The following is a 126,121-nucleotide window of genomic DNA, read 5'->3' on the forward strand; positions in this document are numbered from 1 at the left end:
GGCTCACCTTTATCCACATTTATTAACTCCTTCAAAAAAATGAAGATTTGTGAAGCAAGATTTGCCTTGGGTAAATCCATGCTGTGTTCCATTAAACAATGTCTTTCTATATAATCTGTGATTTTGATCTTTAAAATAGTTTCCACTATTTTTCCTGGCTCTGAGGTCAGGCTCATTGCTCTATAGTTTCCTGAATCTCCCCTGGAGCCCTTTTTAAATATTGGGGCTACATTGACCACCCTCCAGTCTTTAAGGTACAATGGATGATTTTAATGATATTATTCATATGACTTCATATGGGACATATGTTCATTCACACACATAAGTTGACAGTAGCACAGAGCTAGTTTCACAAAATTAACAGACATAACTCACTTCAGTAGTGACACATACACATACAGTTGCAGCCATATTCAAATGTTTCTGCCTTCCTTTCACACACACAAATTCAGTTGCTCTTACTTCTTTCTACTGTTAACAAGTAAAAAGTCATTAGAGACGTAACATTTCAAGCATTACTTTGGCCAAATGTAAATAAAACACAAACTGAACACAAAACACCTTAAACGTATTAATCATTATCTTAACTATATAAAACTATTAAAATTCTTACTTACCTTAAATTCACAGAAACTATTAAACTGTATTCACACATTACTCAGTAACACACATTACCCAGAGATAATCATTATACATTTGCACTAGCAAGTACTGCAGTTTTTCATACCCTTGCATATAACACATACTAACAAGTACCTCATTTTTTTTATTCACACCTATGTAAGTCCCATTATAATTTATCTTAAAATTTAGCACTGTACCTTTAAAGTGTTAAACCGTAGTTCTGTGATTTTCTTATAACTTAAAATCTAAATAAAATTTAGATTAACTAATTTAGCTAATTATCACAGAATAACCTTCCTATATACCCCAGTAAACTGTATATGCCCTAGTCTGATTGACCCAAGCAAACTATGTGTCCTTGTCTGATATTAACATTCCTAGCTAAACTCTATGTCTATCTTAAACTATAAATCTTAAATCTTATCCTAATAAAAAGTTTTCTCCAGCTGTGGTTCTGTAAAACAAAAACTCAAATCAATGGGTTTCCTTTCTGGAGTAGAGGATGGAGTCAGCTGGCAGTGGAGAGAGAATGAAGGTAAGGAAAAGCCATCATGCCTGTCTTCCTTAAACAGAGCAGCCAAGCAGGTAATCCCACCTACCATCTCTTGCAGGTCTTGATGAGTCACCAATTTTTGTGGTTCTTTGAAAATAAAAATGCTTATTTATTTATTTTTAACTTTTATATACCGAAGTTCCTGTATGGGATACAGATCACCCCAGTTTACAAGAAACTACAACTTCGCTCAAAGGCAGTACATGAAACTAGCTGTAATGCTACTAGCTGTAGAGAAAACAGTTTTATTAACTGCTATAATATATATCTTAGACATTAAATAAGGTACCTTATGGAGAGGAAGAGTGCCAGGCAAGACACTAGCATAAACTTCCTCTCAAATGATATTACTGATAATAAAGTATTATATAGAATTTCAATTGTATATTCCCAACTCCTAAACTAGGTTATATAATTGTCAAGATTTCTATGATTGGCTATTATAAACAAATAATCTGAATGGCTGTATGGTAATTTGCTTTCAGTCTCCAAGTTAATTGTCTCATTTGTATATTTTCTTGGAATTTGCCAGCATTAGCAACCTTCTGCTTGTTCTAAGAATATTTTCTGTAATCTTAGATGAAATGTCAATTGGCCTTGTCCTTGTTCTAGATATGTTTCTATAATCTTAGACATCTTTTATCTATTTTATGGAAGCCTTTGTCTAGGAAAAAAGTGCAAGGCTGAAACTATGTTGCTAGTAATTACAAAACTGCTTATGATCAAAAATAAAAAACCTATGAGCACCCACATCAGCTCTGACTTGGTGCACTTTTGCAGGATGTGACAGCGTAAGAAATTTTGACACCTAATGTTGAATGTAGATTTTATCCAATTTGAGTGTTCTTTTTGCAACTAGCATTCCCAATCTGGGTCATATGACAGTTGAGAGGTCTGACTGCATGTTTGCTGTTTATAATAAGCTAAGTTCCTCTTGCATTCAGCAAGTGTAACTCATGTTTATGTGGTTTTAGAAAAAGTGTGGAAAGCATAATGGACTGATTTATGTGAAAAGCAGAGACCACCTTTGGCAAGAACTTTGGATGGGCTGATAAGACTACTTTGCCATGGAAGAACTACGGGTAAGGTGGGAAGTGCACTAGGGCCTGCACTTTGCTTACTCTTCTTGCCTGATGTGATTACCAGTAAAAAAAAATTTCCATTTTAGGAATTTTAGTGCTGCTTTCTCCAAGGGTTCGAAGGGTGATTCCGTCAATCTTGTAGTATTATGTTAATATCCCATGGCACAGGAGGCTTTTGTAAAGACGGCCATAAGTGCAGAAGTTCTTTCATGATTGTGAGATAATATGGTGCAATATGGCACTTCCTTCCTCCGAGACGTGATAAGTGGAATTAAATGGAAGAAGCTGTGAGACCTCTGCTGGATAGATTCAGGAGGTAATCTAGCAGTGGTCAAGGTTCATGGAACATTTTTCACACCATTTCGTGTATCAGTTCCATTTGAAGGAATAGTTATATCACATGGATGGTTTCCTTGCTGAGACTATAACATCTTTAACCTCTGATAGGTAGAAGTGTGCTAGGGTTGAACATTCAATTTCCATGTCGTGAGATTGAGAAGGTTGCAAGGGATGGAGATGTAACACCCTCCCCCCCCCCCCCTCTTTTTCCATCTTTAATGCATGGAATACAGCTGGATTGAGCTTCTAAGATGGTTTAAAAGACCATGTCCATGCTTATTTTACACTCAACCTTTGTAGCTGCACCTTTCAGTTTTTCTATTCTCATTTTATCACTTTCCCTTTTGAAAGTTTGTCTCCCTTCGAGTCATTAATTCAAATCTGATCTTATTATTGTCAAGTGGCTCCACCACAGATACCTCTCACCAAATCCTGCATTTCACTAAGAATTTGATCTAAAATAAGCTCTCTCTCATTGGTTCCTGAACCAATTGTTCCATGAAGAATTCATTTACTTCAGCCAGGAACTGTCTCTCTAGCCTGTCCTGATATTACATTTACCTAGTCAATATTGGGTAATTGAAATCACCAGTTACTGGACTGCTAAAATTTGTTAGCATCACTAATTTGTTTTAGCATTTCATCATCCATTCTATCCTTTTGGGCAGGTAGACACTAATATACACCTATTGTTATACTCTTCCGACACTCACAGGATTTCTACTAATAAAGATTCTGTGGTGCATGTAGTCTTAATCTTGTTGGACTCTATGCCATCCTGGATATAAAGCCCCCCCCCCCATTGTGATATACATTTGTACCCTGGTATTACATGGTCCTTACACCAGGTCTCAGTTCCAATTATGTGTGTCTCAGTCACTGCTATACACTCACTCTCCCATCAGCATACTACAAACAAAACACTCACTCTGAAATGTCTGCAACAGTCTGCTTTTCAGTCGACAAGATAAAATATTCCAAATTATCTCCGGTGATCCTTCACTTATAGGCACATGGACTGCATTTGCTTTTATTGGAATCTCTGTTGGGCTGCCCTAACTCTGTTTCATTAGTATCCTTTGAAGATACCACCCTCCAAATGCACTGTTCAGAGACTGTCTACTTTCCCCCTTGTTCCAGTTTAAAAGCTGCTCCTTCTCCCCCCCCCCCCCCTCCCTCTTTTAGCACCAGCAGCCTAATTCTACCCTGATTAAGATAAGAGGCCATCCTTTTGGAAGACCTCCCCCCCTTCCCCAAAAGGTTGCCTTCTTCCATGCACCATTGTCTCATCCATGTATTGAGATTCCGGAGCTCTGCCTGCACACGGAATAGGGAGCATTTCAGAGAATGCTACCCCTGGAGGTTCTGGATTTCAACTTTCTACACGAAAGCTGAGATTTGGCATCCAGAACCTCCTTACCACATTTTCCTGTCAGTGGCCACATGCATCACAGCCAGCTCCTCCCCAGCACCATCTTAAAATCCGATCTAGGCAACACCAGGCAGGCAAGTTATCAGGTGATCCTCACATCCACCAACCACTCAGGTATCCACATTCCAATTAATTGAATCACCAATTATGACAGCTGACCTAACCCTTCCCTCCTGGGCAGAAGCCCTGAGACAAAGAGAGACTACCTCTGTGCAAGACAACAATGTATCACCTGCAAAACAGGTCCTTGCTACAGGACCATTTCCTGCTACACCAGGGTGATGCTCTTGGACCAGGAGGCCTTCCTCCTCCAAGGCAGCATTAGGGCTGCCAGACTGGAGTTGGGACTTTGCAACTATGTCCCTGAAGGTCTCCTCTATATGTATTTATTTATTTATTTATATATCGTTATTTGGAACATCAGAATAACGCCATCATAACTGTTTACAAAATAAGGTTACAGGGATAAAGGGTTAAAACAAGGGTTGCAAAGTACAACCGTTATTAAACATGAGAGATAACATGAGTAATGATTAGGATCAGTTTATGTATTATTTCTTATATATACCTGTCTGCCTCAGCTCCTCCATGTTGGCCATTCTAGCCACAAGAAATCAGACTCATTCTCGGAGCCAGCTTTTTGCACCAGGTCTACATATTCAACCTCTCACCAACAGATAAAAAAAATCATTCATGTGACACTTTGAGAAACTGGAAGGCCCCTCTTGCTGTTAGATTGCTGCATACATCTTAATTTTGTAGTTCTTAAGTTTAGGTTGCTAAGGGAGTAGAAATGCATAGTTTAGAGTCCTTTGAATGTATGTGTGTATTCACAATCCGGTAGGGACCTGCGAAGGGATAATTAAACTCTTGATAAGGGCTGGTCAATTCTTAGATAAAAGCCTATTTAGTGTGAAAGTGTCTCTTGCCTATAAATCAAAGGATGAACTAGGGATAGGTGGGAGTGGGGTCGAAGGCAGACACTAGGATTAACTACTTTGGTTTGCTTTTCACATTAGAAACACACACTAAAGAAAACATCCCACTATTTCCTTTCCTGCAATTTTCTTGTCCTAAAATTTCCCAAAGCAATACTTACTGATCCTCTTCAGCCACCAGCAAATGATCTCCTCCTCAATACTCCCACTAAAGTCAGCATCATTTTCTCTTGCTTCCTGATGCCAATTCCCCACTCCAAACCACTCGTTATCAAAGCTACTGCACATCCCCCCTATCTACTTTTCCAACACCATATTTATCGTTTTACCTTACTCGCTGCTCTTGAGCTTCAATGGTTTCATCATCTTATCCAGCTATCACCACTCAAATACCTTATGCTTTGGAACTTATTGCTCTGCTTCACTTTTCTATACCCTTCTCCTCCCCCATCCAGTTTAATTATCCAACATTGCTTCCTGGATGATACAGCTCTAAACCTACATGTCCAAGACAAACCTTATCTATGAAAACACATTCTGCGTCCCCTGAGCCTACTTTAGGGTTATGAAACTCTGCTCCTCTTCCATACACATCCAAAACATTCTATTTCTTTCTCCATAAAAACACCAACATTCATACCTTTCCTGAACACACTACTAAAGCACTTATTTGCTCTCACCCCCTTCTGTTTGGACTACTACAGCCTGCTCCTTACATTTTACAATGAACCATCTATCATTAGAATCTATTCAAAATTATCTTCATCATTACAAATATGTAATGCTTTTTCTTGCCACTTCATTGGCTCACCAGCTTCTTCTGTGCAATTTAAACTTCTGTAAATGCCTTGACTTTATATTTTCTCATTCTCTTTCCTCAGACCACTTTTTATTGGACAAGTTGCTCTTAACTTGTTTCCATCACCAACTGTTTTCCCAAACTTGCTGTGCCTTAAATAGCTTTTGAGTTAATACATCAAGCTCCTTCTCTGCTCAGGTTCAAGCTCCACCTTAAATCCTACCTTTGGAGGTTTCACCCCCTGTTCAGAGCCTTTAAGAATGTTTATTTTAATAAGCTTCCAAAAGCCTCTTTCCTTATGCTTTGACTAGAATGTAAGCTCTATGGAAAAGGACTTGTGTTTCTGTATGTCTCTAGTAGCACCCTAAAATTAAGTGCCTACCAATGAAACTTGCAATAGATACAGCTATTGAGACTGGAATTTGCATGTGATGTAAAAGTATTATTTCTACTTCCACCTCAGCAGAAACCTGAAAGCCAACTGACAAGTATACGCATTTGAACGGGAAGGTGTGTTTTAATAATTTATTCTTTTCATGTGGTGCAAAACAAATATTGCAGACTGAAAAAAGTCAAAAGCTCAACAAGTTAACCTATTACAGTAGAAAAACTGACGTTTTCAGATATACATATTTACAGTTATATACAAAGCCCTACAATTTTGTGGGATATTTAGAAACATCTCTGGCATAGAAGAGTCAGCAGTGTTCCTGTAGACAGGCAGCTCAGTTTAAGCACAGCCGCCTCAAAAACCTGCGACTCCAAGCATCCATGCTGCTTTATCTTTATTGCCATAGCAGTTTCCATTCCTGTGTTGGCATAGGGCTGGGGGTGTCCAAGACCATAAACAAGTCTAGTTTTCAGGATATCCTGGGTGAATATGCACAGCATATTTGCTTACAATAGAGGCAAGGCATGCAATTCTCATGCATATTAGCTGCAGATCTGCATAAAACCAGGCTCACTTGAGGCCCTTCAGAAATGGAGTTGGTCAAGTCTGGTATAGGGCTTAGTCATAAACCAGACTTTAAAAAAGCCCAGATTCTGTCAGCTTGTTAAAAAGTGTACTTTCTGAAAAGATTTCTAGAATATTCACTTGTTTAAAAAAAAAAAAATTACACTCCTAAAATTTTTTTTTAATCCAATTGCAAACACCTTCTTTTAAATAATTCAAGCATTTTTCTTGTAGCTGACCCACCGAAAAAAAAAAAACCAGTTTTAAAAGTGGCATGTAGATCAATTCTCCACACCACTTTTGGATTTCTATAAAATTGGTAAAACTCCTGCTAACTTCTTTACCCCAAGTCAGAATTGATCTAAAGGCACATTCAGGACATTTTAATTTTTAAAATGGCTATTACTAGGTATTTAAAAAAAGAAAAAGTAGACTTAAGAAAACCAGCGTTGTCCTGTAGTGTACTGGCCACAGTTCTTTTCTAATTAGTCACAGTCTCCTCAAATTCTGTTTGCTTTTCCTGCTTCCAGGAAGCGGCCCTAGCTTTGTGGCCGGTTTGGAGAACTTGGCACTTGTGCATTCTCTGGAGAAGTGATAGTCACACAGGCATTTAGTGCAAAAATCAAAACCGCAGCCCTCCCGTTTACACGTTGCTCTCTGGAGGTAGGAGTCAAATTTTGCAGGTGAGCCGCAGTGACTGCAGACTTTGAGGCTCTCATCATTTTTCAATGTTTTGGCAGCCTGTTAGGCAAATAAAAAAATATATTTGTTAAAATGAGGTCTGAAAATCTCTGTATTGTTCTTCACTTTCATACCAAACACCAATCTCCATATGCATGAATATGGACTTTGAAATGATTTTCCAGGGTTTCAGTTATTGATATGGAGTATAATTTAAGATCCCCCAAAAAAGTCCAAGGAACAAATATGGTATATATCTTGCAGAAGTTATAAATTGACTCTTATACCAGAAGTAAAAGATTCGTACTCTGACATATGAAACTTTCAATTCTCTTTAACCTATTTACCTTAGGCATCAATAGACATTAAGTATTAGTTCTGTGGGAGAACAATACCACGAGAATATTTAAAGGTAAAGCAAGGAGGCCCACAGTATGTGATGGACTTTGCGTGAACTTCCAACAGTGGTGTCCAATTCTGGTCCTCAAAGGTCATATGCATGCAATATCTTTCCAATGACTACTATATTGATACACTGAAACTTTATCTAGTCTCCCCTTTTTCAATTCCCCCCCTCGCATAATTTGAAACTGATATATGCCTCGTTATATTGCAGATATTGTTTTGGACTAAGTTGCTGTTCGGAACCAGTTTCTGCTATTGTTAAAATGCTTTAAATGTAACAGGTTGTTGTAAATGTAAACCGGAGTGAAGGCAATTTCTGCTGTACCTCGGTATATAAAAAACTGCTAAATAAAAATAAATAAAAAATATGCTAGTCTGGTTTTCAGAGTATCCCTCATGAATATGAAAGATCTGCATAAAACTGGGCAATATGCATGGTAATTTTACTACTTACCTGATAATTTCCTTTCCTCAAATGCAATCAAGACCAGTCCATACGCATGGGTTAAGCACACCAACCAGCAGATGGAGACAGATCAACAAGCTCACTGATGTCACTCCATATATACCTCTGCTAATACCAGCCTGCCAATATTTCTGCATCAAAGCTAACTGTGGACAACTTAAATATCAACAGTTTAGGACAGTTTTTTCTTTTGATAGGACTTCCAGCAGAAGGAGGACGTGAAAGACAAATATACATAGACACCACAGTGCTAAGGGTCATGTGCAGATAAGTTGTTCTACTGTTACAGTTCTAAGCAAAATGTTGTGGTGTGGGTAAAGAATGCTCTAAGAACGTAAGGTCCTTCGATATACATCTTGTCAAAGTAAATAAACGCACTGTTGGAAATTTTTCAACGAAAAGAGTTTATGAGCTCCCCAGTTTTGGGTTAAACTAGTCACAAAATAAAAAAAAAGTTTTTTCTAAAAAAATAACATGAGTAAATATGAAATAAAATTAGACTTATGACAGGATGAAGATAGTACATTCTGAAGACTCGAAGGTCCTACAAAAGAATTAATGAAAATAAAAAGAAAAAGCCAAGAAATACCAAAAATATTTTGAGGTATTGTTAATGAATTAATTCTGCTACTGGGGCTTTTTTTGGGGGTATATTGATAATTGGATAACCCCCAGAATACATTGTGAACTTGGGCTGTTATTGTTTTAAAGCTGTCATAGGAGGCATCCTGATCTCTAGAGCAGCGGTAGTAAACAAAACTGCGAGCGGAAAAGGAACGGCTGAGTGAGTCTATTAGCAAGCTTGCCCGGAGTCACAAGACAGGTGGGAGGGCGAAAACCCTAAGAGCGCTAGATAAGTTACGGGCTAAACTGCAGGGTATTAAAGATGGAGAGCTGCAGCATAAACTGGATAGAGCATGACCTGAAGACTGGAGGATAGGAAATGTAACCCCAATATTTAAAAAGTGCTCCAGGGGCGATCTGGGAAACTACAGACCGGTTAGCCTGACTTCAGTGCCAGGAAAAATAGTGGAAAGTGTTCTAAACATCAAAATCACAGAACATATAGAAAGACATGGTTTAAGGGAACAAAGTCAGCATGGCTTTACCCAGGGCAAGTCTTGCCTCACAAATCTGCTTCACTTTTTTGAAGGAGTTAATAAACATGTGGATAAAGGTGAACCGGTAGATGTAGTATACTTGGATTTTCAGAAGGCGTTTGACAAAGTTCCTCATGAGAGGCTTCTAGGAAAAGTAAAAAGTCATGGGATAGGTGGCAATGTCCTTTCGTGGATTGCAAACTGGCTAAAAGACAGGAACCAGAGTAGGATCAAATGGACAATTTTCTCAGTGGAAGGGAGTGGAGAGTGGAGTGCCTCAGGGATCTGTATTGGGACCCTTACTTTTCAATATATTTATAAATGATCTGGAAAGAAATACGACGAGTGAGAATCAAATTTGCAGATGACACAAAATTGTTCAGAGTAGTTAAATCACAAGCAAATTGTGATAAATTGCAGGAAGACCTTGTGAGACTAGAAAATTGGGCATCCAAATGGCAGATGAAATTTAATGTGGATAAGTGCAAGGTGATGCATATAGGGAAAAATAACCCATGCTATAATTACACAATGTTGGGTTCCATATTAGGTGCTACAAACCAAGAAAGATCTAGGTGTCATAGTGGATAACACATTGAAATAGTCTGTTCAGTGTGCTGCGGCAGTCAAAAAAGCAAACAGAACGTTGGGAATTATTAGAAAGGGAATGGTGAATAAAACGGAAAATGTCATAATGCCTCTGTATCGCTCCATGGTGAGACCGCACCTTGAATACTGTGTACAATTCTGGTCGCCGCATCTCAAAAAAGATATAATTGCGATGGAGAAGGTACAGAGAAGGGCTACCAAAATGAGGGGAATGGAACAGCTCCCCTATGAGGAAAGACTAAAGAGGTTAGGACTTTTCAGCTTGGAGAAGAGACGGGTGAGGGGGGATAGGATAGAGGTGTTTAAAATCATGAGAGGTCTAGAACGGGTAGATGTGAATCGGTTATTTACTCTTTCGGATAGTAGAAAGACTAGGGGGTAACTCCATGAAGTTAGCATGTGGCACATTTAAAACTAATCGGAGAAAGTTCTTTACTCAATGCACAATTAAACTCTGGAATTTGTTGCCAGAGGATGTGGTTAGTGCAGTTAATATAGCTGTGTTTAAAAAAGGATTGGATAACTTCTTGGAGAAGTCCATTACCTGCTATTAAGTTCACTTAGAGAATAGCCACTGCCATTAGCAATGACAACATGGAATAGACTTAGTTTTTGGGTACTTGCCAGGTTCTTATGGCCTGGAAACAGGATGCTGGGCTTGATGGACCCTTGGTCTGACCCAGTATGGCATTTTCTTATGTTCTTATGACTGGTACACTTTGAGCAAGGGAACAAACCTACTAAGCTGTTGGCATGGCAGCTGAAGAGGCAGATGTCCCAGGGTCAGATTTTGAAAATCAAGTCCAACAAGGGAGAGCTAATTTATGATACTGGAGGTATACGGGATCATTTTGTGCAGTTCTATAGGGACGTGTACAAGGCAGAGGGAGGAGTAGATCCAGGAGCCATTGATAAATACCTAGCAGGGGTTAATCTTTCTAGCCTCAATATTGAACAAGCTCAACTACTGGACCGGGAGACCTCACAAAGGGGAAATCTACTCAGCTATCTCTTCTCTAAAGCTGAATAAGGATCCCGGACTCAATGGATACTCTGGCTTATTTTATAAAAAGAATTTTGGGACTTTAAGTCAGTATTATACAGTCTCTGTAAATGAGATGTTAAATGACTCAAGTATCCAGAGCTCGATGGAAATGGCAGGAATTATGGTTCTCCCCAAGCCTGGAAAGATAGCTCAGTATGTGGTTTAGCAAAAATTCTTGCAGGGAGGCTTAATAGTATGTTACCCAGCCTAATCCATACAGATCAATGTGGCTTTATTCTGGGCAGGCAAGCGGCAGACATTAGGAAAATAGTTAAATTTAACCAGGGTAGCTAAGGCTGGTAACATTCCCGCAGTCGTATTAGCCATAGATGCCGAAAAGGCATTCAATCGGGTTCATTGGCCTTTTATGTTTAAAGTCCTCGAATAGGTGGGGTTGGGATGTAATTTTGTTTTAGCTTGGATCAGAGCCATGTATTCCACCCCAAAGGCCTGTATAAAAACCAATGGCCATTATTCTACATCCTTCGCCCTGGGGGAGGGGAACCCCTAGCAGAGGCTATCCAACAGAATGTAAACATCAAAGGGCTAGCCTCAGGCCACCGTAATCACATTGTCTGAAAGAACCCCGACTGATTTCCCCTTGATAAGTGGGAGAAAGGCCTGCAAAGCCAGGTTAACTGCTCTGGTTTCCAGGCGGTTGATGGACCATCAGGACTCTTCCTGGGACCACTGCCCCTGCACGGACAAACCGCTCCCCACCCAGAGAGACTGGTATCTGCAGTCACGACTGTCCATTCCGGAACCCCACGGCTCAGGTTGTCCGCAAGGAGCCATCAGTCCAAACTGGCTTGTGCTGTGTCCGGTAAAGGCAACCGCAGATGAAATTGTTCGGAAACCGGATTCCAATGAGAAAGCAAGGCTGATTGCAAGGGCCGCATGTGGGCAAAGGCCCAAGGGACAAGCTCCAGGGTCGAGGCCTTAGACCCCAGAACCTGCAAGTAATCCCTGACAGTCGGCGGATGTTTGGACAAAAATGCTCTCACCTGTCCTTGCAATTTGGCAATGCAGTCCGCCGTGAGAAAAACTCTGCCTAGCTGAGTGTCGAACAAAGCTTCCAAAAACTCCAGGGACTGGGAGGGAATCAGATGACTTGGACAGGTTGACCACCGATCCGAGGGCACGCAGCAGCTGAAATATCCTGTTTATCGCCTTCTGGCAAAGGATGTCTGACTTCGCCCAAATCAGCCAATCGTCCAAATATGGACGCACCAAATATCCTTCCCTGAGCAGTTGCGTTGCTACCACTACCATGATCTTGGTAAATGTTCTGGGAGTGGTGGCCAGACAAAGGCAGAGCCTGAAAATGGTAATGTTGCCCCAGAATGGAGAACTGCGGGAACTTCTGGTGATCGGTCCTGATACGCCTGTCAGATCCAGGTATGCTAGAAATTCCCCCTGCCGCACGGGAGCATTCACAGACTGTAATGTCTCCATGAGGAAACGGGGAATCTGGAGACATATGGTGAGCTTCTTTAAATTGAGAATGGGCTGGAAGGTTCCCTCCTTTTTCGGAACCACGAAGTAAATGGAGTAGCGACCTTGCCGAAGTTCCTCCGGGACGGGAGTAATCGTGCCGAGATCTAGAAGATGCTGAAGAGTCTCCCTGACTGCACGGCTCTTGGTGGCGGACCTGCATGGAGAGACGAGAAACCGATGGTGGGGCCGCCATGCAAAATCTAAAGCATAACCGTGTCTTATCACTGATAGGACCCATTGGTCCGACGTGAGCTTGGCCCACTCCTTGTACAACAGAGTCTTCCCCTCGACCATCTGTAGCGAGGAGCAGGCCAGCCACCCATCATTGCAAATGCTTTCCACCCAGAGCGGACTGGGTGTTACCGGGTCTACCAAACTTCCGTCCCCGAAAGGGCAGAGACCAAGACTGTTGTCTGTTGGAATTTTAGCGAAAGGAGGAAGCAGGTGGTCGGGATGTCCGAGGCTTTTGGCCCCCACGAAACAGAGATCTGGATCCAAATGATTCTCTAGTCTTCGGCCTGTCCTCAGGCAAGCTGTGTACTTTATTCTCACCGAGAGACTATATCAGGTCCTCCAGCTCCTTGCCAAAGAGCAGTTTGCCCTTAAAAGGGCAGAGTTCCCAGCTGGGACTTGGAAGAAACGTCTGCCACCCAGTTTCATAACCATAGCAGTCGGCGAGCTGATATAGCAGAAACCATGGACCTGGCTGAAGTGCGGAGCAAGTCATGAAAAGCATCGGCACTATAGGCAAACACTGCCTCCAGACGCCCCGCCTGGAGGGTTTCATCCTCCGACAATACCTTGTTGGCTAGCAAGTGCTGGAATCAGCGAAGGCCCGCACGCAAGGCAAAATTTCTACACATAGCCATGCAGACCCCAAGTGCTGAGACTTTGAAAATTTTCTTGAGCTGAATTTCCAGCTTTCGATCCTGCAAGTCCTTAAGGGCCGTTGCACCGGTAACCGGAATGGTGGTCTTTTTTGTGACAGCCAAAACTGCCGAATCCACTTTGGGAAGTCTGAGAAGCTCTAATGCCTCCTCCGGCAGAGGATACAGCTTATCCATAGCTTTGGCTTCAGCCCTAAATCCGGGGTATCCCACTCCCAAAAGAGTGGGTCCGAGGCTGAAAAAATGAAAGGGAAAGGCGGCCCCGCAAGCCCAACACAACTGGGTCCGTAGCCCCCAGCAGAGACTCTTCCTAGGGGTCTCAATACCCAGTTCTCGTAATATGACAGGGATGAGAGGGCCTAACTCATCTTGACAAAACGCCTGACTACTTTAGGATCATCGCCATCCATCCCATGAGCCCCGCGCAGACCCCCCCCTGCATGGGGTCCGTCTCCCCTTTAACCCCCCCCTTTGAAGCTGGGAAGGTAAATACGGATCCTCAGATTCCGAAGTAGTCGAGACCTCCTGAGGTGCCTCGAACCTCAGGGGGTCTCTGCACTTGTGGGCGTCCCGTCCCCTCCACATGCTTTGCCTTCTTCTGTGGCCTGGCATCTCTTCCCCTCTTTTTGCCTGTCCTTCTGGCCTTGAAGGCTTTGTGCATCAGAAGCACAAAGTCAGTTAAATGAAGAATCTGAGGAAGTACCCTCAGCATCTCCTGCCAGGACTTCCCCTACACCATATGGGCCAGGTCCTCTGGAATCGTCCTCTCAGGGGCTATCTTTTGAGGGGATAATCTCGGCGGGAGATTCCCTTTCCCCACCGCTGCTGTTGCAAGCAAATCCAAGATGGTGCCCATTCCAGTGCTCAGCGGGAACGGGTCGAAATTCGGGGCCGGTAGGGTCCCGAATGCTCCGGAGACAGAATGGACCCACATGACAACCCTCTGTAGGGTCGCGGAGGCTCCCCCTCCTCCCGAGAGGCAAGAGGCATAAAGGCTTCTGTGGAAAGTCGGGCGTGCGCGGCGCAGCAAGCCTTACACACAGCCCTCCTCGGCATGGCTGAAAACTCCAACCCTCAAATTTTCCGTCAGCACCACCCGACAATGGCGCGGCGAAAACAGAGCAAGGAAAGCCCAAAGAGAACAGAGGAAAGGGAGAGCCCACAAACAATTTTTTTTTTTTTTTTTTTTTTTTTTTTTACACTTGCCGCAGAGCCTCTGGGTCCCGATTCTACTGGGGGGAAGTAAGCCGGGCTCCCCGGTATCACCCCCAGTACAGTGAGTGGTTGGAAATAGGGTTCTCAATCTTGTACATCAGCGGCCTCAAAAACCAGATGGGATGGTCCCCTCAGGACCTAGCAACCCTCTGGGAGGTGGAAAACTGTTTCCTGATTTTGACTTTTTTTTTTTAAACATTGAAAAATAAACACTGCAGACGTCTAAGCTAGCACTAATTCACTTCAGACTAGGTTTTGCATCCACATCTGCTGGAGACAGAGTAATACTGACTGACTGTAGGTGGCATCCTGGTATTTATGGTAGAGTCCATCAAAATTTCTGTCTCCATCTGCTGGAAGGGAGGCAAAACCAGGAGTCTGGACTGATCCAGGTATGTACAGGGAATGTGCATCGTCGGCTGACATCATCCAAGACAACATGGCTAATGCAGCCTGCTTATCGACAAAAAAAAAAAACAAACGAAAACCTTACCTGAAAATGCAGAAGAACCTATCTAGGATTCTAACAGGACAACTGTGGGAAACCCACATCAACCACATGAGGAACACAAACACTTAAAGCACTGGGGAAAAAAAAAAGTTCAAGAAGTTGAGGTTCACCCAACCATGAGACATGAGGTGCCACAGAAGGACCCCACATGGACACATGTATGAGCATGCTCAATAAGGCTCAGAGTTCTAGAAACTTGTGAGTTTTCCATTCCAGGCTCTTTCCGATGATATCCACGTCTAAGAACTACTATCCCGCTTGTCCTTGGAGAAATGAGGATTCACTCATTCAATTACTGATCATGAGCTGCAGTAAGCTGGAATCCAGTACTGCACGACTGGCAGCCTAAGTGATCAGGTACAGCTACTTCATGAACGGATGTGCAAGTCAGTATTTCCAGGTTTGGAAGCCCTAAGAGCACTGATTATACATAATCGATTAGGTTGGAAGAGATTTATTAAGTTCAGTCTCTTCCTGATTGTTCAACTAATCTTTACATGTTAGAAAGCCATAAAAATTGCTGAATTCTGAACAGCAATAATGGATAACAAGATAGGAGTTGTGTTCTCTATCAAACCTTGCAAGTTTCAAGGGACTTGTGATTCGTTTACATTAAAGCCAACCAGCTGTGCTATTTGCCTTTTTAAAAGAAAAGGCAAAAAGCATCTCCACTGTGTAGGATTTAAGTATCAGCTATAAAATTGAATAAGGTGGCTTGTAAAATGAGCAACTATCTTTAGTTGCAAGAGGTGGCATTAAATACCAAATGCCATCTTTAGATTACCAAAACATAAGCAGCAAGTGTTTAATTCTTCTGGCAAACTCAGTCCAACAATAGTGCCGATGTAACACAGGCAGTTAAGAATCTGTGACCATCAGGTTGAAAAAAAGAAAAGAAAAATCCTCCTTACCAGCCATCTCCCTCACCATTGTTAACATGGCAGCACCTCAGGTGTCAAATCATTAAATAGGCAAAATAAAGGGGTTTTTACCTCTGTAAATTCTGCATAGCGACTGAGCTGGTTGGATGCTTTGGATCTAGTTGCTTTTTTGGATGAGCCTGAAGCAGAAGTGGCTGCTTTCTGAATGGAAGCCAAAGCTGTTCGGCAGAGTACATATTCCCTCCTAGCAATATGGGACGATAGTCTTGCCTCCAGGTCCTTTGACACGGTGTTAAGAGGTAGGAGGAGGATGAAGGAAAAAAGGGAATAAATATGACATTAGCTAATATCTGGAATCCACTCGTAAATCACACAAACAAGTTAAACATATGCAGATGTACCGCCACTAATAAATTGCATTAATGTCAGTCTGAACCTTGCCTTTCAAAGAGATACAAGATACAATCATCAAATCATTAAGCAATCCTAAACGCTGCCTCTATTTTGGGCATTTGCTGGTGGGGCAAGGTTTATTCAATCATGGAACTACAACCCTATGTCACAGTGAGGAAGCAAGATGCACAAAGAGGGCTCATTTTTATCTCCATTTCCATAGTTCTTATTCTAGAAATCCTGATTCAATGAACCCTGCTAAATATCAGGAATAGAAATGGCACATAGTCAAGCCTAGTGACTGCAGTTCTATTGGCCCATGAAATACTTTTTTTTTTAATTGCATGATTATCTTGAATTATTTTACTTCCTGTATTACATAATAGATAAAGAGGGTCTATTCTGTAGAACAGAACAGTGACAAGTCTCTGCAAATAAGGCTGAACTTACAGAATTTACCGCAGTGCTGTACATTTGGAAAGCCCAATGATCGGTTTCTATGATCTTCTTCCATGTTTTGCTCACTCTTGCAACACTGTTTTAAAGAGAAGCCAAAACCATTAGTGCCTGCTTCTGCCATCCATGACCCAAACCAGACTTCAGCTCAGAATGAAGTCACTGCTCCATTTTCTAGCACAATCTGTTGTCTAGATGCAAAGCCAAACTGATCTTTTCAAAATATGTTCAATGACTACCCATAACAAATGGCCACTGCAAAAGTTAAATATTTTGATTTGCTGAAAAACTAAACCCATTTGAAATCTTTGAAGACAGAGTTGTGACCCCTGAAATGCACTGTATTTCAGATTACTTTAAAATCTATACAGAACTGTTACCCACTCTGTGCTTATAAACTCCCAAGGATCTATCCTAATCTTTCCCCACCCCCAAGATATGACGTACAAATGTTTGACACAGAAAACCTTCAGCTGTCTGTAGTCTCTTAACATGCATTGGATATACCATTTTGGTTTCCATTCAGAGGTGGTTTGTAACAATTTAAAACCCAATAACCTGTACATTAAAAAAAATTAATCAGATAAGATACTCTTGGAGAGGAGAGTACAGCACCAAGAAAGTCAGAGTTAATCTATATAACAAGTACAACCACTGAAGCACAGGACTAACATTTACACTCACTTGATCAAGTCTCTCTCACTGAGATGTCTTAAAATCTTTGCCAAGAGATGTCTGATTGACCTTTGGAAAAGTTCACCCAGAATATCCAGTCTGTCCAGACCCATTCCTCTGCCGATCAGATTCTGAAGCCCAAAGTTTCTTTGTGAAATCACTCTATCTACGAAATCCCAATCCATTTTTTGATTTCTCTTAGCATTCTTTTTCAAAGTTGAGCAAACAACTTCCTCAAAAGAAAGCGCAGGTAGCAAGTTCTTGTTCACATTTTGCAATGGCGTTTGGCTTTCTAAAGGGAAATGCGTTGGTGTGTTACAGAGTATTGTATCACTCTGTTGTTCAGTTACAAAAATGGATTGGTTGTGTAGCAGGGAGGAATACCCACTGTCTTCCTGGAGTTCACTGCATTCCAAGTCCTGCACCTCATGGTCAATAAGTCTTGAAGAAACATTTTCATTTTCCTTGTTATGGGAGGGTCCTTCTTCAGCTGTACAATATACATTTTCTAGGTTTGTAATTTGAAGATCACCGTGTGGAGACGGTGTCTGCTGTTCTTTCAGGCAACCTCCACACCACTCATCCTCATACTTTGGGGTACAGGCGTCTTTAAGTTGTGTTTTTGCTGGCTCATACTTTGAATGTGATAAACTGGAGTTTGCCCGTTTGCAATCAAAATGAGACTTCATTTTGTTGGTACTATGCAATCCTGCTTTCCTGTATAAGTGACCTGAATAGAAAGAAGCACAGATATATTAAACTCGGCACAGATCAGCCTAGAGATAAAGAGGTCAATATTCAAAAGAAACCATCTAAGTTAGCAGGATAAGACTTAGCCATCTTACATGGGATATTCAGCAGCATAGCTATGGAGCTGAATATTCTTGTGTTTGGTGTTACTTAGCCGAATAAATTCTACCTGGATAAGTTAAACCTGCTCTATGGCAAGTATAATTTATCCGATTAACTTAACTAGATAAATCTGAATATTGGCATTTATCCAGCTAAGTAGCACCCACCGAATATAACCAGATATTAGAGGCTGCCACTTAACAGGATAAATAGTTACTGATCCAGCTAAGTTGCACTGAACATTGGCCTTAGATAAGCAGATAAATATAAATAGCTACAGACAAGAAAAGAAATGATGCATTTCAAAGATGTTTTTCACCTAATGAAACTTTCAATAAATACTTAAATATTGATCAATTATTTATATACAGGTATGCTACAAGTTCAGAGAGCTACTAAGAAAATAGCATTTTAAAATCAGAATATAGCTTCAGTGGCTATAGCAAGACCTGAGAATGTTTTATTCTTGTTCCTTTGGGCTTCAAGGTCAATCTGAACCAGCTTTAAAATTGAGCAATAGCACTATGAGCCTTCTTTTGCAGCAATGATCCTTGCTGGAGTGTAACAGACCAAGATTCCCTCTGCAAAGTGAAGTCTATAAGTTAGTCCAAAAAACACATATTACCTTGTGTGTGTTTTTATTTAACCGTTATTTCCGTATAGTCAACTGGATTAATACTGCATATCACACATTACTTGCAAGCTGATATGCATTCTAATTCCAGCCAGTAGTTGTCACCATTGAGCAATGACCGGGATTCCCTCTTCACTCAGGGAGCCTGAACATGGACTCAGCTGCATCTCATAGCCCCAGGGAGAATAGCCAGGTCCAGAAATCAAACCCAAGTCTTCTGCAAGGTAGTGCCAGTGTTGCCAATGGAAAAATTACTTACCTGATAATTTTGTTTTCCTTAGTATAGACAGATGGACTCAGCCAATGTGTATAATGTGCTCCTGATAGCATTTGGAAACTGAGTCAGATTTCAATCTGACGTCAGCACCAGTACATATACCCGTGCAGGAAGCTCTGCTCTTCAGTATTCTCCTCAAAAAGCAGTTGTGGATATATGTGTGTCTGGATAATTTGGTTAACTTTGTTGAACTTTAACAACTTGATCTAGTTGACTTGGACTATAGCTGGAGACTGCCAGTGCCCTCACACGAGAAAAACACAGACACCTGGTTACTATGGGTGTCTTAGCTGAAGGGAAGCGTGGCTTACCCGTAGTTGTCTTGTTCTCGGGGGATGTCACCCAAGGTTTCCATATTATGAGGCAGCTGTGGGCGTGTAGCAGATGGACTCAGAACCAATAGGATGTACAAAAGCTACTCCTGAACTGGGTGGGAAGTTCCATGGACAACTTAGTACTGCCTTTGCGAATACTGTGTCCTCCTGGGCCTGAACATCCAGGCGGTAGAACCTGGAGAAGGTGTGAATAGAGAACCATGTCGCTGCCCGACAGATCTCGGTGGGTGACATCATCTTGGTTTCCGCTCAGGACACTGCCTGGGCTCTAGTGGAATGGGCCTTGACTTGTAGCAGTGGAGGCTTGCCTGCCTCTATGTAGGCCGCCTTGATTACTTCTTTGATCCAGCTGGCTACGGTTGCCCGTGAGGCCGCTTCCCCTTGTTTCTTCCCGCTGTGAAGGACAAATAGGTGGTCCATCTTTCGTATGGATGCCGACTTTTCCAGGTAGCGGACTAGGAGTCTACCGACATTAAGATGCCGAAGACAGCGAGGATCTTCGAGTCCTTATACTCGTCTGGAGATGGCAGCGAGATGGTTTGGTTTAGATGGAAGTGAGAAACCACTTTTGGGAGGAAGGAGGGGACAGTATATAGCTGTATGGATCCTGGTGTGAACCTGAGAAACTGTTCTTGGCAGGATAGTGCTTGAAGTTCGGAGATGCGACGGGCTGAATATATTGCCACTAGGAATGCAGTCTTCAAGGTTAGAAGTCGTAGGTACAGACCATGGAGAGGTCTGAATGAGGTTCCCACTAGGAAGTCTAATACTAGATTGAGGTTCCATAGGGGTACCGGCCACTTTAGAGGTGGTCGGATCTGCTTGACCCCTCTCAGGAAGCGGGAGACATCCGGATGAGATGCTAGGCTAATACCTTCCACTTTGGTTCCGAAGCAGGCCAACACGGCCATCTGAACCTTGATGGAGTTGAGGGACAACCCCTTCTATAAGCCATCCTGCAGGAATTCCAAGATCATGGGAATTTTGGCTGTCTGTGGAAGGACGTCGTGGTCTTCGCACCAGGCTTCAAATATTCTCCATATTCGTATGTAGGTTAGCAATGTAGAGAACTTGCGTGCTCGGAGCAAGGTGTCAATCACCGCCCTCGATCTTCTGCTCTTCTTCAGGCGTGTCCTCTCAATGGCCAGACCATAAGAGAGAATAGAGTTGGGTCTTCATGGAGAATCGGGCCTTGCTGGAGCAGGTTCTTCGCATGTCTGCATACCACGGCCTTCTTGGCCAGTCCGGGGCCACTAGAAGCACTAGTCCTCTGTAGTGTTCTATCTTGCTGATAATTGCACCCAATAGTGGCCACGGAGGGGGGGGGGGGGGGGGGGGGGAGTGAAGGCATATAGCAGGTCTGCCTGTGGCCAGGTCTGGAAGAGGGCATCGATCCCTTGGGGTTGTGGTTCTCGTCTGTGACTGAAGAAGTTGGGAACTCTGGCATTGGACCGGGTTGCCAGGAGATCCATGGCTGGGGTTCCCCAGCGGTTTACTATCAACTGGAAGGCTATGGGAGACAGCATCCATTCCCCTGGGTCTCTGCTGAGGTAGTCTGCAGTGACATTGTCTTTTCCTGTGATGTGGGTGGCTGAGGTCCCTTTTAGATTTGCTTCCACCCAACACCCATTAGGGGATCTATTTCCAGGGACACCTGTTGGCTTCTGGTTTCTCCCTGGCGGTTGATGTAGGCAACTGTTGTGGTGTTGTCCGACATGACTGACAGATTTGTCCTGGAGTATGACTGAACCATAGGCAGGCTAGTCTGACCACCAGGGCTTCCAGTCGGTTGATGTTCCACCCCAACTCTTCCTTGTCCCATTACCCCTGGGCCGTCAATTCCTGGTAGTGGGCTCCCCATCCTCGTAGGCTTGCATCCGTGGTGAGCAATATCCAGGTCGGTGGGGATGGTCTTACTCCCTTGCTTAGATGGTCTTCTCGAAGCCACCATTGGAGCTGGATCCGCACTTCCTCCGGGAGCTGTAGGCGAATGGAGTAGTCCTGGGACATCGTGTTCCATCATGATAGTAGGGAGCGCTGTAGCAGTCGCATGTGAGCTCTTGCCCATTGGACCACTTCCAGGGTTGATGTCATGAGGCAGAGGACTTGGAGGTAGTCCCATACTTTGGGACGGGGATTTCCTAGCAGATTTCGCAATTGGTTGTTTTCTCCTCCTTGTAGGAGGAAGGACGACCTTGTCTTGTTTGGTGTCGAACCGGACTCCCAGGTATTTGAGATTGGGAGGGCTGCAGACAGCTCTTGTTTCTGTTGACGACCCACCCGAGGTTCTCCAGTAGGGTCTTGACTCTGCTGGTCGCCTGATGTCTGTCTTTCTTCTGGAGATTTTGCCCTGATCAGCCAATCGTCCAGATATGGATGTACGAGGATTCCCTCTTTCCTCAGTGTTGCCACCACTACAACCATGATTTTGGTGAACATCCAGGGAGGGAGGGGGGGGGGGGGGCTGTGGCTAGCCCAAAGGGTAGCACACGGAACTGGTAGTGGTGGTCCAGGATCACGAAGTGTAGGAAGCACTAATGCTCCTGTTGGACCAGGATGTGCAGATAGGCTTCTGACAGGTCCAGGGATGTAAGGAATTCTCCCAACTGTATCACCCTTATGACCGAGCGCAGGATTTCCATGCGGAGGTGTGGTACCCTCAGGTAGCGGTTGACCGACTTGAGGTCCAGTATGGACCAGAACGTTCCCTCTTTCTTGGGAACGATAAAATAGATGGAATAGTGCCCAGTATTATTTTGTTGCGTGGGCACCAGCATTATGGCGTTTAGGGCGAGCAATTTGGTCAGTGTGGTTTCCACTGCCGTCCTCTTGGAGGGAGTGTGGCAAGGAGATTTCATGAACATTGCCATGCTGGGTCAGACCAAGGGTCCATCAAGCCCAGCATCCTGTTTCCAACAGAGGTCAAACCAGGCCTCAAGATCCTGGCAGATCCCATGCTACTGATGCAATTAATAGCAGTGGCTATTCCCTAAGTAAACTTGATTAATAGCAGTTAATGGACTTCTCCAAGAAATTATCCAAAACTTTTTTGAACCCAGCTACACTAACTGCACTAACCACATCCTCTGGCAACAAATTCCAGAGCTTTATTTTGCGTTGAGTGAAATAATTTTCTACAATTAGTCTTAAATGTGCTACTTGCTAACTTCATGGAATGCCCCCTAGTCCTTCTATTATTCGAAAGTTTAAATGACCGATTCACATTTACTCGTTCAAGACCTCTCATTATCTTAAAGACCTCAATCATATCCCCCCTCAGCCATCTCTTCTCCAAGCTAAACAGCCCTAACCTCTTCAGCCTTTCTTCATAGGAGAGCTGTTCCATCCCCTTTATCATTTTGGTTGCCCTTCTCTGTACCTTCTCCATTGCTACTATATCTTTTTTGAGATGCGGCGACCAGAATTGTACACAGTATTAAAGGTGCGGTCTCACTATGGAGAGATAGAGGCATGACATTTTCTGTTTTATTAAACATTCCCTTAATTCCTATCATTGTTTGCTTTGACTGCTGCAGCACACTGAGCTGACAATTTTATCCACTATGATGCCTAGATCTTTTTCCTGGGTGGTAGCTCCTAATATGGAACCTAACATTGTGTAACTACAGCAAGGGTTATTTTTCTCTATATGCAACACCTTGCACTTGTCCACATTAAATTTCATCTGCCATTTGGATGACTAATCTTCCAGTCTTGCAAGGTCCTCCTGTAATGTATCACAATCCGCTTGTGATTTAATTACTCTGAATAATTGTGTATCATCCGCAAATTTGATAACCTCACTCGTCGTATTCCTTTCCAGATCATTTATATATATATTGAAAAGCACCGGACCAAGTACAGATCCCTGAGGCACTCCACTGTTTACCCTTTTCCACTGAGAAAATTGACCATTTAATCCTACTCCGTTTCCTGTCTTTTAACCAGTTTGTAATCCATGACAGGACATCGCCTCCTATCCCATGACTTTTTAGTTCTCTTAGAATCCTCTCATGAGTGACTTTATGAAACACCTTCTGAAAATCCAAATACTTGTCTGGAGGGATGCTGTGGACATCCAGATAGTATCCCTCTCGAATGATGGAAAGGACCCACTTGTCAGATGTTATCTCGACCCTTCTTTGGTAGAATAGGGCAAGCCTGCCCCCTATGGCTTCTTCCTGTGGATGGGTCGGCTGATTGTCATTGTGGGGTGCGGCTGGGGGCTGGGCCAGAGCCGGCTCCCCTCTTGTCGTGTTTGTGCCGAAAGGACTGGCCCCTGCCTGCGGTGCTTGATATGCACTCTTGTAGGGTCTAAACACTGTGATCCTCTGCCCTTAGGTAAACGGGGAGAGGGGCGTTGGCTTTTGTTCTTGTTCTCTGGTAGCCGAGGTACTGGAGATTTGCCCCATTTGTCTGCTAATTTCTCCAGCTCGCTTCCGAACAGGAGGGGTCCTTTAAAGGGCATTCTCGTGAGTTTCGTCTTGGAAGCTGCGTCGGCTGACCAGCTTTGGAGCCAGAGTTGCCTTCTGGCTGCCACTATGGATGAGATGCCCCTGGCTGAGGTGCACACCAGGTTGGATGTCGCGTCTGTGAGGAAGGATATTGTTGGTTCTAGTGCTTCGACGGGCATGGTAGCATTCGTGGTCACTGATAAGCAGGTGCGTGTCACCACGGCACAGCAGGCCGCAGTCTGCAGAGACATGGCTGATACATCAAATGACTGTTTAAAGATGGCTTCCAGACATCTGTCCTGGACATCCTTGAGTGCTGCCGCTCCCTAAACTGGAATGGTAGTGCAGTGCGCTTTGTGACGGCTCAGACCATGGTGTCCACTTTGGGGAAAACCAGATTTTTGGCTGAAGGATCCAGTGGATACAGGGCTTCCAGGACCCCCCCTTTGAAACTGGCCTCCGGAGCATCCCATTCCAAGTCGATCAGCTGTTGTATGGCTTGTAGCAAAGGGAAATGGCGGGAGGCCTGACTGAGCCCTTCTTGTGCCTGGGATGGCGAGCTCCTTCAAGCTGAGAGACACGAGATCTGGTAGCTCGTCTTTTGAGAAGAAGCGCCTCAGTAAGGTTCCGTTCCTGGAGGGATTTCCCCTTCCTCCAGGGAGTCTTGATCCTCATCAGAGGTGTCCGTGTCCCCTATGGTGAGGCTTTTGGCCGGGAGGAGCACGTCACTGGAAGGCCCTGGGAGGCATGGGTCCTCTGGTGGTGGATGTGTCTGTGCCATTAGTGGCGGTTGCATGTGGACAAAGGTGTACACAGGAGAAGGATCCTGGGCCGTGCTGGGGATAGAAAGGTCGAGGGTACTATCGATGGATCCGGACTCCTGTCCTGGCTGGTGGTGCCATGGTTTTGTGCGTGTAGGTTGTTGAAACCTCGTCTGTGTGTTTAATGTGCGCGCCGGGAGGCTTAGTTTTGCGCTTCGGGTGCGCCAAAGATGTGTGTGTAGGCCGGGATGTGTGCTCACTGAGATGCACACACCGCTGTGCGCACAGCCTTAACTTGTGCACGTAGCTGTGCGTACAACACTTATGTGCGTGCCGCTGGGCGCATAAGTGATTTGTGCGCCCGGCTCGTCTGTGCGCACAGTTCAGTTAGGTGGACAGAGCGGCGACCAAGGGGAAATGGCGTCGGCGACCACCCTGGAGGGTCTCCACGTGGGAAGGCCCTCGTATCCAACCGGGGTCTACCCGGACTGGGCGGATCAACCAGATGGTACAGACACCGGCTGGCGATCTGTGCAGCTATCTGAGCCTCGGAGACCGGAGACTTAGAAAACATTTTCTACCTTAACGTGTCTCTGCGTTTCCTGGTCTCATTCCAGTATCTGGCTGCGGGGGGAGAGGGAAAAGTACCTTTACCGCCACGCTCTGTATTGCACCCGCTGCCTCTCAGCCGCTCCTGTTGCCAGGGGCTAAGTCCACGCCAGGAACTGGCTACTGGACTGAGGCCTACCTCTGAGGGATCTCAGAAATCACCTCAGGAATTCTCAACTGGGGGAGTGACCCTTAGGTATCACCACAGGAGGGCGGGGCTCATCTGGAGAGGTAAGCTTTCTTCGTTTTTTAAATTTTCTCTCTTCTTTGGTTTGAATACTTTAACGCTGTGCTGAGTCCCGAACTGCTATGGAGATGGAAAATACTGAAGAGCAGAGCTTCCTGCACGGGTATATGTACTGGTGCTCATGTCAGATTGAAATCTGACTGTCTCAAACTGCTATCAGGAGCACACAAAACCTATTGGTCCTGAGTCCATCTGCTACACACTAGGAAATTTAGAGATTTTGTACCTACATTAGCAATTTTTTTTAACCAAATGGAGATTTTAGAACTGTGAATGTAGTTTAGCTACAAATCTAGCAACTTTTTCTTAGTTCTAAAATTATCCGGCTTCTTACTGATAGGACATATCTAGAAGCAGAAAAGTGCAAGAATGAGACCTCCTGACTAGAGCATCCCAGGAATGTGTAAGAGCTGAGGCTTCCTTTCCTAGTGTACTATTGCTGGCTGGTTCTGCTCTCTCTCCCCTTTGCTTCTCAGAATAGGCTCTGCTGGTTAAGTCTCTCCTCTATCCCCTCACCCATCCCCAAACTGCAGGAGATGTCACCCACATGCGAGGACTAACATCCTGCTTTCCTGTGATAACACCTGTTACAGGTAAGCAACTCTGCTTTCTCAAAGGACAAGCAGGATGATAGTCCTCACAGTTGGGTGAACAACAAGCTGAGGATGCCCGTGCATGAACCGAAAACACCCAAAGACGTGCAACAGGCACAACAGGGGTGAGACTGTAGTATACAGGCAGCCTAAATATCCCAGTGGGTGTAGATGGAAGTTGGATATTACACTGAGAATAGATTGTGTAGAACAGACTGGCCAAAGATGGAATTCTGTGAACCAGCCTTGTCTATGCAATAGTGTGCTGACGAGAACTCCAGTTTGCAGCTATCAATGATAGGTACTGAGCAAAGGTGTGCAACCAACGTTGCCATAGCCCTAATGGAGTGCTCCTTAACTCTGTCCTGAAGCGGAAGGCCTGCTTGATGATAGCAGAAGGAAATGCAGTCCGCCAACCAGGAGGACAGGGTCTCCTTTCCAACCGGTGTTCCCAGCTTAAGCTTATCAAAGGAAACAAAGAGCTGGGTGGATTTCCTATGGCTTGCAGTGCGTTCTAAATAAGAGGCAAGCGCACGTTTACAGTCCAAGGAATGCAGAGCCTGCTCAGCAGAAAGTGAATGGGGCTTTGGAAAGAACGTAGGTAGGACTATGGATTGATTTAAAATGAAGTTCAGATACCACTTTCGGTAGAAATTTAGGATGAGTGCAAAGGACCACCCGATCATGAAGAAACTTTGTGTAAGGAGGGTAGGTAACCAGCACTTGCAGCTCACTGATCCTGCGAGCAGACAATGCCAGAAGGAAAAGGACCTTCCAAGTGATATACCGCAACTCGCAGGAATGCAGCAGCTCAAACTGAGGTTTCATGAGCTGCACTAAAACCACATTAAGGTCCCAAGACGGGGCCGGTGGACGGCGAGGCGGCTTCAGGTGACGCAATCCCTTCATAAAACGCACCACCAGGGGCTGTGTTGAGATAGAGACATCCCCTGTACCCTTATGGAAGGCGGCTACCACACTGACATGCACTCTGATAGAGGAGGTTTGTAACCCAGACTCAGATGACAGAGGTAGTCTAAAAACTGATTCGTGGGGCAGGTGAAAGGGTCTAACACCTTTGAAGTGCACCACAATGAGAATAGTTTCCATTTTGAATGATAAGACTTTCTCGTGGAAGGCTTTCGTGAAGCTACAAGGACCTGAGATACAGATTCCGAAAGATTGAGAGGCTTAAGGATCAACCTTTCAACATCCAAGCTGAGGGTTGGGGTGGCGCAATTGGCCATTCCTCTGAAATATCAGGGACGGGTCTGAGCCTAGCGGAATCTGTGGACACAGTGAGAGATCTCGAAGGATTGGAAACCAAGCCTGACGTGGCCAGTAGGGGGCGATGAGAATCATTAGACCCCTGTCCATGCGTAGCTTCATGAAAGTCTTGCTGATGAGAGGAAGTGGTGGGTAGGCATAAAGGAGACCTTCCCTCCAGGACAGGGTGAACGCGTCCCGAGTTGGAATGCTGTGACTGCGATGAAAAGAGAGCAGAAGTTGTCCACCTTGCGATTCTGCAGAGACGCGAATAGGTTGATGGTTGGACGCCCCCACTTTCGGAATAAACTGTCCACAACTACAGGGCTGAGGGACCACTCATGGGGCTGGAATTCGCGACTGAGATTGTCCACTAAAACATTGTCCACACCCGCCAGGTAGGGTGCTCTGGGATAGAGCAAAAGCTCAAATTTGTGCTGCTTCCTGACAAAGATGGTAGGATCCAGTTCCTCCTTGTTTGTTGATGTATCACATCGCTACCTGGTTGTCCGTCTGGATCAGGATTGTTTTGCTGGACAAACAGTCCAGAAAGGCAGAGAGAGCATATCAGATTGCTCGGAGCTCCAGAAAGTTTATCTGATGTTGGGACTCCTCCGCTGACCAGGTTCCCTGAGTCTGCAGGTTGTTGACATGTGCTCCCAACCTAGGTTGGAAGCATCAGTTGTCAAAATTATTTGAGGTTCTGGAGCTTGAAAGGGCAGACCTTGAAGTAGATGAGACTCCAGGATCTACCATGCTAGTGAGAGATGAAGTTGCCGGGTAATGTGGAAATGTTGGACATTGGATGATGTGCCTGTGACCACTGGGACTTTAATGTCCATTGAGTTACTCGCATGACGAGGCAAGCCATTGGAGTTACATGGACCAAGGATGCCACATGCCCTAGTAAGACTAGTAGACGAGCCATCATGATTTGACGAGATCGTATGTCCTGTGCCAACGACGCCAGCGTGTGAGCTTGGTCCCTGGGAAGAAAAGCTCTTGCTTGGACAGTGTCAAGATCCGCTCCAATAAAGGAGAGGAACTGAAACTGAGCCAGGTGAGATTTCTGATAATTGATCAGAAATCCCAATGAGAGTAGTAGTTACATTGTAAGTTGGAGGGAGTGGAGAACTTCTTCAGATGACTGAGCTCTCAGTAACCAGTCGTCTAGGTAAGGATAGACATCGCTCCTCCCCCGAAGAAAGTGGGATGGGTGTCGATGGAATCATCGGTAACTGTGATTTTCTCGGTGCACCTGGCAGGGCATCAATGAGCATATCCAGGAGAGGCAGCAGCACCGGAGGCTTCGGTGTCTGTTCCGGCAAAGGCACCGGTGCTGGTGTCTGTGGTCGTGGAAAGCTTTGGATCGCCTGGACCACAGCCTCTTGCACCATCCGGTGCAATTCCTCTCTGAGCGCTGGGGTGGTGAGCCCCAGGTCCGGAGTGGGAGGCACTATGGGCAGTACTGGAGGTTCCATTGATCCCGGTGGAGTCTCAGTAGCCCCTTCCACTGAAGGCGCAGGACGCCTCCGTTTATCTGGCTTCGAGGGCACTGGACGCTCCACGGCTCGGATCCTTTTCATCGGCAGTTCCGTCGATGGCTCCACTGACGCAGTGGAAGCGGAAGGCACCTGCCTCCGATGTTTATGTCAGTGCTTCTCTCGACGGTCCACTTTCCCCGATTCCTTCATCGATGAAGTAGACCTGAGGACTGGGACAGCAATCAGGTGTCTTCAGCCTCAGAGCGACGTTGATGCTTCAGCGAGGATAGAGTCGATAGTACCTGCGGAGACTGGTGATGGAATAAAAGTGCCATCTTTTCCAACCGTGCCTTACAGCCCTTCAGGGTCATTTGGGCACAATCGGTACACGTCTCCACGCCGTGCAACGGTCCAAGGCATAAAACAGACTAAATGAGGGTCAGGGCACAGACGAAAACCCGTCGCTATCATGGCCGTCAAAACATTTAGGCCGGCCGCGGTCGGCGCCGACAAGGCCTACAGAGGTCCCCGCTGGGAACCGACCGAAAAATGGTGGTAAACTTACTGCACGACCCGGTATTCGATGGCGAAGAAGGGAGACCCCTAAGGGGTATAAACTTTTGCAAGTTTGAAAGTTAATTTCCTGAGGAAATATTTCCAGTCAGGAACTGTGAAGAGCTCCAAAAATCCACATGGCTAGTAGCTGAGTGGAAAAAAAACTGAAGGGAGACCCCTGCTGGATGCAGGGTTATTGTCATGCTGGGCATGCCCAGAAGGTGCCAGTCAAAGTTCTAGAAATTGACAAAAGTATTCCGTGATTGGCTCCATCAGATGATGTCACCCACATGTGAGGACTACCATCCTGCTTGTCCTGTGAGAAAAAGTAGGAGCTGTAGCAATATCACCTTATGACAGACTGGCAGCAGCAGAAGAAAAGACAAGGAGAGGATAGTAGGAAGGGGCCATTCACTGCCATGCTAGTAAGGCCTTTGTGTGAGCTGGCTGGGCTAATCTCAGAGAAGGGCAGTGCAGCAGGTACCCTGAAGAGGGAGGAAGAGGTGAAAAGGTGGCTGCTGCAGGCTGGGTAAGGGCTGGCAGCACGTGCAGAACTTTACATGCTGCTGTAGTGCCCTTGGTTAGTCAACCAGAAAAGGGGATATACTCTGAGCACATGAACAGTAGTAGAAGCATGTGTGTGTACATCAGAGTACCTAAGAAACAAATCTTTGTGTCACAGAGAATGCTAACGTGTGTAAATCAGTTTCTGAGGCAAGAACATGTGTAAGTGCAATCTATCCCTCTTACCCCACCTATCAGGCCGATACAGTAAAGTTTGCGGGAGAGCGCGTGCACAGGCCACTCTCCTGTGCGCGCAATTCACTAACACAAGATATTTAAGTAGGGCCCGTGGTAGAAAGAGGCGCTAGGGACACCAGCGCGTCCCTAGCGCCTCTTTTTTGACAGGAGTGGCGGCTGTCAGCGAGTTTGACAGCTGACGCCGATTCTCAAACCCGCTGACAGCCATGGGTTCGGAAACCGGACGCCGGCAAAATTGAACGTCCGGTTTTCAACCCGCAAGCCGATTTTAATTTTTTTTTTTTTTTAATTATTTTTAACTTTTGGGACCTCCGACTTAATATCACCATGATATTAAGTCAGAGGGTGCACAGAAAAGCAGTTTTTTACTGCACTTTCCCGGCGCCGGCAGAAATTAATGCCAGCCTTTAGGCAGGCGTTAATTTCTGAAAGTAAAATGTGCGGCTTAGCTGCACATTTTACTTAGTGAATTGCGCTTGAATAACTAATAGGGCCATCAACATGCATTTGCATGGTACCATCAACTCTATCCTCGCTGAAGCATCAACGTCGCTCTGAGGCTGAAGACACCTGATCGCTGTCCCAGTCCTCAGGTCTACTTCATCAATAGCCAATGGCGCTATTAGTTTCAGGGGGGGGGGGGGGGGGGGGAGGGGGTTTGGGACGCGTGTTTTTTACCCCTTACTGAATAAGAGGGTAAAGCTAGCACGTAGAAAACGCGCGGCCAAACGTGGGATAACGCCGGAGCGCACTATACTGTATCGGCCTGAAAGTTAGGCTCGACAGCTATGCTGGTGCCACTGAACATGGTTTTAGCTACTTTTTACCCAATCTGGGAGACACATTATGATGGCTCTAGTGACTTTCTTCACACAGGAGTTGGCAACACTGGGCAGTTTACAGCATTTACTATCCCTGAGCCACCAGGAAGGTACAACCTGATAAGCATAAGTTGAAATACTTTCCTTGTCTTAGTGTATAATAAACTAATAAATTTAGTGCTGGAAACTGGATTACAAAAGCATTGGGGTAGGCACCCCATAAGCATGTGGTGTGAACACTAACATTATATAAAGTAAATATTAGGGCAATTTAGTCAGTAACCAATAGACGAATATAGCACTGAAAGATGGCCTGCAAGGAAGCAATAAAGACTGGATATTTGCTTCCTCCCAATGATTAGTCTACCTTTAAGGTGCATACTGAAATAAAGAATTATTTGAACTCGAAGTATGCTTATTCACATATGGGTGAGCCTACAGAATATACATACTGCAATACAGGCTACTACTTCCCTATTATCATACTATACTGTGGCATCAAACAAGGTGTAACGTTATTAGATAAATCTGATGTATAACAATATCCATATATGATTTGTTGTCCATCCCATGTCCGTTTCGTTCAATCTACAAATCTAGGTAAGACAACTTTAACCCCCAGAAACGCTGCTTCATTAAACGATGCCCACCTCCTGTGACCCGCCCTCAGCCAACACAGTTCACTAAAAATATGTACATCATAAAATGTAATCTTTATTTTGTCGCCATCTTTCATGGTTATAGGAACTGTTTATATGGGCCTTGATCAGATTGCAACCCCCCCCATCGCCTAAGCGAGGAGAAAATAAGGCGCTCTGAAAGCTCCCGCCAAGCAGGGAAAGAGCGCCACGCTCACCTTATACCGCGCTGGGGCCCCAAAAGATACCCCCCCCCCCTACCCCGTTTAAGGGGCGCCCTCCTTTCTCTTTCCTGGGAGGAGGAGGAGGTAGGACAGCGGCTCACCAGAGCGCCATTTTCCTGCCGCCAAACCGGCAGCAGCATTAACTCTCTCTTATTTCGTTAAGAAGCGCGAGGCTCGCGGCAGTTACTAGAACTTTTTTTGGGGGGAGGGGGTGTTGGACAGGTAGGAAGCGAAGGTGGCGGGGAGGGATTCGTCTCCCCTCTCCACCTTGCCAAAGCACATCTTAGCCACTTTAGGCGCGTCCCGAGCTAGGAGGGGGGTGGGGGGGGTGGGGGGGTATATTCGGCGGATCGTCCTACAGCCAGATTAATCCTCGGATGGAAAAGGGGGACGCCCGCAGCCTCCCGCCTCGTTTCTCGGGCAAGCATTTCTCGGACACTTTGCTGCAAGTAAACGGCAGCTTCCTCTAGCCAGCAATACCGGGGAACTTTTATCTCCTCCTAAAAGGTACATACTGTAAAACCCGATCTCAGAAGATCCAATCCCACTATACGAATGGCCCTCTTGCAGGATAACAGTATTCACTTACTGTCTTTGAGCGCCAACGCGGATAAAATCCTCTTCTTCGGTCTTCTGGGTCTTTACTTGTCCGATTAAAACTTTTACTCTTTTTTGTCACGAAACATTTTATTCCTCTTCAAACCCTTCCCCTCATTAAAACCAATCCTTCCTCCGCGCTCCCTTCTCCAGCCCGGCAACCATTACTCTAGAATGAAACCCACTGCCCTCCCCGGCATTACTCAATTTTACAGATCTGAATCAAGCAAAGGGCGCCAGCTGAGTGCTTTTAAAACACTTTGAATTTCGTGTCCAAAACCCCTTCAGCCAATCAGAGGTCGGCAGTCCATGTGAAGTCACTAACAGGAAGAAGGCGGAACGGCGCCGACCAATTAGATGGCCGGCAAGTTACAGCCCACGGCCGTCATCGCCCCTGACGAGCCAAGTGCGGGAGCAGGAAGGAGGGCCATGGGGCGCTTGGTCTGTGTAAGGTACAGCACATGCGGCGCCGGCTGAGCAGGCAGGACCAGTTTGCGCCAGTTAACATCCAACTGGACTACTTTTCTTTTCCGTTGTGCGGAAAAACACATTTTGGGTGCATGTTGTTAGGTGGATTTGGGCGTGGGCGAGCAGTGCTCGCTGTTGCTGGCGCCTTTTTTTTTTTTTTTTTTTTACCTCGAGCTCAATCAGCCGTCGCAGAGCGATGACACATCGGCGGCAGAAAATGAGAGGTGACAGGAAAAGCAGGGCCCACGGCGGAGGCGACTGCTGCTGCTGCTGCTGTAGAATAGGGAAGGAAGAGGGAGATAGAGCTGGCCCGAGGGAAAGCTCTGGCGGTATAGCTCTAGGGTGCAGCGCTCGGCTTTTGATTACATAGAACTTTTCTGCTTCCATCCCTGCGCGTGCTGAATTTTCTCCTCCTCTGGGCCCTGAACCTGAATGCGCTCATCTCTCCCCCCCCCCCCCCCCTTTTTTTTTTTACCTTGCTGAAGGCCCGTAGGCTAGCTGCGGCCTGGGAAGGGGAACGAAAGGTAAGAAATGCGGTTAAGGGACGAAGCCTGTTTTTGGGCCTGAGGATGAATTTCTTGGGGGGGAAGGTTGAAAGAAAGCGCAGCTCTGGAGGATGATATGGGGGGGGGGGGAGCAAGGTTGAAGGGGAAGATATGGCTGCAGTGTCAAGGATAGAATGAAGAAAGAAGTAAGGGGGAGGCGGGTGGAGAGAGTAACAAAGGAGAGTTGGAGTGGTGCGCAAATGGAGGGTAGGAGAGCATAAAGGGAGAAATACCATCTAGCTTTTTGCAGTGCTGCTGCTGCCTGCCCCCCCCCCCCCCCCCCCTTTAGGGTCGGTCCCGAACATATTAACTAAAACCCACCACCCTCCTGCAGTCTATATATTTTTTAAACGAACATGCCCCTCTACCCCACAACACCGGAATACTAGACAGTGGAAGAGAGGCGAGGTAGGAGAGATGGGATACATTCAGCTATCTGCAAGATTTTAATGATGTACAAACAAAACATTTTCCTTTTGGGGGGAGGCAGTAAAACTAAGGCTCACAAAAGGAAACTAGGGAGGATGGCTCACAACCAGGCTCAGACAATATTGCTTTAGGCCGGGAGAGGGTGGTGAATGCCTGGCATGCCCTTAAGGAGGAGATAGTGAAGAAAACAGTCAAAGACTGTAAAGGGGCATGGGATAAACACTGTGGCTCCCTAAAGGCTAGAGCAGAGCTTTACAAACTTTTCATGTTGGTGACACACTTTTTAGACAAACAATTTCGTGACACAGTAATTCAGTCTACTAGAAAACGAGGGGTTAAATGTCAAACGAATGAAATGTATTTTGACAATTTATGTATGTTTCCTTAAATATATACATAATAAAATGTTTCACAACCTATCATGTGAAAACCTTTCATTTATATTAAATATATAATATTCCAAGATTAATGTTATTGTTAATTTATGAGTAACAATAATAAAAAAAATTTTGTTATTTAATTTACCTCTTTAATGAGATATGAGCTTGATGGGATGAACACAGCTTTTGAATATTTGGTGTTAATAAAAAAGTCCAAAGGGTCTTCTGTGTAATTTTAAAAGTCACAAATTTTAATTAATGGTTTTTTATCTGAAAAATTTGAGTTTAGTAGAGGAACACGACAAGGATGCCCTTTATCACCATTATTATTTATATTGTCACTAGAGCCATTAGCTATTAGATTACGTCAATTGGAAATGTTTAAAGGTATAAATATAGGAAATAAAACTTTAAAATTGAGCATGCTTGCAGATGATATACTATTTATAGGAAATCCAGAATATAGTATATCTTTAATTATAAAAAATCTTTGGATCATTTTCAGGTTTTAAAATTAATTACAAAAAATCTCAAGCTTTTCCTATAAACCCTTTATTGAAAGATAATTGGAATACAGTATTCCCATTTAAATGGGCAAGTGAAACATTAAAGTATTTGGGGATTCAATTAACATTCTTAAAAAAAAAAATTTAAATTTAGTTATGGGAATAGATAAAATAGAAAAATTAAATGGAGAAATCTTCCTTTATCACTAATGGGTCGTTGTGCATTAATTAAAATTACCCAAATTATTGTATATCATACAAATGTTGCCCATATGGATAAAACATTTTAAGATTGCAATCAATAATTAATAAATTTATTTGGAATGGTAAAAGAGCAAGATTAAATTATATTTTATTATTTGAGAAAGAAAAAGGTGGTTTGAATATTCCTGACTGGCGTATTTATAATGTTTCTTCATTTCTGAGATATATTCAAGAATGGATTTCCTTAGGAGATCAATAGGATCCTGAAAGTTTATTGAATATTAGTTTCTATCCATATAATCCAATAAATTATTTCCATATGCCTATAGGATTTACTAATAAAATTAAAATGGCTTTTTGGCATATAGCTTTTAGAAAAGCTTGGTGGTGGTGGAGAAAATTTTATAAAAAGGATCTTTGTGTTTCTCCATTTTTGATGTTTTTAAATAATCCAGAATTACCATTAAATAAAAACTTATTAATTTATCAATATTGGAAAAAGAGGCTTATATAGTATAGGACAATTTTTTTAATGTCACCAAAAAAGTTTTATTTTCTTTTCAAGAAATTCAAAATAATTGGTTTATACCAAAAAAATTTCTTTGCGTATTTGTATATAATACTATTGTTTGAGTAAAGGTAAAACTAAATATTGAAAATATTTTCTATAGATGAAATATTTTTTGATATTACACCAAATTTCAAAATGGGTTATTACTTTAAAACAAGATTCTCATTTAAATAAATTAGCAAATTTATGGGGAAGGGATTTAGGAATATTATTAACTGAAAATGAAATTATAGCATTTTCTTTAATTTATAAGTATTTAATGATAGCTAATTTAAGAGAAATTCAATTTAAAATTATACATAGTTATATTTCTAGAACAGGTTATTATGAGATTGTGGAATAATAATTTGTTTAAAATGTAAAATACAAAATGGTACTTTGTCATGTTTACAGAAGGTCAAATTAAAAATATTTGAGTAAAGTACAATTTTTTTTAGAAAAAATGTTAAATACCAATATTGAATGGTCAGGTAAATTGTATTTACACTTATGTGAACACATGAATGATGTCCAATGGAGAAATTTTTTTTATGTTTATCACTTTTTTATTGGCTAAAAAAATATATGTTGTCTTGGAAAGAAGAAGTACCATTATATGAAATATGGATAAAATTATTACACCATACTGCATTATATGAAATTCAAAGAAGAAAAGATATTAAATCCTCATCAAAAAATAACTTAAATATTTCCAATTATGGAAAAGTTTTACTATGTATTACTTAAATATATTTAAAGGAAAATGTTTATAATAATTAATATATTGTTTAGAATAGAAAAATATTGATGTTATTTAGAACCAATTCTTTATTATAAATATAAGGAAAATTATTTAAGGAAAGTGGTTGGGAGGATTTAGTAATAAAGGGGGGAAATAGTTGGGTGGAATTAGTAATAAAAGGGGAATAATAGTTGGGAGAATTAATAATTGAGAGAATTACAAATTATATTTTAATTATAAATGTTTAAAGTTGTTAGTTTAATTGAATTTATATTTAATTTGTATATTATGAAAATTTCAATAAAATTAATTAAAAAAAAAAGCTGGCCAGTTTCACACTATACAGTTGATAGCCATATAGAATTAGGTGAATGAGGCTATGAGAGTGAAGTCTGGAATTTATAGGAAGGGACAGTGTGCAATAAATCCTGCACCTCCAGTTCTGTAACTGTGCATCCACTGAAATGCCCCCAAACAATGGAGCTTGGATGTTTCCCTTACAGCTCATCATACTAAAAGATATTTTCAAATTCTGGTGTCACCTCACAGTAACAGCAGCACAAACACCTTCCACTGCCAGGCACATTATGAACTAACACAAAACCCTGCAAAAAAGACACTCAATCTATACTGAAATCCTATTGTAACATAACAGTAATAACACCAAGGTCTCAAACAACAATAACCCTACCTGTGAAAAAGCAAGAGTAAATATTACACTGGGTCCTAGAATACCAATACACCACCTACTGAGGAAACAAAACAAACCAGATTGCTATAGATCCCTGTGCTAGCAGAATCTCTCATGATCACACACACGGGTACATTTTAAAAGACAGCGCACGCCAATACTTTTGTTCGTGCATCAGGCGCAAACAAAAGTACGCTGGATTTTATAAAATCCGGGGTTGGCGTGCGCAAGGGGTGCACATTTGTGCAACTTGCACGCACTGCGCGCTGCCCATTCCCCCCCACCTTTATCCAAAAAGTTACTTACGTGCGCCGGCACCGCAGGCCCCGACACAGGCCGCTGTGTCAGGGCACTCTGCCACGCCCCCGGACGGCCCACATGCCCCCTGAACACACCCCTGATCCCACACCATGCCCCCTGGCCACACCCCTGACCACCCCTTTTTGCAAGCCCCGGGGCTTGCGCGCGCGCCGCCAAGCCTATGCAAAATAGGCTCAGCACGCGCAGGGGGGGTTTTAAAAGGGTTACGTGCATACCTTATGGGGTAGATTTTAAAAAATAGCGCGATCGTGTACTTTTGTTGGCGCACCAGGCGCAAACAAAAGTACGCTGGATTTTATAATATATGCACGTAGCCTATAAAATCCAGGATCGGCGCACGCAAGGCTGCCGATTTTGGGCAGCCTGCGTGTGCCGAGCCGCGCAGCCTGCCTCTGTTCCCTCAGAGGCCGCTCCGAAATCGGAGCGGCCTCGGAGGGAACTTTCTTTCGCCCTCACCTTCCCCTACCTACCCCCCCCCCCCACCTTAATCCATGGATTTACGCCTGCCAGAGGCAGACACAAATCCGTACGCGCCAGCGGGCTGCTGGCGCGCCAAGACCCGACCCGGGGGCTGTTCTGAAGGGCGCGGTCACGCCCCCGGGCCCGACGCATCACGCCCCTGCAACGCCACATCATTTGGCGACACGTCCCCTTAAAAAAAACCCCGGGACTTACGTGCGTCCCAGGGCTCTGCGAGCGCCGGCGCGCGAGGGCCCTGCTCGCGTAAATCTGGCCGGATTTACGCGAGCAGAGCATTTAAAATCCGCCCGTATGTGCGTAACCCTTTTAAAATCCAGCCCACAGAGCAGAAACAGACCCTCACCAAATACAGAATACAAAATAAAGGAGCACAAATTAGACAAAAACTGATATGGAAACCCCAAGAAGCCAGACTCTGTGTATTAACAATGGAAAAACAGAACCACCATTCCTCATAAAACAAAATCAAGAAACATAAAGCATCAGTTATAATAGTAAAACCATACTAATAAAAGAATATTTTAAAACTACTGATAAATAGAATTTCTATTAATTAAAATCATATACATTTTTTACAATTTCCAAACACCAATAAAATATTTTAAAACAGCACATATAGCAAATAACACCCAATAATTAAAACTACTAAGGATTTTAAAAAGCCTCTGCTGTCCATATGTGGGAGCTCTTGCTTGCCAGTCACCCTGATATTGTCAAGGATTAGGAGATTATCCTCTCTCTCACACATACATGTCCATACACTATCACATACATACACATTCATGCTCTTATACCCACCATAACCTCTCACTCTCACAGACACTGACACACTCTCATACACACTGACACACTCTCATACACACTCATGCTCTCACTCTGGCTCCCTCACATACACAGAAACACAGACAAGTTCCCAATCACTCTCACACAAACACACACCCAGGCAAGCTCCCAATCATTCTCACACACTGAAACTGATCCCCCAGGCAGGCTCCCATTCATTTTCACACCACTTCCTCACTATCCCCCCGGCATGCACACATTCATTCTCACACACACAGACCCCCAGGCAGGCACCAATTCATTCTCACACATACACAGGCAGGCACCTATTCTCACACATACAAACCCCAGGAAGACACCCATTCATTCTCATACACAGACACACCCTTAGGCAGGCACCCATTCATACACATGCACACACAAGGCAGACCCTCTCTTTCTTTTGCCAGCAACCTCGGAACCTCACTCATTCCTCTGCTGTCACTGCTGCCGCATGGCTATTGGGGAGGCGTTGATTGCTGCTACTGGCACTGAAGCCCATTCTGCTGCCTCCTCTGTGCAGGCCCCGTGGGTTTCCACTTCCTCCATGTTGATTTATTTATTTAGAGCTTTTCTATACCGGCATTCATGATACAATCATATGCCGGTTTACAGGTAACAGGGGGTGCAATAACCATGAACATTTAACAAATGGAAAAGAACAAAAAAGTTACAATAAAACAGGGTTGCTACAACTGGGGGAGGAAGAAGACAAAAGCAAGAGTAACTTTACAGATGAATCCAGCTTCCCGCCCTTGGCTGCCAAATTGTGCTTTGGTCCTCCTGCGTGGCTACGTGGTCCAAGGGCTACTGCTAAGTGTTAATACATTATTTGTCTGAGCGCAGTGTTTCCTGTTGACAGTACTGGAATGGTTATCTGGTGTTAATCAAGTTGTGTTAGTTTGTCTTCAGTTGGCTTTTGCAGAAAAAACTGGCGGGGTATGTCACTGCAGGGGTATATATACTGTAATGTCAGCTTTGTTCCATCTCCATCTGCTGGTGGAGATGCATAACCCACTTGTTCTGGATTCTTTTGTCTATCCTAAAGAGAGAGAAATTCAGGTAAGTAGTTATTTCTCAGTCTGCAGATACAGCCCAGTCCATAAGCTAAGCATGTCAAGCTGCACAGTCTGAATTTTCAAAAAGGCTCATCGCCCAGTAAAAATTTAGCTACTGTAACAGTAAATGTGTGTGTTATATGGCTTGAGGATAACTGCCGGAGCAGCAGTTGCTACCAAGAGAAACATGAGGTAACCTGCAGAGTATGGTAGATAGTAATGAGAATCTTGCTGGGCAGACTGGCTGCGGTTTGAAAAATGTTCTTGGCAAAGTTATCTAGATGGTTGTGGTACTTTCCAGGAAGAAAGTGTGTGAATATATATATATATATTTTTTTTATAGCAGCTTCAGTGACTGTGGACTGGTGAGGCAGCTGGACGACGCCAACGCCTGATGATTGTTGGACTCAGAATTTGAGGTCTAACTTTCTAGCAGATGGAGTGGCTGAAATGGGAGTTTCCCACATTCTCAGTTGTAGAGTAGTGAGAATATTGTGAACTGCACTTGGACTGACAAAATTTGTGTAAATTGGTTCTAATGGGAATGAAAACCCCACTGCAGGAATAGTCCGAAGGAAGGCATGTAGAACCACATATTGCTGCCACTATATGACTGAGAGCAACCATTAGGTCTCTGGCTGGCTGGTAACATCTGTGTGCCACACGTTTTATTCTAGGGATCTGATTGTGTACAATCTCTTGAAAGGTACCTTCTCTCTTGGAGAGGAGTTGATCCAGCTTCCACTGAATATTATTTTCTGAAAGGGAATTAGAGACGATTTCTCACAATTCACTAGAAATCAAGATTGAAGAAGTTGTATTGATGTTTTCAGGGAGGTTAACATGCCTTCCTGGGGATTCACTGGCACAAGCCAGCCATCCTGATATGGGAAGGTTCCAAGGCCTTGTCATCAGAGGTGCATTGCTACTACTGTTAGGCATTTGGTTAATACCCTCACTACTACTGCCAGGCCAAAGGGGATCATTCTGTACTGCGGGTGAGAAGAGTCCATGATGACGCACAGGTAATGCCAGTGGGTGGAATGGATGGGAATAAGCTCAAGCATCCTTCAGATCAACATATCCACTCTCCTTTTTGATTGAGGGCAAAGAATTGTGCAGAATGTTCATTTTGAATTTCTCCTGGAATATATGCTTATTCAAGCATCTTAAATCTAGGATAGGTCTCAACCTCCCCAATTTTTTGGGGATAAGGAAGCAACAGCAGTAGAAGCCCTGGCGATGTTGTGGAGCAGGTTCTAGTGTCTATTGTTTGAGGAATGACTCCACTTCCAGGAAGAGATGCATCCAGTGAGACATCTGAATTGAAGGCTGAGCAATGAGGCAGCAGTAGAAGCCACGAGAAATGCAGGATCCAGACTTCACACTCTTGAGAACCTTGCGCTCCCTTGGTGATCTTGACTCAATCCTCTAAGAAGTGCTGGATCCTCTCCCCTACTGTGATCAAAAACTTGGTCCAGGCTTGGAGTGGATTTGCTAAACCAGTATAAAAACAGACAATTTGTCATACTGAAATCAGACCAAACGATCCATCAAGCCCAATATCCTATTTGTAATTGTGGTTAAGCCAGGTCAAAAGTACCTGGCAGGATCCCAAAAGGTTGACAGACACCAATGATAAGCAATGGATTTGCTCAAGTCCATATTAATAATGGCCTTTCCCTTCCAAGAAACTGTGAAAACTTTAACCCCAGCTAAACTAACAGCTTTTACCACATCCTAAGAATATAAGAATATGCCATACTGGCTCAGACCAAGGGTCCATCAAGCCCAGCATCCTGTTTCCAACCGTGACCAATCTAGGCTATAAGAACTGGCAAGTACCCAAAAACTAAGTCTATTCTGTGCTACTGCTGCTAGTAAAAGCAGTGGCTATTTTCTTTTTCTTTTTAAAATTTATTAAGTTTTACATTAATACACAAATAAATCATTGTGATTGAAAAAGTGGTTACATAGTATTCCCTCAAGCAAATATACACTCAAAGTAATATAACAATAACCATCAATAATAATTAAGCAATTTGGGGGAGTAATGGTACCCTATAGAGCGCATATCAAAGTAACAAGAAAAAAGAAATATTAAGGGGGCCAATTCCCCACCGGTTCATTACCACTTAGAATCCACTGCTACTGACTATGTCGCAGATAACTGATGAGAATCTATAAAAAAAACGAAGTTGTGAGGGTTCAAAAAAGATATATACGGAGTCCTTGTACTTGACTACTGTTTTCTGCGGGTTTTCAGGAAAGCACCTTCAGACAGCTCTATGATCTAAAAGGCAAATTTATTGATAGCAATACAAAGACAATATAGACAATTTAGAAAGAGGAACAAGGAAAGAGGAAGTCGTTGTTTCTCTGGAGACGCAGGTCAGTGGCAACTGGGCATCAGGCTTGCTTCTCAGCTCTGAACTGCTCGGGTTGAGACTTTTAAACTTTTTTCATTGTCCAATAGAAATACATTGATGCACATCCTGGGTGTATTAATTTCTTCTAATATCCAATTATGAACGTAGCTTTATTGTCCAATCAGGCACCGTCTCTGGGGTGTTGCCTTCTTCCGGCAATGAGCTTTGCCAAAGCACATGGTGGTGAAATATGTTGCCAGCAGAATCAGGAAATACACATTCAGGCTTAAGGCCTATATACACTACGCATTTGCAGGGGTAACTAAGCAGAAACTTAGAACAAATAGCCATCACTTCTTCCTTCATTTGCAGAAATTTTTTCCTCCTTTCCTGAGTTGACCTCGTGATATCAGGAAAAAGCCAAACCTTTTGGCCAAAGAATTCTATGGATCTATTTCGAAAGAATAACTAATATATTGTTCTTCTCAGACAGGAATGCAAAAGATACAAATAAGGTCCCCCTAATCTTGAACCATGTCCTCATGTGAGAGTTCCAATATATCAGTAATATTCAATGAAGCCTGCTGCTGCTGCGCTTGATTTTGCTGTTCATCTCCCTTTGATGGCATATAATATACCTTTGTAATTAATGGAGCAGCCTCTAGGGGAACTTTCAATATCACATTTAAATATTTTTTAAACAATTCTAACAGCGTTATATGAGAAATCACAGGAAAATTTAAGACTTTAATATTTGTACTCCTAATAGTGTTCTCCATATTTTCTATTTTTTTTTATCAATCACAGTCCCTCTTTGTATTGAATGGTGTTGGAAACTTTCCAATTTTTTTTCTCTTCAATATCTTGAATTTTTTGTTCTTGCTGCTCAGCTCTCCTTTCATTTTCAATACTGCGTTTGTGAGTCCACACACATCTTAGACAAATTAATAACAGCATTCTCAACGGCGGCTAAAGCTTCCCATATAGAATCCATCGTTACCACTTCAGGCCTTACTAGGAAGGAGGTTAAGTGTCGAGACTCACCAACCCTAGCGGCTCCAATAACAGTCTCTCTTCCTTCAAACAGCGTCGGGCCGGGCAGCAACGTCCCCAGCAATGTTCCCTCCGGGTCTCTCTCTTCCTGGGCACAAGGCCCCGCGAGGTTCCCCTGCGATGTTGCCTGCATCATCTCGCGGCTCTCCGAACGCTGTGGTGGGAAGGGAGTCTCAGGTGCACCGGGACTTAACGAGATTTCATCGGCCTGGGACCTGGGCGTGCGCTTTGCGTCCCTGTCCACCGTGGCCTGCCATCCCGTCTCTCTCGGTTGGGGTGTCGAGGTGAAGAAGGCTTGTATTGTAGCCTGAGTTGAATCTCCTGTGCCAGGAGTCACAATGCTTTCGCGGAGCCGTGCTTTCTGCTTAGTATGGGGCATTTTAAGGCAGATTTTTCAGGCAAAAACTCTTTTAAGAGGAAAAAGGTTTGGAGCTGCCTTCCCGTACCTCTCAAGCAGCCGCCGCAGCAGTGGCTATTTTCTAAGTCAACTTGATTAATAGCAGGCAATAGATTTCTCAAAGAACTTAACCAAACCTTTTTTAAACCCAGCTACATTAACTGCACTAACCACATCCCCTGGCAACAAATTCCAGAGTTTAATTGTGCTTTGAGTGAAAAAGAACTTTATCCAACTAGTTTTAAATGTGCTACATGCTAACTTTATGGAGTGCCCCCTAGTCCTATTACCAGAAAGAGTAAATAACCGATTCACATTAACCTGTTCTAGCCCTCTCATGATTTTAAAGACCTCTATTATATCCCCCCCGCAGCAGTCTTCTCCAAACTGAACAGTCCTAACCTCTTTAGTATTTCCTCATAGGGAAGCTGTTCCATCCCATTTTATCATTTTGGTCACCCTTCTCTGTACCTTCTCCATCACCACTATATCTTATTTGAGATGCAGCAACCAGAATTATACACAGTATTCAAGGTCCACTCTCATCATGGAGCGATAGAGGCATTATGGCAATTTCTGTTTTATTCACCATTCCCTTTCTAATAATTCCTAACATTGCTTTTTTTTGAATGGGCAGGACACTGAAAAGACTTTCAATGTATGACGTCTAGATCTCTTTCCTGGGTGGTAGCTTCGAATATGGAAGCTAACATCCTGTAACACGAGCATGGGTTATTTTTCCGTATATGCATCACGTTGCACTTATCCACATTAAATTTCATTGGCCATTTGGTTGCGCAATTTTCTCATCTCGCAAGGTCCTGCAATTTCACAATCCACTTGTGATTTAACTACTCTGAATAATTTTGTATTATCTGCAAACTTGATTACCTCACTTGTCATATTCCTTTCCAGATCATTTATAAATATATTGAAAATCGCCAGTCCCAGTACTGATCCTGAGGCACTCCACTGCCCACCCCCTCCACTGAGAAATTTGTCCATTTAATCTTACTCTGTTTTGTCTTTTAACCAGTTTGTAATCCACAAAAGGATATCACCACCTGTCCCCTGACTCTTTACTTTTCCTAGAAACCTCATGAGGACTTTTTGTCAAATGCCTTCTGAAAATCCAAATACACTACGTCCTCAAAAAGGAGATAGAGCAGCTTTTAAACTAGAACAAGGGGGAAAGCCGACAGTCACTCAGCAGTGCATCCTTGAAGGATACTAATGAAACAGGAAAGTTAGGGCATCCCAACAGAGGTTCCAATAAAAGCAAACATAGTCCTTGTGCCTATATGTAAAAAATCACTGACGCTAACGATTTCGAATTATCCCTAACAAGTGAAAAGCAGGTTGTGAATACAAATAAAAAACACACTTTGAAATGTTTATATGCCAATGCCAGAAGTCTAAGAAGTAAGATGGGAGAGTTAGAGTGTATAGCAGCAAATGATGAAATTGACAAAATTGGCATCACAGAAACTTGGTGGAAGAAGGATAACCAATGGGACAGTGCTATATCAGGGTACAAATGATATTGTAATGATAGGGAGGATCAACTTGGTGGGGGTTGTGGCACTATGTCCAGGAGGGTAAAGACCATACAAGAGACTAAATGCTCAGTAGAATATGGGTAGAAATCCCATGTGTGTTGGGTAAGAGTATAGTGATAGGAGTATACTACCATCCACCTGGACAAAATTGTCAGACAGATGATGAAATGCTAAGAGAAATCAGGGAAGAAAACCAATTTGGCAGTGCAATAATGGGAGATTTCAATTACCCACATAAACATAGTGCAAGAACAAAGATACAGTTCCATCCAAACTTCACAATTATTTTTATTGTAAGTTCAGGTATTTATAGTTCATTTAAGTAAGGCAACTCCAATCAAGTGAACATGAAGAATATTTATAAAGTCCCCCGACGCGGTCCGCGTTTCGGGTGAGCTGCATCAGGAGGGACCACAGCGAAATTTTTAGTCTTTAGAGTTGACATCAGGAGCTCCTGAAATTTTTAGTCTTTAGAGTTGACATCAGGAGCTCCTGAAATTTTTAGTCTTTAGAGTTGACATCAGGCGCTCCTGATGTCAACTCTAAAGACTAAAAATTTCGCTGTGGTCCCTCCTGATGCAGCTCACCCGAAACGCGGACCGCGTCGGGGGACTTTATAAATATTCATGTTCACTTGATTGGAGTTGCCTTACTTAAATGAACTATAAATACCTGAACTTACAATAAAAATAATTGTGAAGTTTGGATGGAACTGTATCTTTGTTCTTGCACTATGTTTATGTGAGTGCTTGCTTATGTGCAAGGTCGCTTCTGCTGATTTCTGGAGATTTCAATTACCCCAATATTGACTGGGTAAATGTAACATCAGAACTGGCTAGACAAGTTCCTGGATATAATAAATGACTCCATCAAGCAATTGGTTCAGGAACCAACAAGAGGGAGCTATTTTAGATTTAATTCTTAGTGGAACGCAGGATTTGGTGAGAGGTAACGGTGCTGGGGCCACTTGGCAATGATCAAATTTAAACTAATAACTGGAAGGAGGACAATAAATACATATGCAGCTCTAACACTAAACTTTCAAAAGGGAAACTTTGATAACATTTATTTATTTTTATTTATAACTTTTATATACCGGCATTCAAATGAATATCACATCGGTTCACATACAACTGGGGAGCAAAAAACTAGAAGGGTGAAAAGGAAGGATAAAGTTACAATTAACAGGGAATCGTAAGGAACGGGGTGAGAGAGAGGAACGGTCAGGAGACCAAGTGAGCGTAATAGCAAGGAAGGAGACAGCAAAAATAAACAACTTTGTTAAGATAGCAACTATATAACATATATTTACATAACTGTATGACAGTTAATAAGCACTAGTTAATGCAGCTGATTGTAATTACAATGAAAAATAGTTGAGGTTTACCATAGTTGGCTATAGGGAAGTTTGGTAGCAATAGGGTTACATTGTTAGAGTTATGATACCGGGGGTGAGGACAGCGACGAGGTTGGGATTAAGTGAATACTTGTTTGAACAACCAAGTTTTAACTTTTTTTTTTTTTTTTTTTTTTAAAGTGTTTGTACAGTGCTCCAAGCGTAGGTCTGGAGGCATCGAGTTCCATAATGTAGGACCTGCGATGGAGAGAGCACGTTCTCGGATGGATGTGAGCTAGGTGGATTTGTATGAGGGGGTAGTTAGAGTCCCCAGGTAGGCAGATCTAGTAGGTCTGTTGGGGATATGAAACTGGAGAGAGTCATTAAGCCAGTGGATCTCATTATTGTGTAGGGTTTTGTGGATAATGGTTAGGCTTTTATGAAGGATTCTAGCTGGGATAGAAGCCAGTGGAGGTCTCTAAGGATAGGAGTGATGTGGTCTGATCTGCAGGAGTTGGTAAGAATTCTAGCTGCTGTATTTTGCAGCATTTGCAGTGGTTTGGTGGTGGACGCAGGTAATCCTAGAAGTAGGGTATTGCAGTAGTCTATTTTTGAAAATAGTGTAGATTGGAAGACAGTTTGGAAATAGTTATGGTGTAAAAGGGGTCTTAATTTCTTCAGTATGTGTAATTTATAAAAGCAGTCCTTTGTAACGTTGGCTATGTGTTTTTGGAGATACCAAAAAACACTTTCCCTAACATACAAAAATATTCAACGAGGAGATCAGATTCTTAAATCAAAGGAGTATATATATTTAAATGGAGAAGGCATATCATACCAACAGGCTCTACATGCTGCAATATTTTCTGCAACTACCTTATGCCTGAATATTGATTTAATCATAGTTTATGCCTCCTTCCCACCTTTTAGAGTTTTGCATTTAGTGATAACAGTGAAAAATCAATGAATTGTTCATAAAAAGACACTTACCGTAGAAATCCGTGATAAGCACTCCAATATCTCAGTAGTCTCACCACTTGTGCATGTTCCGGGGTTTACGCACTTGGCCGGGCCCCTATGAAAGTTTGCCCGGTGCACGTAGGCCTTTTAAAATCCGCCTCTCAATTGCTGTCTCATGGGTCTTTTTGTGCATCCCACATATACCAAGTTGCAAGGGCTTATTAAAACATATACCACCCAGGAGGTCTGATATTGTATATCAATTTGGAATCCCGTACACGGGGCTATCCACTGATCACAAACAATAATGCTAGTACAATGGGAACAATTTCCAGACGGTGAATGTCCCTTAATCAAGGGATCAACACTATCATTAAACAATGATGCCTTGGTGACATTTTCCTTGATATTTCTACTCTGTGAAAAAGAAAAGCACAGAGCCTCTTTGAAAATGTCAGGAACTCAAGCACAGCATAGCAAGTGAAAGCCTTGCCAGCTCAAATCAGACACAAGGAAGGCAGAGTTGAACTCAAGTGTGTCTTGCAGCAATATAGCCAAGCTACAGGAAGAGTCCATTCTGCATTTTTTTTTTGTTTCAATTGAAATTTTACTCATTTGACTGTTGGAAGTAAGCCAGCCTTCTAGGCTTGCGCATCTCAAAAAATAGAGGTCACTCATCAAGCCACTTCAGTGGTGAGCCACACTCCAATATTATTTTCCGAGATCAGAATATAAAACTTAAGCCTGTCTTTTATAAAGAATTCTGTGATATAAATGAGCCACTGTTTAATCCTTTGTTACAGCATCTCATTAAAAAACAAACAAACCCCTCCCAACTAAATCTTGCTTTAAGAGTATCCAGCAACTCATGTGGATAAAATTTGTATAGCTATGAATGCATCCCTCCTTGCTAGTTAGCAGTTTTTCAGTGAAAGGGGAAGAATATCCCATTTCCTTGCCCCTCATCATTGCTGTCATATACTGTAACTAGCAGGATTTTAATAAACAAAAATCTCTTTTTATATTACAACCAGAAAGCTGATGCCCAAGACTAGGCAGAATGTCATTGCTAGTCCATGATTTTGATGGGGTTTTGTTTTTTTTTTCCCAGTTCTCTCTGTTTTTCTAGTTTAAATACAATATTGCAAGGAGCATTTTGTATAGTCACTTACATTTAGAGTGGTACATTCAACTTGAGAATTTTTAAGCTGTACAATCAAATGGGCACTATATGAAAGTTATAAAGCTAGGACAAATCTGGTTATCTGTTCTGGGGACTCTTCATTACAGCATTTATTTATATTAAAAGTTTGTATGCTTCACTCTACAAACAGTATTGATCGAGGCAAAGAATCACAAGTTTAGCTTTATAGTGGGAAAGAATGCAGGGATCTCCAAGCCCAGAGGTAGACTACTTTCTCCTAAATTTTTAGGAAAGTAGATATGAGAAGCCACTGCTGCACTCTATGCCCAGAGCAGGTCGTGATTTATCAATGAGACTATTGCTTTTATAAAAATGTTCCTTAGCTTACACAAAACATGGCACGGCAACCTACAAATTCCCAGCATGCATTTAAACCATGCATTTGGAATGGTCTAAAATACAGCTACAGATTCCAATTAGTTCGAAATACAGCAGTTCTCCTGCATTTGAATCTGCATCTCTGTTCGCATTTCTTCAGCCCTGCTATAAAATTCAAGATACTCTCACTGATCTTCAAAGTCTACAAATGGTCTAGATCCTCAGGACCTTCATGCCAATTTGATCCCTTATTGCCCCTCCAACAAACACCCTTCCCCAAGAGGTATGCAATGTGACTCCCCCCCCCCCCCCCAATGAGTATTTAGAAACTTATAAAAAGGCAATAAATATCCTGTTCTGGTTCACCTGTGTAAAACTCAATCCCTACGGCGTTAAGGGCTATAATGGACAACCTAGCCTTTAGGAGGTTAAAGGCGTAGTGTGCTTCTGCATTTAAAGCCTGCTAATAATGGATGGCTTTAATTTTAGGATTTCTAGGCCCTTTTATGATTTACCTGAGGAGGGTGGGGGAGATAGCCAATTTTTTTTTTTTTGATTTGTGGATTATCTGGAAACAGTAATGGTGACTGAATGCAGCTAGTTATGAATGAACTTTGTTATAGAAGGATGTTTCTGTAGCCTATGCTCATTTTACTTTATATTTTTTCAATTGTAAAATATACTGTTATATAAGAACATAAGATATGTTCATATTATTCCATGAGTTCATATGTAAACCAATGTGATATGCCATATCAAATGTCTGTATATAAAAATGAATAAATAAAATAAATAATGTCATACTGGGTTAGACCAAGGGTCCATCAGGCCCAGTATCCTGTATCCAACAGTAGTCTATCCAAGTCACAAGTACCCAAACATTAAATGAATAAGATCCCAAGATCCTAATCCTTCTTGATTAATAGCAATTTGTGGGTTAGGTTCTCCCACCTTAGATCTTTGAGAAGCAGGATAAAAAAAAAAAAAAAAAAATATGAGCACAGTTACGGAAGCATTATAATCTAATTGTGTGTAATGGATGCTTATTGTCTCACAGTTTCAATCTGTTTTATTATGTTACCCATACATCCTTTTATATCTTTTAAAGTTTCTGGTACTACCTTTTACATGTGCTACAGAACAAAAATTAAAAAAAAATGTGAACAAATAAAAATGATGTGCAGATTGTATTAGTCCAATTTAATCCTGACCTATCATGATTGAAATTCAATTGTTTGGCTCAGTCAGTCAGCATCACATCTTTTAAGATGTGCACTTGTATGGACAACAGGGTGGCTTACTTTCTACTGTAAACAGTTACAAAATAGGAAGTTTATAAAAAGGTGAAAAATAAAAAAAGTTGCTTGCCTTGGTGAAGCTGGGTCACAGAAATGACATCATACCTCTTCCAGCACGACTCCCCTGTAGAAAAGGTTTGGTGATCTTCCATGCTAGAGTGGTCAAATGAACTTACTAGCTGAACCATAGTGTCACCACCATAAATTTCCCTTTGGTGTAAACAGGAGTGCCAGTAATGGCATAAAATAAGATGTCCACAGTCATGTTAAAAGAAGTCCAGGCAAGAATATTAGATCAACCACATGGGGGTGATTTACATTGTTCTGATACAGGTATATTGAAATTAGTCTGTTGTGTTAATCTCTAATAACTGACAATACCACATTGTTCAGCTGAAATTTTCATTTGTATTTTCATGGCTGATGTTTCAGGTTATTTTCCTGGACCTGCTAGTTTTAAAATTTCTATATTTTTCTTATAACAAAATGTGAATTCTTCTGAAAGGATTTGACATACAGTAATCATTCCAAAATTACAACAGTCTTCCTTTTGTTTGCTAGTGTCTTAGAAGGAAAGTCTTGTTCACAATCCCCCTTTAACTTTGTGCTCCAGACTCCAGTGAAATCTCAGCACTGATTAGTGCTTCATCCAGTGCAAGCATAACAATTACTTGCAGACAACAAACTGTAGCACTGATCAAATCTTTGAAAATTCCAATAGCAACAGCATGAAATGAGTATCTGTTAAGAAGAATCCTCCAGATTAAAAAAAAATATAAATATTTTAATAGACAGACATTCATTAAGAGCATCTGGTTTTAAAGAGTTCTTCCACATTTGAAAAAGCGCAATAAAGTCAGTATTGAATGTGTACATTTTTAAATCCTGCAAATCTTAGCAAAAAAATAAGCAGATGCTTACAATTCTGGTGTTTTGTTTTTTTTGGATAGATTTTAAGCATTGCAGCAAGCTTTGCTGAATACCAAAAAAGAAGAGATGAGAATCAATTTGCGTTTTCTGAAAGAGCTTCTATTAAAGAATCATGGGCTGCAGACTCTTTTAGCCACTGTATCATGTCATCTAGAAGTTCATTCCCAAACATGAACTGGTCAATGTCATGTAGGGACATGCTGATTCTGTGATCGGTGATCCGGTCTTGGGGAAAGTTGTACGTCCTGATCTTCTCCGATCTTCCTTTGCTTCCAATCTATCAAACACACAACAAAATTGGTTATTTACAACACTCAACACTTAAAAGCTTGCAAAATACAAGAGGTATCCTTGAATTGTGATCACAACTGCAGCTGTCCCTCCACTCCACTATATACTACCACTTGCATCTCTCAGATGATCAGAACACTGGTAGACGTGCTCTGATCACTGCTGTCCATTCTAGAGATGGCAGCAAGGTTGCATCTGCCACTTGATCAGTGTCCCTATGGTAGCCCTACCCCTAGACCCACATATTTCCTGTTTGGAAAGGACAAAATGCAAACTTTGGTATGGTTTTTCTGTATGATACTGGTAGGGACCCCAGGTTTCCTGGGATTCTGTGAGAACCACCACAAAATCAGGCTTTTGCTGTGGAATCGGTAGATCCCCACAGAATTGCTGCAGGAGACTGAAGAAAGAGAATGTAGTGGTGGCTGGCTAGTGACACATTTTTCAACTCTTTCCTCCTCCCAGGTGTCCTAAAAGGCAGGAGTAAGAGGTAGCAGCATTTCTGACTTCATTGCCCTCCTCTGTCATCGGGGCCAGACGTGTTTTGTACAGTTCAAAGTGGTAGTCTGGCTCCAGGCAGGAGAGGATGACGACCTGGCACAAGATGCTGCCACTTACCTCCTCTTGCTGGTCCAATCAGCACAGGAAGGGTAGAGCTGCTGCTGAGGATTGGCTGGGGGATAGATGTAAGTGAGAGAGAAGGGCAAAGGATATGAGTGTGAAACATGAGTGATGTATGTATGGTGGCACTTGGGAGAGATGGCATCTAGGATGGGAAGAGGAAGGTAGAGCAAAAGAATGGGATGGAGGAGAGATCATCCAAGATCCCAGAACCACTCTACCCCCCTTCTCCTTGTCCCACAGAGTCAATCTTCCCTCCCATCTGCTCACCCTATCTCCAATCCTCCCTTCTCATCTACAATTCTCTCTCCTCCTCCACATCAATACCAGAGATCTCCAACCCATAAACTCAAAAGCACAAAATTATACAGACATAAAAAGCAAGACTGGAAAACTACTTTAATATCATACAAAAGTTTTAATTATTTAAAATGCAAAATGATTCAAATTTAAGCAAATGTGACACAATTGCTATAGAATTTCAGATACTTTGCCATAGAATTTTCTAGTTCTTGCCAAACAAACTCTACACTTAGGCTAGGACAAGAAATTGGGGGCATGGATATTTTTCTATTACATGGTGTATTCCTGCTTGCTTTGTGTACCTTTGACCTGCTTAGGAGAGTCCATTTCATTTAAGGCTTTCTGAACATGAGGGCCCTTCCCTTTAAGCAAGCCACTTAATTCCTCCCACCCTTTGGTCAAAATGAAATTTTATGTTCTTTGGGGCAGTGGTTCTCAACCTTTTTTTGGCCGGGACACACCTGACAGATGGTTCTCACATGCGTGATCCACTGAACATGTGACCATCACGGGGCTAAATGGAAACATGCACTCTGCATCCACAGGAATCCCCTCAACCCCCAGCAATTTATTTATTTTTTTTTATTTATTTTTAATTTTTATATACCGGAATTCCTGTATGCAATACAAATCAATCCGGTTTACAATTAAAAAAAAGGTTGCCCTGGTCTGGGAGGTTAGACCGGGGTTTTTTACATAGAACATTGAACAATTTTACATAGAACATTGAACAATAACAATCAACCAATGAACATTTTTTTTACAAGGAACAATGAAAGTATCAATAATAAACAAATAATAAATAACCTTGTTCGTGATTTGAATAGTATGTGTGTGTTCCCCATTTTTTACAATGGACTTTAGTAGCGTATATCGACTGCAGTAAATGGTTATATAATATGTCCTCTGTTAAATGACTGTTAAATAGGCATTGCGAATAAGCAAGTACGTGTAAGAAATTAAGTGTCAAGCTATTCGTGACACCCTACAATGGTTGGATCTGAAATTCAGGAGGAGGTGCTTAGTTATACTCTGTGAATTGGAATGCTTGCCTGAAGAGCCAGGTTTTTAACCTTTTTTTGAATTCTGGTAGATTGGGTTCGAGTCGTAGGTCTGGTGGGAGCGCATTCCATTGGTGTGGTCCTGCCGTGGAGAGTGCTCTTTTTCTTAGTGTTGATTTGGCAGGAGCTGCGACTAATGTGCCTTTGTAGGCGCTTCTGATGGGTCTGGTAGATAAGTGTGGCTGGAGTTGAATTTGTAGAGATATAGGTGCGGCGTTATGGATTGCTTTGTGAATGATGGTTAAGGTTTTATATAGGATTCTCTGTTTGATGGGTAGCCAATGGAGGTTGCTCAAGATGGGGGTAATATGGTCTCTTCTATTAGTGTTAGTTAGGATTCTGGCTGCGGCATTTTGTACCATCTGTAGGGGTTTGATGCTGTTAGAGGGGAGGCCAAGTAAGATTGAGTTGCAGTAATCAAGTTTCGAAAAAATAATGGATTGAAGAACGAGGCGAAAGTCATTGAAGTGAAGGAGTGGCTTTAGTTTCTTTAGGACCTGTAATTTAAAGAAGCAATCCCTGGTGGTTGTGTTAATGAATTTTTTTAGGTTAAGTTGGTTGTCAAGCCATGCTCCTAGATTCCTGACGTCTGCAGAGAGCTCCATGTTTTGTGCTAAGCTGTGTGTGTGGGTGTTCGGTTTGTGAGAAATCAGTAGCAACTCTGTTTTGCTGGAGTTTAGAATAAGGTTCATGCTGGAGAGTAGATGTTTAATTGGTTGAAGACAATTCTCCCAGTAGGCGAAGGTTTTTTGAATAGATTCTGTGATGGGGATGAGGATCTGGATGTCATCTGCATAGAGGTAATGAGTAAGCTTGAGTTGTGATAGGAGATGGCAGAGGGGGAGGAGGTAAATGTTGAACAGGGTGGGAGAGAGGGATGAACCTTGTGGTACACCTTGGTCTGATAGGATGGGGTCAGATTCCTTGTTGTTAATTCTGACCTTGTAAAACCTGTTTGATAGGAATGATTTGAACCAACTGAGAGCTGTGCCTTTGATTCCTATGTTTGATAATTGTTCTAGTAGTTGTGAGTGATTTACCGTGTCGAACGCTGAAGATAGGTCTAACAGGACCAGTAAGAAAGACTGTTTTTTCTCCAGGTTCAAAAGTAAATTATCAGTGAGAGAAAGCAAAAGAGACTCTGTGCTTAGTGACTTACGAAAACCATATTGTGCAGGGGAAAGAATGTTGTGCTCCTCAAGATATTCGGAAAGTTGTTTATTTACGGCTTTTTCCATCAGTTTGGAGATCAGGGGCAGGTTTGCAATGGGTCTGAAGTTGGCTGGGTCCGTGGGTGATGCAGTCGGTTTTTTCAGTAGGGGTTTGAGGATTGCGAGTTTTAGTTGATTAGGAACTGTGCCCATGGCTAGAGAGGTATTGATGATTTCAGCAATAGGTTTTGCGACGGTGCTAGGGATGGCGGTGAGCAGATTAGTAGGGAGTGGGTCCGAGGGATGTGCAGATGGTTTAATTTTTTTAAGTAAATTTTCAATCTCCATGGCTGATGTGGGCTCGAATGACTCTAGTCTATAATTCAGTGTGGGTAGGTATGTGCTATGAGGTGTTGGAAGAGTTTGATGAGTTGTAAGGGAGCTAGTAAGGTTTGAGATTTTTGTCTTGAAGTAAGTGGCTAATTCGTTGGCTTTGCTGAGCGCTAGTTGGTCTGGAATGGAAGGTGGCGTTGGTTTGGTGAGAGATGAAACGTAAGAGAATAAAGCTTTAGAGTCGAAGATGAAGTTATGAATTCTTTTTGCATAGAAGTCCTTTTTTGTTTTGTGTATGGCGTTTCTGTAGGTGTTGAGGGTGGCTTTGTAGTCCAGTCTGGATGTGGGTGAAGGGTTGTTTCTCCAGCTTTGTTCTTTGTTTCGTAGTTTTTGTTTTAGGGTTTTGAGTTCCGGGGTGAACCACGGTTTTCTGTTGTCTCGTGCCGGTTGGATTACTTTTGAGGAGGTTGGGCAGAGTTGGTCCGCTATTTTGTTCGTGAGTTTGATCCATGAAGTGGTGGCTGTGTTGGCGTCTGAGAGGTCTATTTGTTTGAGATCTTTAGTGCATTGTTCGGTGAGTAACTCCAGTGAGCATGGTTTCCTGAAATGAATGATGGTTTTGGATATGTTTGGAGGTGGTGTGTTTTTCATTTTGAGAGTTGTGTCTATGATCTGGTGGTCTGACCAGGGGATTGGCGTGCAGGTGGGATTGGTATGGATGGACCAGCTCTCGTTGATAAATATGAGGTCTAATGTATGACCTGCTTTGTGAGTGGGCCCGCTGATTATTTGTGAGAATCCAAGGTGACTGAGGGAGGTGAGGAAGGTTTCGCAGTTAATGGATTGAGGGATGGAGTCCACGTGCATGTTGAAGTCTCCCAATATGATGGTTGGTTTGTCTGAATTTAAGTGTTTGGCTATCATCTCTATTAGAGGGGAGGGGTTAGTCTCTAGAGTTCCTGGTGTGGCATAGATGAGGAATATTTGTAGATGTTGAGATTTGAATATGGAGCATTCTAGTTTTGAAGTGGAGTATGATAGTTGTAGGGTTATGCCCAATTGTTTTTTTGCAGCTAGTAGAATTCCTCCTCCTTTCTTTTTCGGTCTAGGTATTGAGAAAAGGTCGAAGGATTGTGTTGGAAGTTGGTTTATTAGAGATATGTCAGTGGGTTTTAACCAGGTTTCTGTTATTGCACATATGTCAGGGTTGTTGTCAATAAGGTAATCATTGAGAAGGTGCATTTTTTTGGAAAGTGACTGTGCATTGAATAAGGTTAAAGTAAATAATGAGAGGCCTAGGAGTTGTGTAATGGGAGATGTCATGATGTTGATGAGTCTTTGTTGTCTGGGTGTCTGAATGGGGTCTGGTGGAGAGTTATTTCTGGGTTTTCTCTTGAGTATGGGGATGGAGTAGCTGTGTATCATTGTATGCTGATTTGCTAGGGTTATGATTAGGGGTACGTCTGTAACTGGGTACGTTCAGAATCTGCTAAGATGGCTGCTGGAACTGTTGGAATGGAATGGATGCTTTGAGGGTTGGAGTGGATGTTGGAACTGCTGGGGTGGATGCTGGAACTGCTGGAATGGATGCTGGAATGGATGGATGCTGGAATGAATGCTGTGAGGGCTGGATTGAATGCTGATTTGTTTTGATGGACGCTGGGGGTTAGTAAAGGGTGCTATATTGTGGCTGGTATGGATTGGTTGAGGTGATTGGCAGGGGTTGGTGCGTGATGGCTTTATCCGGTCCGAAAAATCCAAAAAATCCAAAAAAAAGCAATGAGTGCACAGCAGATCTAGGACATTACCCTGAACAACTCGCCATACAAATGAGATATTCTGGTTCTGATGACATCTCAGTAAAAGCAAAACAAACTCCCTTTGGAGGAGGAAGTGACGTCATCTGAGCGGATGGCAGCCTAACTCACGAGCTCCCTCGACACCCATATTAAAAGCTTATTTTCAGGAATTTGAACGAGTATGCCATACTGAGAGCAGCTGACAACGGATGACGCAGCGAAGATGGCAGCGAAACGAAAATCAGTCGATTTTCAAATGTTTTTCCTACAAAAAGCTCGGCGAGCTGGGCCCAGCTGATGGCACGCCTGGCACGGATGCGGGAGGCACACTGGCGGAGAATGATTCGGATGACGCATTTAACTTAGCCTCGGAATTTAGAAACTGGTTTTGTAGCCTGAGAAACGACTTAAAAAGCTATAAAAAAAAAGAGATTTGTCTCTGTCCAATAAAGAATCCAGATTGGACATTTGGCTTCTAATTCTGTACTGTTGCCTCCACAGCTTGGTTAGATAGCCTCCCTTGCTGTTTCATCAGTCCATTAGATTGGAAGGCCAGACTGAAGTCACCAGACAACTGCAAGAAGTGTGTAACGAGCTCCAGGACGAAAATGTCTCTGAGAGCAAAAAAGGCTGATTTGGAGAATAGAGCTTGACGGAGCAATCTGAGATTCCATGGGTTTCTGGAAACTCCTGAAAATGAGGACTGTGAGAAAGTGATTACCCGCTTCTGTGCCTCCTTACTCGACAAAGATGGTAATGGGGAGCAGCCGGTAACTATGGATCTTAAGTTTGATAGAGCGCACCAAACACTGGGGCCTATGGGAGCTAACAAAGCACACGATATTGTCTGTTTCCATGACTATAGCCAGAGAGAGAAGATAGCCAATTTGGCCAGAAAAATTTGGTGGCAGTGGGAAAATCAGGAGATATCTGTTTGCTGACCTCTCCCAGGCCACTTTGCTAAATAGAACTGAGTTGTGAGAGGCGACTCAGTTTTTGCGCAAAGAAAACGTGAAATATCGATGAATGCACCCGTTCGGGCTTACTTTTACTTGGGACGGGGTGACATCCCAACTGCAAACCCTGGAGGAAGCCGCTACCCTTTTGCAGGATAAAGAATTTAAACCATCAGCTCCCCCAGGCCTTGGGGTCAAGAAGCCCATCCCTAAGGGTCAACACCCACGCTGGCAAAGAGCAACCTCCCGTAACAGTCGACTGAAAAGACATTCTGACACCCACACCAGGAAGGACAGACTCTCCTGAAGAGGAATATTGTCATAAGATATCTTTCTTGCGGTCATTGCCTTGACATATGGGGCACCCAGGGACTCAGGTTTTACCGGGTGCTCTGTGGGAAGGCCGATTGCTAGTGGCATTGGGTGCTCTCTGTTATGGTAGATGTTCTGTTACTGTATAATTCCTGTTATATTGTTCTCAAACGGGTTCAAGGGGGGTTTCATGTTAGATATTATCTTCCTCGCTACAATACGTAGATATGGATCTGCGGGGAGGTGAAGGCAGATCTACAATGGGGAGGGTGGGTGCTTGTCCATCTGGGTTTGTGAATTTTTCATGGAAAAGCACCATATGAAGAGCTGAAAATGCAATCTACACATTGTTTTTCAATCCAACCCAAACACCTCCCTTAAAGGCTGCTAAAAATATGCACATTGTTCCACATGTGTAAATTTCCATTTATCCAAGTGAATGGCTTTAAATATTGCTCTTAATATACAATATGTAAGAACCCAGTCATCCCTTTTACAAATCTATGTTTAGAAATTTTTCAAAGCCATGCCTTTACATGCTTCTCTCTGCTTTTATTTCAGAATCTTCCTAATAGTTCCTTTTCCTGATATTGGTGCTCCAGTTCATAGTAAAATGTAGTCTAAGAGGAGAAGGCACTCCTGGTCAATAATAGATTAGTCATTTGTCTGCCCAGGGAGTCCTACCTGAATTTTCCTAGCACTCTCTCTTCTGCTTCTCTCTTCTTCCAGTTTGATGCTGTACAGTTTGGCACGAAGAATCTGCATAGCCTTCGCCCTGTTCTTGAGCTGAGATCTCTCTTGTTGACATTCAGACACCACACCTGGTGATTATATCAAGAATATAAAAATTAAAATAGAGTGCCACAGTAGTATTCTGATATAAGACTGCACACTCCAGTCCTTTATCATTATTAAAATTTATGAATTGCCTGATGCAGAAAGCTCTAGGTGCATGTACATTTATAAATCACAAAAATACAGTTCAAAACAAAGATAGGAATATACAGAACTAAGCTTCACATAATCACCAGAGAACTCAAGGCAACATCATGTTATTCAAACAAATGTGCTTTCAGCAAATATTTGAAAGTCTAATGTATAAATGCCACCATGATGAACATTTATTCAACTCTGTCAGTGGCTCAGAGTTCAGACTGTTTTAGTAATTATTTAGAAATGGAAGAGAAAAGCAGATCACTGATGGGCTCAATTCATAGTTTTGGAGCTGGCTCCTTTGTCCTTCACAGAAGGGGGATCATGTACACCAGGAAGAAACACTCATCTAACTGGATTATTTGATACCTGACCTGTATATTTCCCCTCTACAGAGGCAAACATCGGCTCTCAAATGTTTGTGATGCAGTTTTAACTTGCCTGTTATGTTTGGTGCAGCAGTGATCACTAAGAGCATGAAGGCAATATAAAAAGACACAGGTTTCCAAAATTACTCTTTTTTTTTTAATAAGCAGAAAGATAAACTTAAAAAAAAATGTACACACACACACACACAGTGATACCTTTTCATTGGACAAACAATGCATTTCCTAACTAGCTTTCAGAAGCTAACACTCCTTTTTTCAGGTCAAAATAAAATGAGCAGAGCTTCAACATTCCAATAAATCAGATTACATTATAAAAGTGATGTGGACTATCACAGCAACCACATTAAAAAAATATATATATAAAAAAAGTTAACATACATTTGGTTTTTAACTGGGTGTATATATATGGCTATAAAAGCTCTTCCCTTTATACAGTGGAAGCCTTTTTTCCATTAAGACCTGCCCTTCCTAGCTTCCTCTACTTTTAACAAGCTGGCTATCTCAACTAAGGAGAAATTACTACTTACCTGATAATTTCCTTTTGTGAAGGGTAGGTCAATCCCAATGAGTGGGTTATGCATCTCTGCCAGCAGATGGAGACTGAGCAAAAGCTGATGTCACGGCTATATAGTCCTGCCCCAACATCAGCGTGCCAATGTTCTCTGGAAGAGTCAAATTATGGACAAACCTGATTAAACTCGAACATTATTAGCAACCAGTAACCATTTGTTTCTCAACCAACAGGAACACGGAGTTCAGTCAAAAGAAGGAACATATCTCGCAAACTAAGAACTAGAGAAACCACTTACCAGTTATCAGCGAAGAGCAGGAATTATACTCTGCATTCCTCGCCCTAAGAAGGCTAACCATAAAATCCAAGTCGGTAGCCGAGGGCAGGTCTAGATTGACCTACCCTTCACTAAAGGAAAGGAAATTATCAGGTAAGTAATAATTTCTCCTTCCTTAGTGTTCAGGTAGGTCAATCCCAACAAGTGGGATGTACAAAAGCTAATCCTGAAAAGGCTGCCAACGGCCCAGTCAAAACTACTCGCGCAAAAAAAGTGGCACCCTCCCTAGCCCTAACATCCAAACGGTAATGCTTGCAGGTGTGCAAAGATGACCATGTCTCCACGGCAAATTTCAGCAGGTAACAAAGCTCTGACCATGATACCGCCTGAACCCTCATGGAATGTGGTCTAATCTGCTTCAGTAAGGCTACCTCAGCGGCCACATAGGCTGCCATAATGACCTCTTAACCTAGCGGGCAATTGTTGCCCACGTCGCAGGTGCTCCCTGCTTACCTCCATGGAGCACAAAGAGGTGATCAGACTTCCAAAAGGTCTTAGTCATCTCCAAGTAGCACAGAAAATGATGCTTGACATCCAAGGAACGCAAAAGGTGGTATTCAGTTTCATCTCTATCCCTGTCCAAGGCAGGTAGATAAATGGAAATGATTCACATGAAAGTCCGAAACCAGTTTGGGCAAAAAGGAAGGCACAGTCCAAAGTTGAACTGCACCCAGAGTCATATGGAGAAGAGACTCATGGCAGGAAAAGAGCCTGCAATTCAGAGACCCAACAAGCCAAACAGATTGTTACCAGAAAGACTGTCTTCAAAGTAAGCAGCCGCAAGGAAAGAATACACAGCAGTTGAAAAGTTGGACCTGCCAAGAACTCAAGGACCAAGTAAAGACTCCACAAAGGTGCCAAAAGCCACAACGGGGGGGAGGCCGAAAATGTTTAACTCCAGGCAAGAAATAGGACACATCCGGATGAGAAGAGAAAAGCTCTCAATTGACTCTTCCCATAATAAGCCAGAGCCCAACTTGAAAAAAAGCCTCCAAACGCTAACATAAGCTAGAGAAGTAGCTTTTTCCAGGCCCCCCCCCCCAAAAAAAAGTGGAAATTACAGAAGACACATAACTGCACTTCAACAGCCGAGCACTTTCAATGGCCAAACCATATGACAGAACCAACCCAAAATTCTCATGCAGAATGGGTCCCCGATATAACAGATCTATCCAAGATGGTAGCCAGAAGGATCTGCCCACCAGAAGTCTCTGGAGATCGGCATACCATGGCATTTGAGCCCAAACCGGAGCCACTAAAAGGACTGTTTGACTTGCAATCTTCTGTACCAGCCTGCCTATCAAAGGACAATGCAGGAACGCATATAGCAGGACACCATGTGGCCACTCCTGAACGAGTGTGTCAATGCCCATCACGTTTGGGTCTCATCTGCGACTGAAGAAGATTGAAACTTTCGTGTTTAAGTTCACCAACAGATCTAGATCTGGTAGGCCCCAACAGTCCACCAGTAGCTGAAAGGCCTCTTCCGCCAGCTCCCATACTCCTGGATCCATGCTTCTCATGCCAAGGAAACCAGCTCTGATATTGTCCTTTCCAGCAATGTAAGAGACTGTTATGCTTAGGAGACGCTGCTCTGCCCATACCATGAGCACATTTATCTCCTCTGACATCTGTCGACACTTGGTTCCACCCTGATGATCAATGTAAGTCACTGCTGTTGCATTGTTGGGCATTATCCAGACCACTCAAGCCTATACCTGCTTGGCAAACTGCAAGCATGCCAACCAAACCTCTCATGCTTCCAATCTGTTTATATTCCACTGTCGCTCACTGCATTCCAGTGCCCTGCACCAACATCTAACAGTGTGCCCTCCCCCAGCCCCGGAGGCTCGCATCTGTTGTGAACACCAACCAAATCTGGTATCATCAAGGAAATTCCCTTCCTGAGATGGTCTGCATGAAACCACAAGCTCAACTAGGATTTCACTTCTGAGGGAGCAGCCTCACCACATAACTCTGTGACTGGACTCCATCAGGAAAGCAAGGCGCGCTGAAGAGGATGCATATCTTCCCTCGCCCAGGAAACCACTTCTAATATGGCAGCCATCAACCCCAGGACCTGAAGATAAGACAACATGGTCGGACGAACAGAGTTCCACAGGGATCTGACACGCAGCATCAACTAGTGGATCAGAGACTCTGCCAGAAACGCTCTTCCCTACCTTGTATTGAATCAGACTCTAAGATACTCCAGTGTTTGAGATAGCTGCAAATTGCTCTAGGCCAGATTCACCACCCATCCTAGTTCCTGTAGCAAGGAAACCACCCTGCGATAAACGTGAAGACTCTCTTCCAATGTCTTAGCTCAAGTCAACCAGTCGTCCAGACTGGGGTAAACTAGAATGCCTTCCTTGTGAAGGGCTGCCGCTACCACTACCATAACCTTGGAAAAGGTCCTAGGTGCTGTGGCTAGTCTGAAAGACAAGGCCTGAAACTGGTAATGATGATCCAGGATGGCAAAATCTGAGGAACCGCTGATGTTCCTGCTGGATGGGAATATACAAATATGCCTCAGTCAGACCCAGAGATGGGAAGTACTCCCCAGTTTGAACTTCCATTATGACAGACTGCATCATTTCCACCCCGAAATGCGTGACTCGTAGATGTCGGCTGACGCCAATGAGATCCAGTATGGACTGAACCAACCCTTCCCTTCTTGGGCATGATAAAATAAATGGAATATCTGCCTGTATTTTGTTGCGGTTCAGGAAAGGGAATCACCACTTTCAGAATCAACAGCCTTTATAATGTTGCTACCACTTCTATCCTCTTCTGAGGGGAGCTGAATGAAGAGACCATGAAGGCATCCGGAAAAATGAATAAATTCTACAGCACAGCAGTTCCGAACCACTTTGAGAATCCATTGATCCAAAGTAATCTAGGCCCACCTGTGATAAAACCGGAATAGACAACCACGTATCTCCTGCTCCACCAGATGGGCCCACAAACCTTCATTGGGAAAACCTAGGGGGCTCCGCCTCCGGAGCCTGTTTCCTTTTAAGAGCCGGGGGGGGGGGGGGGAGGGGGGCACAAAAAGACAGATCTCCGGCAGGGATGCAAAAATGCTGATAGTCTCAAGAGCGGCCATTCGCCCAAGAAGTCCAGGAAACTGACTTCTTATCCTCTGACAAACATGGGTCGCTCCCCATTTACTTGCCATTTTTTCCAATTCACTGCCAAACAAAAGCAAGCCTTTCAAAGGCAGCTTAGTCAGATTGGAAATATCATCTGCGGACCAGTTGCACAGCCACAGCTATCGCTTGTTCACAATAACTGAAGCAGCTCCTCTGGCAGCTGTGTGTACCAAGTCACAGCCCACATCAGCTGAGAAGGTGGCCCCCAGGTTTTACCATAAGTCCTAAATCAGTCCCAACATCACCAGACTTGACAAAACTGCAAGGTAGCCCGAGCTACCAAGGAACAACAAGAAGCAATTTGCAAGTTCATTGTCACTGCCTCAAAGACTTGCTTTAGGATAGCCTCAATCCTCCTATCATGAGCATCCTTCAGGGCCACGCCTCCCTCTACTGGGAAAGGGGTACTATCCGCTAGAACACAGCAAGGCATCCACCTTAGGGAAACAACTGCTCTCTGGCCTACGTATTCAAGGGGTATAAACCTGCTAAGACTCATCCTCCTTTAAAGGATGCTTCTAGCGCATTCCATTTCAGATCAATCAACTCCTTGATTGCATCCAAGAATGGAAAGAAACAAGCAGCCTTGTGCAGGGTGACCAAAATAGGATCCTCTTTCTGCATCCCCAAGGAGTCAGGATCAGCCACTTAGAGGATCTTCAGGGTCTGAGATATCAGACCCAGCAAGTCATCTATCTGAAAGAAACATAGAAGAGTTCTATATGGCTCCAAATCTGTGGGAATATCCCCTCCTCACCAGGAGAGCCCCCACCATCATCATCATCATCATCCTGATCTACCTGCATTCGAGGTCTTTCAGACTGCACTGCGCTACAGCATTTGACTGTGGAGACAGGCGGAGGACTACTCAGAGCGACTGGTCCTACTTTAGTAGGAACTGTCGCTTCAGCAGACCGGCCCTGTAGAAATATCTGTAATCCCTGGAAGAATTCCACCTAGGAAAAAGGAGGTTGAGTCCATTCCAGGCCCCATAGGCCCGAACCTGACATCCTGCAAGTCTGTGTCCACTGAGGACGTGACCCGCAGACCAATCAGGGGAGTAGACACCCCTTGCAATGTTTCCCTTTTCCATTCCCCCCTCTGACAGAGGAGATGGTCCATCGCCGGCAAAATCGGAAGGAGGAATTCTCCCCGAGCATCCAGGCAGCACTGACATAGGCTTAAAGAAAGCTCCAGTGAATGGCTTTAATGTGGCAGGCAGCACACACAGATAGGCATTTAGGTTTCTTCACAGAGGTCACCATGCTGTAAGTGCACAGCCCGATGAAGGCTAATGCCTAGCTTTTACATGCGTACCAGCATGCCTAATAGGGAAGCATAAAAAAATGTGCGTCCAATTGCACGCGTCCAGGCTGCTCATCCTACTAAACAACCAGGACAGACATCTAAACTGGGCATACAAAATGTTCATCCAGAAGGAAGAATGCCCAATTATGTGCACAAACGTGAATGGGCGCACACATGGATGCGTAAGAATGTACCGTGTTCAGCAAAAAGCGCAAAAGTACCCCGCGGCCTATCAAGCGCCAAAATGGGAGAAACCTGTAAGTGGGACCTAGCCAAAAACGGCTGCTCAACCCACTCTGCCCACACTCTCTCCTCACAGAACTCCCTAGAAACGTTAGCGGGTCAGCCAAATACTGAGGAAACAGACTTCTGCTATCTTCCTGTTGCTGACTCCCTCCCCCCCCCCCCCCCCCCCCAAAAAAAAAAAAAAAAAAAGTTAAAAACTTTTACCTGAGCTCAGAACAGGTTCCGGCTACGGGGAGAGAGGACTAAATCCTTCACCACCGAGCCTCTCTCGGCCTGCAACTGCTAATTGGAATTTAGGTCCATGCCAGTGAAGGCTATTGGACTGAGGCACTATACTAAAGGAGGGACCACACAGTATCATCTCAGGAGGCAAGCAGTGCTACACAGGTATCTCCTTTCCAACCTCTCTTGTGTCTTTTTTTTTTTTTTTACCTCACAGGCAATCCCCCCAGCAGGGAAATGAATGTCTACCATCTTCTGAAGATGGAGAAAACTGGCAGGCTGATGTCTGGGTAGGACTATATATCCATGTCGTCAGCTTTTGCTCAGTCTCCATCTGCTGGCTGAGGTGCATAACCCATTCGTTAAGATTGATCTAACCGAACGCTAAGGAAACAAAGGATCATTCAGGTGCTTAAATTGTTGATAATGAATACCAAAGTTAGTAAAATAATTGTGGAGCCTATTTTGAGGCAAATCTGGAAACTTAGGGCTTGCCCCATTTGTTCAGAACTCTCTTCCATGAAAGAGGAGTTGGCTCACCTTAAGGCTGAATTTGCTATAATAAAGAAGATATTAGCAACTAACAAGGAATCCACACCCTCTCTACAGTATAATTCAGGAATCGTTTCACTATTACCAAGGAAAAATCAAAAGCCCATGAAAAAATAGTTTACAGTGGGCACAGGTAGGACAAGACATGCGACCCAGACACACCCATCCTTCCCGAGTGTGCAGCCCACATGTCCCCCTCCCATTTACAAGTAGCAAACAGCAACCCAGGAACAAATGTTCTGGGTTCTGGTATAGTAAGACCTGCGATGAGGAAACAAATACAAAATACCTTCTCTGTACTAATAATGAAAAAGCTAAAGCGATAGAGGAGATTGAAGAGGCAACTGACAAGAACTCCAATGTATGTAAAAATTCCAGTAAACAACCAAGCATCAGACCAAGCTATTTGTGCTGGGTGACTCAGAGGCACTAATTTGGGAACTCTGAGGGGAGCACTATAGTTAAAAGCTTTCCAGGATCTTCGGCTGGCAGAAATGCTATTCATATAGTTAATGCGATCAAAGAAGAAAGCAAGGATTCTGAAGTTGATATTTTCATCCATCTGGGAACCAACGACCTTGCTAGAAACAGCATCCAAGTGGTAAAGAGAGACTTCCAGTCTCTGGCGAAGCAGGTTAGTCAAATGGTGAAGATTATTGCCTTTTCAGAAGTCTTACCTATTGAAGGAAAGGGGAAACAGACTAAGCCATATACATAAATTAAATATATGGCTCAAAAGTTTTGGATATATTGGAGGATGGGGCAATTTATGGAACAGAAAAAGACACTATGTCAGAGATGGCTTACATAACTGAACTCCTCATTTCTAATCAGAATCTCTCATTGCCCATTTACCATGACCCCCTCCTCCCCGCTGATTCCTTCCCATCTCATGTGCGAGAACTTGGGGTCTCTATAGACAATCAATGCAACTTTAAAAAGCACATTAACACCACCCTAAAAGAAGGTTTTTTCAAGCTCCACATTCTAAAAAAGCTTAAACCCATGCTCCATGTGCAAGATTTCCGTACTGTCCTACAAGCGACGCTACTCACAAAATTGGATTACTGCAATTCCTTACTCCTAGGCCTCCCCTACACTACCATCAAGCCCCTCCAAATATTGCAGAATGCCATGGCCAGAATCCTGACTAATACCCGTAAAGCTGACCACATTACCCCCATTCTTAAGGAACTGCACTGGCTCCCCATCCCAGCCCGTATTATACATAAAACCCTTACCATCAATTCCTTGTTTCTCTGTAAAGCTCGTTTAGCTACATTTTTGTTTAATGTGAACCGATGAGATGTTCCCAACATACATCGGTATATAAAAGCATTTAAATAAATAACCATAATCTCTCCTGGCTTGACGATGCTCCCTGCTTCCGCTCATCCGACCGACCATCTAGATCAGTTCATCAAGGAATCCTCATCACCCCCTCACTCAAAACCGCACACCCTACTTCCACCAGGAAACGAGCCATCTCCATAGCAGGCCCATCCCTCTGGAATTCTATGCCCCTCTAGCTTAGATTGGAAGTCTGCACAAAAAAGGTTTGAAGACCCCTCCTAGCCTCCCTCCCTCCTCTGCCTGCCCTCCCTCCCCTATACAGTTCCATTCTCCCGGGTTTTCATTTCTATGACTGCGCATATCCCTTGCCCTCCCCGGTCCCTCCTCCCCCCTCCCGCTCTGTCATTTTCGCATTTATTACGCTCCCTTTCCCCTCCCCCAGTTACCCCGCCTCTCTCTGAGTGCTTACCTCATTGTACTCCGTGCTAACTTTGTACCTTGTTTGTTCTTAGAGATTGCTACACTATATACAATTGCCTATTTTGTATACAGTTTGATACTTACTGTAAATTTGTAGATAGTGCTTTTTTGTTAGCTCTTGGGCAATTGTTCATCCACCACTATTTATTGTTCACTTGTTTTGTTCTGTCCTTTTATTCTTCTTAGAGCTTATTGTTCATCGCTGCCCCCCTATCCCCTTCCGTGTTTATTGTATTTCTCAGTTTTATGTAAACTTTGATGTCCATTCAAATATTGGTATAGAAAAACTAATAAATAAATAAATGTCAGTTAGAAAAAATGGAGAAAAATTATAATTCTCCCAAAAATTAATAAAAATTAAAAAAAAAAAACTAACCATATGAGGAGAGACTGTATCAAGACAGTGCCTCTGTTTTAATCCACTGTCTCACCCGCAATGGGCCTCAGGCAGTATCAACCTCACCGGCACTGCGATTGTAATCTACAGTCTCCCTCAGACTATTTTATTGCTAATATTTATACCTTTATTATTTATTCACAGATTACAAAAAACATCTTACTTAATTTGTCTAACCTACCCTAAACCCACTTTAAAACCACCAAATACTTAGCTCAAATCACCCGGCATTCAAAATTTTCATTCAAAATTTTCCCAACATGGACCATGTTTTGGCCATCAAGCCTTCATCATATCTTCACATGTTGGTGTTTTTGTGGTTATTGATTTAAAATCTATCACCTGATGAAGGCTTGATGGCCGAAACATGGTCCATGTTGGGAAAATTTTGATTGAAAAATTTGAACGCTGGATGATTTAAGCTAAGTGGTTTACAGGCCTCCTACTCAAACAGTAGAATTAGTCAAGAGCTGATCGAAGACATCCAAAAGGTGGGAAGGAAGGGAGATGTGTTGACAAAGCAAGAGAAATAAGAAACCTATCTGGTTCTCAAAGGAGGCTGCTGATAAAATAAAAGCAAAAAGAACATTCAAGAAATATAAAGGATCCCAAAGGGATGAACACAGGGAAGAATATCTGGTTAAATAGAGACACGAAGAAAGTAATCATGATAGCAAAAAGGTCTGGCAGAAGAAAGGATTGATAAAGAGGTAAAGAGGTGACAAAACCTTTCAGATATATCAGAAAAAGATCCGAAGAGGTATAGTGAAACTGAGATGTGAAAAGGATCAAAGTGTGGAGAGAGACGAAGAAATGGCAGAAATATTAAACAAATACTTCAGTTTGGTGCTCACTAAATAAGACCCTAGAGAAGGACAGTCACTGATTAACAAGGCTGTGGATGAGGGTGGATTTGACGAAACTCAGTTTATGGAAGAGAATGTATGGGAAGAGCTAGGAAATCTGAAAGTGGACAAAGCCATGGGGCCTGATGAGATTCATCTCAAGATACTGAGGGAGCTCAGATATGTTGGGGGGGGGGGGGGTGTCTGCTGAGTGACCTGTTCAATAGATCCCTGGAAATGGGAGTGATGCCAAGTAACTGGAGAAGAGTGATGGTCCCACTTCACACGAGTGGGAGCACAGAAAAGGCTGGAAATTACAGGCTGATTAGCCTCATCTCAGTAGTGGGAAAATTAATGGAGACTGCTGAAAGAAAGGATAGGGAACTACCTACAATCTGGTGGTTTACTCAATCTGCGGCAGCACAGATTCATCAGGGGAAGGTCCTGTCAGACGAATCAGATTGATTTTTTGATTGGATCAGGGAAGAGCACTTCATGTGATTTACTTGGATTTTAGTAAAGCCTTTGATATAGTCCCACATAAAAGACTTGTGAACAAAATGAGAAGCTTGGGAGTGAGCGCCAAGGTGGTGGCATGGATTACAAACTGGTTGACAGATAGAAGACAGCGGGTGATGGTAAATGGAACCTACTCTGAAGAGAGAACAGAGTTAAGTTGAGTTGGGACCGGTTCTGTTCAACGTCTTTGTGAACGACATTGTGGAAGGGACAGAAGGTAAAGTTTGTCTATTTGCAGATGATACTAAGATCTGCAACAGAGTGAATACGACAGAAGGAGTGGAGAGAATGAGACGTGATTTAAGGAAGCTTGAAGAGTAGTCAAAGATATGGCAACTGGGATTTAATGCCAAGAAGTATAGAGTCATGCATCCGGGATTCGGTAATCTGAAGGAACTGTATGCGATGGGATGATGCGCTGCTGTGCATGCACAGGAGAGAATCCTTGGGGTGATAGTGTCTAGCGATCTGAAGACGGCAAAGCAATGCGATAAGGTGATAGCTAAAGCTAGAGAATGCAGGGCTGCATAGAGAGAGAAATATCTAGTAAGAAAAAGGAAGTGATAATCCCCTTGTACACATCCCTTGGTGAGGCCTCACGTGGAGTACTGTGTTCAATTCTGGAGACCATATCTCAAAAGGGACAGACATATTGGAGGCGATCCAGAGAAGAGCGACCAAAATGGTGAGGGGTCTCCATCAAATGACTTATGAGGAACATAAGAAAATGCCATACTGGGTTAGACCAAGGGTCCATCAAGCCCAGCATCCTGTTTCCAACAGTGGCCAATCCAGGCCATATGAACCTGGCAAGTACCCAAAAACTAAGTCTATTCCATGTTACCATTGCTAATGTCAGTGGCTATTCTCTAAGTGAACTTAATAGCAGGTAATGGACTTCTCCTCCAAGAACTTATCCAATCCTTTTTTAAACGCAGCTATACTAACTGCACTGACCACATCGTCTGGTAACAAATTCCAGAGTTTAATTGTGCGTTGAGTAAAAAAGATTAGTTTTAAATGTGCCCCATGCTAACTTCATGGAGTGCCCCCTAGTCTTTCTACTATCCGAAAGAGTAAATAACCGATTCATATCTACCCGTTCTAGACCTCTCATGATTTTAAACACTTCTATCATATCCCCCCCTCAGTCGTCTCTTCTCCAAGCTGAAAAGTCCTAACCTCTTTAGTCTTTCCTCGTAGGGAAGTTGTTCCATTCCCTTTATCATTTTGGTAGATATTGAAGAAGATGTATACTCTGGAGAGGAGGAGCAGAGGAGATATGATACAGATCTTCAGATACTTGAAAGGTTTTAATGATGCACGATCAACAAAACTTTGCCACTGGAAAGAATCCAACAGAACTAGGGATTAAGAAATGAAACTCTGGGGAGAATGGCTCAATCAATGTCAGGAAGTTTTTCTTCACGGAAAGGGTGGTGGATGCTTGGAATGCCCTGCTGGAGGAGGTGGTGAAGACAAAGCAGAGTTGCTTACCTGTAACAGGTGTTCTCACAGGACAGAAGGATGTTAGTCCTCACATATGGGTGACATCAGGATGAAGCCCAATCATGGAACACTTTTGTCAAAGTTTCTAGAGCTTTGACTGGCACCTACTGGGCATGCCTAGCATGGCACTAACCCTGCATCCAGCAGGGGTCTCCCTTCAGTCTCGTGTATAGTAAAAAGTAAGAGCGAAAAATAAAATAAATTCTCTGGACTGGCGACCAAAAAGGTGGAAGGTCTTCATCGAATGACTTATGAGGAGAGATTGAAGAATCTAAATATGTACACCATGGAGGAAAGGAGGATCAGAGGTGATATGATACAGACTTTCAGATACTTGAAAGGTTTTAATGATCCAAAGACAACGACAAACCTTTTCCATCGGAAAAAAAAATCAGCATAACCAGGGGTCACGATTTGAAGCTCCAGGGAGGAAGACTCAGAACCAATGTCAGGAAGTATTTCTTCACGGAGAGGGTAGTGGATGCCTGGAATGCCCTTCCAGAGGAAGTGGGGAAGACCAGAACAGTGAAGGACTTCAAAGGGGCGTGGGATAAACACTGTGGATCCATAAAGTCTAGAGGACGTGAAGAGTGGGTGGCTCGAGGGAATGATGGCTACTACCTGGAGATAATACCCTTATTCAATAAATGTACACATGGTTAATGCGACTCTAACATTGCTCTAAGACTCCAACGGCAAGAGAAAATGTGGAAAAAAGGATTTGCATTCACAAAAAGCGGGGAATAGCTTGCTTGTTACGGCGGTTACTACCCCAAACCAAATAAGCCTGATACTTCACTTTCAGTGCATATCCAGCATAGCTCTCTGCTTCAACGGCAGGGGGGAATGAAGAAAAGTGGATCTATATACAGACAACAACCAACAAGGACTGAATTATATAGTCTGGGTAAACAAATAAGCATGGTTGTAGCTTGCTTATTGCGGCAGTTACTACCCCTAACTAAGCAAGCTAGATATTTCATTTAGATGCAGCTCCAACACTGCTCTCTACATTAATGGTGGGGGTGGAAGGGAAATAGAACCAAAAGGTTACTAAGAGCCAAGAGTAACAGATAAGTATGAGAAAAAAAAAGTGCGATGCTTGCTGGGCAGACTGGATGGGCCATTTGGTCTTCTTCTGCCGTCATTTCTATGTATGGTTTGATATTAGAAATAGGATACGGAGAAGTCACATGAAGACCCGAGTTTTGAACTTCAAAAATACGGACTTTTCTGAAATGGGAGATTTTGGAGAATGGGCAGCCTGAAATTCCCAGCAGGGTGTTGAGGAAGTTGGGTATTAAAGCTGAGAATAAATTACTTAGAACAGACTGGCCAAAGATAGAATCTTGTCTGCCAGACTTGTCCAGGCAATAATGAGCTGCGAACGTATGGAGAGAACTCCAGGTAGCAGCCCTGCAGATGGTCAGCAAGAGGTTCAGAGCGAAGGTGTGCTACCAATATTGCCATCGCTCTAATGGAATGCGCTTTAACACGTCCCTGGAGCGGAAGGCCTGCTTGCTGGTAGCAGAAAGATACAGTCCACCAGCCAGGAGGACAGCGTCTGCTTGCCCACCGGGATGCCCAGTTTAATCTTATCAAAGGAGACAAATAACTGGGTAGACTTCCTATGGCCTGCACTGCGTTCCAAATAAAAGGCTAGCGCACACTTGTAGTCTAAGGAATGCAGAGCCCGCTCACCTGGATGTGAGTGTGATGCTGGAAAGAATGTTAGTAAAACAATGGACTGATTTAAATGAAACAGACTATTTTTGGTAGAAATTTCGGATGAGTGCGGAGGACCATCTGATCATGAAGAAATTTTGTGTAAGGGGATATGTTACCAGTGCCTGAAGCTCACTGATCCTGCAGGCAGATGTGAAAGCTAGAAGGAAAAGCATCTTCCAAGTGAGATGCCATAACTTGCAGGAATGCAGAGGCTCAAACGGAGGTTTCATGAGTCACGCTAAAACCACATTAAGGTCCCAAGCAGGGGACGGAGAGGGGGCTTGAGGTGAAACAAGCCCTTCATAAAGCGAACTACTAAGGGTTGTGTCGAAATAGAGATAACCCCTGTATCTTTATGGAAGGCAGCCACCACACTGACATGTACCCTAATAGAGGAAGTTTGTAGACCCGACTCCGAGCGGTGCCAGAGGTAGTCTAAAAACTTAGTTGTGGGGCAGGTAAAAGGATCCAACTCCTTAGTGCACCATAATGAAAGTCTTTTCCATTTAGAATGATGAGCTTCTAGTAGAAGTCTTTCGTGAAGCTACCAGGACCTGGGAAACAGAGTCCGAAATATTGAGAGGCTGCAAGATTAGCCTCTCAACATCCAAGCTGTCAGCGACAAGGCTTGAAGGTAGGGATGGCGCGGTTGTATGTTCTTCTGAGATATCAGAGATGGATCTGTGCTCAGGCGAATCTGTGGACGGATTTGAGAGGTCATGAAGGATGGGAAACCATGCCTGATGCGGCCAGAATGTGGCTATGAGAATCATGAGGCCCTTGTCCTGGCGTAGCTTCACGAGAGTCTTGCTGATGAGAGGAAGTGGCGGGTAAACATACAGGAGATCTGCTGCCCAAGAGAGGGCAAAGGAGTCTCTCGGTGGAGTCTTGTGACTGCGATGTAAAAAGTAGAAATTCTCCACCTTGCAATTGTGAACAGATGCAAAGAGATTGATGCTTGGCTACCCCTACTTCTGAAAGATCTGATCCACCACCTTGGGGATCTGATCCACCACCTTGGGGTTTAGAGGCCACTCGTGGGGCTGAAATGTATGGCTGAGTTTGTCCACGCCTGCCAGGGTAGGTCGCTCTCAGTAGCATGGAGTGAGAGAGCAAAAGCCCAAATTTGTGCTACTTCCTGACACAGGAGGTAGGAACCGGTCCCCCCCTGTTTGTTGATGTACTACATCGCTACCTGATTGTCTGTTTGGATTAAGATTGTTCTGTTGGATACGCAATCCTTGAAGACTAGAAGGGCATATCTGATTGCCCTGAGCTCCAGAAAGTTTATCTGATGTTGCGCTTCTGCTGCATACCAGGTTCCCTGAACCTGCAGGTGGTTGACATGCGCTCCCCATCCGAGAGTGGAAGCATCGGTTGTCAGAATTATTTGAGGTTCTGGAGCCTGAAACGGTAGCCCTTTGAGCAGGTGGGGCTCTTGGGTCCACCAAGCCAGTGAGACACGAAGTTACCTGGTGACATGGACAACGTTGGACATTGAATGGTGGGCCTGGGATCACTGGGATTTTAATGTCCCCTGCATTCCTCACATGGCAAGTCGAGCCATTGGGGTAACATGGTCCGAGGACGCCATATGTCCCAAGAAGACGAGGACATGAGCAGCAGTTGTGTTTCGGCGAGACTGTACAGTGCGCGCAAGCACTGCTAACGTATGCGCTCGGTCCCTGGGAAGAAAAGCTTTCGTTTGGACAGTGTCGAGATCCGCTCCAATAAATGAGAGGGATTGAGATAGAATCAGATAATTGATTAGAAATCCCAAGGACAGTAGGAGCCGCACCGTGAGATGGAGGGAGTGAAGAACCGCCTCCGGAACTGAGCACTCAGTAACCAGTCTAGATAAGGATAGACGTGAAGGCATTTCGTGAAGACACGAGGGGCCAACTCCAGGCCGAACGACAGTACTCTGTACTGGAAGTGCTGGTTTCCTACGAGGAACCGAAGGTACTTTCTGTGACACAGGGTAATTGTAATGTGCATGTACGCGTCCTTTAAATCTAGAGAGCAAAGCCAATCTCCCTGCTGCAGCAACGGACGTAGGGAGCCTAAGGTTACCATCCGAAACTTCTCTCTTCAAAGATGTTTGTTTAGGGCACGAAGGTCCAAAATGGGGCGAATGCCTCCTGTCTTTTTTGGTATCAAGAAGCATCGGGAGTAGAAGCCCTGTCCCCTTTGCAAAGGAGGAACTGGCTCTATGGTATTGGCCTGCCGGAGGGAATTTCTCTCTCCTTGCAGATGAGAGTGGTCGGAGGAAGTCCATCCTGGCCGAGGTGGAAAGTCAGATGGTATGGAGAGGAAGTTTAGATGGTAACCTTGAGCTACGACAGACTGGACCCAGTGGTCCATGGTGATCTTTAGCCACCTGGTGGTGAAGTGGCAAAGCCGGCCACCTACCGGCAGAGGGGGAAGATGACAATCTCTCTCGAGCGGGGAGTCAAAACCCCGAGGCAGGTCCAGGTTACGCAGGTGGTTGGGACTTCTGAAACCTGGGTTGTCATGGTGGAGGCTTCTGGATAGGTCTGGATGGACGAGACTGTGCAGGTAGAAGATATCGGCGGGCCTTGTAAGCAGGTCTCTTCGTCTCACTCCTGAACGGCTGTTTAGAAGAGGTAGAGAATTCTGCCTGTGCAGCGGAGAGCTGTTTCAGCGTTTCATTATGACCCTTAAGTTGTGTGACAGTTTCTTGGATCTTTTCTCCAAACAAATTATCCCCTGTACAGGGGAGGTCCGCTAAGCGTCTTGAACTTCTGGGCATCGGTCTGAGGATTTCAGCCAAGCCCAGTGTCTTGCACTTACTCCAGCTGCTGACAACTTGGACGCCGTATCAAACAAGTCGTAAGCTGACCTGACTTCATGCTTACCTGCGTCAAATTCTTTTTTGAGAATAGCATTCAAGTGATCCTGAAACTGCTCTGGAAGAGATTCCCCAAATTCCTGTAACTGCTTGAACAGGTTTCTATTGTATTGGGTCATATACAGCTTGTATGCCACAATACGAGAGAGATGAGCACAGAGCCATGAAAAACCCTATGCCCAAAAATACCCAGGAACTTTTGCTCCTTTCCGGGAGGAGCCAAGGAATGTGGCCTTGGATGTTTGGCCCTCTTCTGGGCGGACTCCACCACCACCGATTGATGCGCCAACTGAGTTTTCTGGAAACCAGGAGCCGGCTGTACCAAATAAGTCGCATTTGTCTTGCAGTTAACCGGAGGAACCGTACCTGGATGTTCCCAGTTGCGCTGCAGAAGCTCAAGCAGATCATGCACCGGGATGGACATTTCTTTCGGTGGATCCAGAAATTGGAGAACCTCCAGCATTTTGTGTCTGGAGTCTTCTTCAGTATGAAGTGTGAACGGTATAGTCTCCGCCATCTCCTTAATGAAATTAATAAAGGAGAGGTCTTCCGTTGGAGACTTATGCCTCTCTTCAGGTGGCGAAGGCTCTGATGGAACATTGACAGACTTCTGGGAATTGGAGTCATCAGTCCATGGAGTATAAGGTTGATCTCCAGCATCCAATGGTGGTCCAGAAGGTAAAAAAGGACCTCCCCCGGCCGGAGGAGGCTTTGGCACAGAGGGTATCAGTACTGGCATTGATGGCCTCGGGTGCGGCATCTGTGATGGACGAAAGGGCATCTGTGACACTGGCATCGATGAAGTCTCCTCATCCGAGGAGAGAGGAATCTGTGTCGATGGACCAAGCGGAATCTGTGTATTCCCTGGTGCCACCGGTAGCACACCGATGAGGACGTCCAGTTTGTCGAGGAGAGGAACAAGCACCGGTGGCAACGGTTCCAGAGCCGGCATGGAAACCGGTGCCAATGGCCTCGGAAGGCTCTGGATGGCTTGTACCACTGCCTCTTGCACCATCTGGAATGGGAGGCATGGCGGGCACTGCCAGAGGGTCCACCGATCCCAGTGGAGTCTCGGCTGCTGCGCCCACAGAAGGTGGAGAACACCTCGGTGCATCCGGCTTAGAGGAGGGTTTAGGCTCCTCAGCCTGGGCTTTCTTCCTCGGTGGCTTGATTCCAGACTTTGAAGCCACTGGTGTCTCCAATGCCAACGGCATAGACTTCCAATGCCTATGCTTCTCTCGGTGCTGGGCCTTACCTGTGTCCTGCACAGAGGACAGGGACGCTGAAGACTTAGACACCGACTGCGAGTTATCGGTATCGGATCGATGGCGAGGCTTAGCAGGTGACAGCGTCGATGAAGTCTGAAATGGCGGGTGCTGCTTCGTGTGAAACAAGAGCGCCATTTTCTCCAGACGCGCCCGGCTACTCTTCGGGGTCATTTGGGCGCAGTTGGTACATGAGTCTACGTCGTGTGTCGGGCCCAGACAAAGTACACAGACCTGGTGATGGTCTGTGATGGACATTGTCCTAGGACAATCAGGGCACTGACGAAAACCCGTCGCCATCGCTGTTAAAAAATTTAGGCCGGTCGTGGTCGATGCCAATGAGGCCTATACAGGTCTCTGATGGGAACTGACCGAAAAAAGGGGTAAAACCTACCATGCGAACGCGGCTATCGACGGTGGAGAAGGGAGACCCCAAAGGGATATAAACTTTTGCAAAATTTGCAAAAGATCCTGAAGAAACAATTCCTATCAGGAACTTGTGAGAGAGCTCCTATAATCTGCGTGGTAACAGCTGCACGGAAAATAAAGAGACTGAAGGGAGACCCCTGCTGGATGCAGGGTTAGTGCCATGCTGGGCATGCCCAGTATGTGTCAAAGTTCTAGAAACTTTGACAAAAGTGTTCCGTGATTGGGTTCCATCCTGATGTAACCAATATGTGAGGACTATCATCCTGCTTGTCCTGTGAGAAAAATGATTTCAAAAGGGCATGGGGATAACTTGCTGGTGTGGCAGATACTACCTTTAACAAATAAGCCCTCATACTGTTGATACAACTCCATCATTGCTCGCTGCTTCAACAGCAGGGGAAAAGAGGAAGAGAGGAATTGGATTCAGACAACAACCTACAAGGACACTGAACTGTACAGGCTGGGAAAACAAATAAGCATGGGGGTAACTTGCTTAATGCAGAGGTTATTACCCTTAACCAAAAAGCCTGATACTACACTTCTGATACAACTCCAGTATTGCTCTTCTGCTTCAACTGCAGGAAGTGGGGGAATGGAAATTAGACTCCAACAGTAACCAACAAGAGCCCTGACCTTGGTAGTCTGAATAACTGATAAGTATGGGAAACTGATAACTATCGGAGCTTGCTGGGCAGTCTGGATGGGCCATTAGGTCCTTTTCTGCCATCACTTCTATGTGATGTTTCTAAAGGAACTCCATTAAAGCAGACTGGCCTAAGAGGTTCACTTATTTTCCACAAAGTATTTTCATCACAGATAAAAATGGATCTCAAATTAGAAAATAAGGGAAAATGAAAAAAAAAAAACCGAGTAACTAAATGGTCTCATTCATGAAAAGTAACTTATCCTTTGGCTTTTAGAAAAGGGTTTTTTTTGTTTTGTTTTTTTTTAATACCTAGGCCACTAATACATAACAAAAAATCTTCATGCTATCTGCTCATGAGGACAAGCTTAAAAAGGTAAAGATAATGAAATGTCCACATCATAAAATAGGGACAATTCATTTTAAAATGTAAATTGTCACAGTGAGTTCAAGCCAGCAGCTAGCAGGTTTTAAAACAGAAACCAATGGCGGCAAGAGCTGGCATTACGTAGGTAAAAAAAAAAAAAAAAAAAAAGACAGACTTGAGGATCGTAAAAGGAGATGGGAAAAAGATTTTCCAGGATGCCAAATTGAAAGATTTTTGGGTATTTCAGAGTTTAGGTTAAAATGTCCTAGCCATTCACTCAAAAATGTAATCCTGTGCTTTCAATTAAAACTTCAATTTTTGCATAAAGCATGACCTTGCTTCCCCCCCCCCCCCCAGTGTTTTATGCCAGGCAGCCATTTTCTTTCACTGGTAAAGTTTGATTGTTAATAGTAATTCAGTTAAATCTGTAAAAGCTTTAATCACCAAGACAACGTTTCCTATCGTGTGCATTTGGGGGGGTGAGGAGCGTTACCTGTTGGAATATGAGTGATCCGCACTGCACTGTCTGTGGTATTCACATGCTGACCTCCAGCTCCACTAGCTCTTTTTGTTTCGATTCGCAAGTCTTTAGGGTTAATTTTTAAATTAATCTGAAAAGGATAAAATATGAAACATGTAAAGTTATGATGAAATAGCATTAGCACAGTCATCAAGGCTTAGTTTGTAGACAAAAAGGGGGTAAAGATGGGCAGGGCCAGGTGTGAACTCTGTCTCAGGTATATATCCAAACTCATTCTTCCCTCTCAACATGCTCAAGGAACACTGGTAAGCTTAGGATGTCTGGGGGTAGGGGGAATGCAAGATCACTGGGCTGAGGAGGAAAAGGTAGATAGAGAGAATAGCATTGGCAATCCTGATCCCCCATCCCCAGGCACTACCCCCCATCAATTTTCCAGTGGTTCTAAGCCCCTCCCCCCTCTCCCTGAAAAGAGCCTCTCAAGCAACTCTCCCTCCTTGGCTAGTAAAGTGCAGGCCTCTTCTTCCAGCCCAGATCAGCTGATTCACCTCTGCTTTGTGGGGGGAAGAACAATGGTATGCACTGTCCACTTTACTCAGTCTTTTGGACAAAAAGTGTGGAGACTGGAGTTCAAGCGCCATAAAACCCACAGCCAATCCCTTCACTCCTTTTGCCCACCCACATTCCGTCATTCACTTTCCCTCCCTCAAATCCCCTCATTCAGTCCCTTAGCTCTTTTACCCTCATCAGTATGGTCACCAGCAGTAAAGACAGCAGGCCCTGGGATGATGGCATAAGCAGGAAGCCAACATCCTTGGCTGTCGTCCCTTATAACCTCCTAAATTGTGCTGGGAAAACGCACAAAAATCAAAGCCATGTCGCTACCATTGACACAGGGTAGGCAGTTCTAACACTGTTCCCTGCCTCCAAGGTCTGGGGGAAGCCATAAATAATCCATGCAGTAACTAGCTCTGCTCCGCTTCCTCTGGTCCCAGAATGCCATTCTAGGTTTCAAACAGAAATTAAGCACTTGGACACAAAAAGGGGTGAATTAGCACAAATATGAAACGTTGTGAGCACGAAAGGACAACCCCACCTATCCCATGACTTTTTAATGTTTCCTAGAAGGCTCTCATGAGGAACATTGTCAAATGCCTTCTGAAAATCCAGATACACTGCATCTACCGGTTCACCTTTATCCACATGTTTATCACCTTCAAAAAAATGAAGCAGATGTGTGAGGCAAGACCTGCCTTGGGTAAAGCCATGCTGACTTTATATGTTCTGTGATTTTGATATTTAGAAAACTTTCCACTATTTTTCCTGGCACTGAAGTCAGGCTAACCGGTCTGTAGTTTCCCGGATCGCCCCTGGAGCCCTTTTTAAATATTGGGGTTACATTGGCCACCCTCCAGTCTTCAGGTACAATGGATGATTTTAATGATAGGTTACAAATTTTTACGAATAGATCTAAAATTTCATTTTTGAGTTCCTTCAGAACTCTGGGGTGTATTATCATCCGGTCCAAGTGATTTACTACTCTTCAGTTTGTCAATCGGGCCTACCACATCTTCTAGGTTCACTGTGATTTGGTTCAGTCCATCTGAATCATTACCAATGAAAACCTTCTCCAGTACAGGTATCTCCCCAACATACTTTTTAGTAAACATCGAAGCAAAGAAATCATTTAATCTTTCCGCGATGGCCTTATCTTCTCTAAGTGCCCCTTTAACCCCTTGATCATCTAACGGTCCAACTGACTCCCTCACAGGCTTTCTGCTTCGATATATTTAAGAAAGTTTTTACAGTGAGTTTTTGCCTCTTTGGCAAACTTCTTTTAAAATTCTCTTAGCCTGTCTTATCAATTTCTTACATTTAACTTGCCAACACTTATGCTTTATCCTATTTCCTTCTGTTGGATCCTTCTAATTTTTGAATGAAGATTTTTGGCTAAAATAGCCTCACACCTCACCTTTTAACCATGCCAGTAATCATTTTTGCCTTCCTTCCAGCTTTCTTAATATGTGGAATACATCTGGACTGTGCTTCTAGTATGGTATTTCTTTTAACAATGTCCACGGCTCTTGCACAAGGTTTACCTTTCTAGCTGTTCCTTTTACTCAGTTTTTTCCTAACTATTTTTCTCATTTTATCAAAGTTTCCCTTCTGAAAGTTTAGCACTAGAGCCGTGGATTTGTTTACTGTCCCCCTTCCAGTCATTAATTCAAATTTGATCATATTATGATCACTATTGCCAAGCAGCCCCACCACAGTTACCTCTCTCACCAAATCCTGTGCTCCACTGAGAATTAGATCTAAAATTGCTCCCTCTCTCGTCGGTTCCTGAACCAATTGTTCCATAAAGAGCCTCCTGACTGCTCTGTTTATACTAATAATTTCTCCGCTATCTCTAGCCTTTCCTTCCTTCCAGCAGTCTATGCCTCCAAGTTTAATTTCCCTGTTAAATGTAACTTTGCTTTTTCACGTTCAACCTTTTGTTTTGGTTACTGTTCTTGGTTCAGTTCCCCTATTCGATGTGAACCAACCTGATATGGTCTCTACCATGAAGGTCGGTATAGAAAAGTGTTAAATAAATAAATAAATAAAACTGTCAGTTATTCCATCCAGGAACTTTATATCTCTAACATGTCCTGATGTTATATTTACCCAGTCAATATTGGTTAGCTTCCCTAATTTCTCTTAGCATTTCAATGCCCATCTCACCATCTTGACCAGTTGGACGGTAGTATACTCCTATCACTATACTCTTCCCCAACACACAAGGAATTTGTACCCATAAAGATTTGATTGTGCATTTAGACTCTCACTGTGCTCTCAGTATGTATTCCTTTATTTCTGTTTCTGGGATAATCTTTTTCTGAAGATTGGACGGTGGAATGGGATAACCACAGTGGATCCCTAGTGGCTAAAGATGTATATGAAGAAAAGGAGTAACCCATGTTAATTGGGGAAGCCTGCAGAGAGCAACAGTTATTACCCTAAGGAATTAAAAAACTATATAAAATAAAAAACTTGCTGGGCAGATTGATGGCCACTTAGGTCCTTCTGCCATCATTTACGGTGTTACTATTTGTTAAAACCAGAAGAAAAAAAAAAAAAGAGAATGGGAGGAGAAACTTGCATTTTTTTCTTTCTGGGGTCAAAACACCCCAGTATAACCAAGAAAGAACTAGGATGGAAGAACTAGGATGAGATCCAAGCAGCAAACAAGAAGGCATCAAAATCCCCAAGAAGGTACATCTGGGATATGGCAGCAAGGTAGAGTAGCATCAAGACCCTACTAGCACTGCAGCAAGGCTACTAATAAGATGTAACAGGAGCAGGGCAACTTCAGCTTGATTGGTCCTCTGTCCTACTTGCCCTCTTCTCCCACCTCAGTTCTGTCCTGGCTACTGCCTCACTCAGGAATTTCTTGGTTGCTATACTTATTTGTGTGTCACTGCAGCATTTTACAATGGTCTATAGACTAGAATGGGAAACAAAACAAATGACACTAAAATTTGTTTAATTTGTGGGCACACTCCATTTATTTCAGGGGTCAATAAATGAAATGAAAATGGTCTCGTTCACTGTATTTTACCCATTCATTTCAAACAAATGCACAACCCTAGGGAGAAAAAGCTAGACCATGTAATCAATTCCAAGCTTTCCCCGGAAATCATTTCCATTCTGCTTTTACACGGGCCATCTAAATTCAAGGCAGATTACAACAGTGTTATAAAAATCACATGAATTCAACATCTCATACAAAATACACACAGATAAAATGCTCTAAAAATCAAATAAATATTCATCATACTACCCATAAAACCCCAAATACCTAGATGGGCCCTACTCAGTATCCTAATACTCACCCTGCCCAGCAACCAGCAAACCTAGGTTCAGAGCACATACAATAACTTGACTTTGAGCCAGGAATTAATTCAGAGGTAACAAATACATTAAACACAATACAATGAAGATTCTAAGCTTTTTTGGACATAAAGGGGCAGATTTTAAAACCTGCGTGCGCGGCCTACATTTGTGCGCGCTACCCGGCGCGCACAAATGTATGCCTGATTTTATAACATGCGCACGCTGCCGCGCGCATGTTATAAAATCCGGGGTCGGCGCGCGCAAGGTGCACACTTGTGCACCTTGCGCGCGCCAAGCCCTAGGGGAGCCCCGATGGCTTTCCCCGTTCCCTCCGCCCCCAGCCCTACCTAAATCCCACCCCCCCACACCTTTATTTTGTAAATTACACCTGCCTCTGGCAGGCATAACTTGCGCGTGATCCCCTGGCACGACCGCTGAGCCTGAGGCCTTGGTCCCGCCCCCGCCCCTTTCACAAAGCCCTGGGACATATGCGCATCCCGGGGGCTTTGCGAGCGTTGCCGGGCTTATGCAAAATAGGCTCAGCGCATGTAACCCTTTTAAAATCCGTCCCTAAGCTCACAAAAGTTAAGACACAGGACACCAGCAAGCTAAAGAAAACCGCTCCTAAGAGCGAAGAAATTTACTAAACAGCCAGGTCTTTCTTTTCTGTAATGAAAATAGTTAACCTCTGATCTTAAAACCAAAATCTGTTAAAAATTCCTAAACCATACTGCCTTGCCACTGACTAAACTTTCTGATGAGTTGGTCAGTCTTAGGAACAGAAAGTCGTGCCAGACGATATTCCTGACTAGACTGTAAAGACTGTTGTGGAAGATATTGCTAAAAAGTCTGAGGCACATACCTTCAGTACTCTAAACCAGCGGTTCTCAACCTTTTCCCCCCATTGTGACACACCTGTCAACACTTACGTGTGACAGCTCATTGCAATCTACGGCAGCAATAAAAAAATTTAAAAAAAAGGCCCTATTACTTTTATTGTTAAGAATGACAAGGGAAAAAATAGGAGTACTCTCTCTGAACATAAATTGTATAAATAGTAAATCTCCCATACCAGAATAGCACCAACTTTACTCCTGGGGGAATTCTGCACACAAAAACTTTAAATTCTGCATACTTTATAGTGGTCTAAATAACAATTTACATGACAGTAATGACATTTTAAATTAATACAGAAAAAATTATTGAAGATGCAGAATTTTAAATATTTTGAGCAGAATTCCCCTAGAAATTCACTAAGTGTCCCTTCCACTTGCTATTCCCTACTCCCCTGGCCACTTTGCCCTCTCAGGCCCCAACTCCTCCACCTGCCAGTATCTCTCCCCTCCACCTCTAGGCTCAACCTTTTCCACTTTTAATCGCCAGTCCCAGAGTTTGACCCCGTTCTCTGTACTGCCCCTCACACAGGCTCCCAATGTCCATTCCTCTCTCACAGTCATGCTCCCTCTCTCTAGTGCACACACACACACACAACACACCTTAACACAGTCTCCCTCACACACACACAGATCCCTCATACAGGGTTCCTCTCTCTTGCATACACACCCACACAAGCTCCCTCTCACGCATACATCCTCACACAGGCTATGTCTCTCTCATCCACCCCTTCACATAGGCTCTCTCCCACACATACACAATCCCTTAACACAGGCTAGCACCCCCACATACACACGTGCTCTCAATCTCTCACACATACACTCTCCTTCACAATCTCCTCATATAGGCTCCCTCTCTCTGGCACCCACACTCAAGCAGCCCCCTGGTCTCTCTCACACACCCCTCCCTTCTCACACATCCCCTCCCCTCACACATACCCCTACACACATTCACTTTCACCGCAGCCTTCATCTTCACCATAAATGGTACGCCGGGGCCTTCATCTTCGCCACAAATGGGTGTGCTCCTTTTCCGGCATGCCAGGATCTCCTCTGCCATTTTCTGTGCAGAATTTGGTAATTGTGCAAATTCTGCACAATTTCTAGCACTCAAACAGTAACCACTGAAAATATTACACCAGGCCTTAAAACTCCAATAATCCCCCTATTAGGAAAATGGAACAAGCCAGGCTGCTATAGAGCCCTACTTAGAACTACATGCAGCAATCACATGTAAAGACCCTTACCTAAGAATAAAGAGACTGTAACGCATAAATAGAAACATGCAGACGAAAACTGAACTGGAAATTGCAACAAGCTAGAGTCTCTGTAAGCAGTCAACAAAGGAAAAATAGAAGTCACCAGTTCTCATAAAATACAGCAAGAAATATAAAAATAAATAGCAGTAAAACCATATTAACAAAAAGAACACATTTCAAACACAGATGAATGGAATATCTAATAATTAAAAACTCAAATTTTCTAGACACAATACAATATTTCAAAACAGCAGATATAGAAACATAGAAATGACGGCAGAAGAAGACCAAACGGTCCATCCAGTCTGCCCAGACACAATAATTAAAAATAAGGATAAAAAATGCTCTGCTCTCCATAGCTGGAAATGATCAATTTCCAGATGCTCTGAAATTGTTGTGAATTAGGAATTGCTTGTAACTTCCTCCTCTGTCACACACATGCTCTCTCTCTCACTTACATAGGCTCTCAATCGCACAATTACACACACGCTCTCTTTTCTTATACACACACAGACTCTTAATCATACATACATATGCTCTCTCTCACTCACACATACAGGTTCTCAATCACTCACATACATGCTGTCTCACACACACACTCACTCACTCCCCACCAAACTAGCAGCAGCAGCCTCCTCTTCAAGCCCTCATGGCCTCGAGAAAGGAGTCCCATCGGCCATGGGGCTGATGATGCTCCTCTTTTTGCTCCAGGCCGCACTGCTCTTCTTCGGGCTGCTGCTGCACATACTTTACTTAGCTTGGTGTCTTCTTCCCCATGCGTCGCAGCTGCATCCTATTTCCTCTTCTTGGCCATGGGAGGGGAGGGGGGGGCCAGAAGAAGAGACTATGCTGGTGTCGCCGACTCCAGCATGGTCTGCCACCTTCTGCCCAGGCTATTAGCATTTTAAGCCCGGGCGGAAGAAGAGTTCCCATTTCGCTGGGGCGACACACCGGTTGAGAACTGCTGCTTACGTCTTTCAAAACAAGAGCAGACACCGGCAACCCCACAGGATCGACAAGAGCCACAGACTCTGCAGCGCTATGATCGATCTGCCATAGTGCCCAAGACCAAACACTTACCCTCTTCCAGAGCCAGACAAAATTAAGGCTGCTGCCTCACACAGTGGTTCTCCTGAGTCTGGCCGCCTCTAATTTATTTTAAAGAAAAAAAAAACCACAAAAAAACCAAACAAAAAAACCCCCAACTTTTCAGTGAGTAAACTGGAGAATAATAATAATAATAAAAAAATATATATAGGAGGGGGTAAAAGGGGGTGGGAGTAAAGAAAGCCTTCACGGAGGATCCTCTCTCTGACAGAACTACACACACTCCTGATTCAACCAAATCCCTATAGGAGCTGGGAGGTCCTCACAGTGGTGAAACCATCAGCATTGGTCCCAGGAGCCCTGAAAAAAGACAGTGTCTGCTCCTGATCAAAACCAAATCAACACTCCACCAGGCTGGAAATACCCGGGAGATACAATCCTGATGCATCAGAATAAAAAACTTGCTAACATCTGCTGGAGACAGATTACTGACTTTTACTGGGCTGCACCACCGAAGCTAATGATTTCTGAATTATCCCCAACAACTGAAAAGCAGGTTAATACAAACACACACTTTGAATGTCTGTATGCCAATGCCAGAAGTCTAAGAAGTAAGATGGGAGAGTTAGTGTAAAGCAGCAAATGATGAGATTGACATAATTGGCATCACAGAGACTTGGTGGAAGGAGGATAACCAATGGGACAGTGCTATATCAGGGTACAAATTATATCGCAATAGGGAGGATCAACTTGATGGGGGTGTTGTACTTTATCCTGTTGGACTCTATACCCTCCCGGACATAAAGATCATACTAGAAACTAAATGCTCAGTAGAATCTATATGCGTAGAAATCCCATGTGTGTTGGGTAAGAGTATAGTGATAGGAGTATACTACCATCCACCTGGACAAAAAGGTCAGTCAAATGATGAAATGTTAAGAGAAATCAGGGAAGCTAACCAATTTGGCAGTGCAATAATAATGGGAGATTTCAATTAACCCACTATTGACTGGGTAAATGTAACATCAGGACTTGCTAGAGACAACGTTCCTGGATGTAATAAATGACTGCTTCATGGAGCAATTAGTTCAGGAACCAACAAGAGAGGGAGCTATTTTAGATTTAATTCTTAGTGGAACGCAGGATTTGGTGAGAGAGATAAAGATGGTGGGGCCACTTGGCAACAGTGATCATAACATGATCAAATTTAAACTAATAATTGGAAGGGGGACAAGTAGTAAATCTGCAGCTCTAACACTAAACTTTCAAAAGGAAAACTTTGATAAAATGAGGAAAATAGTTAGAAAAAACTGAGAGGTGCAGCTGCAAAGGTTGAAAGTATTCAACAGGCATAGACATTGTTTAAAAATACAATCCTAGAGGCACAGTCCATATGTATTCCACACATTAAGAAAGGTGGAAGGAAGGCAAAACGATTACAGTCATGTTTAAAAGGTGAGGTGAAAGAGGCTATTTTAGTCAAAAAAATCCTTCAAAAATTGGAAGGATCCATCTGAAGAAAATAGGATAAAACCTAAGCATTGTCAAGTTAATTGTAAAACATTGATAAGTCAGGCGAAGAGAGAATTTGAAATGAAGTTGGCCATAGAGGCAAAAACTCATAATAAAAACTTTTAAATATATCCGAAGCAAGAAACTTGTGAGGGAATCGGTTGGACCATTAGATGACAGAGGGGTTAAAGGGGCTCTTAGGGAAGATAAGGCCATTGCAGAAAAACTAAATGAATTCTTTGCTTCCATGTTTACTAATGAGGATGTTGGTGAGATACCAGTTCCAGAGATGGTTTTCAGGGGTGATGAGTCAGACGAACTGAACAAAATCACTGAACCTGGAAGATGTAGTAGGCCAGATTGACAAACTAAAAAAAGTATCAAATCACCTGGACCAGATGGTATGCATCCTAGGGTACTGAAGGAACTCAAAAATGAAATTTCTTATTTATTCGTTAAAATTTGTAACCTATCATTAAAATCATCTATTGTACCTGAAGACTTGAGGGTGGCCAATGTAACCCCAATATTTGAAAAAGGCTCCAGGGGCGATCCGGGTAACTATAGACCAGTGAGCCTGATTTTAGTGCCTGGAAAAATAGTAGAAACTATTCTAAAGATCAAAATCGTAGAGCATATAGAAAGACATGATTTAATGGAACACAGTCAACATGGATTTACCCAAGGTAAGTCTTGCCTAACAAATCTGCTTCATTATTTTTGAAGGGGTTAATAAACATGTGGATAAAGGTGAACCGGTAGATGTAATATATTTGGATTTTCAGAAGGAGTTTGACAGAGTCCCTCATGAGAGACTCCTAAGTAAACTAAAAAGTCATGAGATAGGAGGCGATGTCCTGTCATGGATTACAAACTGGGTAAAAGACAGGAAACAGAGTAGGATTAAATGGTCAATTTTCTCAGTGGAAAAGGGTAAACAGTGGCGTGCCTCAGGGATCTGTACTTGGACCTTTGTTTTTCAATATATATAGATATAAATGATCTGAAAAGGAATACAACGAGTGAGGTTATCATATTTGTGGATGATACAAAATTATTCAGAGTAGTTAAATCACAAGCGGATTGTGATACATTACAGGAGGACCATGCAAGACTGGAAGATTGGGCATCCAAATGGCAGAGGAAATTGAATGTGGACAAGTGCAAGGTGTTGCATATAGGGAAAAATAACCCTTGCTGTAGTTACACGATGTTAGGTTCCATATTAGGAGCTACCACCCAGGAAAAAGATCTAGGCATCATAGTGGATAATACTTTAAAATAGTCGGCTCAGTGTGCTACAGCAGTCAAAAAAAGCAAACAATGTTAGGAATTATTAGGAAGGGAATGGTTAATAAAACAGAAAGTGTCATAATGCCTCTATATTGCTCCATGGTGACACCGCACCTTGAATACTGTGTACAATTCTGGTCGCCGCATCTCAAAAAAGATATAGTTGCGATGGAGAAGGTACAGAGAAGGGCAACCAAAATGATTAAGGGGATGGAACAGCTCCCCTATGAGGAAAGGCTGAAGATGTTAGGGCTGTTCAGCTTGAAGAAGAGACGGCTGAGGGGGGATATAATAGAGGTCTTTAAGATCATGAGAGGTCTTGAATGAGTAGATGTGAATTGGTTATTTACACCTTGAATAATAGAAGGACTAGGGGGCATTCCATGAAGTTAGCAAGTAGCACATTTAAGACTAATCAGAGAAAATTCTTTCACTCAACGCACAATAAAGCTCTGGAATTCATTGCCAGAGGATGTGGTTAGTGCAGTTAGTGTAGCTGGGTTCAAAAAAGGTTTGGATAAATTCTTGGAGGAGAAGTCCATTAACCGCTATTAATGAAGTTTACTTAGGGAATAGCCACTACTATTAATTGCATCAGTAGCATGGGATCTTCTTAGTGTTTGGGTAATTGCCAGGTTCTTGAGGCCTGGTTTGGCCTCTGTTGGAAACAGGATGCTGGGCTTGATGGACCCTTGGTCTGACCCAGCATGGCAATTTCTTATGTTTAAGTACTCATGATGATGTCACAGGAAAAGCTGCGTCATGTCTCCACCTGACAACAGGGGGAGAAACAACCTACGTATCTGTAGCAGGATGATAAAGAAAGTAGAATTGGAGAGAGCCCAGTGAGCTGGCTCTCAGGCCCTTCCCTCTGCACAGGTTCTCTACATAATAAGAAGCCTATCTGGAAGGGGTAGAGCTGCAGTGGGTCCAGAGAGTCTATGCCAACTCACAAGACCTACTACAATTCTCTCTTTGACTGTCATTGTTCTTCCCTTCCCAGTCCCCCTTGCTGGCCAGTCAGATATTTTCTGGCAAACAACCGACTGGCTGGTGGGCAGGCCGATAAGCAGGCCAGGAAGAAGTCTGCCAGAATGGAGCCAGTGGTAGTCCCCACTAACCCCCAGCCATCTCTGTCCACCGAGCCCTAAAGATGTCATTGCTACCTTACCTGATGAAAAAAATTTGCTCATTTGCAAATTCTGACAAGAATTACAAAATTTTTCAAAGTCAACGGGCCATCTGCCTTAGAAAGAATAGCATAACGGCAGACACAGTACTATGCATCAATATGCAAAAGAGCAGATAACATTTGTGTTTCATTTTGTCACAAAAATCAGAGCTGTGGTCCCTGAATACAATATAGTGACTTACCTCACTGGGTTGAGGCAGTACTGCTACAGTCATTGTGCTGGTATGAATACGGCCTTGCTTTTCAGTCTTTGGCACTCGCTGAACCCGATGTACTCCCCCTTCATATTTCAAATGCTTGTAGGCTTCATAGCCTTCAACACTAGCAGCAGCTCGCCGTAAGCCACCTAAGTAGTACAAAATAAAACAGATGATAAATCTTCAGATAGTATACTTTAAATAATAGCAGCACATATACTAGGCCGTCTTATAGCCCATCACTGTGTTTGAGAAATCATTAGATCAAAAAAATACTGCAGAATGGAATGTTTTTTCACAAATCAGCATATAACAGGCACATGCTGCACATAAAATAGACCATAAATATTTTAATCATTTCTGTCTCACTTTCGTAAAATTGAGAAATTATGTTTTGATCTATGTGCTTATGAACCATCCGATTTGCAAAATATTTTTTCCTCTGAATCTGTGAAAAAATGTTTTACAAATCAGGAAAATAAATGGTGCTACCTAGCACCTGCCTCATCCTCTCTCACATTCCCAACTTTAAATCATGCTATTGCAGTTCTGCTCACCTAGCTCACTGGGAAAATATTCCAGGATGCTAAAGCTCCATTTTCTATAGGCAGCATATCGCTGATACATGCTGAACATCTCTGCTGTGAAGAGCATAGCCTCCTGGCCTCCAACTCCAGCCGTCAACTCCATGATCAAATCATTGTCGTCGGCTTCGTCAGGGGGGATCAAAAGTGAGAGTATCTGCAAAAGAAAATGGCAAAGCAGAAACTTTAAAAAGAGAGTCCTTGCATAATTTTAAAATATGGCATCCACTGTGCAGCAAAAACAGCAAGTAACACACCAGTGTTTCCTGCCCCGTCCCACACACAATTCAAATTACCTCTAGTAGGTTTTACATAACATTTACTAGTTGATAATTGCTGCAGAGCTACACTCCCTAATCTGAAAGCTGTTTTTTTAAAGCTACAGTTTAAAATCTGTTCTGAAATCTGATGGACCTAATTGCTTTATTAGTGTAATAAGTAATGCAACATTTCTATGGTCTTGGTCCACTAGTATCCTGGAGGACAGTTTACATAAAATATAAAAGTTAAGATGCATCCAGGATCATGCACGTCACACAATGTTCTCCATGAAGATAAGGTAAATATAAACAAAAGCAATCCTTTAGGAAGTTTATTTAAAATCAAACAATATATTTTATATTGGTGAACTCCAAGCACACTTGAAAGATGTTTTGCATATAGGAAACAGAAGTAGTTTTGGGTTATTGGCATAGTAACTAGAAGAAGAATACAGCAAAAAGGATTTGTCACAGAAGACAACCCATCAAGAAAAGCAGATATACATTAAAAAAGATTAAAAGATCATCACTCCATGACATCAAGGAAAAAGGTGGATTAGCATCATAATTTCTAGCCACTGATGTAGTTAGCTGCATTTATAATCAAAAATAATCATCAGCCCAAAAGTGCACCAACAGGACCAGTAGGAAGAGCATGTCGATGTCTGTCTTTGTATAATGGGGTGGTAGGGTTCTTTATGTTCTCTCCCTTATTTTGACAATGCACAAGATTGACTACTTAACCAAGTTCTGTGACCAAGATCAGCGGCGGATTCCTGATGAAGACCGGCCCGGGGATTCACCACCCAGGCCGGCCCAGGAGATACCACGTGGTCTGTCGAGCGCAGCTCTTGTCACGGCCGCGCTCGGCAGACCAGGTTATTAGCGCGACCGGCCCACCGGGATGCCCGATCCCCCGCTAGGCCAATCCGCCCCTGACCAAGATCAGAACAGCTGAACTTAGTTAGAAAAGGAGTTTGCTTACTCAGACTGTCTCCCGCATGAATTGTAAGTTCGTGCTAGCAGCAAGTGCACTTGGAATGTTGGTGAATACCCTAGACTATTGCACAACCTCGCCCTCCCTCATAACTCACAGCCTGCTGACCCCCCCCCCACAGGATGTGGTGACAGAGAAAAGGGGGAAATGCACTGGAAGAGGAGAGAGAATATACGTGTGTAAAGGATTGATTATGTGTGTATAGGAGGGCAGGGGCCAGTATGCGTAGACAGCAGCGTGGGGATGTGCGTGTCAGAGGCAGTGTGGAGGAGCATGGGGGGTGTGTGCATGCTTGTGTGGGAGTGTCTGGCTTGGGAAGTGTGCTGTTCGGGGTTTCCCCCCCCCCTCCATCTGCCTCTCTCAGTCTGCATTAGTTTGCTGGGGAACCCACGGTGGCTTCTGGAATGGAGCAGTCAGACATTCTGCAGACTATTTCTCATAGTGAAGCAAGGAGATTTTTTTGGGAGGGTTCGTTTTCCAAAATACACTGACCTGTTTCTGTTTTCGAACGAGTCATATTCCCATTTTCTTCCACTGAGCCAAATGGTGACTTTCCCTCCCCTTCTTTGGAGAGATTTTGCTCCTGGACAGACAGATACATTCCATAGGTTGAAAAGCATATAAAAGAGGCAGAGAACAATGCAATCATTATGAAAAAAAGGACAAAAAAAATTAGAGAAAAAAAGGAAAAGGGCCTTTAACAAACTGCAATACGAAGTAAAACCTCCAGAAAGAGTTAGTGAGTGGGATGTTTCAGTCCCCATACAAGGGAGAAGGTGGAACGTGTGGGATGTTTCATCCTTTGTGTAGGGTATTATGGCTCAAATTATAGATGCACTGAAATCTTTTTGCCCATTTTGGTTTGTGCCGATTTCTGGTTATGAATGCAGTTAACCACACTGTGATCAGAGATGTGCAAAAAATTCAAAGTCAGACAAACTATGTAAATTTCAGCCTGGTTACAATTCAACATAATGCTAAGATTTTTTTTTCAGAGATACTGAGGAAATTCAGATTAATGTATTTTTGAACATTCAATCTGGGAAACGTTAACAAATTTAAACAATTGAAGGAGAGTAAAAAAAAAAAAAAAGTCTTCAAATTTTTGAAAAATCTACCAAGGAAAATTTATTGAAAAGCTGAAGAAATTTAATGAACCTCTGAAATTTAATGAACCTCTGAAGATCTTACAGGTTTCACAAACCTAATCTTGAAGTTTGCATATTACCAATTCTGCTGACCCACATATTTTTTCTTTCATTCTTTATGAGATCTTCATCATGTCACACAAAATCAATATCAATGAAGTCAAATAGTTACCCAAGAAGGGAGATAACCAAACAAATGGGAACTAGAATCAACTTATAATTATAACCTAAATGAAGGTGTCAGCAAGCCTGACGTTATGTTTCTTACCGAAACAACCGGACCTCTCGATCATTCACCTTCACAATTTTTTAATGCACTATTGAAATTGTTTTTGAATTTTTTAAAAATTATATTTTTCTAAAACTTATGTAGAGCATAGTCCCGAGAATACATTCCAAAAACAAACTTTGAAAAGCATTGAATAGCACCCAACACGACCAGTGTTTCGCCAATAGCTTCTTCAGGAGCATATAGAACATATTGAACGATATCTTAAACAAAAGGATTCTTAGAAAATACGTGCAAAGTTGGTCATTTAAAACACAGCAGTACTTATTTTTGTTGTAACGCCTTGTCCAGCTTGAAATGGTAGCCTATCAACCATCTTACTGCAAACAGAGGAACAGACGCCAGCGTTAGCGTCTCTTTAAATCTACAGCTGATGCCGAGCATCAATCCTTGACGTCACATTATGCAGATGAGGATACGGAGCGTCAAAACTTGACATCACTACGAGCAAAAAAACAAAAAAACAGAAAAAAAAAAAATAGACATGATGCGATCCATATTTAGTACCGAAACGATTGAAATGAATTATCCAAGGAATACGTGTAAGTCCAAATCAGAGTTGAGGCCAAAAGGAGAAACTGTTTTCAATTTGTAAATCCAGCGTTGTTCTCATCTGAGTAGTTGTTGTTCTTGATTACCTCCACGCCAATGCTGGACAACTTGATCTATGGCACAAAAGGTCAAATCAGTGAAATTATATCCGGCCTGAATATAATGGGTGACTAAGGGTTCATCAATACGAGCATTTTTTATGTTAGAACGATGTTCTATCACACGAGTTTTTAAGATGTGCTCGATCTTGCCTATATACAGAAGATCGCATGGGAATTTAATTAAATATATCACCATGGTGGATATACAAGAGGTCTTCTGTTTCAAATAGATCTTAAAACCAGATTTTAATTCCAAAAAAATCATCAATGGTCATAGAAACAGAACAGACCGAATATGTGTGACATGGTTGATGTGAACCAGTAACTAGATTTGTGAGACTGGAAAAATCTGAAAAGTCTGAATGGACTAGGGAGTCTCAAGTTTTTGGCACGAGAGAAGGTAATATGTGGAGGAATCTGAAAAAATGTCATGCATTTGTAAAACATGCCAATATTTCATGATAGATTTCTTAATTTGGCTTCCGGTGAAAAAGGTAAAATGCATGTATATCTCGATGACTCAGGATTTAGGAAGAAAAAGCCATTCACTGTGTGAAAATTTTGCATGCAAATAAGCTTTGCGAATGCAAGAACATGGTTACTCTGTTTCAATGAAACGTTCAGACAGTACTTTGGACTGGTTCGCAAAATCAGCAATGGTGATACAGTCTTCTAAGCTAAATAAACTGGCTAACCAGAAGATTTGTCTTCAAGGCGCGTGGATGCACGCTCTCAAAATGCAAATAGGTGTTTAGAGCATACTGGTTTTCTGTAAATGGAAGTTGTAAATCCATCAATTGTCATCTCAATCTGAATATATTATAACAAGGCTTTCTTCAAAAGACACTCATATAAATTGGCCAAATCCTGGGCCATGGTAGCCCCCATGGCACTCCCACAGACCTGCTGGGAAAATTTTGAATTGAAGGCAAAAACATTTTTCAAGGCGATCTCTAGAAGTTGTACCAAAAAAATCACTTGGGATACAATGTGATCGAGATCTCTTCTCAAAACGTTATTGGCTACTTCAATTGTTTCATCCTGCGGAATAGATGTATAAAGTGCCTCAACAGCCAAGGTTACAAGTTTCAGATTAGTGGTGTCAATCTTCAATTCTTCTAAAAAGAGAACCATGTCTGAGGAATCTCTTATAAAAGACGAAATTTGAGGAACAAATGGTGATAAAAATTGATCAATAAATGAGAGAGGTTCTAGCAGGGACCCACAACTAGAAACGATTGGACAACCTGGAGGGCATTGGAGATTCTTGTGAATTTTTGGTAACGTGTAAAAAAACTGGTACTCGGGGATGTGATTTAACCAAAAATTGTGCCTCTAGTGGCGAGAAAACCTGCCTTAATTCCCGATTGTACCACATCAGAAATAACTTTCTTTAGATCATTGGTAGGATCTTGGGACAGAGGTGTGTAGTAATGTATATCAGTTAATTGACATGAAATCTCGTGTCAGCCGGCTTTATGATCAGATTCTGAGTGGAACGAAGCTCCTGAAGTGTTTTTTTCTTCACGTGATAAAATTATGAAAAATCCTTTTTGAAACAGTAGTATTGGATAAGGAGGAAATTTCCTGAGAAACCAATTGATAGAACACCTTGATAGCAGGTTCTTCTGGACCAGGTGGAACCCAAGTAGATGGATTAGAAATTATTGGGAGGTCCGATCCAGTGGGATGTGAAGCAAAAAAATGTTTAACTTCAAAATACAGGTGAACCGAAACAGAGAAACCTGAAGTGAAAAGAGATCTACTTTTGGAGTTGGAACAAAGGACAATCCACGTTCTAACACTTGAATCTGTAATTGTGTGAGATTCATGGATGAAAGATTAAATACTAGGGATTATTTTGATGTTGTGAGAGGGTCATGTGTCCTGGTGGATCATATTGATCTAGATTCTGTGACGTAGGATACCGGGTGTACCAGTTGTTGTAAGAACAACGAGCGCCTCTCATGCCTTGTCCTAAAAACAGTCATAGATTTAGACAGAAGAATTTGCAGATTTTTGTTGGTAATTACATGCATCATCATCTCCTGATGAATCATCACCACTGGAATCAAATGTCACATGTTTAGAAGTTTTGGTGTTATTAGTATTAGACATACAGGGATATACCCCTGAAGAAGCTATTGGCGAAACACTGGCCGTGTCGGGCGCTATTCAATGCTTTTCAAAGTTTGTTTTTGGCATATATTCTCTGGACTATGCTCTACATAAGTTTTAGAAAAATATAATTTTTGAAAAATTCAAAAAAATTTCAATAGTGCATTAAGAAATTGTGAAGGTGAATGAATTATCAAGAGGACTGGTTAGTTTCGGTAAGAAACAAACAATGTCAGGCTTGCTGACACCATTTAGGTTATAATTCTAAGTTGATTCCAGTTCCATTTGTTTGATTGGTTATCTTCATCATGTCCCCATCTTTTGATATATTACCACTTCTCTGAAAAGGTTGTACATTCCATCAGCCTTTTCTGTTATGTTTTTTTGTATTCTGAGGCTTGTATTCCTTTTCATCCTTTTGTTTTGTTTATTTTACAGCAGCAGTGAGGACAGGAGTGGCCAACTCCCGTCCTCAAGCGCCAAAAACCGGTTCTGGTTTTCAGGATATCCGTAATGAATATGCATGAGATAGTTGCATATGATGGAGGCAAAGCATGCAAATCTCTCTCATATGCATATTCCTTATGGATATCCCAAGAAATAGGAGTGTGGTTTTTGTGGCTCTTTGAAGACTGGAGTTTGCTACCCCTGAACTATTGAATAATGTAGCTAGGATACAGTTAAAAATATTTGCAACAGCACGTTCAAAATGTAAAAATATCAGGCAACTTTTTCCAAAGGGTAAAATAATAGTTTGGAAGGAGTGGGGGAGGGGGTACAACTTTATTATGATGGATTATAATCTACACACTGATTAAACTGGCGAAATTCAGAGGCTCCTAGTCGCTCCTGTCCTCCCCAGGCTCAACCCCCAACTCCCCTCCCATCATCTTCATCCCATTTTCCACCATCAAATTCCCAGCCTGAACTCAGCACTCATTTCCCCCCTCCCCCTGATCTAACCCAATCCAAATCTTACCATTTTTCCCATCTTATGAATATTTGCTTCTCTCTCATTCCACAGACCTCTTTTTCCACGCTACCCATCACTATTGCTTCATTTGGACCCGCACCTCCATATTTTCCTGTGGCCCTGCCAAAAGCCCCTGTGTTCATTATACATGTAGGTACTTCAATGGTGGGTAGATGCACATGCAAGCTAGTACGCACTTGGTACCACACTAGTCCCAGAGTCCACTGGTTTCACAGAGTAGCATATACACGTAACGTGGACCTTACATGCATACACTGAGCTGTTTCTCTGTTGGCAAGTAGGTGCGTATGTTCCAAGCTATGGTGTAATCATCTGCCAGTAAGGTGCATATGCAAATCCTATCAATTCCTGAGAGCCACCACTTTAGGCAAAGTATGATACATTTACTGAGGAAGACGACAATATACAGATGTTACACTAGCAGAAAAAATCCTCAGAGAAGCAAGCTAAGGCGTTTGAAAATGGAAATATGTATTCTCCTCTGGATTTGCATATTATTCACCTCCCCATAACTTATTTTAGAACTGACATGATTCTGCGTATGCATAAAATCCACTAGAATATGCAACATGTCCAACAGCTGATATTTCTTGATCAAACCATTCCCATGTCACTGTGATATTCTAACTGGCTTCATTATGCAATTCAATGATCTTGACATTAAGATGAAGGATTACTGAAAGACAGAATTATGTTTATCACTTCTTGAAATGTGTCCAAGTTAAACATTCTCTTAATGAAGGTGCAGATGGTAAAGAATATGGCTTGGGATGCAAGTAAAGCTGTTAGAGGGGAGTTTAGTGTTTCTAATTTAAAAAAAAAAAAAAAAAAAAAAAAGAGGTAGAGGGAATTAGAGGGCTAGAGGAAAACAAAATACTGCTCAAAATACTTCAAGCATGTAATTGTTAATAAAAATTAAAAAAAAAAAAAAAAAAAAAAGAGGACAAATCTAAAAGCTGTAACAGACAAAAAGGTTAGAAATAATCTTGTAGGGCTCAAGATGGTGAGACCAGTCGGTTGAAGCTCTCCGATCAGATTACCTGTTTTCGATTTTCCTGATTTGATGCCTCTTATGAAGAGGAAGGTGAAAGTGAGAGGAACTGGTTTGAGCTCCTCTCCCATAGAGAGCTCACAGCCGTGAATTGTAAGCTTCTTCACACCAACGAATATACCGGGAGAGCTGGTCGCTGCAGGGATGGCTGTTGGGTGTGCAATGTCCCCTCTGACCCTTGACATCTCACTAAGCCCCGGCACTCCAAGAAGGCCTGAACCATCATGCAGAGAAGTGGGTAAAGAGCGGGCAGTGAGAGAGGATACCGCGTAAGATCTCCGGGGCATTACGATCGCTGCCTTGCCTGAAGAAATCCTGCACGAAATCCGCGGGAATGAAGGCTCTGTGCTATCTGAACCCAGTATGGGGAGCGGAGGGGGACTTGGACTGCATGAACCGGTAGGAACAACGCTGATTTGTCCATTGCTTCCAGGCATGGAGAACGGGACAGGCACTGCTATGGGGTTAGGTGTAGTTACTCCTAGAATGCCTGATTTGGAAGGTAATATTCAACCACCTGAGATGAATCTAGTAACTATTTGGTCTGCTTTAAAATCTTTAGAAGCTTCTATCATTTCCTTATCTAAGATTACCTTGGAAATTAAAAATCAAGAGATAACAAAATGTTAATGTTATCTCATCAAAATAAGAAGATTGAAGCTTTGGAACAATGAATGGAGAGTGTGGAAAAGGTTCAGTACAACTTGGTACAAGCTGACTTGATAAAAAATAGAAAGTTGGAAAATATAGAGAATAGTTTGCATTCCCACAATTTGAGGTTATTGAATTTTCCAGTTAACATGATTTCTCCAATGGAACTGTTTAAAATATATATTTCCCAAACTTTGAAGATTCCGGAACCAGCTAGACCAGTAGTAACCAAAGTCTCGATTGTGGGTACTAGTGAAGAAGCGGAGGATCATTCGCCAGGTTTGGACATCTGAGGTTCTCGAGATGTCTCAAGAGACTCTAGTTGCTAGAAGACCTCTTCTAGTATCATTTGCATTTTTAGTTGACTGGAATAATATTCTTCAGCAGTTTTTTCATAATAGGCTTGTATTATTCTATGGTCAAAAGGTCTGGTGTTATCTGGACCTTACTAAAGCAACCCAGTCTAGAAGAAAAATATTTCTAACTGTGCGTTCTGATGTGATACAGATGGGGGCACAGTTTTTACTGTGCTACCCATGTAAATGTTGTGTTAAATATAAAGATCAGAATTATACTTTTTTTGACCCCTCTCAATTAAGAGTGTTCTTGGATTCACGTACCTAATATACCCCTAGCTTGGCAAAATGTAATGTTCATTGAATCTCACTTCTTGAAATTTTTCTTTATATTGTTACACTCAAATTTCGGAGCCCCTATATTTCTTTTATTTTTATCAGTGCTGTAGATATAATTACAGAGGTATATGTATTTGAAATACTTATTTTTTCTGAAAGGCGCTGTAATTTCTCAAGATTTTTGCTGGTGATTATTGAAAACTGATAAATTTAAAAAAAAAAAAAGAAAAGAAAATCTTGTAAGAGAAAATATTTAAAGTGCAATAAAGCAGATAAGCTTCTTGCGTTAAAAAAAAACCAAAACCTTAAATCCCCAACAAGAAAGAGTAATATTAATGCTATCAAGAACTGTGAAGGGAATTTCTCTTCTAATCCCTGCTCAATCTAAAAAGAATTTGCATAGTTTTATCAATCAGAATCCATAGCAGATGAATCCTCTTATATAGGAAATATTTCTAACTTAGGTAAAACTCCTCTCTCTAAGAACAGGAGGAATCTAAAGCAATGGTTGAAATGAAGAATTCAAGGAGTAGTTTCATTTGCTGTGTACTAGAAAAAAAACGGTTTGGGCGATTTTGGACTCACAATGCAATATTATAGGAAATTTTCTTCCATACTTTTGTCTATACCGAGCTTTTTTTTCTTGGATGGGAGAGGGTTATTCCATTCCAAACTGAATGAGGAATGCCACAATATCTTAAACTTGGTAAGGAGCTCTTAGAATGCTAGTCTTATCGACCCATTTCACTTTTTGGTTGCAACAAAGGGGGCATTTTAAGCCCAGTGGGTAGCTTGCAGGTCCACGGATGCTTTGCACCCGTGGGACTGCAGGCCAGTTTTCATGGGGAAACACCCTCGAGTTTCTTTGAAAATCCAGTAGCTGTTCGGTGCAGAGATTCTTTACCCAAAGTACTTTGCAGGCTTATGTTTTGCTGCTGGGCTGCACAAAGGAACTCAAGTCATGAAGCCAGAAGTAGAAGAGGACGGGAAGGCTCATCTGCATACTGCTTCTAGCATCACCCAGGAGAGGAGTCTAGAGGTCACTGCATGCGATCCAAGGATTGAATTCCACAGCTCCAGCTTCCAGAGGCCCAGCACCCTTTGTAGTAGAAGAGGACAGGAAGCACGCACCATTAGACACGCAAATCTTAAACCCTTCAATTAACTGTGTGAAGAGCAACTTAATGGTGGTTAAAGAGGATTGGTAAGTATAGCTTTGGGAAATCTTTGGACTTATATAAGTTTGGTGAAAGGTGAAATAGAGGGATATATTCTTTAGATTTTGTGTTGTCTGAGGTAATAAGCAAGCCAGAGATAGTTAATTCTAGTGTCTGTCTTTCCCACCTACTCAACCCTTGATCTTTAGGCAAGAGACACTCTCTCATTAAAAATCAATCAGGGTCTTCACTAAATCATAGTATTGTACCAGCCCTTATTGAAAGTTTAATCATCCCCTGGTAGGACAGTAGCTGATTAATTAGTAAATTCACCTGTAAATTTAAAGTACTCTAATTCCAACTCCCTTAGTATCCTAAACTTAACTAGGAACTCAGAACTAAGATGAAGGCAGCAGTCCAGCAGCAAGAGGGGGGCATTCAAGTCTTTTGCATTGAGTGTCACATGTTATGGTTATTGGTGTTTAGGTGGATCCTTTGACACTGTGGCAGCCGACCACGCCCACAGGGGGCAGTCCCATGAAGGACCACAGTATCAGGCTAAACTCCGGACAGACAAACACAGATTTGAATCGTTTATTAAACAGTATATGGAACCACCAGAGGTGGCAGTAGTGAGTAGTGGTTGTAGAGCCCGGGTGGGCGCGAGAGAACGCTGGAACGGTTCCTCTGTAAGCAGTGTGGAAAGAGACAGAGTTATGAGCACACAATAGAATTAGCATTCAGAGTCCCAAGTAGAATAGGAGACTCCAAGACGGGGAGAACAGGCCCTCGAGGAGAGAGTACCTGATCCCTTAGAGCAGAGAGACTCTGTAGCAATGTATTCACTAGCAGTAGCTAAGATTCCACTAGACGAAAGGTCTGGCACCGGAGCAGAGGGCAGGTCCTCGAGGAGCGAGTACCTGATTCCGGCGAAGCAGTACTATAGAGAGAGATGTTTCTTGTACTCACAGATGACTGTAGTTAGTTCTTCCAAGTAGAAGGTAGAAATTGCAGGCAGAGACAGAGGGAACATGGGCCCTCGAGGGGCGAGTACCGGCTTCCTGATAGCACCTGAAAGAAGCAGAGAGGCCCCTGAGGAGCGGGTACCCAGTTAGTGACCCCAAAAGGTAGTAAGAGTTCCAGTAGAGCTGGAGTGGCAGAGTAGCTGAGGAACGGAGAGCGAATCCCATCCGTCACGTTCCGGTTGCTAACTCAACGAGCTAGCGAAGTAGGCAGATATACCCTGGAGTCATGACGTCAGAACAAGGGGACACCCCTGAGGTTCGCGCCAACCTGGAAATAAAGATGAGGGCGGCATGCGCACCCTAGAGGTACCCTGAAGGAACATGGCGGGAGGCAGCACCAAAGCCGGTCCGGGGACACCGGAGAGGTAGGCAAACAGACACCGTGGCAGCCATCAGTCCAAGGTGAGCGGGAGGAGCCGCAAGTAGAGGTAGGCGGGGCGAAGCCGAAGCCTGGATGGACGCAACACATGTGTGATTTTTTACCCACCGGTGAGAGATTGTATGCGTGCACTCTGTGCAAAGAGCTCCTTTGGACTTGAAGGAGCTGAGGCAGACAGAGGTACACTGATGAGACCTTCAGGAACATATTAGCCAAGTCCCAAATCCAATCTGACAGCCCCAGTGCTGTCTTGAATCTGAGAGGTCTCCCAGTAGATCACCCTGGTGTAGCAGGAAGTGATCCTGTAGCAAGGACCTGCTCTCTCCAGGTGATGCATTATCCTCTTGCACCGAGGACAAGTCTCCCAGGGCCTACTGCCAGGAGGGAAGGATTAGGCCGGTCATCATAGTTTGTGATTCAATTATTAGAAATTTAGATAGCAGGGTGGCTGGTGGATGTGAGGACCGCCTGGTAACTTGCCTACCTGGGGCAAAGGTGGCAGACCTCACGCGTCACCTAGATAGGATTATAGACAGTGCTGGGGAGAAGCTGGCTATCATGGTACATGTGGGCACCAACGACATAGGAAAATGTGGGAGAGAGGTTCTGGAACCCAAATTTAGGATTTTAGGTAGAAAGCTGAAATCCAGAACCTCCAGGGTAACATTTTCTGAAATGCTCCCTGTTCCCCGTGCAGGTTCCCAGAGACAGGGAGAGCTCCAGAGTTTCAATGTGTGGATGAGAAGATGGTGCAGGGAAGAGGGATTCAGCTTTGTAAGGAACTGGGGAAAAGTTTCCGAAAGGATAGGCTCCACCTTAACCAGAGTGGAACCAAACTGCTGGCACTAACTTTTAAAAAGGAGATAGAGCAGCTTTTAAACTAGAACAAAGGGGAAAGCAGACAGTCACTCAGCAGTGCATGGTTCGGAGAAATGTATCCTTGAAGGATACTAATGAAACAGGAGAGTTAGGGCATCCCAACAGAGAGGTTCCATTAAAAGCAAACATAGTCCATTATGCCTATATGTAAAAAATCACCGAAGCTAATGATTTCCAAATTATCCCAAACAACTGAGAAGCAGGTTGTTAAAACAAACAAAACACACACTTTGAAATGTCTGTATGCCAATGCCAGAAGTCTAAGAAGTAAGATGGGAGAGTTAGTGTATAGCAGCAAATGATGAGATTGACATAATTGGCATCACAGAAACTTGGTGGAAGGAGGATAACCAATGGGACAGTGCTATATCAGGGTACAAATTATATCGCAATGATAGGGAGGATCAACTTGGTGGGGGTGTGGCACTTTATGTCCGGGAGGGTATAGAGTCCAACAGGATAAAGATCATACAAGAGACTAAATGCTCAGTAGAAACTATATGGGTAGAAATCCCATGTGTGTTGGGTAAGAGTATAGTGATAGGAGTATACTACAGTCCATCTGGACAAAATGGTCAGACAGATGATGAAATGCTAAGAGAAATCAGGGAAGCAAACCAATTTGGCAGTGCAATAATAATGGGAGATTTCAATTACCCCACTATTGACTGGGTAAATGTAATATCGGGACTTGGTAGAGATAAAAGTTCCTGGATGTAATAAATGATTGCTTCATGGAGCAATTGGTTCAGGAACCAACAAGAGAGTTCTTCATGGAACGCAGGATTTGGTGAGAGGTAACGGTGGTAGGGCCACTTGGCAACAGTGATCATAACATGATCAAATTTAAACTAATAACAGGAAGGGGGACAATAAGTAAATCTGCAGCCCTAACACTAAACTTTCAAAAGATAAACTTTGATAAAATGAGGAAAATGGTTAGAAAAAAAACTGAAAGGTGCAGCTGCAAAGATTAAAAAAGTGTTCAACAGGCTTGGACATTGTTTAAAAATACAATCCTAGAGGCGCAGTCCATATGTATTACACACATTAAGAAAGGTGGAAAGGCGGCAAAACAATTACCGTCATGGTTAAAAGGTGAGGAAAGAGGCTATTTTAGCCAAAAAAACATCCTTCAAAATTTGGAAGAAGGATCCATCTGAAGAAAATAGATAAAACATAAGCATTGTCAAGTTAATTGTAAAACATTGATAAGTCAGGCAAAGAGAGAATTTGAAATGAAGTTGGCCAGAGGCAAAAATTGATAATAAAAACTTTTTAAAATATATCTGAAGCAAGAAACCTGTGAGGGAATCGGTTGGACCATTAGATGACAGAGGGGTTAAAGGGGCTCTTAGGGAAGATAAGGCCATTGCAGAAAAACTAAATGAATTCTTTGCTTACTAATGAGCTTGTTGGGGAGATACCAGTTCTGGAGATAGTTTTCAGGGGTGATGAGTCAGACGAACTGAACGAAATCACTGTGAACCTGGAAGATGTAGTAGGCCAGATTGACAAACTAAAGAGTAGCAAATCACCTGGACCCGATGGTATGCATCCTAGGGTACTGAAGGAACTCAAAAATGAAATTTCTGATCTATTAGTTACAATTTGTAACCTATCATTAAAATCATCCATTGTACCTGAAGACTGGAGGGTGGCCAATGTAACCCCAATATTTAAAAAAGGCTCCAGGGGTGATCCGGGGTAACTATAGACCAGTGAGCCTGACTTCAGTGCCGGGAAAAATAGTGGAAACTATTCTCAAGATCAAAATCGTAGAGCATATTGAAAGACATAATTTAATGGAACACAGTCATGGATTAACCCAAGGGAAGTCTTGCCTAACAAATCTGCTCCATTTTTTTGAAGGGGTTAATAAACATGTGGATAAAGGTGAACCGGTAGATGTAGTGTATTTGGATTTTCAGAAGACATTTGACAAAGTCCCTCATGAGCGGCTTCTACGAAAACTAAAAAGGCATGGGATAGGAGGCGATGTCCTTTCGTGGATTACAAATGGTTAAAAAGACAGGAAACAGAATAGGATTAAATGGTCAATTTTCTCAGAGGAAAAGGGTAAACAGTGGAGGGCCTCAGGGATCTATACTTGGACCAATGTTTTTCAATATATATATATAAATAAATGATCTGGAAAGGAATAAGACGAGTGAGGTTATCAAATTTGCAGATGATACAAAATTATGCAGAGTAGTTAAATCACAAGCAGACTGTGATACATTACAGGAGGACCTTGTAAGACTGGAAGATTGGGCATCCAAATGGCAGATGAAATTTAATGTGGACAAGTGCAAGGTGTTGCATATAGGAAAAAATAACCCTTGCTGTAGTTACACGATGTTAGGTTCCATATTAGGAGCTACCACCTAGGAAAAAGATCTAGGCATCATAGTGGATAATACTTTAAATCGTCGGCTCAGTGTGCTGCAGCAGTCAAAAAAGCAAACAATGTTAGGAATTATTAGGAAGGAAATGGTTAATGAAATGGAAAATGTCATAATGCCTCTATATCGCTCCATAGTGAGACCACATCTTGAATACTGTGTACAATTCTGGTCGCCGCATCTCAAAAAGGTTATAGTTGTGATGGAGAAGGTACAGAGAAGGGCAACCAAAATGATAAAGAGGATGGAACAGCCCCCCTATGAGGAAACCTGAAGAGGTTAGGGCTGTTCAGCTTGGAGAAGAGACGGCTGAGGGGGGATATGATAGAGGTCTTTAAGTTCGTGAGTGGTCTTGAACGAGTAGATGTGACTCAGATATTTACACTTTTGAATAATAGAAGGACTAGGGGGCATTCCATGAAGTTAGCAAGTAGCACATTTAAGACTAATCAGAGAAAATTCTTTCACTCAATGCACAATAAAACTCTGGAATTTGTTGCCAGAGGATGTGGTTAGTGCAGTTAGTGTAGCTGGGTTCAAAAAAAGTTTGGATAAGTTCTTGGAGGAGAAGTCCATTAACGGCTATTAATCAAGTTTACTTAGGAAATTGCCACTGCTATTAATTGCATCAGTAGCATGGGATCTTCTTAGTGTTTGGGTAATTGCTAGGTTGTTGTGGCCTGGTTTGGCCTCTGTTGGAAACAGGATGCTGGGTTTGATGGACCCTTGGTCTGACCCAGCATTGCAATTTATGTTCTGTTCTTAATCCTTCTTTCCCTGATGCACTGCCTATCTTTTTTTTTTTTTTTTTAACAATAAAATGATCATTGACAGATTCAACTTTATTATTAAACAAGATTTTTATGACCGATGATACAGTCTTCAGCTTGTCAGTTGCATCTACAACTACTGCTGACCAAAGTCTTTTCCTCCTAATATACAAGTTTGTGAAGAAATTTATTACACCAACACACATTTTTGTAAAGATCTTCCTGGATATTTTCACATAGTGCTCATATTCACTGCCCCTCACCTATTCTTTTTTTTTATTACCAAATACATATTTTTTCCCCAAATGTCCCCCATGTCTCAGCATCTTTTGAAAATTAAAAAAAAAAAAAAAAAGATTTATGTTTCTGTTAGTGCTAATTTACAGAGAACCCAGCATGTTCTGGGCAGCACATAACATAACATTTTCATGAAGTTAGTACAGAAGAAGAGCCCTACAGGAAGGCCTGGTTAAAGCAAGCAGTGCTCAGCTCCTGCGACAGCAGAAAAAGAGTCTGGAACCGGGAGAGAGAAACCCAATGGAGACCAAGGAAACTAAGAAGCCCCAGCATCAATCAGCTACTTTTGCTATCCCTACCACACCAGTATATCCAGTGGTTCCCTGCCATTACAGCAACTTGGGAGTTTTTGCTGCATGTCACTACCAAAGCAAAAGCTACCAGGACTGTGGAAGAAAAGAACCAAAAGCAGGAAAAAGATTGGATCTAGCAGCTGTGCCTCTAAGTAACTCGCTAGAAAACATGGATACTGTGTACACACAAATTCCATGGTCTGATCATTTTCTTACAACTATTGTCCACCCTTCAACATTGAAGCATTACAAGAAAATATTTTAAAAATTGATTATACCGACAGTTCCACTGCAACTGCTTGAACATGACCACTACAATAGCTGCTAAAATAAATCCTATAAAAAATATCTGTATCAAAGAGTCTAAACAAAAGAATCCTTGGTATAACCAGCAAATAAAAGTTAAATGGAAACTTAGAAATAAAGAAAAATAATGGAAAAATAAATAGATTCAAAACCTAACAAATTATCGAAGTTGTCTTGCATTTTATAAAAAATTAATTTTAAATTCTAAAAGAATTACTACAGTAAGAAAATGGAAAAATTTGCTAAAACTCCAGAACTTTGTTCAATATTGTGAAATATTTGACTAATACCACCAGCTCCTCCTCAGAACCTACCCGAAAACCGTTGTAATTAAATAGCGCAGTTCTTCAATGATAAAATAGTAAATTTAAGAAGCAAAATTACTAATAGTGTAAAACAAGAGATAAACATTTGCCCGAAAGACATAATGAAATGATCTTCTTTTGATGAAGTGACTTGTATGGAAGTAGAAACTATGATAAAAAAAACTTAAATCCAGCCCCTCATATGCTAGATACAATACCTATAACTAATTTGAAGATTTTAGCTGATGTGATTGCTTCTGCAATAGCTAACATCATTAATATATATCTTTAAAAGATGGTACTATACCGGATATTTTAAAAGGGGCAACTATTAAACCAATAATAAAGAAGAAAAATCTAGATTCATCAATACTAAATAACTATAGACCAGTCTCAAATCTACCTTTACTTGCTAAACCGATTGAAAAACGGTCCAAAAACAACTAGCGGAACATTTGGAGATCAACACTTTATATCCTTCACAACATTATCGAAGTTGTCTTGCATTTTTATAATCATTTATATAATCATAAACATTACAGTATGGAAACATTACTTTTACCATTTTCCAACACTATCTTGAGAGGATTTGATAGTGGAACACATTACATTCTGGTTTTATTAGATTATCTTCGGCATTTGATACAGTGAATCATGAAATTTTAATCAAAAGATTAATGGATATTGGTCTTCAGGAAAACACTTTAAATTGGTTCAAATCTTATCTAAGTAACAGATTCTACCAAGTAGAAATAAAAATTACAATATCAGAGAAAATAAATTTATATATGGGTGTACCACAGGGATCAGCATTTTCTGTGACCCTTTTCAATATTTATTATTGCCGCTTTGTCAGCTGCTCACAGGTTTGGGGATTGTGCATTACATATATGCCGATGACATACAGCTAATTCTACCAATCGATGGCACCATAGAGAAAACAATAAAATTAGCTAATATTTATCTTGATATAACTAAACAATTGTTGAACCAGTGATAATCAACAAAATGGAATTTCTTCATTTAGAACGTAAAAACACCAATAAGTCTAAAGAATAGTCAAATCAGTGATACTAGCAGAGAACTTACGCAATTTAGGCATTATAATCGATCCGGAATTAAATTTTAAAACACATCTCTCTGAAAGTGAAAGAAGGATATGCTAAACTGATGGTACTGAGAAAATTGAAACCACTGCTAACATTATCTAACTTCATAACAGTATTACAATCGCTCACATTTGCAAGCACTGATTACTGTAACACATTCGGGTCGATACAGTAAGGCCGCATTAGAAAGAGTGCGGCAGTACCGGGCGCACCCTCGTTTGCCGCACGCACAGTTCTGATCACATACCGCTCGATACTCTATTTGAATTGCTTGCAAATGCAAGCCGCGTCTGCGAAGCGTTAGGCTCGCACAACCCATTTTACTGTATAGGCGCTTAATACACATAAACGGGCGTGCTTTCATTGGCCGAGCGCCCGTCAATTTGGGCGCACATGGACTGGCGCGCGTGACGTCACAGCGTGCGTCACGCATGCCTGTCTATGTGCTTTCATTGGCCGGAGCGCCCAAATTGACGGGCGCTCAGGCCAATGAAAGTACGCTTCGCTCCGCTCATGCTGTGACTGGAGATGGCACAGAACAGTGGGCTCTTACCTTACGTCACAATTTGAGGAGGGCCGAGCCAGGAGAACTGGGACCAGCGCGGGGTGGGGGTAAACGCTGCAAGCCGCTTTCGCTGCCTGCTCCCCCCTCCGGAGGGCGGCAGAGAAGGGAATACCTAATAGGGCCATCAACATGCATTTACATGTTGCGGGTGATATTAGGTTCGGGGTGGGGGTGGGGTTGGACGCGTGTTTTCGACCCCTTACTGAATAAGAGGTAACACTAGCGCGTCGAAAACGCGCGTCCAAATGCCGGTTAACAGTGCGCTCCGGAGCGCACTGTACTGTATCGGCCCGAATGCAACTTAGCTGATTGAAACTTGGTTGGCTAAGTTCCATGTGTACACACACACACACACTTCACTGGATATGTTTACCCTGTGCTAAGCTTAGACCTGCTCTATGGGGCGCCTATATCTGTAGTTAGGCATATAACTTACACGTCTAACTCACTCCACCCCCGATCCACCCAATGCACGCCCACTTTTTTTTGTGTGTACATTCTAGCCGTTATAAGGGACTTGTACTGCAAAGCAGCGGCTAATAAACGCATATTCAGTGGCCACTACTTAAGCCGTATAAGTCCCGTTTATCCGGCTAAATAGTGCTGAAAGCACTTTGATTATTGAGCCCCATGCTTTTAATTCTTGTGACTGGATCTATCCCGCAGAGGGTGTGTGTTTTGGTTTTTTGTTTTGTTTTTTAAACTTGCAGCAGCAAAAAGGCTGGCAGGATAATCCTGGTCCTACCAGCAAGAGAAAACCCGGTGTACTTGCTGTGAGAGACAGCTGCTAGAAAAAGGGAAGCTATACCCCGTCAGCAAGAGAAGAGAGTCACCACCGCCAACGGATCCAGCCCGTGTGCGCTGCTGGTGGTGAGGCCAAGCCCCGCCAGTGAGAAAAGACCTGCTGCTGCCATTACCAGGCTCTCCTCCCTCTCCGTGAGAGGCTGCTGCTGCTGACAGGGAGGCTAGGCCCTGCTACCAAAAGGAGAAGCGAGGGGTGTGAATGGGAAGGGTACGAGAATGGAGGAAAGTGGGAAGAGTGAATTAGAGTGGGGATTGAATACAAAAAAAAAAAAAAAAGTGTTGAGAAAGAGGAGGGCTGTAACACACCCACACCCTACCTCAGGGGGCAGATGTAGCAGAAGGGGGAAGACAGACGGCAAGGTTCCCAGAGTTGCCAACTCCAAAGAAATAGGACAATTGGTTACCTGCTAAATTTTATTCCTGGAAAGCCACAGATCAGTCTGGTTTTGCCTCCCTACCAGCAGATGGAGACAGAAAAAAAGCTTTACCAACACTGCTACTTAACCTATTGTGCCACCTGCAGTCCCTCAGTATGACCTGAACCCAAGCCTAGATGAGATTACATATAAACAGAATAAACTTAAAACTTTGTCATTTGGAACCCTCAACCCTTTCCTAGGCCAAGCAGCAGGAATGTAAAGCCTCTTTACACTAAAGCCCTGGGCCAACCAATATAGAAAACAGAACCTTCTGACCAGCAATCCACTCTGCATTATGTAAACACCGAAAATAAGAGTGGGCTCCTCAAAAACGGGTGGGCCTCTGGACTGATCTATGGTATTCCAGTAATGAAAATTAGCACGCAAGAGCCAATTTTCCTTTACTGTTCATACCCCAGATCAGTCCAGATGCCTGGGATGTCCACAAGCTCTGGGCATGAATGTGATAGCACTACTCGGAACACACTCTTTCCAAATCCCACACAATCAGGCGGTAATTCTGACAAAAGTGTGCGACTTCCACGTAGCCGCTCGACATATTTCTTCCAGAGAAACAAGCTGACATTTGGCCCACAAGGTTGCCTGTGCCAGAGTAGAGTGAGCCTGCAGGCCTTCAGGCATTGGGTCTACCCTTACAAATATATGCAGATTCAATTGCTTCCTGCAGCCACCATTCAATAGTAGCCTTGGAAGCCTCTTTGTTCCACTCCAAAGCACAAACAAATGGTCAGATCTACAAAAACAGCTGGTAACTTTAAGATACCTCAACAAAGCTTGACGCACATCCAACAAATGAAGCTCTTTGGCTTGAGGCATAGGCTAATCAAAGTTTGGAAATGCAGGGAATTCCGCTGTCTGCCTGAGATGAAAGGTAGACACAATCTTCAGCAGAAAAGAAGGCACTGTGCGCAATGACACATCCTCTTCCAAAATCTGCAGAAAGAGGTCCCTACACGAAAACAGCTAAAGTTCTGAAATCCTTTTAGCAAAACAAAAAGCTACCAACAGACACCCTCTTCAAGGGTTCAAATGGGGCTCCACAAAGTACCCACAGAACCAGATTAAGGTTTTCACTGGTGGCCGTAAATGCTTCGCCCTCCCCCCCCGAAAAAAAACAAACCACGTCTGGTGAAACTCCTTGATTCTTACCTTGGAGACAGCCTAAGGCTGCCACCTGCACCCAAAGGGAATTAAGTGCCAGTCTCTTCATTAGACCTCCTTGCAAGAATTTCAGAATATATGAGACTAATGCATGGGTTGACTATATGCCCTGCTGCAGACAGCATGTCTCTAATATTCTCCATGCTAATTTAAGCCAAGGATGCAGACAGACGTCTAGCTTGCAGGAAAGTGACAATGACTCCCTCCATATCAAATGATTCCTCTCAAAAGCCAGGCCACAAGACAAAAGCGATATACCTGTTCCAAAAATATTGGACTCCGACACAGCACTTTCTGTAGGTGTCTGAATCTTAACGATCCATCCATCACCAAGCTATCAGATCTGCAAACCACAGATGTCGCAGCCACTCTGGAGCCATGAGAATCACGTCACCCAGATGGCGCTCTATTCACCTCACTCTGTTGATCATGGGCCAGGGAGGGAATTCGTACAGAAAAATACAGCGCAACCAGGGCAAGAGCATCTAATCCTCCTGCTCTGTATTCCTGCCCGAGGTTGAAAAAATCTGGAGACCTTGATGTTTGTCTCAACGCCATCAAGTCCATGTGGGGTGCCTTCTATCTGTCCTAAATGAGAATTATAGCTTTCACTGCCAGTTCCCATTCTCCGGGATCTAGTCTCTGCTGACTGAGAAAGTCAGCCTGAACGTTATCCACTCTGGCTATGCGAGATGCTGCCAGAACTGCCAGGTGTAGCTCCACCCAGCAAAACAATTCCTGAGCCTCTTGTGAGACCAGACAACTTTTTGTTCCCCTGACGGTTGATATAAGCCACTGTCATTGCACTAAGATTCACACCATCTGACCATGTAACAGTGGTCAAAACAAAAGCAACGCTAACTGAACCACCTTCATCTCCAACCGAACAATAGACCTTGAGATCTCCTCCGCTGACCATTAGCCTTCAGATGTCTGGCCCTGATACACCGCTCCCCAACCCATAAGGCTGGCACTGATGGTTACTTATACCCTCTTGGAACTCCAATTCCATTCCAGACTGACCTGAGAAAGCCACCAAGACAGACTGGACCGGGATCCCCCCCTCCAAAGAGCAGCAAGGGAATCAAACTCCTCCTATAATGAGTTCCAGCAGGATAGTCGTGCCCTCTGAATGGGATGCATAATTAGGAAAACACCCAGGGAAATAGATCCAGCATAGATGCCATAGACCTCAGGACTTGCAAATAATCCCAAAACTTGGGCACAGAGCTGTAACATGTGGCAAACCAGACTCTGCAGTTTCATTACCAGATCTGCCATGAGAAACACCTGGCCAAGCTTGGTGTCAAAACAAGCCCTCATATTTCAAGGATTGGGAGGGAACTAAGTTGCTCTTTGCCAAGTTCACTACCCAGCTCAAAGATCGCAACCTCTCCATGATCTTCTGTACCGCTTCTTGACACAGGGCTTCCAACTTTGCTCAAACGAGCCAGTTGTCCAGATATGGATGCACTAGAACTCCTTCCTTTTGCAGGGCTGCCACCACCACTACCATTTCTTTGGTGAAAGGGCAAGAAACTGAACGTCTCAGGAACTTCTAGTGCTCCCGCCTAACTGGTATGTGTAGATATGCTTCAGTCAAATCCAAAAAGACACCAGAAACTCTCCCTTTTGGACAGACACCATAATTGATTGTAGAGTTTCTACTGAAAAATTTGTCACCATGAGGGCCACATTCACCTACTTCAAATCCAAAATCGGTCTGAACATTCTCTCTTTGGAACCATGAAGTAGATGGAATACCTGCCCTTTCCCTGCCCCTCGTGAGGAACCAGGACTATGGACTCCAGGTGTCGCAACCATTTATTGTCTCGCAAACAGCTTCTTGTTAGTGAGGGACCCGCAAGGGGAGATGAACGATGTAAGCCTCTCAGATCAGCCGAGCAAACTAACGCATAACCATTTCTTACCACATCCAGTACCCTCTGGTCTGTGTTGTGATCTTAGCTCACTCCTTGTAAAACAGGGCTAGCCACCCTCTGACCACCAGTGGAGAAGAGTGGACCAGCCCTTTGGACTACACAGGTGTTATAACAACCGCTCTAGGTCCTCAAACAGAAACTTGCCCTTCCAGGGCAGAGCATTCAGCTGAGACTGGGAACAAACATATGCCGACCAATTTGGCAGAAACTGCCAGTATCATAAAGCTAGAGAAGGCCCTAAGCAAATCATATAAAGCATCCGCCACAGCTTCCAGTCGTTCATCCTGCTTAGTTGGAGCCAGGGAGGATGCCTCCCTTACCTGTAAGTGCTTTACCCAGCGTAAATATACTCTTCACATGAAGCTGCTGCACACAGCTGCCCTAATGTCGAGTGCCGAAACCTCAAAAATCCTGTTGAGCTGAATCTCTAATTTTCAGTCCTGTGCAACCTTCAGAATGGCTGACCCCACTACCAGGATGATAGCTTTCTTGGTCACTATAGAGACTGATGTGTCCAGCATCGGCAGCATCAAAAGGTTGAGATTCTCCTCTGGTAGTGGATACAACTTTACCATTGCTCTCCCTACTTTTAAACCGGTCTCCGGAGTATCCCACTCCTTGACAATCAACTTCTTTACCTACTTATGGAAAGGTAAGGCCATCGCTGGAACCCTCACGCCATCCATGACAGGATCTATGCCTTTGTAATCAGACTCCTCCTGTGATATCTTAAAATGCCCAGTTCTTTGAGCCCCTCCAGAATTAAAGCATAATTCCTCCTTCCTGAATAGTCTGACCACAAGGTCATCACCCTCACCACCTTCAAGATCAGGTAAGTCACCATCCAGAACCCCTTCTGTCAGGACGCCCAACTTTTCAGAGCCCTCCTAAGTACTCCCTGGATCTGCTCTGGTGGCCTGCTAGGTCAAGCATTTGCAGGATACTTGAACTCTCTCATGTCCAACTTTGGTCTTTTTGCTTTCTGGGGTTTGAGAACACTCCCTCCCCCACTGCTTTCCTGGCAAAAATAAAGACATCATGGAGGAGCAACAAAATCTGACAAACCGCAGTTCCTCTGAATTTTCTTCTTCAATGTCCTCAGCGTCCTACAAGTCCCCATGTGCCTCTGCAGGGCTCAAAACAGCCAGGAATATAGTGGTAGGGATATCTCTTTCATGTCCTGCGGTCACTTGTGCAAACATGCAGATGCCTCAGAAACCAAGATGGCTGCCATTACTCTGCTTGCTGGCCCAGTCGAATTGCCCTCTCCCCCAGAGATGCAGCAAACACAGAGTCCCACCGAGGTCAGCTGCAACCGCGCCTCCCCACATGAGCTGCAGGTCTTCCCTGCGATTCTAAGCTGGCGCCATTATTTTCATCCAAGCTGCATGTGCTGCCTTCTCAAGCTAAGTGCTCTTAGCCCCCTCACCAAAGGGACAAAATATTGGTAGTAGGGACAGCCCCTACGTTAGCGGTAGTCATCGATCACCTGCAGAGCATGGTGCTGCACTTTTTAAAAGCCTCCAACACTAGCCCTCGCAGCCACTTTTTTTTTTTTAACTTTATAAATAAAAGCTAAGAAATACTTTCCTGATGCTGCAGAGGACACTGCTAGAGAGAAAGGGCTGTCCGGGGCACAAGGGAACTGACTATACCCCTTCACAATTTATAGATGCAAGCTTCAGAAAAGGGTCACTAACCCCCCAACCCCGTTGCTTGACTGCCTCTACCAGGGAGGATAATCCTGCCAGGCACCTGATGACCCCCACTGGGAGGACAGCTCCTAACAATTTTTTTTTTTTTAAACCTCAGAGTGAAAGTTTTACACTTTTACCATGTGCTGGAGACAGAAATACCGAGGGACTGCAGGTAGCACACTAAGTTAAGGAGCAGTGTCAGTAATGCTTTTCTTCGCGACTCCATCTGCTGGTAGGGAGGCAAAACCCAGGCATCTGGACTGATTTGGGGTATGAAGAGGAATTAGAAATATTACTGGCATTCTATCTGCCACAGCTCAGGAATCCTGTCCTCTTCTGTTTCCAGCATTTCAAATCATCCAAAAAGACCAGAAGGGCCCTCTAGGCCCTCCTGATGATTTGAAATGTTTTACACATTCTAACCTTAAAAAGCTTGGAGAACCCTACTCTAATAGGGTCATTCATAACAGATGCTACAATATAAGGTACTAGCAACAACTGCTGATTTAACTAGTTACCCCAAAATAAAAACATAAAAGAAACAAATCTGACTAATTTAATTAATTCTCCAATAACTAAGTTTATTTTAAAATAAAGTTGAAAATTTCTAAACGAGCATAAATATACAACCATATTCTTTCCCAATATGTAACACGCTTACTTGTTCTTTCAGGTTGGTTATCTCTTCATGGCAAGATACTTTTTCATCTTCTGCAAGTTTTCTTAGATCTTCACTTTCATCTAAAAGACAAACAAGCCACAATGACTTTAATACATGCCCAAAAGAATGCCTTCAGTAACACCTCCCAAAAGCAACTTCTCATATTATTGCTATTCATCACTTCCATAGTGCCACTTGACATAAGCAGTGCTGAACAAAAACACAAACCATCCCTGCTCTGTAAAGCTTACAAATGCAAAAATGTTTTAACCCTAATACAGAAAGCCCTGAGCTCTGGATGTTCAAGTGATTCAGTTCCCTGCTGAACAGATATAGACCTTCCTATTCTTTATGATCTTCAGGCTAGGATTTTTTGGATATCTCCTCCATCAGATCAGCACACTTTGTGGAAAACCATGAGAGAACATTTTCCATAAGAGGTCTTCTTTGAAACTCTATACCTGAAACTTTAAGAGCAGAGGTTTGCTTGACAACATTTAGGAAACATCCGAGATCTGTTTTATTCCTCTAGGCAGCAGGGTTTAAATTCTTGAGGCTCGTGAAGACACGAGTTGGCTTGCAGAAGCACTTATGTTTTTCTGACCCTATTGGTCTCACTGGTATTTGTGAAAAATCTTTTATAAGGGCTTTATGTCAACATACTTTTAACCTGTAGCAATGGTTCTCTGTACCTTAAGAACATAAGAACATGCCATACTGGGTCAGACCAAGGGTCCATCAAGCCCAGCATCCTGTCTCCAACAGTGGCCAATCCAGGCCATAAGAACCTGGCAAGTACCCAAAAACTAAGTCTATCCCATGTTACTGTTGCCAGTAATAGCAGTGGCTATTTTCTAAGTCAACTTAATTAATAGCAGGTAATGGACTTCTCCTCCAATAACTTATCCAATCCTTTTTTAATCCCAGCTATACTAAGTACACTAACCACATCTTCTGGCAACAAATTCCAGAGTTTAATTGTGCGTTGAGTGAAAAAGAACTTTCTCCGATTAGTTTTAAATGTGCCCCATGCTAACTTCATGGAGTGCCCCCTAGTCCTTCTATTATCCGAAAGAGTAAACAAACGATTCACATCTACCCGTTCTAGACCTCTCATGATTTTAAACACCTCTATCATATCCCCACCCCCCTCAGCTGTCTCTTCTCCAAGCTGAAAAGTCCTAACCTCAAAGGAGAAAGTACTTTTAGTTAACCGCTACTATTCTATCCTTTCTCTTCCTCCTTCTCCCAGTTCTGCTACCCCTGTTATATGTAACTGCACCTTCTGACACACAGTTCCAGTTTGATGTATATACTGCACCCCTGTTTTATGTAAACCAGCAAGATATGTTGTCATGATTGCCGGTATATAAAAACCTTAAATAAATAAAAAAAAATAAAAATGATTTGTTTTATCTTTTTATAAGTGTTCTTATGTACTCGGGGTAGAACCTTGGAGGCAGTGGATTATAAATGCCTTAAATCAATAAATAGATCCAATCAAGACAAATTACAGGGAAAAATCATACCTATAATCTCACCTTCACTAACTCTCACTCCAGTCAAACATTTTATTTACTATCCTATGTTGTCTTGAAGACCATTCATAGTGTAGGAGGCACTAGTAAACACTGAATACCAAATCTTTAGTTTTTATTATGTCTTATCAGTAGCACTACAGTTCCAGAAAACCCCAGCGTAGAGTTCCCAAACCATTACAGTCAGTTAACTACATCACTACATCTAAACGTACATGCCAGTGGGTTAGTTTATGTAACTGGACTTCTTGTAAGTCATATGATTAGCAAGGATGGCGACATCTCCAGGGCAAGTACAAGGGGATTAAGTGCCCTAGGCACCTTCTGCCTTGTTCGCACAGTTCGGATCACATACCGCTCGATACAGTATTTAAATGGCATGCAAATGCAAGCCGCATCCAACGCGCGTCCATGAAGCACGATCCATTTTACTGTATAGGCGCTATACAGGTGTAGGTGTACAATACAGCTCAAGAGTTGTAACTAACTTCAGGTCAAATAACAGCTTGCAATTTTTTCAAGCAAGCCGTGTTATTTGCATCATTTAGAGTATTAATGACCTGATTACCATGCATTTGCATGCTAAGCAGCTCATTATGAAGCATGCAGTGCCAGGAGTGAAACAACATGAGTTTTTCAAATGTCTCATATTATCCCCTTGTTAGGCCATATACTGAACACGAAACAGCCTGTATCATCCAGGAAATGACCTAGGGTAGCTTAGTAAGTAAGGGCACGTTCTTTGTCTACCAAAGAACATGCCCTCTCCATTGCCGGGCCCGCCCTTAGAAACAAGATGCCCCCTAGTCTTCGCTAGGAGCCTTGCCCAAAAAGATTCAAACAGAACCTCAAGACCTGGCTCTTTAAGCAGGCCTACACCTAAACCCTCTCTCGATGTACCCCCTCTCTTCACTCACCGCCCCCCTTGTAAATACACCTTGTAAATCCTCCTTGTAAATACCACCCTCATACACAGTTAATCAATACTATATTTAGTATCCTGTTACATATTATCTGTTCTTTGTAAAGCTTCTTGCTGTATTAAGTTAACTGTAAACCGAGATGATGTTCCCAACGTATCTCGGTATATAAAAACACATATGCATGCGCATCCATGCACGCACGGTTCCGATTTTATAACAGGTGCGCGCATGCTATAAAATCGGGAGTGCGCAGCCGGGGGGGGGGGGGGGTGTCATCTTGAAGTTGCGGCTGCCAGTACGCGAGTCAATCATCAGGACAACATACAATGGCGCTGTCCTGAACCGCCCATTGCCCCTTTGAAGAGGCCCTGTACTTGTGCGAGTTCTGGGGGGTTTACACGCATGGCTGGGCCCCTTTGAAAATTTGCTCGGCACGCGGTCTTTTAAAATCCACCCCTAAGCCCTTAACCCTTTGAACCCGTTGTACCTGAATTCCGGGGCGGCCTAATATCAATATCACCCGTTATCCCGGTAAACCAGTATAATTACTCCTGGGGGAATTCTGCGCTACTGCGGAATGCAGAATTTGCGCAGAATTCCCCCTTCCCGCGGATTTCCTCCCTAGTCGCCTTTCCCGCAGATTTTCACCGTCGCCTCGCCGATTTCCTCCCTCCAAAACTGAAAGCGCACGGACAGCGGCCGTTGCGAGAACGGGGGCACCTCAGCTCGGCAGAAAATAGCAGAGGAGACCCTGGCATGCCGCGAACGGAGCGCATCCTGCAGCACATTGAACACCTCCGTTCGTGGCGAAGATGAAGGCCCAGCGCGCCGTTCGCGGTGAAAAGGGAAGGCCCCCATATGCCGCGAACTGCGCGCGTCCGGGCCTTCATCTTCACCACGAACGGAGCACGTCCCGCAGCATGTCGGCGAGAGAGAACGTGTGTGTGAGAGAGGGGAGGGTGACAGAGAGCATGGTTGGTGAGAGAGGGGGTGGGGAAGGTGAGAGAGAGCAGGTGGGTGTGAGAAAGCATGGGAGGTAAGAGAGGGTGGGCCTATGAGGGAAGAGAATATGTGTTTCTGAGAGAGATGTGGTGTGGGGGAGGGTGAGAGGCAGCTTGGTTGATAAGAGGGGGAGTGGGGGGGGGGGGATGTGATGTGAAAGGAAGCCTATGTGAGGGGAGGGTGAATAACCAATACTAATAATAAAAATAGCACATTGACAAAAATTGTTGGTTTTCCCGAGGAGCTTAGGGTTGACGGGTTTATCGCCTTAGGAACCTAGAGTTCAAAGGGTTAAGTTTGTACCTGAGACAATGGAAAGAGTGAGGCGACTTGCCTAAAAAGTCACAAGGAGTGTCAGCGAGATTTGAACCGTGGCTTCCCTGAATAGCAACCTGTTATTGTAACCACTAGGCTACAAGTCCACAATAAGAGCTCCTAACGATTGCTTGCATAGTCGCGTCAAAAACGTCTAGCTCAGTTTCAACTATTTGGGTGAAAATGAGTCGAGGTCAATACAGACAACAGTGAAGACAAGACCTTTGGTTTCTCAGCTCCTGTTGTCCTTGCTCCCATGAAACGATCCGAGTTCCCCGTCAGCACCATGCAAAATTATTTCTTTAGTTTCAGCTAAGGTACTTAGTCCAATTTACAAGGTGATCTTTTATTTCTTTTTCCCAGACCGCAAAAGCCACAGAATGCCTACAATAAAAGCGACTACTAAGCATAAAGCAAGCGGCAGAAACCACAAACAGAAGGTGAAGAGAAGGCATAAGCCCGACACGAGACAGCGCCTGCTCCTGCGCCTGCGCTCTCTCACCTGTCCCTATCAGCGCTTCCAGCTCGCGCAGCTCGCGTTCTCTGGTCCTTAGTCTCCTCACGTGCGGCAGCAGCAGCCGCTCGTGCCCCCGCAGTCGCGAGCCGCCGCTCTCTCTTCCTCCTTCGCCCACCCCAGGCCCCTCCTCATCCAGCCTGCTCAGGAAGCTCCGCAGCGGCTCCCGCTGGAACGCGTCTCCCAGCAGGGGCAGGCGGCTGCTGCAAGGTCGCCTGGAGCCCGCTGCCGCACCGCGCCGAAGCGAGAGAAAGGCAGCGCCCAGCCGCCCCGTGACTCGCAGCCGCATAGCGACCCCCGCCGTTCGCCTTCACTACCTCCCTCTGTAAAGAAAGGGAGACGTACGTACGTACGTACGAGCAGTTCTGCGCGACTCGCACGTCGACGGCAGAGTATTACGTCAGTCTACGCAGAGAGTGGCGGAAGTCAGTTCGGGAGGGCAAAGGGGCTGTCTAGTGTGCTTTATGTCATCAACACTGTGTGTGTTTCTAGGTGTATGGGGTTTTTTTTTTTGTGGTTTGTATTTAGGGTGATGCTCGACGCATTGTTTAGTCAGTGGAAAAGAATATACATCGCCGCCTTTTTTTCTGTATTAATTTTATTCTTTATATGTCTTAACATAGTAGGGTTTTAGAATCAGCAGTGCCCATTTAAAGGGCTGCTGATTTGTAGTGATACCTTTCGTTTCATTGTCTGGGGTGAGAATTGATTGATTGATTGCTGCTTGTTGTTTAGTCGGGCTTCTGCAATTATAAATCTCATCCTCTGCGAGTACTTTCCAAATCCAAACTTGAAGACTAGCAAAAAGAAAAAAAGTTCAGGTAATTCACTTTACATTTAAAATAAAATCTCTAGAAGTGTTTCTCTAAAGTGGGTTCTTCTTTTTATTTAGAGCAGGGATACAGAAACATTTCAGACGAAGGGCAACATAAAACCGCTTATATCACCAAGAGAGCTGGTCAGAGGGTTTCTGCAGCTGAGAAAGATTTTCAGGCTGATGCAAAATCAGACGCGAAAAAACAGTGATCCAAACTTGGCGCGGGCAGTTTCAGCACACGTACAGACTCCTCTCCTGGGTGCTCGGTGCTGTATTTAAATGAAAAGGGCGCCCAAAGCGCGCGTGGGAGGCCTAAAAGTGCGCCTTTAGCGCTTCCTACTTTACAGCATAGCACGGCCGTGTAGCATCACTCGTGCGCCAAAATTCTGTCAAAGGGGGGCAATTCTGTCAAATGGGCATGCAGTCTATGGAACATAAGAGAGATGCAAATAGAAATTTGTATTATTATTATTTTGAAAATTTTCCTCTATGAAATCACACTGTGAGTCTTGCTTAGCGCCAAAATCCTGGTGGGGGTGGGGAGGTATATAAATCGCTACAAAAAATCAGACAATCCTTTTTTGCTCAGTTCTTCAATTGGATCTCAACTGTGAACTGGTGCATGGGATTTATAATTGAAAACCCTATTGGTGGCAGATCTACTCAGCTTCAATTTCAAGAGGTAATTTTTTTTTTCCTTAGGCGAACAGCAAGGTCACCCAATTCTTGGATGCCCAGGTGAGCAGCAGGACCAGAGCGCCCAAGTTTTCGCATGGACATCCAGGGGCGCCCAGGTACAGGCCTATACCCAGCATCCAAGACCTGGACGTCCATGCAAGGAGCACGACCTGGGGGCTCAAAGTCTTGGAAGTTCTTGCATGGACGTCCAAGAATTGGACACTCGGACACAGGCCCGTTACGAGCCCCCCCCCCCCGGGTCGTGCTCCTGACATGGACGTCCAGACGTCACGCGCCCGGGTACAGGCTCGTCCTCGCATGGACCTCTAGGACTCGAGCGTCCGAGTACCCGGCACTCGAGGCCTGGACGTCCATGCGATGAGCACAACCTGGGGGCTCGTATCGGGCCTGTGCCCAGGCATCCAAGGAGGTTCTTGCATGGATGTCTGCTACTGACAGCACCGCCAGGGCTAGGTGTGGCGCAAATATTTACTCATAAAAAAAACTCGTTACGGACGCACTTGTTTTGGGCGCGTGTTACTGCATGGGGAATAATTGTTAATTGGCTCATTTACATGCAGTTTAAATGCAGCGGGCGCTATTCACTGTGCGCTGGTTTGCACGTGCATTATGGATATGCTAAGCCCTGTTTAGCATCAGGCGCATGTTTAGCGAGTCCAAGGCACATATAGGAGCGCACTGGTCGTAGCGCTCAATATGGCATCAACCTGTTTGGCCCACTCTGATTTAGAATGCTTGGGAATGGGGGCAGGATTCCCAGGGATGTGGCAGATAGAGCATCTGTATTAATATTTATATATTTCTTGGAAACTGGCAACCTCTTCTGTTGCGATCCTGGCCGCGAGCACCGCGACCAGGCCCTTACCTCCTTGTTCCCGGACCTGCTCCCGTCTCTGGAGCCCTGGCTTGCGGCCTGTTTGGCGGCGTCCCCGCTGGGGCTGCGCCGCTGCGAAGGTGCCTGAGGATGCCCTGCTCCTAGGCGCGCGCCATTTGGGCGCCTTTCTAGCCCGTTCCCTGCCAATGGTGACTCCGCCCAGTTCCTGACGTCAGACGGCGCAGCCTTGATAAGCCGGCCGCGGCCATCCAGTCCTCGCCTTGCAATGGGTTAGCTTCCCGGTTTCCTGTTGCGCTGTGGCCCCCGGAGTGACTCGCTTGGCTTCGTCACTCCGTTCCTGCTACAGTACCTGCTTGGTTCCTGCCTGCCTGCTACAGTACCTGCTTGGTTCCTGTCTGCTTGCTACAGTACCTGCCTGGTTCCAGAACCCGAGTCTTGCTACAGTTCCTGCCTGGTTCCAGAACCCGAGTCTTGCTACAGTACTTGCCTGGTTCCAGAACCCGAGTCTTGCTACAGTTCCTGCCTGGTTCCAGAACCCGAGTCTTGCTACAGTTCCTGCCTGGTTCCAGAACCCGAGTCTTGCTACAGTTCCTGCCTGGTTCCAGTACCCGAGTCTTGCTACAGTTCCTGCCTGGTTCCAGAACCCGAGTCTTGCTACAGTTCCTGCCTGGTTCCAGAACCCGAGTCTTGCTACAGTACTTGCCTGGTTCCAGAACCCGAGTCTTGCTACAGTTCCTGCCTGGTTCCAGAACCCGAGTCTTGCTACAGTACCTGCCTGGTTCCAGAACCCGAGTCTTGCTACAGTTCCTGCCTGGTTCCAGTACCCGAGTCTTGCTACAGTTCCTGCCTGGTTCCAGAACCCGAGTCTTGCTACAGTACTTGCCTGGTTCCAGAACCCGAGTCTTGCTACAGTTCCTGCCTGGTTCCAGAACCCGAGTCTTGCTACAGTTCCTGCCTGGTTCCAGAACCCGAACCCAGTTACAGTATTGCTACTGTCCTAGTCTGGTTCCAGTTACCTGTCCTGATCCACAACCCGCCTAAGTCCCAGCGGCCGGGCCCCTACAGGCTCCTCCCGGGGGGGCTCTGGCTTCCTAAGGGTGAAGCCACCTAAGTCCCAGCGGTTGGGCTCCTCCCGGGGGAGTACCAGCTTCCAGGGTGAAGAGCATCTACGTCCTGCCTGATCATCTGCCTCCCGGCCTGCTATTCATTAGAGACATTGACCATCTATTCCGGTCTCCAGCAGGTCGGCCCAAGGGTCCACTAAACTGAGACTCCCACAACACCTTCCCTCCACTTCTTCTGTCCTAGCCCACCACTTTGGCAGGGACTGTACTGGAATTACATGCAAGTTCAGAATTTGCAGGCTGGTACTCCTCGCTGCTGGTCTCATGCATTGTAAAACATGCTTGCAGTGCCAGTCCCTGTCAAATCAGTCAGAAGGAGCAACATGTGCTCCAGCCACTGTGCTGGATGAATTTCAGCCACAGGCCATGGTTTGGTAACCCTTGCATTAGAGAAACAGGACACATAGGGGTCAATGTAATAAGACTTGCACAGATTTTTTTGGCAACCACAACAAAAACCAGCAGAAATGAGAGATGTAATAATGGCCACATTACTAATTAAATACGTGCATAAAATCTAAGCACACTAAACATGCGCGCCATAATGTGAGCAGAAACACATGCTCATGGCCATATGTAATAAATCATGCAGAAAACTGCAAGGACACCCATCAGCGTTTGAACATCCATGATTGATTCTCTGGGCAAAAGCCTTTCTTTTTCAAAAAAAATGAATAAATTAGTGGATCGGAAGTTGATGTGAAAGTGGGTAGAGCAGTATCTAACCTTTTCATATTCAGACTCTGACCGCCAGCGAGAGTATGAAATGCAGATTGGTGATCCTGCCTCACTGAGAAGCTGCCTGCTTGGGTGACCCGCAAAAGCATCCAGAAACCAGTCTCCACACCAGCACTTTCACTTAACGCCTGCCCTGACCCAGGCACTAAAAACCCATATTAAAAAATGTCTGATCATAAGTATTTTGATAAATGTTTGAAAACTTTCGTTTTTAAGAATATTTTTCTGTAGTTGATATGGAATGTATATTTTCTTTTATTTTTGATATTTTATGATTTATTTTTTTTTGGCAATACTGTATAAACTGATGTTGCAAACACTAGAGTGGCAACGCGTTATATAAATTTTTGTAAATAAAAGAAAATAAAAAATCCAAACTAACCCGATCTCTCTGCTAGCGCGGCTCCCTGCATTGCCCATGATATAATCGCCTCCTTTGCATGCAATTAGCATGCACTCGTGCAGAATAAGCCGCAGGTTGATAAGCGGGTTTATACGTGCGTTTTTCCCGCACACAAACCTTTATTACATAGAAACATAGAAATGACAGCAGAAAAGGACCAAACGGTCCATCCAATCTGCCTAGCAAGCTTATGGTGGCATCTGCCTTCTAGGGTTTGCGTGGGAAACCGAACGTATAAATGTGCACACAGTACATGCTGAACCTTGCGGCAGCATTACTGCTGCTTATTACATCAGCACCAAAGAGCCAGGAATAATTTCTATTATTAAATTGCCCGCTGACATGCAGACATGGCAGTATGGAAAAATATAGGGACAACCCTTGCACACCAGCTTGACTGCCTATCAGTTATCTGTTAGTGTCACTTTTTAGTTTTATTATTATTGTTTATTTTGTATTTTGGAGTTGTTTATTAATATATGTATTTTTATGTATGTAAAGTTTTGTAAACCACTTCAATAGCCTTTGGATGATTACGTGGTACATACGTTTATTAAATACAAAAATAAATTGTCACTGCTGATGATCACCCTTCTAGTTTTCACTTCTTCATCCTTTCTCCCCTGATTCATTTTGTCTGTTTAAACCATCCATTGATATTCTACCCTACTCAGCTGTATGAGTTTTACTAAAACCTACCATCTTGTTTTTACTTTACTGTTAAGCATCGCTTTTAACCAAGGCTCAAAGCAATTTACAGCAAATAAATTACCGCAATATTGTATTAAAATAAATAAATGTGATAAAACTCAAGCAACAGTCTCATCTCTTTTTCCCATTTTCCTTCCTAACAGATGTCCTCCATCCCTATTGATATTTGTTCCCCTCCCTATAATATTTGCATACTGTCCTTCCTTTCTGCCCTTTTACTTCATGCTTCTGGCTTCATTTCTCACTTATTCTCTTAGGCCTACCCCTCACCTTTCCCGACACACATTTCTCTTTAGTGTCCCCACCATCAACTAGCCGTTTTCCACTCAGAGATTCTCATGCTTCACTATTGTTATAAAAAAAATATTCCAGTCCACCTCCACACTCACAACACAGAGAAATTAAAGAAAAATAAAAACTGTTTTATTCTACACTAATTAGGATAAAAACACCCACCCATTTTTTTCTGTAAATTCCTGTGAGGAAACTGGCCTTGTAATGGGGCTGATGTAATAAGGTGCACTCGGCAGAATGAACATTTTAACCTGCAGTTGTGTGCACAAATTTTACTGCCGACACAGCAAGGCGTTTTGAACACAAAATGTGCATATAACAATGTGCGTACAGATTAGTATTCTCTCCTGCTAATCATGGCATTAACTATTACCCCCCCGCCAATGCAGAAAGGTGAACTAGCTTAACTTGTGTTCTCTTAATGCTGGAAAATGTAACTCTTAGAGGTGGAGTAAAGTTTCTAGATGTAATATTAGTTTAAGGCCGAAAGCTGAGTTCTGGTGCCGGGACCTGTAGTTGGGATTTTCTGCGTATAAAACATGACGTTCAGAAAAAAACTCAAGACTTGGCTATTTCAACAAGCCTTCCCTTGATCGGGGACCTCCCCAGCTACAGTAACATTCCAAGGCCCTCTAGTCCAGTGGTTCTCAACTGGTGTGTCGCGACACACCAGTATGTCGCCAAGAACACGCAGGTGTGTCGCCACACTTCCCGGTCCCCCGCTGACTCAGCTGCTCCCCCGGTCCTCCTCCGCCCGGGCTTAAAATGCTGTCAGCCCAGGCAGAA

The 126,121-nt window shown here is 43.4% G+C and overlaps 2 protein-coding genes across 6 annotated transcripts; both read right to left on the minus strand.

Annotated features, from left to right (window-relative positions):
- Positions 1-6,278: 6,278 nt before the first annotated feature.
- FBXO5 (F-box protein 5) lies at positions 6,279-50,963 on the minus strand. 2 transcript variants are annotated; one of them, XM_029596563.1, is made up of 5 exons: positions 50,413-50,963; positions 17,553-18,273; positions 16,863-16,947; positions 16,131-16,298; positions 6,279-7,463 (listed from the first exon to the last, which is right to left on the minus strand). In XM_029596563.1, exons 1-5 carry the CDS (start codon positions 50,528-50,530, stop codon positions 7,212-7,214), a joined length of 1,344 nt encoding a protein of 447 aa, XP_029452423.1. In that variant the 5' UTR covers positions 50,531-50,963; the 3' UTR covers positions 6,279-7,211. The 2 variants fall into 2 exon arrangements, with proteins under 2 accessions (XP_029452423.1, XP_029452424.1); XM_029596564.1 differs by lacking the exon at positions 50,413-50,963 and adding an exon at positions 32,645-32,924.
- A 138-nt stretch (positions 50,964-51,101) lies between these two features.
- MTRF1L (mitochondrial translational release factor 1 like) lies at positions 51,102-120,100 on the minus strand. 4 transcript variants are annotated; one of them, XM_029596567.1, is made up of 8 exons: positions 119,703-119,735; positions 115,423-115,502; positions 92,180-92,270; positions 90,404-90,587; positions 89,832-89,995; positions 78,593-78,710; positions 58,784-58,920; positions 51,102-51,549 (listed from the first exon to the last, which is right to left on the minus strand). In XM_029596567.1, exons 4-8 carry the CDS (start codon positions 90,534-90,536, stop codon positions 51,346-51,348), a joined length of 756 nt encoding a protein of 251 aa, XP_029452427.1. In that variant the 5' UTR covers positions 90,537-90,587; positions 92,180-92,270; positions 115,423-115,502; positions 119,703-119,735; the 3' UTR covers positions 51,102-51,345. The 4 variants fall into 4 exon arrangements, with proteins under 4 accessions (XP_029452427.1, XP_029452428.1, XP_029452425.1 ...); XM_029596568.1 differs by lacking the exon at positions 119,703-119,735 and adding an exon at positions 119,423-119,634; XM_029596565.1 differs by lacking the exon at positions 92,180-92,270 and having other exon boundaries at positions 119,703-120,100.
- Positions 120,101-126,121: the final 6,021 nt, after the last annotated feature.

The sequence above is a fragment of the Rhinatrema bivittatum genome, chromosome 3, assembly GCF_901001135.1.
Source record: "Rhinatrema bivittatum chromosome 3, aRhiBiv1.1, whole genome shotgun sequence".
Taxonomy (NCBI): Eukaryota; Metazoa; Chordata; class Amphibia; order Gymnophiona; family Rhinatrematidae; genus Rhinatrema; species Rhinatrema bivittatum.

What these genes read in the sequence shown, in the direction of transcription:
- FBXO5 (XM_029596563.1), bottom strand. Translation starts at nt 50,530, where the DNA reads ATGGTTCAGCTAGTAAGTTCATTTGACCACTCTAGCATGGAAGATCAC. An exon ending in AGTGAGAGAGACTTGATCAA is followed by an intron (nt 16,948 to 17,552) that starts GTGAGTGTAAAT and finishes TCTTTAAAACAG; the next exon opens with TGTTGCAAGAGTGAGCAAAA. An exon ending in ACAGCACTGCGGTAAATTCT is followed by an intron (nt 16,299 to 16,862) that starts GTAAGTTCAGCC and finishes ACCGTGTCAAAG; the next exon opens with GACCTGGAGGCAAGACTATC.
- MTRF1L (XM_029596565.1), bottom strand. Translation starts at nt 120,003, where the DNA reads ATGCGGCTGCGAGTCACGGGGCGGCTGGGCGCTGCCTTTCTCTCGCTT. An exon ending in GATCACTCATATTCCAACAG is followed by an intron (nt 58,921 to 78,592) that starts GTAACGCTCCTC and finishes TATAATCACCAG; the next exon opens with GTGTGGTGTCTGAATGTCAA. An exon ending in AGAGTGCTAGGAAAATTCAG is followed by an intron (nt 51,550 to 58,783) that starts GTAGGACTCCCT and finishes TGTGTTTGATAG; the next exon opens with ATTGGAAGCAAAGGAAGATC.